General features: G+C 47.6%; 2 protein-coding genes and 1 long non-coding RNA gene across 6 annotated transcripts; 1 reads left to right on the forward strand and 2 right to left on the reverse strand.

Annotated features, from left to right (window-relative positions):
• Positions 1-7,885: 7,885 nt before the first annotated feature.
• PVR (PVR cell adhesion molecule) lies at positions 7,886-21,150 on the reverse strand. Of its 4 annotated transcripts, XR_010837639.1 has the most exons (9): positions 20,826-21,141; positions 17,657-18,016; positions 16,700-17,005; positions 15,180-15,297; positions 14,807-14,948; positions 12,020-12,168; positions 10,998-11,126; positions 9,213-9,244; positions 7,886-8,558 (listed from the first exon to the last, which is right to left on the reverse strand). XR_010837639.1 is itself a non-coding variant. In XM_059044561.2 (8 exons), exons 1-8 carry the CDS (start codon positions 20,902-20,904, stop codon positions 8,490-8,492), a joined length of 1,242 nt encoding a protein of 413 aa, XP_058900544.2. In that variant the 5' UTR covers positions 20,905-21,150; the 3' UTR covers positions 7,886-8,489. The 4 variants fall into 4 exon arrangements, 3 of the variants coding, with proteins under 3 accessions (XP_058900544.2, XP_066874396.1, XP_066874397.1); XM_059044561.2 differs by lacking the exon at positions 14,807-14,948 and having other exon boundaries at positions 20,826-21,150; XM_067018295.1 differs by lacking the exons at positions 7,886-8,558; positions 9,213-9,244; positions 10,998-11,126; positions 12,020-12,168 and adding an exon at positions 13,485-13,688 and having other exon boundaries at positions 20,826-21,133.
• Positions 20,084-100,123, forward strand: LOC136792977 (uncharacterized). Its single transcript, XR_010837640.1, has 5 exons — positions 20,084-20,160; positions 32,792-32,945; positions 93,686-93,801; positions 98,130-98,218; positions 99,945-100,123. It is a non-coding gene; the product is annotated as an uncharacterized lncRNA (long non-coding RNA).
• On the reverse strand, positions 40,931-49,787 carry LOC131745313 (immunoglobulin superfamily member 23-like). The gene is given in 7 exon segments (XM_067019588.1): positions 40,931-40,934; positions 40,981-41,000; positions 41,002-41,075; positions 41,900-41,912; positions 42,126-42,191; positions 42,863-43,188; positions 49,721-49,787. Coding segments are annotated over 7 exon segments (570 nt in total).
• Positions 100,124-121,779: the final 21,656 nt, after the last annotated feature.

The raw sequence follows: 121,779 nt of genomic DNA on the forward strand, positions 1-121,779 counted from the left end.
TGGGTGGTGCTGTCATTGCCCCCATTTTACAGTTATAAAAATAGAGGCTCTGAGAGGTTTGGCCATTTGACTAAAGGTCGTATTGTCACCCATGCTATGCAGCCCAGGTCCCAGTTGCAGAAACTGTTTTTTGGTTTTGTTTTTTAACCATACAGGCTAGTTGTGTTTTACCAATAGGATGCAACAAATGCCCAAGACAAAACCAGACTGAACCAGCTAGATCCAAGATGGCGGTTTTCCTTGCCTTGATTTATCTCTGTGTTTCCATACTAGCCCCTGAGAGCTGAAGGACACTTGCCCTGATTTATCTCTGTGTTTGTTTCAAGAGCACTTGGTATTTGACAGAGATGCTTTGCAGCTGTGCTTTAAGATATACACAATGGTCACCCGCCCTGAACGGGCTCTGACTTGACCACAGGAATGTGCCTCCGCAGATGAGACCTGGAGGTGTCCCAGAGTTACACCTGCTTCATCACCCCGCTAAGATCTCTGCGCAGAGAGGGCATTTGTACTTTGTTAGGCACAATTCGAGCTGCGTGGAAAGGAGCGTGCGTGACTGTGCGGAAAGGAGCGTGGATGACTGCGCATGCCCACGGCTGCCCTAAAATCTCCGCCCCTTTCCTAGAGCCCTGATCGTCTGTCTGCTTCCTAACTCTTAAAATCCCCTTTCTCTCCTCCCTTCGGGGAGAAGGTGCTTTTAGAGCAGACGCTCCCCTTCTCCATTCTCTAGCCACTCTCAAGCCTGTCTTGCTTGCACCAAATTCATTTTTATTATTGGCAGCTAGAACCTGAGCCTGAGCGGGAAAGAGCTCCCTGACGGAGCCACGGCGGGCGTCGGTTCAGCTAGGGCCCCAAGGGCGGGCCTTGCGTCTAATTCAGTAACAGCATTGCTGGTAAGTATTGATACTAAACCCTTGGCATCATATAGTTAGTTTTTTGGTTTGTTTGTTTGTTTTTTTGCGGTACGCGGGCCTCTCACTGTTGTGGCCTCTCCCGTTGTGGAGCGCAGGCTCCGGACGCGCAGGCTCAGCGGCCATGGCTCACGGGCCCAGCCGCTCCGCGGCATGTGGGATCCACCTGGACCGGGACACGAACCCACGTCCCCTGCATCGGCAGGCGGACTCTCAACCACTGCGCCACCAGGGAAGCCCTAATTTATTTTTTATTGTTAAAAATATTTAACTGTAATTGATTTACAGTATTGGGTTAGTTTCAGGTGTATGGCTTCAGATTCTTTTATAAATTATTACAAGATACTGAATATAGTTCCTTGTGCTATGCAGTAAATCCTTGATGTTTATCTGTTTTACGTGTAGTGGTGTGTACCCTATACTCCTAATTCATCCTCCCCTTGTGTTTCCCCTTTGGTAACCATAGTTTGTTTTCTGTGTCTGAGTCTGTTTCTGTTTTGTAAACAAGTTGATCTGTATTGTTTTTTAAGACGTGCTGCCTTTTATAAGAAATTAAAAAATTTTTTTTTCTTTTTTTAAACATTTATTTTTTGGCTGCGTTGGGTCTTTGCTGCTGCGCACGGGCTTTCTCTAGTTGCGGCGAACGGGGGCTACGCTTCATTGAGGTGCGCGGGTTTCTCATTGCGGTGGCTTCTCTTGTTGCGGAGCATGGGCCCTACGTGCGCGGGCTTCAGTAGCTGTGGCACGCAGACTCAGTAGTTGTGGCTCTAGAGCACAGGCTCAAGTAGTTGTGGCGCACGGGCTTTGCTGCTCCGCGGCATGTGGGATCTTCCCAGACCAGGGCTCGAACCTGTATCCGCTGCATCGACAGGCGGACTCCCAACCACTGCACCACCAGGGAAGCCCTGGCAGGCGGATTCTTAACCACTGCGCCACCGGGGAAGTCCCTGGAAGGTTTTGAGGTGGTGTTCTTGGAGTTAGAATCCTTCCAGGATCTACCCTCAGTCCTTTTTGCTGCAGTTTAGAGATTTCCCATCTGTCTGCCTCAGACGGGTCGTTGCAAACCCTGCCGTTATTTCCAAGTGTAGCCGCCGCAGTCTTGGGCCGCAACCAGATTGCCCAAACCGGCCTTATTCTGGTAGGAATTTGGTGTGCAGCAGAAGTGGAGTTTAGGGGCCAAAGGGATTCTGATGAATTTTCACTGTTAAAGCTCAGGAGCAAAGGGTCTGTGAGCATCCAGAGGCAGGCCATAAAGCAAAACCAGTTATTCTAGATTTTCCAGTTACTGAAGCTTCTCTCTCTCTCTCTCTCTCTCTCTCTTCTCCCTCCCTCCGTCCTTCCTTCCCACCTCCCTTTCACATAATGATTTTGATTCCTCTTAAAATAACTAAAAGAAAAGTCAAAGTTTATTCTAGAAAATTTAGACAGAATGAACTCAAAAGGAAGAGAGTAAAATCCAGCCATCTTCCAACTGCCCAGAGAGAGCCACTGTTAATACCAGATGTTAATTCCATCCTGTGTCCTGCAGCCTTCATCCTGGTTTCTCCCCAGTCTCAGCAAGCAGGTCCTGGTTGGTCCAAGCCTCCCCCATTCTTCTGGCCAGGGATTGGTTGAGCGGTGGGTAGTGCTGGCCAATCAGAGCTGAGGGGAGGCTCCTGGGGAAGCTCCCCCAGAATGGGGTGGGCTTCTTCTCCAGCTAGGTGTTTGGCTGCGATGCCCGGAACGCAGCAGCCATCTTGGCACCAGCTTGAGCATGACAGCCAGTATGTGGAGGAAAACAGAGTAAACAGCAGAGAAGCAGAGCTGATCCCTACGTGTAGTACCTGGAGTCCAACTAGACAATCCAGTTGTTTGCTTTTAATCCCAGCCTGGGGAGTCTGCGGCGGGGGGAGGAAGGGGGCTCTCTGCTATTGGCACCTGAAGCATCCACACTGTTGCATTTTCTTTTCTTTTTTTTTTTTTTTTGCGGTACACGGGCCTCTCACTGTTGTGGCCTCACCCGTTGCGGAACACAGGCTCCAGACGCACAGGCCCAGCGGCCATGGCTCACGGGCCCAGCCGCTCCGTGGTATGTGGGATCTTCCCGGACCGGGGCATGAACCCGCGTCCCCTGCATCGGCAGGCTGACTCTCAACCACTGCGCCACCAGGGAAGCCCCACACTGTTGCATTTTCAGATACTGACAAAGATTCTCTCATTGACTGAACTCTGCTCAGGCTCTCCTGAACTTTTTTCCAACTAGGGTTGACTTTTGACTTCTATGTTCATCTCTGCCTTGTCCAGTTTTAGCAAGAATCCTTCTAAGTCAGTTTAACTGGAACTGCCCACTCTTGATATCCGATCACCTTTGATATCTGTTTGGGTCCCCCCCCCCTCAGGTGACATCTCATCCAGCAAGAATCTCGTTAGGTCAGTGTAGCCAGAATCCTTCTTACCCTTAAGGCTACTGAAACTGAATCCAGCCTCTGTACCCTGACACCGAATTGAATCTTGGAGACAGCCTTTTGGGTGAAGTAGAAAAGAATAGCTTTATTGCTTTGCCAGGCAAAGGGGGCCACGGTGGGCTAATGCCCTCAAAACTATGTGTCCCAACCTGGAGGGGGCTGTGAGGAGTTTTCTAGTAGTGGTTCAAAGAGGGCGTGGTCAGTTCACGGCCATTCTTCTGATTGGTTGGTGGGGAGGTGATTGGAAATCTTCATCATCAACCTTCTGGTTCCAGCCAGTCTGGAGTCTCCATGCTTGTGGGCAGCATACCGTTAACTTCTCCCACCCGGTGGGGGCTTCAGGATCTGCAAAACGGCTCAAAGATCTTGTTGTGTGTATCCCTTGAGGGGGAACCAGGACCCTGCCCCAAGGCTGCACTATTGTTTCTTTTGACTGTTCCTCCCTTTTCTTGCATCCCCTGCCTTGCCTAATCAGCAACTGTTCGAACCTGCTGTTGGAACTCAGGGAAGGTCATGGAGGCTGAATGAAGGCGATTTCCGGTAATCAAGAAACAGGGGGGCACAGAAAGGCCCGTGTCTAGGAGCCCCGCAGGGTCCTGCTCTGTATCACTACCTCTTAATTGTTTCCCATGCACTGACTCCCAGCCTGCTCCTTGGCTATAAATCCCCACGTGCACGTGCTGTATTTGGAGTTGGATCCAATCTTTTTTCCCTGTGGCACGTGCTCCCTAGTCCTATGGCGATGACCCCTTCCCCTCGAATAAAGTCTGCCTTATGCTTTAACTGGTGTCATTAAGTAGTTTTTTTCCTTAACAGTTAGAATATTACTTTTTTCTTTAACGATTCACCTATCCTTCATGAATTTAATTGGTTCCTAAAAATTCTGCCAGGAAGCGCTGGGAAATGAAAAAAATGTTTCTATCAAAATTAAAAAATTTTTTTTATCGTGATAAAACCCACATACAATTTACCGTTTTAAAGCGCACAATTCAGCGACATTTAGTACGTTCACGATGTTGTGCATCATTGCCGCTGTTTCCAGAACGTCTTTATCGTGCTAAAGGAAGCTTTGAACCCATTAAGCAGTCAGTCCCCATTGTCCCAGGCCCTGGCAAACACTAACCTCTTTTCTGTCTCTGTGGATTTGCCTATATTGGGTATTTCATATAAACTGAAACATGGAAGACGTAACCATTTGTGTCTGGCTTCTTCCATTTAGCATCAGGTTTCCAAGTTTGCAGTGTGGATCAGTACTCCATTCCTTTTCATGGCTGGATAATATTCTCTTGCATGGATAGACCAGATTTTCTTTATCCATTCATCTATTGATGGACATTTTCGTTGTCTGCACTATTGGCTATTGTGAACAGTGCTGCAGTGAGCATTTGCGTACACATATTTATTTAAGTACCAGTTTTCAGTTCTTTGGGGTATCTGCCTAGGAGTGGAATTCCTGGGTCATTTCATGATTTCTTAATAAGTTAGATTTCAGTAGCACAGGCATTCTCACCCTGAGAAATCTGCAATCCAGAGGTTTCCGGGGATCTCGCAGTAACTCAAAGCAGGATGGGATTGGTTTGGTTTGAGCCCCCGCTCCACTTACTCTGTACAGAAGCAGCTGGGGATGGGGAGGGTTTGGGGCTCTTTAAGCCTCTCCACGATCTTCATCAGACCCTGTCCTCCCCATTCTCCAATGTGGATAGGTGTGGTTTTCTCAGCCGAATGTGAAGTTTACACAACGTCTATACCAAAATTCTAGGTCCACTCTTGACTCTCGGCTCTGTGAAATCCACACACCTTCCCCCGCAGACAGGCTGTCATGTCCATCACTGGTAGGAACAGAGACCCATGACTTCTGTGGGGGACCATTTGTCAGTGTCTGTCACAACAATAGGGGCTCTGCTCTTTGATCCAGCAGTTCCACCTCCAGGGTGTGTCCCAATACACATGCAAGGTCACGCACTGCAACATGGTACTGATAGTAAAAGGGTGGGAACAACACAAATATCCATCCATAGGGGTCTGGTTGAAAAAGTCCTGGACATTCCCCTGTGGAGGAGGGCCGTGTGGCTATAGAAAGGCTAAAGATGCTCTCTCTGAATTTCCAGAAAACTTCAGCAATAAAAGCAAGATCAGAGCAGTGTGTATGAGATGTTACCTCGCGTGGGGAAGAGAATATATATGTATATGTTTGTGCATCAGTTAACTTACCAGGAAGTAGTTCCATGGTTATCTGAGATGGAGCAGGGGCTCAGGGTAGAAGTGGTGGATAGAATAATGAGTCCCCAGAGATATCCAGGTCCTAATCCCTGGAACCTGTGAATATGTCCCCTCACATGGCAAAAGGTACTTTGCAGATGTGATTATGTTAGGGACCTTGAGATGGGGAGTTAATCTCGGATTGTCCAGGTGGGCCCTAAATGTCATCACAAGGGTCCTCATAGGGGAAAGAGGGAAGCAGGAAGGTCAAAGAAGGAAGAGGGCAATGTGACGATGTAGCAGCGAGAGAAATAGTGACGTGATGCAGGGCCGTAAGCCAGGGAATGCCGGCCGCCTCTAGAAGCTGCAAAGGCAAGGAAAGGGCCTCTCCCCTGGAGCCTCCAGAAGGAACCAGCCCTGCCGACACCTTGATCTTAGCCCCTGAGACTCACTTCAGAATTCTGGCCTCCAGAACTGTAAACAAATAGTTTTGTGTTTTTTCAAGCCACCAAGTTTGTGGTAATACGATTCCCCTGCCTAAAGTGTACAGTTCAATGGTTTTTGGATATATTATGTTATTAATTTTTAAAAGTTGGGGTAACATAGAGATGACAAAAATTTGCCATTTTAACCCTTTTGAAGTGCAAAACTGAATGGCATTAATTACATTCAAATGCGTAAAACTGAAGATCCACATGCAAAAGAATGAAGCTGGACCCTTACTTTATACCTTATGTGCAAATTAACTCAAAGTGGACCCCTGATATCTTTTTATAACTTGTGATTTGGGGATTTTATGTACAGGCCCACTTCATTTTATTGCTCTTTGTCTTATTGCACTTTGCAGATACTGCATTTTTGACAGATTGAAGGTTTGTGGCAACCTCGTGTTGAGCAAGTCTCTCTGTGCCATTTTTTGCAATAGCATTTGCTCACTTTGTGTCTGTGTCATATTTTGGTAATTCTCACAATATTTCAAACTTTTCTTTTTTTTTTTTTTTTTTTTTTTTTTTGCGGTACGCGGGCCTCTCACTGTTGTGGCCTCTCCCGGTGCGGAGCACAGGCTCCGGACGTGCAGGCTCAGCGGCCATGGCTCACAGGCCCAGCCGCTCCGCGGCATGTGGGATCTTCCCGGACCGGGGCACGAACCCGCGTCCCCTGCATCGGCAGGCGGACTCCCAACCACTGCGCCACCAGGGAAGCCCAAAAACTTTTTCGTCATTATATCTGTTATGGTGATCAGTGATCTTTGGTGTTACTGTTGCAGAAAGATTACGACTTATTGAAGGCTCAGATGATGGTTAGCAATTTTTAGCCATAAAGCATTTTAAAACTAAGGTGTGTACATTGTTTTTCGACATGATGCTATTGCACACTTAATAGACCACAGTATAGTGTAAACATAACTTTTTTTTTTTTTTCTGTTTAGCTGTGCCGCATGGCTTGTGGGATCTCAGTTCCCTGACCAGGGATTGAACCCGGCCCGTGGCAGTAAAAGCGCTGAATCCTAACCGCGAGACCATCAGGGAATTCCCATCATAACTTTTTTTTTTTTTTTTTTTTTTTTTTTTTGCGGTATGCGGGCCTCTCACTGTTGTGGCCTCTCCTGTTGCGGAGCACAGGCTCCGGACACGCAGGCGCAGCGGCCATGGCTCACGGGCTCAGTTGCTCCGCGGCATGTGGGATCTTCCCGGACCAGGGCACGAACCCGCGTCTCCTGCATCGGCAGGCGGACTCTCAACCACTGCGCCACCAGGGAAGCCCCCATCATAACTTTTTTTTTTTTTTTTTTTTTTTTTTTTTTTTTTTTTTTTTTGTGTGTGTGTGTGTTACGCGGGCCTCTCACTGTTGTGGCCTCTCCCGTTGCGGGGCACAGGCTCCGGACGCGCAGGCTCAGCGGCCATGGCTCACGGGCCCAGCCGCTCCGCGGCATGTGGGATCTTCCCGTACCGGGGCACGAACCCGTATCCCCTGCATCGGCAGGCGGATTCTCAACCACTGCGCCACCAGGGAAGCCCCATCATAACTTTTATATGCACTGGGAAACCAAAAACTCCGCGTGACTTGCTTTATTGCGATAGTCTGGAACTGACCCCGTGATATCTCCGAGGTATGCCCGTATTTTGCAGTTCAAAGAATTGAAAAAAGAGAGAGAGAGAAGTAAGACATGTTCTCCCCCGGGTGTCTGAGAACCCTGCGGATTCGTGTCCTTGTGGCCTCTCGATTCAAGGTCTTCCCTCCACGCCTTTGGTTCTGTCTCACATGGTGACGGTCCACGCAAAACTCTGTCCCTCGTCAATCCCCACAAAAGATCCCCTGGCACACAGCCACTCGAGGTGTAATAAATAAACTTTAATGAGGTGTTTGGGGGCTGGGGATGGGCGAGGGGTTTATGTGGCAGCAAGGCAACCAGTCTCCCTTTGTGTCCCTGACGCTGTGGAGCCCCACTGGCCTTGTCACCCCCTTGCCACTCCCATGCTGCTGGGTCGCATCTCCTTCCCGTCCTTCTCTGCTCTGCATTCTCCCATCTGCCTAGAGAGAAGCCCCGATCCTTCTCACTTTCTCTTGCAGAGCGGCTCGTGCCCTGAATTCTGGCCCAAGGTCTCTCTCTCCCTAAGGTATTTTCTCCAACAGACAGTTCTGTCTGTCACACTTGGCGGTGCAGTAAACCACAGCCGTGGGCAAACAGCTTTCCTGAGTTTTGTGACTCCTTATACTAGTGACTCAACCTGAGGGTTGGTCCTGAGGACCCCTGGACTTGCACCCACCCACTGTGTTGTGAGGCAGAGGGGACATTCTTGAGGTCTGGCACGGGAAGGGTGGCCAGTCTCTTTGGAGGGAGACGTCATCCATTGAGGTGGGGTGGGTGTCCAGCTGCGAGGCCCACTTCCTCACCAGCTCCGGTGAGGACTCTCTCCGTTCAGTCCCGATGCTGTCACCTGGTGCCCTCTGTCGGTGGATCCTGGGGAGAGCTGGCGTTACTGCCAACAGCTGAATAGATGACCTTGTGGAAGGGGGAATACACAAACTTTAGCCTCAGGCCCTTCCGAAACAATTCTTCCTGCTGAAGCCCAGCACACAAAGAGCTGCAGGCCTGCTCCTCTCCCCGCCCCTGGAGGCCCGTGCAGCACCTCTCCAGGTGTGGTCATGAGTAGGGAGGGGAGGGATGGGGTGCCTATGAAAATTCAGGTCCCCAGGCACCAGCACAGACCCACCAGACCACTCTCAGGGGGTGGAGCCCAGGAACCTGCAGTTTTTAATTAATTAATTTATTTATTTATTTATTTATTCATTCATGCATGCATGCATGCCACACCGTGTGGCCTGTGGGATCTTAGTTCCCCGACCAGGGATTGAACCCGGGCCCTTGGCAATGAGAGCGTGGAGTCCTAACCACTGGACCGCCAGGGAGTTCCCGGAACCTGCGATTCAGCAAACCTTACAGGGGATTCTGCCCAGCAGGAAGGGTTTGGGAACTGATGCTCTAGGCCTTTGAAGAAAAGATCCAGGACCTGACTCCTGAGGCCATGCTGGCTTTTGGTTAAGTGCTGCAGGTGCCCAGAGGGGCCTGGCCCCTCCTTGGGAAAGCCCACAGTGATCAATCTATGGTTCATGCAGAATTCCCCCATACCCTCCTCAGCTCCATCACCACACCTACCCCATTAGCAGACGAGCTGTGCAGGTTCCAACCTGAGGAGACAGGAGGAGAAGTGGTCAGAAGTGAATGACAATGCTGGAAAGTATGGAGAGGAGGCACGTGTGGGTGACCAGGCCCCCTGAATTCTAAGTCCTGGCTCTGCTATTGATGTGGGGGAATCGCTTCCCAAAATGGTTTCTACGTTTATAAAACACAACTGGGGTATAGGCTTCATCTAGTTATTCACTCAGTTATTAAGTATACATGAATATTTACTGAGCGCAGGCTCTGGAACCAGATGGAAGGGTTCAAATCCCAGCTCTGTCCTTTAGCAGCTGTGTGACCATGGGTAATTGACCTAACCTCTCTGTGCCTCGGTGTCCTCAACCATCAAACAGGGATTTATTCAGCAAATAGAAAATGTCTACTTTGCACCAGGTGCATTCTAGGTGCCGGGGATATGGATGTGGTGAGCAAAACGGACAAAAATCCCTCTCTTATGGTGCCTGTGGTAATAACAATAGGCATATTAGTAATAGTGATAATAATCATAGCTTATATATACACCCAGTGTGTGGCTTACTGTGTGCCAAATGCTGCACTAAGTACTGTACCTCTGTTATACGGTATGGTCACTCCCATTTCACAGAGGAGGAAACTGAGTCATAGAGAGTAAGGCATTTGTCCATGGTGATGCAATAAAGTGGTAGAGTGTGGGCTCAGATACGGGCAGTCTGGCTCTGGATGTCATGCATTCAGCAAACACTTACATGCCTCTTTTGTGCCCAACCCTGTGGTAGGTGGTGCTGAGGACACAGTCATGACCATGACACTTCTAGCTCTGCCCTCCTGGGGCCCGCAGTCCACTGGAGAGACAGACAAGTCCCCACACAGTGATGTCCCTGAGTGGGCAAGGCTGGGGTGGGGGGAGCCCAGAGCAGGTGCTTGGCTCATTTTGGGAAAGACCAGGGAGGGCTTCCTGGAGGAGGGGGCCTCCCGCTGGGATGTGAGGAGGCCATTTTGTTTAGTGGTTGAAGGAACAAAGCTTTGTAGCCAACAGAACTGCCTTCTACTTTTGACTTTCCAACTGTGTGCCAGCTGGCAGGTGACATCACCTCTCTGAGCAAGCATTTCCTTATCTTTAAATTGGGCTCATAGCGGGACTCTCTTGGCAGGGTGGTTGTGAGCATTCAAGGGGGTTGTGCGCAGAAAGTGCCTGGCATGGAGAAAGTGCTCAGCAAAATGTAGCTCTTTTGATTACAGAATTAGCCGCAGGGCTTTGCCAGAGGGAGCTGTGGGGATGCTGCTCCAGGCAGGAGAACAGGCTTGCAAAGCCCTTGAGGTGAGAGAACGTCAGATCCTTTTAGAGCTCAGGATCAGGGCACCAGTTACTGCCACCCCCTTCCTTTCCATGAGAGCAGGGAGGGAGCCAGTCGTGAGCAAGACAGATGGAGGAAAGCTGGGGTGGGGATTAAATGTTATTCCACCCTCCATCCATCCGGCAGGAGCTCCTGGGTCACCTGGATTAAAAGCCAAATCCTTACTGTGGCCTTCAAGGACCTACAGGAGCTGCTCCCACTTTGTAAAATGAATCACTGATCCAATGAATCAAACTGCCTGGTCTCAGTGTCCTCGTCTGTCAAACGAGGGAACCTCATGGTATTGGGATGAGGATTCAGTGAGAGGCTGCCACGTGGAAGGCTTAGTGCAGAGCCTGGCACATAGTAGGTGCTCAATTATGTTGGCTGTGGTGATGTTCATTTATGGCAGACAGGCGGGGGTTGTTGCAAAAAAGAGGGGACTCACGGGCGTTTCTGGATTTCCAGAAATAAATCAGGAGCCCCGGCAGGAGTAGACCAAGCAGGATGATAGTGAAAGTCAGGAAGATAATGATCTCAGAGGACAAGCCCGAATGTGACGGCTCCCTGGGAAGTCCTGCAGGAAGAGAAGGAAGCAGAGATTTAAGATGAGCGACTTTGGGCTTTTTACCTGCCCCCAAAATATTACCTTTTGTTTTTAAAGGAAGCTACCACTCTGCTTCCCTCAGTCTATATGGTTTAGGTGGACGTGACCCCACCCTCTGGTTCCTAGGATGGGACTTTGACCTGGGCCTGGCCAATCAGAGCATTCCATTCTCCCTGGCTACTGTGATTGGTTCATGGGGGTGGGGGTGGTCTGTGACTTAAGTTGAGCCAATGAGAGTCAGCCCTGGGATTTTGGCTAGATTATTGAAAGTGGTGTATTCTTTCCCTTGGGATTTCTAAACTGGTGGGCTGTGAGCCTATAGCTGCTGAGGACCATCTTACCTTCCTGAGGGGAAAGGCTGCCAGGGAATAAAGCCAGCATAGAGAAAAGCAGAGACAAGAGAGGTCAAGAAAAGTTCCTGGGTTACATAGTTGGAGCACTTGGATCTAACCATACCTGAAGGTGCCTTTCCAATAAAGTCCCATTTTTGCTTGGACTATTTTGAGTTGTGCTTCTATCAACTGCAAATGATAGAGTTCTGTCTAATACACTTGGAAAGGCCTTCCTGAGTCCATTGGGAAAAGGCATCACGCAACTACCCCAGCCTGGGTTTGCAGAGGGTCTGTGTCCAGGTGGTTGTACAATGGTTCCAATGGTACAGATGTTGAGTTAACAGAGAGTAAAGCTGATCCTGTTGACCCTTCCATGAGGGGGCTTCGGGGAAGGATGGGATCTAGAGAGCATTCTTGTAGCTGAGGGACTCGTTTAACCAGGGACCACTTCTAAACTCTTCCTTCAGAGGGAATCCTACTGCGATTTCCTCTTTTGATCTTTCTGTTCTCCCCACCCAGGGGGCTTCTTACCTGTGACCAGGACGGTCACTTCTGCCTGGCCAATCCCTAGGGCGTTGGTGACACGGCAGATGAAAGTCGTGTTGATGGACTCGTCCACGGTATGGATAAGGAGCCGGGCGCCCTGGGCCACAGCAGAGGGTGGCAGGGGTCCCATGGTCCTAGGAGAGACAGATGGGTGAGGAAGTGGCCTCGGTTGGAGGCCTAGAATAACAGGAGATGGGGCGCTCACTGTATGCCAGGAATACAGAAACCCTCACGCCATCTACAGTACAAGCTGAGAGCAGGCCTGGAGGCCCCTCAGCTCTGCCTCTCACACGCCCATCCAGCCGATCGGCAGACCCTGTCTGCCCCACCTTCAAAATCTAGCCTGAGTCTGACGACTCCTCAGGGCCCGAGAAGAGGCCTGAAGGAGGTGAGGGTGAGCTGTGTGGGTACCGATGGGAAGAGCATTCCAGGCATAGGGAACAGCATATGCGAAGACCCTGAGGTGAGAGCATAACTGTAGTGTTTGAGGAGCTATAAGGAGGCCACTGTGGATACAGAGGCGAGAGCAAAGGACCACGGCCACCACCCCGGTCGGTTCCCCCTACTCCTGGGGGAACCTTCTCACTGGGCTCCCTATTTCCACCCCAACTCCCACCCCGCTCTGTCCCCCATTCAGCATCTGAGAGACCTTGTTAGAACTAAGTCAGCTCGGGGACTTCCCTGGTCCAGGCGCAGTGATTAAGAATCCGCCTGCCAGTGCAAGGGACACGGGTTCGAAGAAGCCCAAGCACCTCAACCAAGAGCAGCCCCCGCTTGCCGCAACTAGAGAAAGCCCGCGCGCACCAAGGCAGACCCAATGCAGCCAAAAATAAATAAAACAAATAAAATTTAAAAGAATTATATATATATAAAAAGAACTAAGTCAGCCCAAGTCCCTCCTCTGTCCAGAGCCCTCCAGTAAAGGAAAAGTCCTTAGCACGGGCACAGGTCCCACACAAGCTGGCTCCCTGATGCCACTGACCCCTTTGCTCTCGCCTCTATATCCATGGTGGCCGATGTGTTGATCCTCGAACACTCCAGTTATGTTCCCACCTCAGGGTCTTCGCATATGCTGTTCCCTATGCCTGGAATGCCCTTCCCATCGGTACCCACACAGCCCACCCTCACCTCCTTCAGGCCTCTGTTCAGATGTCACCTTTGTGACGCCTTCCTTTGCCACCCTCTTTCAACCGCAGTGACCCCCTTCTCACCCTCCTCCTCTGCTTTATCTTTTCCATGGCATTTATCACCACCCGATACACTCTGTTGTTCACAACATTATCTTGTTTACTTTTTAAAATTAAAAAAATATATTTTATTTTGGCCACGCCCTGCGGCTTGTGGGATCTTAGTTCCCCGACCAGGGATTGAACCCCGGGCCCCTGCAGTGAAAGCGCAGAATCCAAACCACTAGACCACCAGGGAATTCCCATGTTATCTTGTTTAATTGTTTCTCTCCCCCATCCAAATGGGAGCTCTGAGAGGGGAGGGAATTTGCTCTATTTTATTTACCACGGTTTGTGGGTCGACAGCATCTGGCACACGGCAAGCAGTCAAGGAACACTGGTTTAATGGATGGAGGAGACGCAGGCATGGATTTGGGCTGCAGAGCTGGCATGGAAACCCGTGGCCCGTGAGCCTGAATCGTGGCGCGCTGGGGCAGGGAGGTAACGGCCAGCCATCAATACCAATTGAAAACCTTCGACCGGCAGTTCCTCCGGCCAACCGTTGAGAGACGACTGTGGCTGTCCACAGAGATGGACAGACGGGAACGCTCAGCACCATGGCATTTGCATAGCTGAAAACAGGAGAGCACCTCCGTATCCCCATTTGGGATTGGTTAAATCACTGAAGGGCTCATCTATGATGGAATCCCAGCGCCATGAAGAAGGGGGCTGTGGGTATTTTGAAATGCATAAAAGATAAGGACTGTTGGCTAGATGGAGACAGGAATGGGCTGGTGGGCAGGCATGTGATAAAGACGCACATGAAAATATCAGAGGGAGAATCCGTGTGGTGGGGTTTTTGAGTGTTCACTGGAAAATTCTTACAACTTTTCTGTATGCGTGAACATTTTCCTCATAAAGTGTTGGGGGAAAATAGATCTAGGTGCCTTGACATGGAGAGGTGTTCATGAGATAAAGGAAAACATTTTAAATTGTACATACAGCACAGTTTTTGTTTAGAAATATTGGAAAAAAAGACGGGAAGGATATATAACAAAGGGTAACTGGAAGTGTTCTGGAGGTGACTGGGCACGTGACTACAGGTGCTGTTTTCTTCTTTTTACTCATAACCATATTGTCTAAAGTTTCTACAATGCTAAGTTATTTTTGAAATAAGAAAAAAAGGCCCAATAAAAATTACATAAAACATGGGACTTCCTTGGTGGTGCATTGAGTAAAACTCTGCATTCCCAGTGCAGGGGGCCCGGGCTCGATCCCTGGTCGGGGAACTAGATCCCACATGCCGCAACTAAGGAGCCCGCGTGCCACAACTAAGACCCGGAGCAAGCAAATAAATAATTTTTTAAAAAATTACATAAAACAATTTACCCCTGTGCCTTTATCTTCCCCCACTTGTAACCCCGGCCTCGGTATGAATTTGAGGAGATTTTCTCATTGCGCTGCCCCTCAGTCAAGAGAACGGGGACGGGACAGCATTTGCTCTGTGAGAGGTGACTGGGCAGGTAACACGTGATGGCTGGGGAGGTGGCACAGCCCAGAGGTTAAGGGGATCAGGTTGGGAGCGAGACGCCGATGGGAGGCTCACCTCTGTGCCCCGTGGCTGTGTGCCCGGGCAGATGATGGCAGCTCCTGCGGCCCAGCTAATCTTTAATCCAGGCCTGGCCATAGTGCAGACTGTGCCTGGACTGTGGGGATCACGTGGGTTCAAGCTAAGTACAGCAGGCCCGCTGCAAAGAGCAGGTGTGTCAGCACACCTGGACTAAAGCACCTCATAAACTCTGTGCATGCAAGACGGACATTTTCCTGGGGGCCGACAGTTGACTGCTTGCTCTCTTTCTACTTTCCTGCCTACACCCTTCCTCCCTCAGACCCAGGAGTCGAGGCCCCCAACCCCCTCATCTCTCAGGACCCAGGTAGCTGGGTCCCCAGCCCCTCCTCCAGCTGACCCAGGAACTCACGTGTTCCAGTTATAACCTGTGGGCTCTGGTTTGCTGCGGACGTCACAGTGCAGGGAGGCCTCACTACGGCCGATGTACCAGTTGCCATCATAGCCGGATATGGAGACCTCGGGGGGGTCTGGGGGAAACAGATACACGGGTTCAGAGACGCCTAAAGATGATCGGGATCCATGTCACAACAGGAAAAGGGCCTTGGTGGGTTTTGGGGAACAGCTCAAGGTGGAGAGGCCTCCGAGGGATCTGGGGCGATGGGTTCTACCCCCACCCGGCTCTGAGACTAGATGTCTGGGAGTCCTCAGCAGGGTGCCAGGAGGTGGGGCACAGAGAGGGCTTCTCAGGACCTGCTTCTCTCTACTGGTTTTCCCGGGTAAAGCCAGATCCTGGTGTACCTGGGCTGTCCTGGGCGCTCCTAATACACAGGAGCATATTCAAGGCTCTGATAAGTCCCGCAGGAAAGCATCCTGGATGACCGTGTTTCAGCCTGCTGTTTATCCAACTCAAAGGTGATCAACAGGGGGAGATTTTCAAAGTCCCCAGAGGGAAGGCCAATGAGACAGGGCGTTTGTGTGTGTGTGTGAGGTGGGGGAGTGCTGAGGGAATCAGTACAGCGCCTACTGGGGAGGGAGTATTCGGTATAGACAATGATGGGAGGACACAGCCCATAGACGAGCCAGTGTAGACAACAGTGCGCTAGAGACAAGTATAGACTACACTGGAGCCAGTGTAGACCTCTCTCCAGGGGATCCATCGTAGACAGTGTTGTGGGTCGGTGTGAGAGAGTGCCTGGGAGAACCCGTGTAGAAAGCGCCGGGTTTCAGTGCAGCAGTGGTCACGGGCACCTCTCTAGACAACACAGGGAACCGTGCCAACTCCCCACAGCTGGTGGCCTACAATGACTGGTGTAGACAGTGAGGGCAGCACTCTCTGGGGCCCAGAGGAGCCAGTGTAGGTGGTTGGTAAGGCAGGGTAGAAAACGGCCAGGGGAGTTGGTGTAGATGGTGGGGAAGTGGGGTAGCGGTGTGCACAAGGGCAGTGTGGACAGTTGCCCGGGGAAGCAGGTGGAGGCGCTGTGTGTGGATTGGGCTCAAAGGAGCCCATATGGGGCGTCAGTGGAGGCAGTGGCCGGGGTAGACAATCGGGGAGCAGTGTGGACTGTGGCCTAAGAAACTGGTATAGGCCTTCCCTGGCGGCCCAGTGGTTAAGACTCCGCGCTTCCACTGTAGCGGGCATGGGTTCAATCCCCGGTCGGGGAACTAAGATCCCGCATGCCACGTGGTGCAGCCAAAAGAAAAAAGAGAAGAAGCTGGTATAGACAATGAAGGACAGTTTGGGGCCCAGGGGAGCCGGTGTAGACGATGTGTGGACGTAGGTAGGCGGTAATCAGGGAAGCCAGTGAGGATGATGGGGGTGATGTTGGAAGTGCCCTGGGTGTGTGTGGGGGTCAGTGTAGACAATGGTGGGGGAGGGTGGAGACGGTCTGGCAGCCCCTCCTGTCCTTGCTCACACTTGGGTCCACTCACAGGGCACGGTGAGGGTCACGGGCAGAACCAGCGGCTCCTTGAAGCTCTCGTGCTCCACTCTGCAAGTGACATTCTTGCCATCCACATGGCTGGAAGGCATTAAGGTTAAGAGACTGATGACGGTGACGGTGCCGGGCAGGGGCCCTGGCATCTGGCTTGTATTGGCCATCTTGTCCAGGGGTGGGGACCAGGAGATGCGGGCGGGTGGGCGACCCCCCGTGGAGATGCAGTGGGCCACGGGCACAGGCTCCAGGCTGAGCTGGCTGAGCGGGATCTCCTGGGTCCCAGCCTCGTTCTGGGGCTGGGCTGGGGGAAAAGAAGCAAAACGGACGGGTCACACCTCACCTGCAGTCATTCAACAAACATCTCAGCAGCAGAGGGTATCAGAATCCCCTCCTCCCAGTCTGTCTATTTCCACTCTCCCTTCCTCACCAAAGGGAGTAACAATAACTGACCCCCTGTCACCAGCTCACAGAGGCCTCTGCCCTAAGCAGTTCACCTGGATAAACTCCCGGGACCCTCAGGACAGCTTTATGAAGGCAGCACTGTTGTTACTAAGCCTATTTGACAGATGAGGAAAGGAGGTTCCCAAGCTGGTAGCGGCTTTTCCGCTTTCCAGGGCCCTTCCTGTCCCCACCCCTTTCTCGCACCAGCCACTGCCCCCCTCCCCGCTCCCCAGCGCCCCCAGCCCCTCCATCCCCTGGGCCCTCAATCTCCAAGATCTTACTTCGCAGCATCTCTACTGCTCACTTTTGGTCCTCCAGCCCCTCCCCCCTCATCTCCCCTTCTGCAACCCCGCCCCATCATTGCCTGACCTCCTTCTTTTGTCCTCGTGGAATCTCTGCTCGGGAGGGAATCTCCCTCCCTCCCCGGCGGGCCCTTCCCTCTCTTTGCTTACCTCCCTACCCCGCCCCACACCCCTCCCTTCTGGAACCCCCCCCCCCCGCCCCCGCTCACCGAGCACCCGCAGCCAGGTTCGGGCGCTCCTGTCGCCGTTGGGGAACGTGGCGAACTGGCAGGTGTAATTGCCTTCATCTTCAGCGCGCAACCCCCGCACGGCCAGCGATGCGTCTCGCAGCTCCTCGCCTGGCCTGGCGGCCACGAACTCCAACCGGCCGGGCTCCTGGAAGCTGGGGCCCTGGATGGGGTGGAAGACCGCCACGCTGCGGACGGCCTCCGCCAGCTTCGGCCGAGTCCAGGTCACCTGCGTCACCGTCACGTTGTGCCCCAGCGGCTGCAGTTTGCACGGCAGCTCCGTGGTGCCGCCCAGGAAGCCGCGCACCTGGGCTGGAGCCAGCACTCCGATTGTCTTGGTCCCTGCGGGGGCGGGGGGGGGGCGGAAAGCGGGGCGGGTCACACCCGGGTGTCCCTGATCTGGATGGGGAGAAGCGCCTGGGAGGTCGCTCACCTGGGCCTTGGAGCCCCTTAGTTGGGAGTGTGTGTGGGGAGGGGGGACCGAGGTGGGGAGGGTCAGTCCGGATCCAGGGGTGAGGGTGAGGGGGGCTGGACTGGGTCTGCAGCCGGGTCGCGCCCGTTCAGTCGGGCTGTTATTACCGTATTTCTTCTATCTCAGCATCGTCAATTTAAAAAATTGTGGTCAATATTGTGGTTAAAAAATTAAAATTGCCACTTAAACCATTTCAAAACGTACAGTTCAGTGGCAGTAAGTACATTCACGATGTGGTGCAGCCAGCACAAACTTTTTCATCACCCCTGAGTCATCAATTTTAAGGTGTCATTTACAGCACGACCCGTTCTCCGTGGTTAGAGCATCCCGGATTTAGAGGTGTGGAAAGGGGAAGAAACTCTAGGTCTTAGAATCCATGAAATAAAGTATTACTTCTATTACTCTGTGCGGACTCGGGTTGGGAAAAATGTTTGTAGGGGATCCTAGCACAAGAAGGGAGGTGATCATAGCCCCAGTGTTTTGGATCCCCTCAGATCTCTGCTGTGAGGCTTCAGGCAGTTTCCTTAACCTCTCTATGATTCTTTTTCCTAGTTTGTAAAATGGGACTAAGAACAGTTTACATTCACGGGTTGCTTACAAAGATCAGGGGCTGTTCTGAGTACTTTACACATCTCCCAGCATTCAGGCCTTAAACAGCTCCTTGAGGTTAGCACTACCTTCAGCCCTACTTTATAGAGAGGGAAAGCAAGGCACAGAGTCTTGTGCTGCAGGTCACACAGAGCACAAGTGGCAGAGGTGGATTTGAACCTGGGCCATCTACAATTAAGACTCCTGATCTCTCATCCACCAGGCTCCAGATGAAAATCTTTCTGCCCAGGGTCCCCTGCACATAGTAGGTCCTCAGTATGTGTTGGCTTTTATCGATATCAAGAAACACAATGCTATGCGTCCTTATTAATAATAATAAGGATAAGGGACAAGGTGAGAAGGAGTTAAGTGCTTTGACTCTCAGTCCTGCTACTCACTAGCTGTGGCCTTTGTGCTGCTGGTTTCACTCCTCTGAGCCTCAGTCTCCTCATCTGTAAAATGGGGGTGGTTATAACTTAAGAGGGTGTTGGGAGGACTAAATGAGGAAACTTATGTAAAGGGATTAGATATGCCAAGCACCCTAACAGGTGAATATTATAATTATTGTTATGAGGAAGAGGAGGCTGGGAGGTAGTGGACCGGGGTGCTTGGAGCGTGCTGTATCAAGGGAGGGCACGGTCTGGACACGAGGGCATTGTGGAGTGGTGGCCGTGCTAGTCTGGCTTCGAATGCCAGCTCCACCACGGACGTGCTGTGCGGCTCTGGGCAAGTGAGTCTCCTGGGGACCCCCTTGTTTATGAGCTGCTGGCTTAGGCTTCATGGGTGAAAAGAAAACACCCAGGCTTTCAGCAGATGGTCTCTCTGAGAATGACATGTCACCCTTCTAGAAAGCCTTCCACTCTGCCTTCTGTCTGCATCCTCCATGCCCTGGGTCCAAAACCCTGGCTCTAGCAATGACCTCCTGATGTGGCTCCCCTCTTTTCTTTGGTTTTTCTCCCTCCACGAGGCAAGACCGGTCTGGGCCAGTGAGTCTCTTTCTCCTTCTCTTGATGGCAAGACCACTGTGAGGATGAAACTGGATGAAGTGGCCTCTCTCCGGCCTCGTACTCTGCGTCATAGCCAGGCCCAGGCTCCACCGTGTGCCAGGCAGTGGGCTGCTCCCTTAGGTGAGGCCTCCTCCAACCCTCCCCAAGGGCCCGTGAGAGCCACGCTGGGAGCACGGGTATTTTCATCCCCCTTGGTCAGAGGGGGCAAGTGAGCCTTGCGGGCTCAAGCTACTGGCCTAAGCCAACCGGCAAGTGAGGGGCGGAGCCTGGGTTGAGACCTTGGGCACGTGACCAGACTCCGCTTTCCCGGAGCCTGCATTCAGTGTTGTTACCGTTCACGTGAATTATCGTTACCATTATTGTTCTTCTCCAGTGCATCTGACCTTGCTCGGCGTCTCCCCAAGACTCGGGCTTACTAGGTAGGTAGAATCCCACCCGCTGCCCCGTCCCCAACACACATTTTATGGAAACAGAGAGCTTAGGTCATTTTCCTGAGCTCACACATGTATTAAACGTCCAAAGCTCTTTTGAGCCCACCGCCGTCTGACGTCAGTGCTGTATCCCCAGTAACTTGGAGGGCCGCCCACAGCAGGAACTCTATAATGAACGTGTGCGGGATGAATGCATGCATGAATGAATGGCCATGACCTTAGAGTCGGGCATTTGGGGTCGAACGGGAAGGGGGTTATGTGCTGCGGCTCCCTCCCCCCTCATCAAGCGTCCTCTGTCGTTGTCAGCCGGTTATTGGGGGCTGGGGAGAAGGGTCCGCTTGTAGCGAGCGGGGTCGAGAGGTGTGGTGTCCGGGCGTTGAGTCGAGTCGCCTTCCACCTTATTTTTATCCCCGGAGGCTGGCCCGCCCTTCCCTTCAGAAATTCCCGAGGTCGGGGCGGCTTTCCGGGAAGCTGTCAGGAGAGTCCGCCCCGGGCCCGGCGTTTCTCCGTCCCTGGGGCGCGCGGGGACGGGGGCGGGGGGGCACAAAGCGAAGGGCCGTGCGCTCTGCCTCGGGGGACCCAGGGGGCCGGGCCCAGGCGGCTGGGGAGGGAGAAGGGGAGCAGGGGCCGCTCGACCGCGCGGGGTCACTCACCGGCTCCCGAGGGCGCCCAGAACAGCGACAGCAGGCACAGCAGCAGCGGTGGCCAAGCTAAGGGAGTGGCTCGGGCCATGCCGGGCGCGCCGCAGCCTCCTCCGCTCGCCCTGCCAGTCGCGCGGCCGCCGCAGGTCCTGGCCAGGAATCCTGGCGTCACTCAGCCGCCGAAGCCTAGTGGAGGGAAGGGGGAAGTTCTACTCCTTCCCTCCTCAGACTTGCAGCGGGGAAGAAGTAGAGAAGTAGAACTGGGCTCCCGGGTGCCCGCCCGCTCCCGGGGCTCCCGCGGAGGCTCCGGTGCTGCCCCTCCCTCCGCGCCTGCGCTGACACGCGTCACTAGGGCAACATCACTAGGAGGTGGGTTCTGATGCGAGGAAGCTTCGATCTAAGGATCCCCATGTGACAGGCGAGGAAACTGAGGCACGTAGAGAGGTTCCGAGACTTTCTAAAGTTCAAGATTGGCGAGGGACAGAGCAGAGATTCGAGTCTATAATCAGGACAGATCCTGAGTTCCTAAGCTCAAAAGCTTACCCTCCCCCCCCCCCGGGTTCATATTGGGCAAGTTGCTTTTCCTCCTGAGGCCTCAGTTTTCTCATCTGAAAAATGGACAGGATAACAGCAGTCACCTCACGGGAGGGTTTGTAAGACTTGAGCAACTGCTTAGCCCAATTCCTGGTATATCGTTTGTACTCAATAAACAGCTAGGACAGTGACAACGACTGTTGCTTTACAGTTATCATCAAATAATAATGCTGGTGAGAATGATGGCTCATTCATTTTTCATTGCATAGATATTTTATTGAACCAGGCAGCATTCCAGGCACAGGGGATGCAACAGAAAATAAAACAGACAAAAATCCCTGCCTTCGTGAAGTCCCCCTTCTATCGGAGGGAAACAGACCATTCACAGATCAATACACAGAACAGCATCATGTCTATAGGTGATGATGGTTAGGGAGCAACATATAGAAGGGAGAGAGATGAGAGAGACCAAGGTAAGGGACAGAGGAATGAGAAAGGAATGCAGATAAACACACTCAGAGATGGCTCCTGGGAGATGGGGAGAGAGAAAGAGAAAAGACACAAAGATAGAGACACAAGACAGATAGTGAGATGGGAGAGAATCGAGAGGCGACAGAGAGACCCAGAGAGCCCTATGCTGATATGGAGCTTGGGAGACTTCCTGGTCCCCAGCCCTGTTCATCCTAATCATGATCCCCACCTGGCCCACTAGCAGCTCTTACCCTTGTTCTGTGACATCCCCATATCTTTCTAGAAAATTCCCCCTTTGGGCTTTGGCCAGTTTGGAGGCTTCTGTTCCCTGCTGGCCTCTCTGACTTGGCCCCAGAGCCCACTCCTGGCACACAGCTGTGGGTGGGTGGCTCTGATGCACGGCGTCTCTCACTCTGCATGTGTGTAGGTGAATTTCTGAATGGAAATGTGGGAGCTGGTCTCCGGGAAATCTCTGAATTTTCTGGCGCTCTTGTTCTGGGCCTCTGAGTTATTTCCAAATTGGGAAATTGTGGCCGCTGCTGTGTTTCTCCCCGGGACCATGATGTCACCTCTGGGGTTCCCCCTCCTCCCAGGGCTCCCAGCTACGCTTACTGTGGTTGCAGCAGCCTCCTTTCTGACTCTGGATGGTCAGAGGCTTCCCTCTTTCCCTCCTGCCAATGTGTGGACTTCAGATTTGGGGCCCACCTCACGCCATATTCTGCCTCTTCCCCACTGGGCATCTGACTTCTCGGTGACAGGAGTGGGGCCTCTGTCTGAAATCAAATCATTAGAGCCTTGGTCCTGAACAATTCCACGCAATGCAGATGATACAGGCTCCATTACGGAAGCTCAAAATTGGGGTCAAGGCAGGGCTGAGGGTCAGGGATGGGGTGAAGGTTAGGGGCGAACTCAGAGATGGGGTCAAGAAAAGGGAGGTTCTCAGGGATAGGGCTAAGATGTGGTGAGTGTTAGTAGGAGGGGGGAGGGCCTTTGGTGACTGGTATTCCTGGGGGAAAAACCCTTTGAGTCAATAAATACTTGGGAAGGCCAAAAGGTCCAGGCTGTCAAAATTGCTGAATTAAATAAAAAGTCTTGTTGCAGGTCTGGATGAGGCTGGGTGAGGACGTGATGGAGGGAGATGGGTGCCAGCTGGAATGGGTGGGTTGAGTTAAGGAGTTGTCTGGTTCCCCTGACAGCCCCTCTGCTGGCTCCTTTCCACCTCTGAGCCCTGAGGGGTGGTCTGGGGTCTCATTGAAACCACCCTCCTCTGTTTCCCACAGCTCCCTGGGCTCCGCCACCATGGCCCTTTGCTCTTTGTATTCATTCAATGAATACATATTTATTGAGCACCTACTATGTGCTCGGCCCTGTCCTAAGTGCTGAAGATACAGTAGTGAGCAAGAAACAAAGTTCCTGTCTTCCTGGAGGTACCATGCTGGATGGGAGTCGGGAAGAGAAAGATAATAAAAAAGTAGACAGGTACTCTATATACCAGGGGATGGTAAAAGCTGTGAAGAAAAATAAGACACGGTAAGGAGACAAGGAAGAATTTCTTCAATATTCCTCCTTTGTGGCTGCGCAACACTTTTGACTCTCCTCCCTCCAGCTTCCCCTGTGTGTCCCTCCTTCCCAAGGCAGAAACAAACAAAAATACCCTCACAGCTTTAGTGTTTCTTTCAGCAGGTACAAGCCTGTGAACTAGGTGTCACCAATTGACTTGCATTTGGAGGGGACAACACAAGCCAGTTCTGAGCAGATGTTTTAAAGTTATGGCCTGGCTCATCCATTGTTCTTCTTCTTTGCTTCCCATAACTACCTGTCCCAGATGGGGCTGCTCCTTCAGCCATGGTCCGAGGACAAAGAAGATGTGTGAAGAAGAGCCACAGCTGACCTGCTGTCAATGTGTAACATGAGTGAGAAATTGATGAGCAAATCATCAAGATTTGGGGGTTGTTTGTTATTGCAGCAAAATCCAGTGAAAGCTGACTGATAGAAAAATCATCTCTGAGATGGGGTGTTGAAACCCAAATGAAGTCAGCTCCATGATTGCCTGGGGATAAAGTATTTCAGGCACAGGAAGAAGCAAGTGCAAAGGCCCTGAGGCACAAACCTGCTTGCTGACCTGACAAAGGGGCCAGTGTGGCTGGAGTAGGAAGAGCAATGGGAAGTATGAGGAACAGTTCAGAGAGGTAGGAAGAGGTCAGAAGTTATTAGACTTAGTGGGCCATGGTAAGAGGTTGATATTTTATGGAGGTGGGAAGACCTTGGAGGGTTTTGAGCTGATGTGATCACACTTGTGTTTTATCTTCCCGGACTGGGCTGAAACCCACGTCCCCTGCGCTTGGCAGGCAGATTCTTAACCTCTGCACCACCAGGGAAGTCCCCAGACTTGTGTTTTAACAGGATTCCCCTGGCTGCCTTGTGGGGAACAGGCTGTAATGGGTGGCAGGTTGAAGCCAGTGGGGAAGTGACTGCAATGCTCCAGGTGGGAGGTGATGGAAGATCATTGCTGGGTGGTAGAAGAGGAGGTGAGACGAAGCGGTTGGATTTGAATGTAATTTGAGGGTAGAGACCCAGGGATTTGCTGACAGATTTATGTGGGGCATGAAAGAAACCTCTCTTTCCCGCCGAGGACCCCGCGGTCCTGGCCTGAAGGAAGGAGGAAGTGCTTTTGACTGAAACGGGGACAATGGCTGGAGCAGCAGTTTGGAAGGAAAAGCAAATTTGGTTTCAGACTTGCTTCTTTGTGTCTTCCTGTCAAGAATCTAAATTCCTTGAGGGTTGGGAACCATTTCTAGACATTTTTCTGTCCTCAAGTGCCAAGATATCTATAGAAAGAATAAATAAGTGAATGGAGAGGGCAGACAGCAGAAGCAAGAAGAACTACAATCCTGCAGCCTGTGGAACAAAAACCACATTCACAGAAAGACAAGACAAGATGAAAAGGCAGAGGGCTATGTACCAGATGAAGGAACAAGATAACACCCCAGAAAAACAACTTAAATGAAGTGGAGATAGGCAACCTTCCAGAAAAAGAATTCAGAATAACGATAGTGAAGATGATCCAGGACCTCGGAAAAAGAATGGAGGCAGAGATTGAGAAGATGCAAGAAATGTTTAACAAAGACCTAGAAGAGTTAAAGCACAAACAAACAGAGATGAACAATACAATAACTGAAAGGAAAAATACACTAGAAGGAATCCATAGCAGAATAACTGAGGCAGAAGAACGGATAAATGAACTGGAAAACAGAATGGTGGCATTCACTGCTGTGGAACAGAATAAAGAAAAAAGAATGAAAAGAAATGAAGACAACCTAAGAGACCTCTGGGACAACATTAAACGCAACCACATTCACATTACAGGGGTCCCAGAAGGAGAAGAGAGAGAGAAAGGACCCGAGAAAATATTTGAAGAGATTATAGTCGAAAACTTCCCTAACATGGGAAAGGAAATAGCCACCCAGGTCCAGGAAGCGCAGAGAGTCCCATACAGGATAAACCCAAGGGGAAACACGCCGAGACACATAGTAATCAAATTGGTAAAAATTAAAGACAAAGAAAAATTGTTGAAAGCAGCAAGGGAAAAATGACAAATAACATACAAGGGAACTCCCATAAGGTTAACAGCTGATTTCTCAGCAGAAACTCTACAAGCCAGAAGGGAGTGGAATGATATACTTAACGTGATGAAAGTGAAGAACCTACAACCAAGATTACTCTACCCGGCAAGGATCTCATTCAGATCCGATGGAGAAATCAAAAGCTTTACAGACAAGCAAAAGCTAAGAGAATTCAGCACCACCAAACCAGCTCTACAACAAATGCTAAAGGAACTTCTCTAAGTGAGAAACACAAGAGAAGAAAAGAACCTATAAAAACAAACCCAAAACAATTAAGAAAAATGGTCATAGGAACATACATATCGATAATTACCTTACACGTGAATGGATTAAATGCTCCAACCAAAAGACACAAGAGTCCCACTTCAGACCTAGGGACACATACAGACTGAAAGTGAGGGGGTGGGAATAGATGTTCCCTGCAAATGGAAATCAAAAGAAAGCTGGAGTAGCAATTCTCATATCAGATAACATAGACTTTAAAATAAAGACTGTTACAAGAGACAAGGAAGGACGCTACATAATGATCAAGGGATCAATCCAAGAGAAGATAGAACAATTATACATGCACCCAACATAGGAGCACCTCAATACATAAGGCAACTGCTAACAGCTATAAAAGAGGAAATCGACAGTCACACAATAATAGTGGGGGACTTTAACGCCTCACTTACACCAACGGACAGATCATCCAGACAGAAAATTAATAAGGAAACACAAGCTTTAAATGACACAATAGACCAGATAGATTTAATTGGTATTTATAGGACATTCCATCCAAAAACAGCAGATTACACTTTCTTCTCAAGTGCGCATGGAGCATTCCAGGATTGATCACATCTTGTGTCACAAATCAAGCCTAAGTAAATTTAAGAAAATTGAAATCATATCAAGCACCTTTTCTGACCACGATGCTATGAGATTAGAAATCAATAACAGGGAAAAAAACGTAAAAAACACAAACACATGGAGGCTAAACAATACGTTACTAAATAACCAAGAGATCACTGAAGGAATCAAAGAGGAAATCAAACAATACCTAGAAACAAATGACAGTGAAAACACGTCGATCCAAAACCTATGGGATGCAGCAAAAGCAGGTCTAAGAGGGAAGTTTACAGCAATACAATCCTACCTCAAGAAACAACAAACATCTCAAATAGACAATCTAACCTTACACCTAAAAGAACTAGAGAAAGAAGAGCAAACAAAACCCAAAGTTAGCAGAAGGAAAGAAATCATAAAGATCAGAGCAGAAATAAATGAAATAGAAACAAAGAAAACAATAGCAAAGGTCAATAAAACTAAAAGCTGGTTCTTTGAGAAGGTAAAGAAAATTGATAAACCATTAGCCAGACTCATCAAGAAAAAGAGGGAGAGGACTCAAATCATTAAAATTAGAAATGAAAAAGGAGAAGTTACAACAGACACCACAGAAACACAAAGCATCCTAGGAGACTACTACAAGCAACTCTATGCCAATAAAATGGACAACGTGGAAGAAATGGACAAATTCTTAGAAAAGCACAACCTCCCGAGACTGAACCAAAAATGGGCAGAAGACCTAAACAGACATTTCTCCAAAGAAGACATACAGATGGCCAAGAAGCACACGAAAAACTGCTCAACATCACTAATTATTAGAGAAATGCAAATCAAAACTACAATGAGGTATCACCTCACACCAGTTGGAATGGACATCATCAGAAAATCTACAAACAACAAATGCTGGAGAGCGTGTGGAGAAAAGGGAACCCTCTTGCACCGTTGGTGGGAATGTAAATTGATACAGCCACTATGGAGAACAATACGGAGGTTCCTTAAAAAACTAAAAATAGAATTACCATATGACCCAGCAATCCCACTCCTGGGCATATACCCAGAGAAAACGAAACCATAATTCAAAAAGATATATGTACCCCAGTGTTCACTGCAGCACTATTTACAATAGCCAGGACATGGAAGCAACCTAAATGCCCATCGACAGATGAATGGATAAAGAAGATGTGGTACATGTGTACAATGGAGTATTAGCCATAAAAAGGAACGAAACTGGGTCATTTGTAGAGACGTGGATGGATCTAGAGACTGTCATACAGAGTGAAGTAAGTCAGAAAGAGAAAAACAAATATCGTATATTAACGCATATATGTGGAACCTAGAAAAATGATACAGATGAACCAGTTTGTAGGGCAGAAATTGCGACACAGATGCAGAGAACAAATGTATGGACACCAAGGGGGGAAAGCTTGGGGTGGTGGTGGGATGAAATGGGAGACTGGGATTGACCTATATACACCAATATGTGTAAAATAGCTAACTAAGAAGAACCTGCTGTATAAAAAAATTTTAAAAAAATAAGTGAATGGATATCTTCAATGGGTCTTTTATAGTTCCTTGGAGTTCATCCCACGGATGCCATGGTTTTCCAACTTCCGCACCCAAAAGAATCACCTGGAAGCTTGTATAATCAAGCAAATATGAATATATTTCCTTATTCTTCCCTCCCACATAGAAAAAAATAAATAGTAGCATTGTTCTGCCTCCTCCTGCTTTTTACCTACTTTTATGTCTTTCTACACAAGGACATAGCAAGCTGCCTCATTCATTTATTCATTCATTGGTTTATTTGTTCATTCATTCACAGCTGTACAGCGTTCCATTGCGTGAACACGCCATAAACTTTGAATCTGTCCTCAGTGGATGGGCCTTTCGGGTGTTTCCAACTCTTTGCATTTGCAAACTGTCCTGCCTGGAGTAACCGTGTCCACACCATTTCCCATGCGTGTGACTGTATCAGTTTCTTAGGTTCTTAGAAGCTGATTTGCTGGGTCAGAGGGCATGTGCACTTGTGGTTTTGGAGGATATTGACAAATTGTCATCCCCTACTCTTGCCAGCCAGTGTTTCCTACCCATGGACGCACACGGTAGTGAACTGAAGCTTTTAAAATTTCAGATGTGGGGACTTCCCTGGTGGCGCAGTGGTTAAGGATCCGCCTGCCAATGCAGGGGACGTGGGTTCAATCCCTGGGCTGGGAGGATCCCACATGCCGCGGAGCAGCTAAGCCCAGGCGCCACAGCTACTGAGCTTGCGCTCTAGGGCCTGCGTGCCGCAACTACGGAAGCCCGTGCTCTGCAAGAGAAGCCACCGAGATGAGAAGCCCGTGCACCACAACGAAGAGTAGCCCCCGCGCGCCGCAACTAGAGAAAGCCCGCGCACAGCAACGAAGACCCAATGCAGCCCCAAATAAAAAATTTCAGATGTGAAGTTTTGCCCCGGAGGATTTGATGTAGGAACCTGGAGGCTGGCTGGGAGGGTGGGCAGGAGGCAGAATGGAGCGGGGAGAAAGGCGGGGGTCGGGGGGCAGTGGGGGGGGGAGAGAGATGGAGTCTGGGGACAGTGGGGTCGGGGTTGAGGCTTCTGGGTGTGAGTCCCTTGGTTCCAGTTCCATTTCACCAACTAATAACTGGTGATGCTAAACCACCTATATTGATTCTCTTGCCTCCTTCTTCTCATCTGGAAAATAGGGGATCATAAAAACCTGTGGTGATGGTTAAATAGGTTATTCAGAAATAAGTTATGTGGCTCGAAAGGTTATTTATTTTGCTGCTCGACAAATGGCAGCTGTTATTCCTGGCGTCCTGGGGCTTGGGAGACCGCCGTGTATTACCTCGCCGGGCGCCCTGGTTACGAACGACTGCCGTGAACAACAGAGAGTCATTGAGTTTTGTGTAGGGCGAGGACCTCGTGGCCGAAAAGTCTCATGTTCCTCACGTGGAAAACAGCGACGACAAGGCCTGCTGTCTTGCCCTCTTGGCGGTGCGGGACAGAGAATGGGGTGGCGGGGTTGGAGAGGGCAGAGCTTTCATCTTCTCCACTCTGAGGCTAGGCAGGAAAAAGCCGGCAAAGAAACCCCCAAATAACGACCACCTTCCTGTCCTCCCCCAAGAGCTCCCAGAGCGGGGACGTCCTCCCTCTCGCCGCCCACCAGCCCCCCGGGCCTCCCATCCATTTGGGACGTACTGGTTCCTCACCAGCGGCTGTTCCCCTCCATTCTCCCCTTGCAGCTCCCGCAGGCCTCTCGCTACCCACGGAAGGAAATGAGACCTGCCTGCCCCCTCCCAGCCCCCTCCCGCTTCTACCCACTCATGACTCATCAGAGCCACACCCGTTGAGGCAGGGTCCAGGTTCTAGAGCCTAGTTTACTAGTTCCTGCATGACCTGGCCCCTGCCGGAAGTCTCTTCCTCTCCCCCTTTAAACGTCAGCCAGAAAGAAAGCCTGGTAATCCTTCTAAACAAGCCATGTTTGCTCACCTTCAGGCCAGAACACTTTCCCCCTGTTCTCCACTAGCTAATGGCTCGCACTTCAGGTCACAGGTGAGCCACCCCCTCTTCCAGGAAGCCTCCCCACGCTCCCCGGGCTGGGCAGTCCCTCCTCAAGTCTCCCCGAGCCCACCGAGCTCTGCTGTCCCAGGCCTGCCCCCTCTGAGTTGTCCCTTTAGGGATACATCTGTCACCCACCGGGCTGTACGTGCCACGGAGGCAGAACCCAGGGCGGTGCAACTCACCGCTAGGCAGTGACAATTCGACTTCCTCATCTGTAAAATGGAGCTAATAATAGCATCCACTTTCCAGAGTTTGGGGAAATCAATGGAAATGATGCATTCAGGCCCTTTAGTACAATGTCTGATAAATATCACCTTCATATGTGGCTGCTCTTGTTGTTGATTGTCTCCGTGTCTTCTCCAGTACAGCTCACTCCTCCCACAGAATGACCTCTTGGACCCCCAGGCTGGCTCAGGCACCCTCTCAGGGCTCCCATGGGTCAGCCCTGCCCACTCCGGGTTGTCACTCTCTGGGGATGGTTCTGTCTCCCCCACCGGACTGTGAGCCTTGGGAGGGCAGGGGTGTGGCTGTGATGATCCCCTCTGGGTCCCCAGTACTGCCCAGCACAGGACTCACACAGACCAGTTGCTGGAGGAAGGCATGTTGAATGAATGAATGAGTGACTTTAGTGATTATTTGATCTCTGATTGTTATATGTCCTTTATTCCTCTTTCCTGCTCTAGTATATACCTTTATGTTTTCTGTAAATACTGGAATTTTTTTTTTTTTTTAATTTTTTAAATTTTATTTATTTATTTATTTATTTTGCGGTACGCGGGCCTCTCACTGTTGTGGCCTCTCCCGTTGCGGAGCACAGGCTCCGGACGCGCAGGCTCAGCGGCCACGGCTCACGGGCCCAGCCGCTCCGCGGCACGTGGGATCCTCCCGGACCGGGGCACGAACCCGTGTCCCCTGCATCGGCAGGCGGACTCTCAACCACTGCGCCACCAGGGGAGCCCAATACTGGAATTTAGAGAAAACTTACTCATTAGCTTGTGTGTGTGTGTGTGTGTGTGTGTGTGTGTGTGTGTGTGTGTGTGTGTGTGTGTGTTTATAAGAGAGTGATACGGAGATAGAGATGGAGTGAGCCTGAGAGAGCTTTGAGGAAGAACCTTTGAGTATGTTTGAAAGAGGAAACTGCTTTTGACTGTGCTGTGGGTGGGTGGGAAGGGGTGGAGGGCTGAGGACGTGGGCGAGGAAGGGGCTGGATTTTGGAGATGAAATCTGTAAACTGTGAAGGCAGAGACCAAGTCTGTCTTGTTCTTGGCAGTGTTGCCGGCATCTAGCATGAGCCTGCCACGTGGAAGTTGCTCAATACATAATTTTTGAATGAATGAATGAGGCATTCATTCACTGTTAAAATAGCCTAGGAATCTTGCTGTACCTCTATAATTATGAAGCACAGTATACTTTGAGGAGGCCTAACATTCTTTAGATCCCTAGCAGGGAGTAGAGAGATCGTGACACCTGGCTGACGACCAGGGGAAGCAAATATGGGGCTGCTGACACCACCCTCTTGTCTAAGTTCTCAGCACACATCAACAATTGATGCAGGCACTCCTTCCTGGGGAGCATGCCAGCAATCAGTAATCTATACAGGCACTTTTTCCTGGGGAGAATGGGTAGGTTCCCAGAATTCTTTTTTTTAAATTTTATTATTTTTTTTTGCGGTACGCGGGCCTCTCACTGCTGTGGCCTCTCCCGTTGCGGAGCACAGGCTCCGGACGCTCAGGCTCAGCGGCCATGGCTCATGGGCTCAGCCGCTCCGCGGCACGTGGGATCTTCCCGGACCGGGACACGAACCCGCGTCCCTTGCATCGGCAGGCGGACTCTCAACCGCTGCGCCACCAGGGAAGCCCCCCAGAATTCTTAATACCGATCTTTGAGGACGCACTGCCAGTCTATCAAAAATGGTAGTTGAGAAGAAATGTTTTTGTCACCGCTGGCAAAATGGATGTGAAAAATAAGAGTTGGGGAGAGAAATTACGGCCAGAGGTTATAGCTAGAAATCTCTTGTGCATTTGGCTTTGTGTATTCACCTTGCCTTAGATCCTGGAGGCCTTGGCTCACCGCATGAGGACAGAAAAGAGCTAGGTTAGTGCTTTACTTGACGCCGCAGAACTTTTGGGGCTCAAAAAAGTATTTAACTTTCTTTCTTCTTTTCATTCATTTATTCATTTAGCAAGTGTTTAGTGAGTGCCCATCATAGGCTGTCATTATTGTAGGTTCAGAGGATAAGATGTTGAGCAAAGGGAGATACAGTTCCTGCCCTTTGGGATTCACTCTTGATTGGGGAGACATACTGTCAAAATATCACCCAAATACTTATAAATTGGCAATTTTTTTTTTTTTTTTTTTTTTTTGCCACACTGCATGGTATGCAGGATCTTAGTTCCCTGACCAGGGATCAAAGCTGCACCTCCTGCAGTGGGAGAGCAGAGTCTTAACCACTGGGCCACCAGGGAAGTCCCTACATTGACAACTTTTTTTTTTTTTTTTTTTTTTTTTTTTTGTGGTATGCGGGCCTCTCACTGTTGTGGCCTCTCCCGTTGCGGAGCACAGGCTCCGGACGCGCAGGCCTAGCGGCCATGGCTCACGGGCCTAGTTGCTCCGCGGTATGTGGGATCTTCCCGGACCAGGGCACGAACCCGTGTCTCCTGCATCGGCAGGCGGATTCTCAACCACTGCGCCACCAGGGAAGCCCTACAACTTTTGATGACTATTGAGGAGAGGTTTCCTGGGTGTGTGCAGCTAGGGTCAGGGGTGAAATCCAGGCAGGTGGTGACTGAGTTGGGATTTTTAAATGACTAGGAATTAACTGGGTAACGAGAGGAGAGTAAAATATTCCAGGCAGAGAAGACAGCATGTGCAAATGACCTGGGGCAGGAGAGAACTGCATTAAGTACAAAAGAGTGAGGGAGACTGGCTAGCTGTTCCCTAAACTCATTTCCTCTTATTTCTAGGAACTCAGTGAGATTACATTTCTCAGAAGCTCTCATATTACTGTGGTCACATGACCCAGAGCAGAGCCAAGACACAGGCTAGAAGGAGCGTGCGTCCTTGAATGACTGCATGGGGAGGAGTCTCCCCGGTGACCTGCACTGGACTACGACATGAGTGAGTAATACACTTTCAGTGGGTCAAACCACTGACATTTTGGAGATATTTTTTACAGCAGTTAGCCAACCCTGACTAAAGTCAGCGCAGCTGGAGAAGGGGAGCATGGAGCAAGGTGAGACTAGAGACGTGAGCAGGTAATAAACCATGCAGGGCCTCGTGGGGTCACATGACCAAGTTCTGACTGCTGGAATGTGAGCAGAAGTGACGTGAGAAACTTCCGGGTCATGCCTTCAAAGGAAGGCAGTGAGCTTGTCTCCACCATTGCCACTTCCTGCTGGCTGGAATGGGGACTTGGTGGTGCACCATCTTGATCATGTAACGCTCTAAGGATGGCAAGGCCACAGGGTGAAGAAGCCTGGGTCCCTAGATGACCTCATCAAGCACACCCTCTGTACCATTCCTGGACTGCTTCCACTGGGACTGTTACATAAGAGAGAAACCAACTTCTCTCTTGTTTAAGCCTCTGTGATTTTGGGTCCCTACCAAGCTTATATTCCATTAAGATGGGGGAGTACCTGGGAGAGGACCAGGTTGAGAGGATGCGCTTTGAGTTTGGGACACATCTCGGAGATCATCTTGTCTCATCAGCATCCTCTCCTCCCTGGGTTGTAAGGAACAATAGAACTAAAGCAAGAGTGGCTTCAGCAAATAGACGTTTGTTTCTTCTTTCATGTAATAGGAATTCCAGAGGTATTTAAGACAGGGCTAGCTGGATGGCTTCACAGAATCTCCAGGCATCCATTTTTCAGTGGTGTGTTGGTAAATCAGCCCTCTGAAAAAAAAAAAAAAATCCAATCTGTAGTATTTTCCAATTTCCTCGGTGTAAATACCACTACCACAGTTGATTTCAGGCTACCAATGTGTCATCATTGAATGTGGAGTTAGGAAGAGATGTACACAGTGAGCTCTCGTGAGCTGGCACAAGCTGGGTTCAGCACACCCCTCACTTGCCACCTGTCCTCCTCCACATGAGACGGTCGCCTCATGATCCAATATGTCTGCTTGGTTCCAGCCATCACATTCCCATTCCTGCCAATAGGAAAGGATGCTCCCTCACCTTAAGGACATGTTCCGCAAGTCACACGTAACACTTCTCACATTTTACTGCCAATGTAGTTTTTCTTTCCCCTTGGACATCATGTGCCCAGTTAAAATTGAGAATTCCCTTATTATGGAGGGAGGAGAGTGTGGGTCTCTGAGGGTAATCTTTACCATAGTTGCCAACGAGATTGGGCTATTCTGCTGCAGCCAGATGATCATTTACCCTCCATGTCGGGTTAGGGAAGGGGCCTCAGGATGCCCGACCCTGTTTTTCTGACACACAGAGAGAACGAGAGGTGTGTGAGTCAGGTTATTCCTGTTAAACTCCAACTTGGGGGAGTGTTTGGGACTCAATCGATGCTTTCATTTCTGAGCCTTTGAGTTTTCCTAGTGGTGTGGTTTTAGCCTCTCATTCATTCATTCATTCATTCAACAAACACTTATTGAGCACATACTGTGTAACAGATACAGGTCTGGCTACCACGGAGCTGACAGTCTAATAGATGAGACAAATGTTAAATAATCACACCAATAAATATTTAATGACACAACATGCTAAGTACTATAAAGCAGAACAGTGCTACGGGCCGATTGAACCAGGGGACTGAATTTATAACAGGGGTGGTCAGGAGATCTCTTTGAGAAAATTTGCACAGTTTATTTTTAGTGGGGGAGGAACATCATAATGATTCTCAGCTATTCCAAAGGGCAAGGGATATTGCTGCAGCCTTGACCAGAGGACAGCTGGACTCCAGCTGGTGGCCAAGTGGTGGCTACAGTGTCATCTCTGAGACCCAGATAGACTAGGAGCTGCAGGAACCAGCTCCCTCCATCACCACCCAGGCAGGAAATGACTAACCTCTCCTTTACAGTGGAGGGAAATGGGAGGAGGGAGGTGGTAGGGCAGGATGCCTCAGGTGCGAAAGGATCTGGTTCAATATAAGGGGTTTCTGAGCCAATCTGGACCCTTGGATAGACCAGGGCAAGGACCCCAGAACTACCACAGAGTCAGTAATGTACACATATGAATGCTGGGGGATTTGTTATTTTTTTTTTTTTTAACAATTAGGAGTTTGGGTTGCACCGTCTGGTATAATAGCCACTAGCCACAGGTGGGTATATAAATTAAAATTGATTAAAAGTAAATAAAATAAAAATTCAGTTCCTCAGTTACACTATCTCCATTTCAAGGGCCCAAGAGCCACTTTTGTTGAATAATATTATAGTGGACATTGCAGATATAGACATTTCCTTCACCATAGAGAGTTCTCTTGGACAGTGCTGGTCTAAGGCATAGGCTTTGGAATTGGGCAGACTCGAGTTGGCATCACATGTGGCTGTGTGACCTTGGGCAAGTCACTTGCCCTCTCTGTGCCTCATTTTTATCTTATGTACATGAGCACAAAGACACCTCCCTGACACAGGACGTGAGGGGGCCCATGAGAGAATGGGAATGGGGCTCCAGCTCTAGGGAGGGAGCAACGGGGCAGTGGAATGACTGGAAACAGGGATTTCAGAGCCAGGGAGCCTGGCTTGGAGACCAGCCCCACCATGGTATGATCCTGGGGCAAGTCACTTAGCCTCTCTGAGACTCACCTTCTTTGTCTGTAAAGTGGGGGTAGTTCTCCTTTCCTCAGTGGGTGCAGTGAGGATGATATAACATACGAATCACATAGGAATCTAGTGTAGTGGCTGGCATGTGGACAGCCCTCAATGGACAAGATTTGAACTCAGGTCTGCTACTATTATTGCTAATCATAATGATATGGTAGGTGCCTTTATGTTGACACGGTAGTGTGTCGCAGAAGCACTGAATGTTCCTCAAATGTTAGACATATCTGCACAGGAGTTTCATTCATACTCGTTTCAAGCAGGTGAGTCTCAGAGAGGGTAAGTGACTTGCGTAGGGTCAATGAGTACCCTTTGCCTGCCATCTGTCAGGATTCTCCAGTGAAAGAAAGTGCTTGATCTCATTTACAAATGTACCATGGATTTCTGGGGGTTGAGACCACTTCCCCCCACTTCTCTGCATTTGGAAGGTTTTTTTTCTCTTTGAAAAGGAGCAAAAATAAGCTGCATGTGTAGAAGACATATTTTGGAGTGACTGCCCAGCTTACAAGGCAAAAACTCTCCGCGTTTTACTGAGCACTGGGCCCTCACAAATGGGGCTGAGCCCCTGGACCTCTGATTGTATAAAACACCTCTGCTCCCCACTGTAGCCACAGTGATGGGACCAAGGTTGACAACTGTCCCAAAGTAAGGTAATCAGATACCTTTTCCAGAGGTGTCAGAGATAAGGCAAAGGGAAGCTGGCTAAGTGGGGCAGTTCCTTTGAACAGGGGTGTTGGGGATTTGCAAGCTGTGGGATGGTGCCTTTCTCCACATGGATGGAGAAGCATCGACTGCCCGTCTGCAGAGCGAGACAGAGAACTGTGACTTCCATGTTCCTGGAGAAGAGGATTACAAGGGCTGAGGGGTGGGAGGCTGGGAGAGGCAGCAAGCAACTACCCTGGTTCCAGTAGCTTTCCTGCTTTCTGACCATGCTCTCCTGCCATTTGTGGTAGATTGCAAGAACGGCCACGGATTCTTCCCCTCCCATCAAAAAGTGAGGTCATTTCCCCACCTATTGAATCTGAGCTGGTCGTGTGACTTGCTTTGGGCAATAGAATGTGACAGAAGTGATAATTTGCCAGTTCTTAACCTTGGCCCTAAGAGGCATTGCATCTTGTGCCCTCACTCTTGGAATCCTGCCTCTGTCATGAGCGTGCTTGTGTCTGCTTGCTAGAGAATGAGAGATGACACGGAAGACTCAATTACATGGCTAGTTACCACAGCTGAGGCTATCCTAGTCCAGACAGCCCCTAGGCAACCTGCCAACCAACGGTAGATGCATAAATGAGCCCAGCAGAGACCAGAAGAGCTGCCCAGCTGTGCCCAACCCACATTGATGACCCATAGAATTGTATGCTAAATAAATCGCTGTTGTTTCAAGCCACTAAGTTTTGGCGGGTAGTTTGTTACATAGCAAGTGCTAACTGATACACCCTGGGATTCCTGGCACTCTTCCTGGATCCTTATATTAAATCTTCCTTGTGTTTTTTCTTGAGCTACTTCAGTGAGTTTCTTTTGGTTGCAGCACAAGAGTTTTGAGAAATCTGGACTGGTTGTTTATGTGCTCCAAGGGATTTGGTGAGATGGGGAGATGGAGTGTTGGCAGCTGGCAAGAGGAGACAAAAGCAGTCCCTGGGGCTCTCAACAAGATGGGAACATCCCACAGAAAAATGACCAGAAAACCTGGAGGGAGGAGGTCTCAAATGGAGCTCCCAGGGCCTTCATCTTGTCCCCAGCCCCAGGATTCTCCCCTCCCTACACTCCTTCTTGGTATCACCTGTTGGGCTGATAGGTACCCACACTTCAGATGCACATTTGTACTTTTTTTTTTTTTGTGGTATGCGGGCCTCTCGCTGCTGTGGCCTCTCCCATTGAGGAGCACAGGCTCCGGACGTGCAGGCTCCGCGGCCGTGGCTCACGGGCCCAGCCGCTCCGCGGCACGTGGGATCTTCCCAGACCGGGGCACGAACCCACGTCCCCCTGCATCGGCAGGCGGATTCTCAACCACTGCGCCACCAGGGAAGCCCTGTACTTTTTTTTTCTTTGCCACCCCACATATCCTGTCTTCTAATAGCAAAGAGTAGGGGTTATTTTGGGGTTTTTTTTGGCCGTGCCATGCAGCTTGTATGATCTTAGTTCCCCAACCAGGGATCCAATCTGGGCGCTCAGCAGTGAGAGCACAGAGTACTAACCACTGGACCGCCAGTGAGTTCCTGGTAATGCTTGTATTATTAAAAATGGTACTATAACTTCTACCCACTCTTTTTTTTGTGATTTATCTAAATTTGTTCCATTACTATGTAGTATTTCACTGTGGAACCCATTGTATGAGAATACAGTGAATTTGACTGGAAAACAATTTGGGAGCAGTGATAAAAGCTGAAGATATACATATTCTATAACTGTGCAGTTCCACTACTAATTATATACTGAACAGAAATATACACGTGTTCCACAAAATTTATATTTTGGTGAACAACTGTCTTTTTTTTTTTTTTTTTTTTTTGCGGTACGTGGGCCTCTCACTGTTGTGGCCTCTCCCGTTGCGGAGCACAGACTCCAGACGCGCAGGCTCAGCGGCCATGGCTCACGGGCCCAGCTGCTCCGCGGCATGTGGGATCTTCCTGGCCCGGGGCACGAACCCGCGTCCCCTGCATTGGCAGGCGGACTCTCAACCACTGCACCACCAGGGAAGCCCAAAATTTATATTTTGAAACTGGACATTGTACAGTAGCTGTTAGTATTTTTGAGTACCACATAAAAATTCATGATTAAGATCTGCTTGTAATATCTCCTTTTGTCTAGATTCATTTATTTGTTTTTTAAATTTTTATTCAATTTATTTAAACTGAAAAAAAAAAACCCGAAGTGGTTCACCCATTTCTTCTTTGTCAGCCACACCTACAGTGAAGAGAGAGAGAGAGAAATATTAATAATAACAAAAACAATAATAATAATACATGTGGCTGACATTCATTGAAGGCTCACCATGTGCCAGGCATTATTTACAGTTCTTTACTCCCACCATTTTACGTAATCCACACACCTACCCTTTGAGGCAGGTATTACGTTACGTTATCCTTGTTTTACCAGTGGGCCACAGAGCAGTTAAACGAGTTACCCAAAGTCCCACAGGCTAGCATATGGCAGAGCTGGGATGAACCTAAGGGACCTGGCTTCAGGGTCCATGGCCTTCACTGTAAACCACGGGGATCTCTCTTGGCCCTTGATGGGTATCGTAGATGTGTGTGTAGGGTGCCTCCCAGCCCAGACCTCTCTTTTCTGAAGATTGCCCCTCTCCACTGGGAGAGTCAACACAGCCACGCTTGTCCTCATGACCTCATCTCCAAGGTCACAGCTGATTGGACAAGGCTGGTTCCTTCTGGATGATGTCAGCATTGGTCCGCCATAATAGGTATTGGCCAAGATGGCGGGGAGGACAGGAAGTGACCTCTCCTGCCGCTCACGGAGGGAGGGATTCCAGGTGGTCTGGGTGAGGATTTTTCCCACCAGCCTGATTTCTCACCTTTCCCCTCTAAGAACATGACTTTGGAGTTAGACCTGGGTTTGATTCAGGGTCAGCTCTTTGTCAGCAGCATGTCCTTCGGGAAAGTTGATGGATTTCTCTGAGATTTAGTTCTACTCGTGTGGAAAATGCGGACAAGAACGGCACCCATCCTGAGAGCCATGACTTGAGGGCTCCTGGCACTTACCGAGGGCAGGAGATTAGAGCCACAGGGACGAAGACGATGTGGGTGATTCAGCAGCAGCCTGGCCCTCCCCCACCCCTAGAAGGTTCCACACGGCACTCATGGACAGCAGACCTGGCCCCAGTCCCTCCCAGCTGGTCCACAGGGCCTTTCCAAACCATCTCAACATTCAGCTTTCTCTTCCTTAGTATGTCAGCTACGAAGGCTTGTATCATTAATGACGGAAAAGAGGCCGTGTAGGTCAGGGGCTAGAACTGAGTGAGGCAGTATTCTGGGTTCGAATCCCTCTTCAACTGTGCGGTCTGGGGCCAGTCTCTTCTCTCTCAGCCTTAGTTTCCTCTTCGACCAAAACGAGCTCTTCATGCCTACCCCACTCCCCACCCCTGCCAGGCTCTTGTGGAGATGAAATAGAATAATGTTTAGCAAGCACACCCACGGTAAGATATTATAGTATTATAACAATAGATAACACATCTAGGATGGAAATATAAGTCAGAGGTAAGATCCCATCCCTTCTCTGCCCCAGATCCTCCATGGCTCCCATTTCACTCAGAGCAAAAGCCAAGTCCTTGCGTGGCCCGCAAGACCTTAAGCTGTCTGGTGCCCCCCTCCCCCGATGACCCCTGCTTCCTTCTCTGATCCCACGTCCTACTTCTCTCCCCATTTTTCACGCCACTCTAGCCACACTGGCCTCCTTGCTATTCCTTGAACGTGCCAGGCAAGTCCCACCTCAGGGCCTTTGCATTTGCTGTTCCGTCTGCCAGCTAAGCCCTTCCCCCAGATCCACTGGCTCCCTCCCTCCTTTGCTTTATGTCTTTGCTCAGATGTATCTCGCTTTCTCAGGGAGGCGTTCGCTAACTTAAACGTGCCCCATCCCCACACACTCCTGTGCCCTTTCCTGGCCTTACTCCTCTCCTTAGCTCTATCATCAACATACTATCTATGTTTTACTTGGTCATCATGTGTATTGTATCTCTGACTAGGAGGCAAGTTCATGAGGGCAAGGACTTTCCGCTGTTCATTCCCACGGTATCAGTGCCTGGCACATAGTAGGTACTCAACAGTTATGTGTGGAAGGGATGAATAGAACACTGACCATATCCCAGGCCCTGCTTTAAAGGCTTTTTTTTTTTTGCCACACTGTGTGTCTTGTGGGATCTTAGTTCCCTGACTAGGGATTGAACTCAGGCCACCCGCAGTGGAAGCATGGAGCCCTAACCCCTGGACCACCAGGGAATTCCCCAAAGGCTTTCGAAATATTAGCTCATTTAATCCAAATGACAGCCCTGTGAGGCAGGTGCTATTAATGCCACCCCCATTTTGCAGATGGGCAAACTGAGGCACAGAGAGGGAGAGTGACTTGCCATGGCCTCACCGTGGGTAAGTGACGGAGCTGAGATTTGAACCCGCCTCCAGAACACTCTCCTGTCTCTTTGCTCCCCTGGGGCCACTTTGGGAACTGACGAGTTGGATGGGCACATCAGGGCTCCATGTCATCCTCTCCGAATAAGCTTTAAGCTCCTTGGGATGAGGCAGTTGGTTTGGCTTCAGTCTTGCTTGCGGAGTGAGCTCTGCACCTTGTGGGGGCTGAGTGGATGGGAAGGAGGGAAGGCAGGTAGCTTAGCTTCCAGATTATGGTAAAGACCGTGCTTCCCACCAGTATCACAGGCGCGGCCACGGTGAGGGCAAAAGGCAGAGCTTCCTGACAGGGAGAGGGTAGGCTTCGGCTTGCTGGGCACAGGGTCTGTGGGATCCACGACGGCTTCTGGGAACCAAGAAGGGGAGAGACTGGAGGAGACACCCTCCCTCCATACCCCCCACTCCCACCATTCCACCTCCTCCACATCTTCCGGGTCTCCACCCCAGCTTCGTCCCCGCTCTCCTGTCCCAGTCCCTCCCCGACCCGTCTTCCCACCACACAGAAGCCAGAGGGGCCTTTTTTTTTTTTTTTTTTTTTTTTTTTTTTTGTGGTACGCGGGTCTCTCACTGCTGTGGCCTCTCCCTTGAGGAGCACAGGCTCCGGACGCGCAGGCTCAGCGGCCATGGCTCACGGGCCCAGCCGCTCCGCGGCATGTGGGATCTTCCCGGACCGGGGCACGAACCCGTATCCCCTGCATCGGCAGGCGGACTCTCAACCACTGCGCCACCAGGGAAGCCCCAGAGGGGCCTTTTTAAACTTCACACTTGACCCTGTTCCTCCCCTGCTCAGAACCTTGCTGTCGCTCCCCAGGACTTCACCTTGGCCTTCGAGGCCCTGCCACCTGGCCGGTCTCATCTCTCTCCAGCCCCTACCTTTATAACCAAGCCCTGTTGGAGTCTACTCAACTTTCTAAGCTCACTCCCCTCTCTCTCCTACTTCCAGGCCTTTTGTCTCTGCCCCTGGAATGCCATTCATGCCATTTTCTCTCCCTTGCCCTGGACAATTCCTATGTATCCTAGTATCAGCTCAGATGTCCCCTCTTCCAGGAAGCCCGCCCTGATCCCCTTGCTGGGTCAGGCACCTCCTTGGGTCTCACAGCCCTCTGAGCTCCCCCACTCCAGCCCTGCCCACTCTGGTCATTACTGTTTGTGGACAGGTCTGTCCCTTACTGGACTGGGAGTCCTGTGAGGGCAGGGCCACAACTGTCTCTGTCACCAGGTGCCCTCAGCACTGCCCAGCATGGGCCAGTCACATAATAGGTACTCAATATACATTTCCTGGGCTTCCCTGGTGGCGCAGTGGTTGAGAGTCCGCCTGCCGATGCGGGGGATACGGGTTCGTGCCCCGGTCCGGGAGGATCCCACGTGCCGCGGAGCGGCTGGGCCCGTGAGCCATGGCCGCTGAGCCTGCGCGTCTGGAGCCTGTGCTCCGCAACGGGAGAGGCCACCAACAGTGAGAGGCCTGCGTACCGCAAAAAAAACACACAAAAAAACCCAGAGGTGAGTTCTGAAGGCTACCACCAGAGACCCTTGTCCTTCCCCAAGTGATAATGAACAAATATTTAATGAATATCTGTTGGAAAGTGTGATAGATGACAAAAAAATAGCCAGGAGACTTTGCAACTTTTCTCACCAAGAGGCGGAGCCTATTTCCCTCTCATTGGAGCAAAGCCGGTCATGTGACTCGCTGTGGCCAATAAAACATGGCAGAAGTGATGGCATGCGCGTGCTGAGCCTGGGCCTCAGGAGGCCTTGAAGCTTCTGCCCTGGTTTCTCGTCCTTTGCTGAGTGAACAAGCCCGGATTATCCTGCTGGAGGATGAGAAGCCTCGTGGCCCAATTACCCCCACTGCCCCAGCTGCCAGCCAGGCCACTGCCAGACACGGGAAGGAGGCCATCCTGGACCAGTGCCTACACACTCCCTCCCCAGCTGGCTGCAGAAACGTGAGTGAGCCTGACTAAAATTAGCCGAGACCGAAAGAACTATTCAGCAGAATCCTGAGCTAAAAATACGGTTGCTATTTTAAGTTCTGGGGTGGTTTGCTAGGGAGGATTGGTGACAGAATGGGTCCCGATGGGCCCTGCTGACTGAGAACGGGGTCCCTCCCGCCATGGGGCCCCGCTCGCCATTGACCTGTATCTGCTCCGTCACACTCCTGCGTCCCCTGCTGGTTTCCAGCACCACGGTGTAGCTGCCTGCATCTTGAGTTGTCACATTTCTGATGACCAGGCTGCCTTGGGTATCCAGCGTCTCCCGGCCAGTGTGGCCGGGCCCTGGGAGGCCCTCAGGGGAGAAGATCATGGCTTCTGGCTGGGCCTTGTGCCCTCGGAACCAAGAAGTGGAGAGAACGCCATCGAGGCTTCTGGGGACTGGCAGGTGGGCATCGGCTCCTTCGGTCAAGGGGTCCAGAAACGCAGAGGAGGGCAGCTCCGAGGAGGCGAAGAATGCGAGCAGGCTGCCTTGGAGGGGGGTGGGAGGGAGAAGAGAGAGCAGGGGAGCCATGAGATCAAAGGGAGGATGCTGTCCCAGCAAGTAACCCTTCCTGTGCTGGTGAGAATGAGTGCCGTCGAGAGTTGATGATGACAAACGGTGAAATAATAATAAAGAAATAAAAAGGCACATTCCTTAAGAACCTCCTACAAGCCAGACACTGTCTAAAGTGTTGAACATATATTTATCTTACTTATTCCTACATCAGCCCCACAAGGCACTTATTATGCTGGATGTCACGCAGATTCGCGCTCCATCTTGCTCTGCTCTGCTCCCCAAAAGGCTGACTTCTCTGAGCTGCATCACTGGGGATCCCTCGCCTTTTGTTTCTGGTTGGCTTCTGCCAGTGGGAGCATTGGTGGAAGACAGGAGGGCTGAAGGGAGTGACCTTGAGGTAACTGGTCCCACAGCTCCCTCCCTGCTGCATCAGCGCTGGTTCAATAGGTCCCTCTATTAGAGATCCTATTGGGTGACCCTCTCCATATACCACTCTTTTGGGGTTTGGGGGTCTGCTGTTCCTTTTACAGCTTCTAGCCCAGGGGAGGTAACAGCTTCCTGCTGTTGCTAGCCCTTAGGTGCTGCAAAATCCCATGTCGGTTTACCTATACCCTGCCTAGTCCCCCTATTAAACTCTCCTCATTACTCCTTTTGTGTGGACCATCTGTGTCTTGCCTCACCTCTGACTGATGCAGCTGTTATACCCCTATCAGAGATGAGGAAATGGAGAGTTTAAGATGTTCTTCCAGAATTTCATAAGTGATAAACATTTGAGTTGTGATCCATGCCCAGGCAGCTGAAATTCTTAGCCACTAAACGATACTGTCCAGTGTATCTCCCATCCCTGTTTCCCTCATTTCCCCTAATTTTCCATATTGCATAGAGCATGGAGTCAAACCCTTGGAGTCTGGCTCCAGACCCTATGCACTTGCCCACCCCATTCTTTTGCGTCTTACTAGAATACGACTATTGCAGTAAGAACATCAACTCCAGTCACAAAAGACTGAAAATTTTGACATAATAATAAAAAGAAACTTTTGCAAAGTTAAAAAAAGAAAACAACCCACCACCCACAAAGTCAAAAGGACAATGACATACTACGAAAAATAATCTGCAACTGATATCACAGATGAAGAGCCCATTTCACTATTATATATAGAGCTCCTAGGTATCAATAAGAAAAGTATTGGCAACCTAACAGAAAAATGTACAAAAGATACAGGTTGGAGGTTCTTAGAAAGGATAATTCAAATGTCTCTTGACCTAGGGAAAATGTTCAGTTGTACTCATAGTAAGAAATGCAAATTAAACAAACCAAGATAAAACTTTTCATCTGTCGGGCTGGCAGAAATCCAAAAGTTTGATGACGTGTGTTGGGGAGGCTGAGCGCAAAAGGAAACACAGGGCTGGCGCCACCCCATGGAAAGGGCAGTCTGGCAGAGTATTTCAAGATGAAAAGATCCCCATAACCATTGATCCTGTAATTAAACATCGGGGAATGTATTCTATAGATACACTTTCCCAGCATGAAATGACCAAGGTACAGACAGGGTTATTTGTCACACTTTGCTTATAATGGCGAAAGATTGGAAATACGCAATTGCCCATCCATAAGGAACTGATTAAGTAAATTGTGGTCCATTCACACAGTGGAACAACACAGCTCTACAAAAGGATGAGGAAGAACTCAGGGAAAGATCACCAAGGTAAGTAGTTAAGATACAAATGCAAGCTGCTGAACAGTTTACATGGTATGCTATCTTTGGTGTAAAAGTGGGAGAAAAATAAATATGTATTTGCATTTTTTTGTAAACATAAAGAATCTCTGGAAGGATATATAAAAATAGTGGTTGGGCTTCCCTGGTGGCGCAGTGGTTGAGAATCCGCCTGCCGATGCAGGAGACACGGGTTCGTGCCCTGGTCCGGGAAGATCCCACATGCCGCGGAGCAACTAAGCCCGTGAGCCATGGCCGCTAGGCCTGCGTGTCCGGACCCTGTGCTCCGCAACGGGAGAGGCCACGACAGTGAGAGGCCCGCATACCGCAAAAAAAAAAAAAAAAAAAAAAAAAAAAAAATAGTGGTTATCTGTATGCGGGAGCTGGGGAGGGAAGGTACATGGGGAACTGGGTGGGTGGGGGAGGACAGAGACTTTGCTCAAGGCCTTTTTATATATCATGGAGACTTGAACCATGGGAATGTATAACCCATTCAAAAATTAAGTAAAAGATCTGAATAAATGAAATAGAGTATAAACTACGTTCTTAATTGTTTTGCACACACAAGTGCACACACCCCAGATTGCAGGCTCCAGGACTGGATTGCCAGCATGCACGTCCCCAAACTTACTAGCTCTGGTGACTTTGGGAAAGTTACTTAGCCTCTCTGAGCCTCAGTTTCCTTAGCTATGAAATGAGAATAATAATGTCTCTAATGATTTTCGGTGGGGATGATCCCCCCCACCCAGGACCCCCCCCCCCCCCCGCCAGGGGACAATGACAATGTCTGGAAATCTTTTCGGTTGTCACGACTTGGGAGGGTGTGCTGTTGGCATCTGGTGGGTAGAGGCCACGGACACTGCTAAACATCCTACAGTGCACAGGACGGGCCGGCACAACAAGGCATCATCGGGTCCAAAGTGTCAGTAGTACCGATGTTCAGAAGCCCTGATCTGATGCTTGTAAAGTGCTTAGACTAGTGCACTAACAAAGTGACTGCCAGATAAACGCTGGACGTTAATTATAATTATTATCATTATTATCATTCTTGCCTCCACACTTGCAAACACTGGGTGTACCGTAAATATGCCTTTTAAGATAAAAAAAACACATAACAAATTGTTACATTTTAAGGATCAGAAATACCCACTTACAGAACAGATGTTAAACCTCAGCTCTCTTCTGGGTAAATGAAGGAGAAACCGTGGCCAGAGAGAACATCTTCCAGGGCAGGCGGCATCGTCACGTACAAACGTGCTGTGCCGAGGGAGGGTGTGCGTGTGTGTGTGTGTGTGTGTATGGGGGGGGGGGAGGGTCTTAGAAGGCAGCTTCCAGTGATCAGCTGATACTGCATGCTGACTTAGTGTCGAGGACTCCTCCAAACTCTCCCAACCCTTATCACACTGATCCCTCTCAACAACTCAGAAGTTGGCGCTCGTCTATTTTCCAGGCAGGGAAACTGAGGCACAGCAAGCACGAGTCCCAGAGCCAAGGTCATGAGTGGAGAGGTAGGAGTCATCTCGCCACAGGGTCTTCTGGCAGGCTCCCTGCCCACCTCCCACCTCCACTGATTTTTCTCTCTTGAGTCGGCAGCTGGTGTGACCTTGCTATTCTGCCCCTGCTCATAAACCTTCCATGGCTCCCCAGTGCCCTCAGGACATAGTGCAGACTCCTTCAGCTGTCGCTCTTGCTACATCTCTGCACTCCGTTTTCCACTCTTCCCTCATTCTCTGCATCCGCCCGACGGAACGCCCGTGCAGTTGCTCTAGCCTCCAGGCCCCTGCCCGTGCTGTTCTCCCTACCTAGAATGCTGTTCCGCACCAAATCTTTATCAAGCTGTGACTCAAGTTTTGGCTCAGGCATCCCGCCTTCTGAAATCTTCCCTGACCCTCAGGTGTGCTTGGCAATAGATACTGTTATACAGTGTTTGGCCAGGGACCTTAACTGACTTGATGGGGCAATGGAAGCTCTTGTCAAAGTGACAGGAATAAAGTGCTACACCCGAGAACCTGCTCAAGGTTTTGCTTTTCTATCTTGATAGAAAAGTTTGTTGTCTTCCGCTTTTATGAAACAAAGAGCACGGGGGTGCAATTTGCATAGCTGACGTCATATCTTTCTGAGGTCCTATTTCGATTTTGACAGCTTTGAAAGGTCCTCCCCTGACCACCACCTTCCCAGCTTCAGACCTGAGCCCTTTCCTCTGGGTCTCCCTCCCCCAACCCATTCCTGCCCCACCCATTCTGGGTCATCACTGTCTGGGGATGGGTCTGTCTTGTCTCTGGACTTTGAGCCCCAGGAGGGCAGGGCTGGGGCTCTCTTGGGCACTGCTGTGTCCCCAGCACCACCCAGCACAGGCTGGGCACCGAGTAGGCACTAGGGGTGTTCATTGAATACGTGATGGAAGCGGAAGATCCCAGGTCACGCAGTCCGTGTTCCGTTATCAAGTTCTGACTCTGACACAGCTGCAGGTGCCTGGTGATTCAGGGAGTGTCCTCAAGGCATCTTAAGAAGAAAACCCCACATCTTAGCAATCCTTACTCCAGCTGATGTAAAATCATGGTTTCGTTCATAGACTCTGAGGCCGCTGGACCTGCGTTCATAACCCTGACTCCGCTGCTCTTTATTCTGGGCCCTGAGCCTCAGTTTTTGCACTCATCAAGGAGGGCGGGTAATAGTAACCAACTGAGTGCCTGACATTCAATGAGGTTAGGAATTTTCAGGGCTCAGGACAGTCTAACTTAGGTATTAAATATATATAATACCTAAATATCTTATATATACCTTATATATAAGATTTATATACTATAATAATACCTTATATATAATACCTATAAAAAATATATAAATATACTATAATAATACCATATATACCTATAAATACTATACTGTATGCTATATACTATATATACAATATATACCATAATAATACCTTATATATAATACCTATAAAAATATATATAAATATACTATAATAATACCATATATACCTATAAATACTATACTGTATGCTATATACTATATATACAATATATACCATAATAATACCTTATATATAATACCTATAAAAATATATATAAATATACTATAATAATACCATATATACCTATAAATACTATACTGTATGCTATATACTATATATACAATATATACCATAATAATACCTTATATATAATACCTATAAAAATATATATATATGGAATTTCAGAGCTGGAACCATGGAGATGGTTCCAGAACTCTTACTTGCCAGGAGCATGGCTATATATTATTTCGTCTTTAAATTTCAATCAAATGAGAAAAAGTCTATATTCAGTTTTTCCCCGTTGGAGCCCAGGACACTCCCCGAATCACTATGTATAAATATAAATATAAATATAAAGTATAAATATAAATACACCACAATATCACACTTGACTCTCCCATTGTCTCAGAATCTCCCCAGAGGTTCCAGAGGCTGAGAACAAACAAACAGATGCTAAGAGCTCCCCATTCCCAACTAAGGTCTAGCTGACGGGGGTTACCCGTCACCAGTGCTGCCTGCACCAGCTGCTCTACCCCTGCCAGGCCTTGGGAAGGGAGGCCGAGAGCTCATGGAGAGGAGGGGATGGCACAGAGTGAGACTTCCTGGGGGAGAGCTGAGGATGAACTGGGGGTCCCCCCTGGGGCTGGGGGCTGGAGCTTTCCTCCACCTCAGCAAAGATGTTCACGAGTTTTCCTTGAGCCAGTGTGGATGCCTCTGAAGGGAGCCGGCTGGAGGCTGTCCTGGCAAAGAGCCCCATGGGAGACGACCTGCTGGGTGGATTCCCCACCCGGAAAGATCGAACCATCATGCCTCAGTCACACAGAAGGCCATGTCCCCACCTTACAACTACAGCAGCCAAGTTGAAACTTTCCTGCTCGTTCCTTGCCTTCCTCTCCTCTGCACATGGCCTTGCGTGGGGCGGGGTGGGCACAGACCTCAGCTCTGGTGGGGAGAAAGGACCCACAGAGAGAAATAGGAACGAGGCCCACCACATGCCACCATGTCTCCACTGCAGTCTGACCCAGGCCAGACTGGGGAGGAGGTGAAGCCTTAAACTGTGGGTGGGGTTTTGAAATTGCACAGAACTGGACTTTTTAAGACCTGGAAAAAGAGGCAATTCATTTACTCTCTGAGAGGCAGATGTGGGTGGTCTCTGGAAAGTGTGGTCTTGGTGGCCAGACCATCTGGGTTCAAGTCCTCCTCCTGTTACTTTCAAGCTGTGTGGCCTGGGGAGGACTCATAACCTCTCTGTGTCTCAGTTTCGCTCTGTGATATGGGGATCAGATAGCTCTTGCCTCCTGGGGCTAAGAATCAAATGTTACTATAAGAAAGCCACTTAGAACAGGCTGACATGTAGAAGTACTCAGTCACAATGACCTCTTTACATTATGATTGTTATTTTATTATTGTTCTTATTATTTTAAAATTATAATTAGATGTGGATAGCTAGGGTGACACAGGGTGCTTTGGTGGAAAGGGACTGGGATGGGGTCCTGAATTCTGATTTTGCCTTTGCCAGTCACGTGCTCTTGAGCGAATGACCCCACCCCTATTTGAGCCTCACTTTCCTCCTTTGTAGAAGGGGTCAATTGCACGACCTCTTGGGCATTTCAAGAGCTCCTGTGCGTCGGGCGCCCGGGCTGCATGGGCTTTGAACTGACCAGAGTCAGAGTTCAGAGTGGGGGCGTCTCTGATTTGAATAAAGGCTCTCCCCGGGGATGTCCCCTCTTTGTCGCCAACCCGTGGGTGCAGCCCCTGTCTCTCACGCACCTGTTAGAAGCATCCTTCTCCAGGCGGGGCTGTGGCCGGAGCCGGCGGCGCCCAGAGGACACCTCATGCCGCTTTCCGTCCTGCGGCGGCTCAGGGGAAGTGGCCCTGTCGGGAGTGGGGTCCCCTAGAGCGCACAGTCAAGTATGCAGCCTTGGCCCCGCCTCCGCCCCGGCCCCGCCCATTCCCGGCCCAACCTCCGCCTCCTCCCAAGTCACGGGCTCCTGCTGTGGACTGGGAAGTCACCGCCAGGTGTGCACTCTTCTCTAGCACTGGGTTGGTGGCAGTGTGGGTGGGGAGCAGGCTGGGCCAGGGTCCCTGGAGAAGGGGCTCTCCTCTCTGCCTCCCCCTCCCAGCCCCTCCAGGCCGGGAAAATTGTGAAGACGGAGAGTGGGGCAGAAGTGTCCTGCCCCTGTAACCCCACATCAGAGGCAACGACCAGCCGAAGGTCATCGGGTAGGCGGTGGCTGGGCCTCATGCTGGCCTCCTGGCTTTGCTCCAGACTTGGTGACTATTGGCTCTGAGCCTCTGTAAAATGGGGGTGTTAATAACAGTGCCTACCCCAGGGGCAGAGGGGCCCATGGACATCAGGTGCCCCAGGCCCATTCTTTCCTTCTTAAGTTAATAATAGTATTGTCCACATAATAGCTGATATTTACTGAACACCTGTTGTGTGCCAGCCCTAGCTATTGCGTTTCGCAATTGTTGTCTGATTGAATCTTCACTGTGACCTTGAGGGGTTGGTACGATCATCCTCATTTTCCAGCAGTGCACAGAGGCTAAGTAATTCACCTAATGTCACAGAGCTATTCACAATGACCTTTGCCAGTTCTTGGAGCGAGCCACCTCAGAGCCGCAGCACTGCTACTCCCTCTTGGAGGCTTTCACGGATCATCTCATGGCTGACTGCATCTCATTATTCCAGTCTCAAATCAAATATCAACTCTCCACAAAGGCCTTCCCTAATACCTACTGCAAGTCAGGCCCCTAGCTTCTTGCTAGCAAGACACACTGCTTGCTTTTCTTTACAATATTTACTACTCTCTGAAATTACTTATTTCTTTGTCCACTTGTTTATTATTTGTCTCTTATCCCCCACATCCACCTCCCTAGCTAGAATGTCAGATCCAGGAGGGTAGGGATTTTGTTTGGCTCATGACTGTTTTCCCCAGGGTCTAGAACAGTACCTGGCACATCATGGGTGCCCAATTAATTTCCTTTAGCGAATGCACGAAAAAATGAGTAAGTGAGTGAGTATAATGAGAGTGTTGGAATTTGAACTCAGATCTGACTCAGAAGTTCTTGCTTTTCTCTCTCCCAGAGATGTCCAGGTTCTACCTCACCCTGGGGCAAAGTCTCCCCCGTGATTCTCTAAAAGTAGTCATTATCAAGTGACGTGGTTATGTCTTTATTAGTATTAGCCATAGTGCCTCTTCTATGATTTTTCTGAAGGCCTCTGCTAGACCAACTAGCCAGGCCAGGGGACCACTGATGGATAATAAACAAGTATTTGCAACATGATTAATAACCATCGATGGATGAGGACCCTGTGGTTTCTGCTCCACCAGTACTCACTCTCTTTTATCCGGGTAACAGCACCTGGAGCTTGTTTTGAGAAACCAACTTCCTCCCGCTTCCAGCGTGCTGAGGGGCCCAGGCCTGGCTAATCCGAGCCCTTCACTCTTCAACCACAGTGATTGGGTGAGGGGTGGACATGTGACCCAAGCCTGGCCAATCAGAGCATTTCAACCCCATGCCTCAGTGATTTGTTGAGACTTGGGCATGTGACCCAAAGCAGGCCAAGGAGGAGCAAAATGAGGACTGGAATTATTGGAATTCTGGGGAATACAGCACTTCTTTCTCCTGGGTTTCCTCAGCTGAAGGGATCTAAGTGTGGAGCTGCTGGGGGCCCTCTTTCTACCATAAGTAGAGAGGCTGTAAGAGAATGAGGCCAATACATAGGAAAGCATAGCCAGAATGGACAGAAATTTCTGGTGATATCATTTAAACACCTAGATCCGTCTGTGCCTGAAGTTGCTAATAATGCTTCACATTTTGTGTTATGTGAGTTTATATATTCCCATTGATCTTCTGAGAACAGTTTGATTTGGGATTCAGTGACTTGTCTCCAAAAGAACTTTGATTGAAAGAAAAAGTGAAAAATAAAGTTTTGAGAGCACATGATTTGGGATCTAGCAGAGCCTGAGGATGGGTAGGGGAAGCCCCGTGTGGAGGAGATGGTTAAAGTGACCCTGGGCGAGGAGGAGGATTTAGCAGGTCAGTGTTTCACAAACCTCAGTCTTTCTCATACCACATCATAATTCCTTCCATGTGCACACCCACGTACATTTTAATTTATTTACTCAATATTTTTCTTTAAAACTACTCAACTAAAATAAGCTCAACTCAGTTCTTAAACAGTAATATTCACAAAATTTTATACTTACATGCCAATTACATGAATGCAGATGAAAATAAAAACATAATGATGAAAATAAAACATGTGTCCACATAACTGTGTAAATTTTCGGTGTGTTGCAAACACGAGCCCGTTTGTTGCATAGCGATGTGAAGATACTTAACACTACTGAACTGTACCTTAAAAATGGTTAAGATGGTAAATTTTGTATCATGAGGGTTTTTTAAAATCACAATTAAATTTTTTAAAAAACAGAAGGCCAGGAACAGTCATGTACATAGCTTGCCTTTACAATCTAAAATAAACCCTTGCTTATATTCCAAGAAATAGCCAAGTTATGTAGAAATCATAACAAACCATCATCAAGTCCATAGTTAACTTGGGGAAGGGATTGACTGCTTAAGTAGGAAGAAGGAATGCAAATGGCAGATGTAATATCTAATAAGTCACTTCTCTTTCATTAGGGTCAAATAGCTTAGTCTACCATCACTAGTGATGTCATGTGAGTACTGTGTAGCTCCTAATATGATGTGATAAGAAGGGCACTTCACCTCTATGGTATTTCTTGCCCCCGGCCCCCACCAACAAACCCATAACTCCAGTCTAAGTATGAGAAAAACTCAGACAAACCCAAATTGAGGGACATTCTACAAAATATCTGACCAGTATTCCTCAAAACTATGACAGCCATGAAAAACAAGGTAAGACTAAGAAACTGTCACAAAGGAGACTCAGGAGTCATGAAAACGACATGTGATATGGTATCTTGATTGCATCCTGAAACAGAAGAAGGATGTTAGTGGAAATATTGGTGAAATTAGAATAAAGTCGAGAGTTTAATTAAAAAAATACACGAGTCCCACTTGGAGGAAATAATTGTGGCGTGACAATTGCTAACATTTACAGAGAACTCAACTCTGAGTGGGGCACTGCTCTAAACACTTTACAAATATTAGTTCATTCATCCCTTCAACAGCCCTCTGAGGCGGGTGCTGCCATTCTCCTATTACAAAGGAGGAAACTGAGGCACAGAGGGGGTAAGTGTCTAACCCAAGGCTAAACAGCTGGTGGATGGCTGGGTAGATCCAGGTGTCAGATTCTGGAGTCTGTGATCTTAAACATTATATACAACAACCTTTTAAAGTCATCTCTGGGGACTTCCCTGATGATCCAGTGGCTAAGAATCTGCCTTCCAATGCAGGGGACTAGGGTGCGATCCCTGGTCGGGGAACTAAGATCCCACATGCCGTGGGGCAACTAAACCTGTGTACCGCAACTAGAGAGCCTGTGTGTTGCAAGGGAAGATCCTGTGTGCCGCAACTAAGACCCGACACAGCCAAAAATAAATAATAAACAAACAAATAAATATTAAATAAAGTCATTTGGGAAACGAACACATTGTAAATCAGCTATACTCCAATAAAATTTTTTAAAAAGTCACTTGGGCCTTCTAACATCCTTATTATTGTTTTCATCTTTTCATATGAGAAAACAGAGATACATGGATGAGGTTAAATAAATTGTTCAAGGTCACACAGATGTAAGTCATTTTCACCCCAAGCCAGCCTCACTTCCTTCCTCCCATCCTCAAGACAATGAGGCACAAGGTCAGATCCTGTTTGCTTGGCTCCTTGAGTCCTTGGAGCATCATTTATTTCTCCTGCTCTGTGTGTGTGTATGTGTGTGTGTGTGTGATGGTGTGTTGGAGGGGAGCAGTAAAGCATCATTTTATTAATAACATGACAAATAGCCAATGCTGGGCAGTTCTGGACAGAATTGTAAAAAAGCAGCTTGAAAGCCAAAAGAACTCCCTGTCCCACCAGGGGCTAAGTTTGGGTGGGGAAAGCCTTATCCCACATGTTTCACATTTCCATGGAAGGATGTCCTGTCATCTGTCAGAGGCATCCACAGCCCCTTCCAGGGGTTTTGGAAATATCTGCTTACATTTAGGTCGTCACATGCCTGAGGGTGAAACAGTACTGACATTTATTGGGGTAAAGATCCTGCAGTAATAGGTGGGACTGTCGCATACAACAGAGACTTGTCTCACCTAAAAAGCCAACAGCACACCAGTTGGAAAGGTGGTTAGAGTAAGGCTCCCGGCTTTTGTCCCCACCTCCCTGTTATGAGATTGTTGAGTCTGGGAGAGGAAACTGAGCTTGTGTGGCTCTCTGTTTTTTGTCCTGTTTTGTGTCCCTCTCTCTTTTTGGATCTGCATATTTTGGTCTGTTGCCTCCTGTCAGGTGATAAAGAGCCTATTGGAGGTAAGTTTATAAGGAAGAGAAACTAGTGGTGCCCCCACAGCTGATCTGTTAACCTCCTCTTTCATTTCATTTCAGTTAAAGAAATTTTAGCTGGACCCTTAATTGCTTGGAATAAGGACTACATTTCCCAGCTTCCCCTGCAGCAAGTGTGGCCATGTGACCAGATTCTGGTCAATGAGATGTGAGCAGAGGTGCAGTTTTTAGGTCATGCCCTTAAAGGAAGAGGGCCTCCCTTTCTTGTTTTCCCTTTCTTCTGGCTAGAGTGGGGACATAGTGCGTTGGCATCCTGGGCCAAGGGGACAAGTGCAACAGGATGGAAGAGCCCAGGCTCTTTGGCACCTTCACAGAGCAGAGCTGCCCACCAGCTTGGGCTGTTGCAGGAGAGAGAAATACATCTCTGTGTAATTTAAGCTATAGTTATTTTGAATCTGTCACACGCAGCTAAATTTTAAGCTGTTCAGTTTGGGGGCAGCAGAAAGGAGGGGGAGGTGATGGCAAACCCATTGGGTCAGAGGACTTGGCCATGTTCCCTGCTATTGCTTATCATTCAGGTAATAAATCCATCATGTTATCCTCTCTCTTGCTTACTCCCGCATCTCTTTCTCTCTCTCAATTGTTTCTGCCTGCAAACGAGGACAAGGGGTGATATTTACTGTGATCTTAAATCTCCACCCGGTTGCTGGTAGAAAATTAGGTGCAAAGTAACCAGAAGTCATCTGGACCTTCTTCTGCAAAGCAGGCCCTACCTACGCAGAGGAAAGGCCAGAAGTGGATTTCCCCCTGGATGTAGGAAGCTGAAGAGAAAATGTCCCAGGGGTTTTAGATTGTGGATTCGTTTGCTCACCATGGGAGCCTTCCCCTTCTGACGTGCTTTCCAGTACCACAGCTAAAACTGCACTTCCTCACTCCCCTTGAAGCCATATTTCTGTCAATCTGACATACTTGCTTGAGATTTGGAAAGTGAAAGTGAAATGGAGGTTCTGCTTATGATGCTCTGCCATGAATTTTGGCAAGCACAGTCATGGACAGGCTGCTGGGTTTTTTCTGAGGTACCACAAGTGACTGGCTTTGTGCATTTTGAGAGGCTCTCATCTCTGTGAATCCAGCAAATGTGATGTGGTTCTGGAGCTGACGATTCCAGTACAGGCCTACTCGTTTTATTGCGCTTCATAGATATTATGTTTTTCACAAATTGAAGGTTGACAACCCTGTGTTGAGCAAGTCTATTGGTGCCATTTTCCGACAGCATTTGCACACTTTGTGTCTCTTGTGTCACATTTTGGTAATTCTCACAATATCTCAAACTTTCTCATTATTATATTTGTTATGGAGATCTGTGATTGGTGATCTTTGATGTTGCTACTACAACTGGCTGAAGGCTCAGATGATGGTTAGCATTTTTTAGCAATAATGTATTTTAAATTAAGGTATGTGCATTTTTTTTAGACATAATTCTATTGCACACTTAATAGACTCCAGTATAGTGTAAACATAACTTCTGTATGCACTGGGAAACCAAGAAATTCCTGTGACTTGCTTTAGTGTAATATTCCCTTTATTGCAATGGTCTGGAACTGAACCTGTAATATCTGTATGCCTGTAGTAACAGCTTTTTGATTCCCCACCTTTCTGTGATGCTGGAGGCAGCAGCTCCCCCGGTGGGTCAGTTCTGCTGTTTCAGTTCCGCAGTTGTGGGGTCTGATAGAGTCAGCTTCCTTTACCTTTTCCATCAGAGGGCACCCAGCTGTCTTTCTCTGGCATGGGTCTGTCCCTTTCAGCCAATTTAAATTAATCCAATCTTAAGTCAAATCATATGCACAAGAATGTCACAGCACCAGATCTGTCCTCCCAACATATATAAAACACAAGTGAAATAGCATCTCCTAAGTGAAAGTAATTTTTCTTACCTTGCTGTTTTCAGTCACAGCCCATATAGCAATAGGAGGTAAAACATTAATTTAAATGACACAACACTATTTGTTTAAATAAAAGGACCTAGCAGAGTTATGGGTGTTCTTTTTAGCTCCATGAGGGTGAAAAAAGAGAGAAGTGACAATGAAAACCGGTCTTTGCACTTTTCAGGAAAAGGGAGTGTCAATGTAGCTATTATTACCAGGGGCAACAGATCATTATTAAGACAACCAGTCCAGATTTGGGAGGTATTAGCAACTAAATTGTATCCCCCCAAATTCATATATTGAAGTCCTAAACCCCCAAGTAACTGTATTGGAGACAGTTCTTTAAAGAGGTGATTAAGCTTAATGAGGTTATAACGGTGGAGCCCTAATCCAATAGGCCCAGTGATCTCCTAAGAAGAGGAAAAGACACCAGGGATGCGAGTGCACGCAGGGAAAAGGTCATTGAGGACAGAGCAAGATGTCACCCATCTGCAAGCCAAAAAGAGAGGCCTCATGAGAAGCCAACTCTGCTAACACCTGACTTTGGACTACCAGAAAAATGAGGAAAAAATTTTCTGTTGTTTAAGCTACCTAGCCTGTAGTAGTTTATTAAGGCAGCCCTAGCAAACTAATACAGCAGGTTAATGAGGGCTTTCAAAGGATGCAGCAAACATCAATTTTTGAAGTCTGGGTTTCTTATAAGACTCCTTTTTTTTTTTTTTTTTTTTTTTTTTTGGTATGCGGGCCTCTCACTGTTGTGGCCTCTCCCGTTGCGGAGCACAGGCTCCGGATGCACAGGCTCAGCCGGCCATGGCTCACGGGCCCAGCCGCTCCGAGGCATGTGGGATCTTCCCGGACCGGGGCACGAACCCGTGTCCCCTGCATCGGCAGACGGACTCTCAACCACCGTGCCACCAGGGAAGCCCAAGACTCCTTTATTCGAAATACATTTACAAGGAGAATTTCACGAGGCAAAAAGTCTCTGCTTTCCATAAGCTGCAGAAGAGGGAATATTTTCTCCTTCTTGTTGCTGAGATTTTTGTTACCAGTTAGAACAGCCTAGAGTTTCAAGGCAGTCTTGCAATCCACCCTCGTCCCCCCCCCTTTTTTTTTTTTTTTTTTTTTTTTTTTTTTTTTAGCGTTAAGAGAACAAAGAAACAGCTTCAGTATGGTCAAAACTTACAATGTAAAAGGAAATGGGAATAATATGATTATTAACAAATAGAACACGAGGCATGCAACGTTTTGCATCCATCAAAATGAAGAAAAGAAGTAGGAGAGAAAAGTAAAAATTTTAGTTTGAACCGTTCCAGGATGGCTGTGAACCCAGGCCAGTCGTTTGGACTCAATAACGTGTCACTTTAAGCTGTAACCCATTTGGATGTTAATGGTGACATTCCGCTATCCCAAATCTCGGGGGGAAAAATGCACAATCGCCTCACTTCTCAGAGAGTTGCATTTGAAAAATCTCTTGTCTTCTTGCAAACTTAAGTCCACAATGGTGACAATTCCAGTCTTCAAGTCTTACTTGGGTCGTGGGTGGGGCTCTTCCCCTTAATGTTCATCTCACATTTTAAAACCTTTTAATAGACATTCCTTCTTGCCACTCCTCACCCCATCTCATGGTTAATTGAGCCTGGACTATGATCGGGTGAGAAAATCAGCCTTCAAAATATCAGTTTAGATGCTTTTGGTTGCAAAAAATGGATAACCCGACTCAAAATGATACGAAAACCCGACATGTATTATCCTATGTAGCAGGAATTCCAACGAGGGCAGTTCTAGGTTGGTTAACACAGTGGCTCGGTGATAACACCAAAGACCCAGGTTCTGCATCTCCCTTCCCCGCCCTCAGCAGGTTGAACTCTGAGGCAGAATCCCTTCACAGTCCAAGATGGATGCCACATGGGCCAACAACAACTTCCAAAAGCAGAAAAAAAGATCACCTGTTGCTAGTTCTGTTTAAGATACAATAAAACCTTTCCCACCAGCCCCCGGGAGACATCCTCTCATTTGGTATTGGCCAGAACCAGGTCACATGCCTATTGCTGGGAATAGGAGCATCATGATTGGCTCAGCTTTTGACCAATTAGGGCTTGCGTTTTCTGGCCGCCTCCTATCGTTAATTCACCGCCGAGGGCAGGGAGGAAGGTGGCCATTTTTCAGCTCTGGGTTTCTTCCAGCAAGGAACACAGGGAGGAATGGATGCTACGGGGAGGTACCCCACCAGCCTCCACCAGTCTCCCACACCTGCTACATTTGAGGAGGGCATCCTCCTCTCCAAGCCCAGTTTACAGCCCTCCTTTCCCCCAGTTCCAGCCTCAGGCTCTTCTCCCTGCGTTTCCTCACACTTAAAAGCAGCGCTCTAGAGAGGTCCACCTGGCGGGGATCTGAGGCTTCCGGCCAACAGCCATGGGAATGAGCCATCTAGAAAGCGGATCTTCTAACCACTGCAGCTTCGGCCCTCACCTTGACCGGAAACCTCACGAGAGACTCTGAGCCAGAACTACCCAGGTAAGCCGCTCCCAAATTTCTGACGCACAGAAGCTGTGCGCTTAATAACTGTTGTTGTTTTTAAGCCATGGATTTTTGGAGTAATTTGTTACACAGCAATAGATACACTCCTTCACAGGGACACCAGGTGGATTCATAGGATTCAACGAAGTAGTAGCTAAGCACATGTGCTTGGCCTCAGTTTAAATGCTACCTATTACTATTTTTATTTTTACTGCAGTTTATCAAACTTCCGCCAATGGTTTGAAACCAATCTCTTTTACATGTAACGTTCGGCTGAACTGAGCCATGTACCTTGGGAAGTGGGTATCATTACAGTCTGAAGCAGCACTGAGCAATGGAAATATAATGCAAGCCACAGATGTATTTTGAAAATTTCTAGGCGTTTGATTAAGAAAGCAGAAAGGCAGGATAATTATTTTCACCTGTTTGCCACTACGTACATAAAATTGGTTTCAGGTTGTCATTCTGGTGGATTTGAATTTATCAGTAATTGTAACTGAAACTAGATGTACTTAATATAAGCTTTAAGAACCATGGAAAATTGTAACTTGAAACTTGGGTATTATGAATTATCAGCTAAAGCAAAACTAGATGAGAATATGGTATTCTTCTACGTTTAGAGAGTTGCTGATTTAGTGTTTCTTACCAAAAATGGGTTGTCTTGACACATAAAAGTGAACGGGCACCATACTCATAGAGATTTCTATCATGTGAATCAATGCTAGAAAACAGTAACAACAACGAAGTTGGATGCTTCCTCCTTAAATTATTTTCTGTTGTCCAGAGGAAAACAGTGACATTCTTAGCATGGTATTTGAAGTCCTTCATATTCTGACCTCTACCAACACTTCCATTCTGACTCCCTACCATTCCCTCCATATACTCTCTGCCAGAGCATCTGGAGGCGTATACTCCATATATGGCTACAGCTAAAATAGCCCAATTATTTGAGAGTTGGTAAAATCCAACTCTTTTTTAAAAAAAAAATATTTTATTGAAGTATAGCTGATTTACAATGTTGTGTTAATCTCTGCTGTACAGCAAAGTGACTCAGTTATACATATATATATTCTTTTTCATATTCTTTTCCATTAGGGTTGATCACAGGATATTGAATATAGTTCCCTGGGCTATACAGTAGGACCTTGTTGTTTATCCATTCTATATATAATAGTTTGCATCTGCTAATCCCAAACTCCTGATACTTTGCTCCCCCAGCCCCCTCCCCCTTGGCAACCACAAGTCTGTTCTCTGTCTGTGAGTCTGTTTCTGTTTTCGTAGATAAGTTCATTTGTGTGGTATTTTAGATTCCACGTATAAGTGATATCATATGGTATTTCTCTTTCTGCCTTACTTCACTTAGTATGATCATCTCTAGGTCCACCTACGTTACTGCAATATCCAACTCTTCTTCAGGGGCCACCTCAGCTTCCTCCACGGTCTCTTCGGTAACCGTTCAGCACTCTCTGCGCTCCCAAAGCACTGGCCTCATACCTCCTTCATTAGCGCCCATCACGTTTAGTTGAGGGAACTCTGCAGCTACACTCTGTGCTTTCTGAGCGTAAGAATGCTGCTGTGTTCTGTGTATCTGCAAGCAATGCATTGCCCGTAGGCAGCACTGAACACGTTTGATTGGTACAGCACTGCACACTATGTCAGGGAGGTACTTTTCACTCCTGTGTGTTACCAGAATCATCAGCAGAGCTTTGTGAACATACAGGTACCCGGGCTCCATACCGGAGCCGCTAAGTCAGTATCTCACAGGGGTGGGTTTGGGTTTGTGCGTCTGGGGCAGAAGCTCCACACAGATTCTCATGTGTGAACAATGCAGTTTGTAAAGAGATAGGTCAGTATAGACTAGAACTGCCAGGGAAAGTTTGTGGAGGATGGGGCATGCACCGAACTTTGAAGCTTTGGGGAAAGATACACCAGGTCAATTAAAAATAAAAGACAGAAGTACAGACATGAAAGTCAAGATGACAGTAAGGGGACCAGATTTTTGAATAGACGGTTTGTGTGAGAGTGATACCTGCTAACTGTGGGTGAGCGTGGTAGAGCCAGATGGTGGGGGACTTTGAAAATCTGTGCAGACTTCAGCAGTCAACAGAGGCTGACAGTCTTAGAGATGGTGCATTGCTGACTCTTGTCACGGCAGCACGTTTTCAGAAAGAGGGTAACTTGTTTATGAAGAAGGATGAGGGAGCTCTCATCCAGAAAAAAATATTTCTCTGAAACCTTTCTTGAGAAGTTTATCAATTAAAGAATCAAAATTTTAGAACTAAAAATACATATTTATCCCTTGCCTTTGAGTAGAATTCCATAGAAAACAAATTCCTCTTTGATAAAAAGAAATGGTTCCATGGTTAAATGAATTTAGGTATTAAAAACAAGCAAAAAGAAGCAGGTAGAATTAATTTTAATAGTATATTTTATTTAACCCAATGTATCCAGAATGTTGTCATTTCAACATGTATTCACTATAATAAATTACTAATGAGATGCTTTACATTCTTTTCTTCATACAAAGTCTTCCAAATCCAGTGTGTATTTTACACTTATAACGCATCTCAAAGCAGACCACCCGTGTTTCAAGTGCTCACTGGCCACATGTGGACAGCTGGTAGTGGACCGCTCTGGGTTCTGAAGTATGCACCATAAAGCAGGAGCAGAGAGGTTTGGAGTCTAGCTCAAGGGCACACAGCAGGGCCCAGCTCAACTGTCTTCTCAGCCCCTGGTTTTCCCTGGGAGTGGGGCCCAACCCACAGCACATTCTAAGCCAATTGCTCTCAAGTTCTAGAGAATTCTAGAGCATTGGAGGATCACCTGGGGAGCTTGTTAAAATTGTTAAAATGAGGATCCCAGCCCCACCCCAGATGTACAGCATCAGAACCTCCAGGGGTGGAAGCCAGGGATCTGCATTAACCAACTCCCTGTGTTTCCGATGACATCTGCAGGGCACACCTGGAGGACCACTGCTCCCAGACACTTTGGAATCATTTGGGGAGCTTATCAAAATTCCAGTGCCCAGGCTGCACCCCAGATCAACCTAATCTCTAAAGGTGGACCAGAATATCGATTTACTTTTAAAAATCTACTTTATTGAGGTATAATTTACATCCGTTAAGATGCATCTATTTAAAGTGTAGGGCTTCCCTGGTGGCTCAGTGGTTGAGAATCCGCCTGCCGATGTAGGGGACACGGGTTCATGCCCCGGTCCGGGAAGATCCCACATGCCGCGGAGCGGCTGGGCCCGTGAGCCATGGCCGCTGAGCCTGCGCGTCCGGAGCCTGTGCTCCGCAACGGGAGAGGCCACAACAGTGAGAGGCCCACGTACCACAAAAATAAATAAATAAATAAATAAATAAAGTGTAACTTTGTGGGGGCAGGGATAAATTAGAAGTTTGAGGTTAACATATATACATTACTATATATAAAATAGACAGCCAACAAGGACTTGCTATATAGCACAGGGAACTCAATATCTTGTAATAATCTATAAGGGAAAAGAATCTAAAAAATGATATATATAAATATATATACATATATGTGTATATATATATATCTGAATCACTTTGCTGTACACCTGAAACTAACACAACATTGTAAATCAACTATACCTCAATTTAAAAAAAAGTGTATGGCTTCCCTGGTGGCTCAGTGGTTGGGAATCCGCCTGCCAGGGCAAGGGACAGGGGTTTGAGCCCTGGTCCGGGAAGATCCCACATGCCGTGGAGCAACTAAGCCCTTGTGCCACAACTACTGAGCCTGAGCTCTAGAGCCCGCAAGCCACAACTACTGAAGCCTGCGCACCTAGAGCCCATGCTCCACAACAAGAGAAGCCACGAAGATGAAAAAGAAGCCTGCGCACCACAATGAAGAGTAGCCCCCGTTCACCACAAGTAGAGAAAGCCCACGTGCAGCAACGAAGACCCAACACAGCCAAAAATAAATAAATAAATTTATTTTAATAAATAAATAAATTTAGTTTTAAAAAATAAATAAACAATTCACCTGCCAATGCAGGAGACACGGGTTTGAGCCCTGGTCCGGGAAGATCCCACATGCCACAGAGCAGCTAAGCCCGTGCACCACAACTTCTGAGCCCGTAAGCCACAACTACTGAGCCCACGTGCCACAACTACTGAGGCCTGCACACCTAGAGCCCGTGCTCCGCAACAAGAGAAGCCACTGCAATGAGAAGCCCGCGCAGCGCAACAAAGAGTAGCCCCCATTCGTCCCAACTAGAGAGAAGCCCACGCGCACCAACGACGACCCAATGCAGCCAAAAATAAATAAATTTTTTAAGTGTAAACTTTGATATATTTAACCTATGTAAGCACCACTATAGTCAAGATACAGAACATTTTAGCGACCCCAAAGATTTCTTTGTGCCCCTTTTGCAGTTAGTTAATCCCTCTATATCCCAGGCAACCACTGATAGGCCTTTTTTTTTTTTTTTTTTTTTTTTTTTTCAGAAAAAAAGGTTAGATTTGTCTCTCTTAGCATTTCTTATCAGTGGAATCGAGTACATTCTGAGCAGTCATTTCACTCAGCAGAATGTTTTTGAAATCCAGCTATGTGGTTGCCTGTCCCAGTATTTCATTCCTTTTTATTGCTGAGGACAGTTGACCCTTGAATAACATGGTTTTGAACTGCATGGGTCCACTTATATGCAGATGTTTTTCAATAAATATACGAGAATGTATGTGTAGAACATCCTGTGTAAGACTTGTTTTGACTTGTTTACATAGGCATAAGGTGAATATATTTATATATTTAATATACAAATATATTTTATATATTATAAAATTAATGTGTTTTCATACTGTTTTTATGACTTTCAAAGAATTATATTACAGTATGACCTTCTCCCTCCATCCCTCCCTCCCCCTCATAATTGGGAAACTGTGTGTCAGGTAAGTGATTTTTTTTTTTTTTTTTTTTTATTGGTGGTACGAGGGCCTCTCACTGCTGTGGCCTCTCCCGCTGCGGAGCACGGGGGCTCCGGACGCGCAGGCTCAGCGGCCATGGCTCACGGGCCCAGCCGCTCCGCGGCACGTGGGATCTTCCCGGAGCGGGGCACGAACCCGTGTCCCCTGCATCGGCAGGCGGGCTCTCAACCACTGCGCCACCAGGGAAGCCCCCAGGTAAGTGATTTTTAATAAAATGTGTCAATGTTTCCAATACTGTATTATGCTTGTAACTGTAATATTTGTATGCCATTAAAGTTTATTGACTTTGCTACCAGGAAGGAAGCATATCAGTTAGGCTAGGCTACTGTAAAGCAATCATATCGCTACTGCTTCATTATCGGTGCGTGATTTGTTATGCCTGTAACCAAATATGAATGTCTTTTTCACATTATCTTTTCGTTTTTGATGTTGTGTCAGTAAAACGTATAACATCTACCAGTGTTTTATTTTATTATTATTATTATTATTATATATATATTTTTTGTGGTACGCGGGCCTCTCACTAATGTGGCCTCTCCCGTTGCGGAGCGCAGGCTCCGGACGCGCAGGCTCACGGGCCCAGCCGCTCTGCGGCATGTGGGATCCTCCCGGACCGGGGCACGAACCTGTGTCCCCTGCATCGGCAGGCGGACTCTCAACCGCTGCGCCATCAGGGAAGCCCCTACGGTGTTTTGTGTACTGTATTGATATAGGTACTGACAGATGGTTCATCTTGTAAACAGACAGTGGTATCGATAAATATAGTACAGTATTGTTAATGTATTTTCTCTTCCTTATGATTTTCTTAATATTTTCTTTTCTCTAGCTTAGTTTATTGTAAGAAGACAGTATATTAATATAATATATATAACATATAGAATATGTGTTTATCAACTGTCTATGTTATCAGTAAGGCTTCTGGTCAATGGTAGGCTATTAGTAGTTAAGTTTTTGGGGAGCCGAAACTTACACGTGGATTTTCGACTGCACGGGGGGTCCGTGCCGCTAATCCCCACGTTGTTTGAGGGGCAACCGTATTCCATCGTGTGGATGTACCACAGTTCCCTTATACACTCATCAGTAGTTGAAAGTCTCCTGCAGTGTTTCTAATGGATGAACAAGGTTGAGAAGTCTTGCTCTGAGCTTGGGGCTTTTAATCTATAAACCCACAATCCTATAAATTTATGGTCTCCTAAATATGATCCTGACGTCTTCAACGACTGAGTGTGAGAAAGGCAGGGACGGGTGATGGGCTGAAGCCTGTGCCTTCCAGAAGGTAACTCTCCCAGCCAGGCACCTGCCTTGTGGTTTGGGGATGCCAGGGAGAAGGTTACACGCACGTCTCTGCCCCCGCTGTTCCCTTTGTCTGGAACACCCTTCCCATTTTCCCCAGTATCCAAAGGATGCCTAGTGGTGTCTGCTCTCAGCCCACAATTCCTCCTCCCCAGAGAGCTGCTCAGAACCGTAACAAATACGGCCAAGGGACTCGTTAGTTCTGATAGTTTAGGATGTGCTGTCTGGGCCGGGGCACCCTCTGCTCTTGTCCCGGGGGCTCCGAGACCCCTCCAACTGGTCTTCCCATCCCCCCAGCTCCAGTCCGCCATCCACTTGCCACCAGATTCTTCCTGTTGCTTGCCTATGACCCTGTCCTTTGGGCTGTAACAGCAACTGTTACTTTCCACTCCATCCTGCTCCGCCTTACCACGCTGTTCTCTGGAAGCTGGTAAGGGGTGGGCGGGGAATATGCCCCCTCAATCTAGTTCTTCTGTCCCCTCTTCCCACCCCATGAGGATGTGGACCAGGGTACCACTGCCTTGCCCAATTCTGTTGGATGTACTCCTTGTGAATGGTGCCTCCTGGTGGTAGAGGTGTGTATTTTGAATGACAGTGGGAGGATGGGTGTTTGTCCAGACAGTGGTGGGGGGCTGGGTCTTCTATCTCTGGGGGTTGCAGGAGACCAGGGCCCCACCCCATTTACAGCTCTTGGGAGTCACAGGTAAGCACTCGCTGTGGTTGCCTCATGGGAAGACTGGATTATAGATTAGCGTCAGCTCCCAGCTTGTCAGGCAAGGACCTTGCCCTGGGTGGAGCAGGGGTGGTTTCCTCTCTTGATAAGAAAGGACAGAGCTGGGTTCTAACAGAAGATCAATAGCCCCTTGACCTTGTGCCTGCTTCCCAGGCCACCACCTGCCCCCGGTGAGCTGCATCCACTGGCCCACTGTTGATAGTTTCTTTTTGGTGGAATCAGTTCTCCGAAGGCCTGCCAGGAAATTTCTGAATTTAGAAAGACTTGGACTGAAGATGCAGGATGCCCTCCATCTCTGTGGAAGGATAAGATTTTGGAAGAGATTCCCCTGATATCCACGACCCTTTCTTCCTTAGTAATACAAACCTTGCTTTTGTGTGTGTGTGTGTGTGTGTGTGTGTGCGCGCGCGCGCGCGCGCGCGCGCGCTAGGCGGGCATCTCACTGTTGTGGCCTCTCCCGTTGCAGAGCACAGGCTCTGGACTCGCAGGCTCAGCGGCCATGGCTCACGGGCCCAGCCGCTCCATGGCATGTGGGATCTTCCCGGACCAGGGCACGAACCCGTGTCCCCTGCATCGGCAGGCGGATTCTCAACCACTGAGCCACCAGGGAAGCCCCAAACCTCGCTTTTTAAGTGGATACATTAGACCAGCAAAAATTACATTGTCTATGTTCCCCTCACCTAAGTGTGGCCAGGCGACTACATTTTAGCCAGTAGATACAAATATAGAAGTGTTGTGTGGGACTTTTAGGGATTGGCCTTAAAGAGAATGTTTCTAACCCTTTCTTCCTTTGCATTACTGACTGGAATGTGGATGTCATGGCTGGAGCTCCAGCAGCCATCTTGGATCACAAGTTATATACTGAAGATGACAGAGCAATAATATGAAAGGAGGCTGGGTCCTCATGATTATGAAGCTGCCACATTAGCCCTGGATGCCCTACCTCCAGACTCTGTGTATGTAAAAGTTAATCAAACTTCCAACTTGTTTATGTCATATGATTTTAGGTTTTTCTGTTACTTGCAGCTGAACCCAGTCTTGACAAAATACTCTCTCATGGAGAAGAAATTCAGGGTACCTCCTGCCAAGGCAGGTGTATCTCTTAAAATTCTTTTGGGTCCACATGGCAGGAACCCAACTGGAAATAGTTTAAGGAAAAAGGGAAATTTGTTGTAAGGGAACTCCAAGATAGGACACCCAGAAACAGAGGCTCAAACCCCTGCGGGGATTTATTTTTTCTCTTTCATGTCTGCCTCTCTCCATACCCTGGATTCATTCTTCTCTCTTCTTACAGCCTGGCTTTCTCCATGGAGGCAAGAACATAGCTGCTCATAGCCGTAAGCTCTCTTGCATTTTTGGCTGCCCAGAGGGAGACATTCTCTCAAGCTCCCCTGGTTGTGAATCCAACGTGGGCACAGATGCAGCCCCTCGTTTCAGCAGGGCCAGTGGTGTGCTGGAGGGGTGCTGACCTGAAGTCTCGGACCACCGGGAGGGTCTGAGCTTCCCCACGTCGCAGCCTCCCAAGCAATGCCTACTTCCATCTCCAGTATCTGTCGTCCCACCCCCCCACCCCCATTCCTTTTTACTGATGTCCTTTGTCCTGATTGTGCCGACTGGAACAGTCACGCAGCCACTAAAATCTGGGGTTGCTAGAGAGATTGAACAATGGGAGGAAGTGTTGGTGACATAATATGGACTGGAATAAAAGCACGTTAAAATTGCGTACTCCTGAAACTCCTGAGCTCAGCTTCTCAATAAGGTTCAATGATCTGAGTTGAATTAAGGGTGGAGGATGAAGCCTGTGGGTGGCATAGCCCAGGGGTTGAGGGCACAGCTTCGGAGCCAGCCTTCCTGGGTACCAGTCCTGCCTTCACCACTAGCCAGCTGTGAGCCATGCAGGCAAGCTATTGTTCATTCTACCCACAGCTTCCCTATCTAAAATGGGATAATAGTAGAATCTACCTTGTAGGGTTGTTAAGAATAACAGCCAAGGACAGTGCCTGCTGGGTGGTGAGTGGCTTAGTTTGGGAAGCTTCTGGGACACAGCAATGAAAGTATCAACACTTAATGCAGCCTAACACCACGCACAAAAATAAACTCAAAATGGGTTAAAGATCTAAATGTCAGGTTGGGTACTATAAAACTCTTAGAAGAAAACACAGGCAGAACACTCTGACATAAATCGCAGCAAGATCTTTTTGGATCCCCCTCCTAGAGTAATGAAAATAAAAACAAAAATAAATGGGACCCAATGAAGCTTAAAAGCTTTTGCACAGCAAAGGAAACCGCAAACAAAACGAAAAGACAACTCACAGAATGGGAGAAGATATTTGCAAACGAATTGACTGACAAGGGATTAATCTCCAAAATATACGAACAGCTCATGCAGCTCAATATCGAGAAAACAAACAACCCAATCAGAAAATGGGCGGAAGACCTAAGCAGACATTTCTCCAAAGAAGACGCACAGACGGCCAAGAGGCACGTGAGAAGATGCTCGACATCACTAGTAATTAGGGAAATGCACATCAAAACTACAATGAGGTATCACCTCACACCAGTCAGAATGGCCGTCATCAAAAAGTCTGCAAAGAATAAGTGCTGGAGAGGGTGTGGAGAAAAGGGAACCCTCCTACACTGTTGGTGGGAATGTAAATTAGTACAACCATTATGGAGAACAGTATGAAGGTTCCTTAAAAAATTAAAAATAGAGCTATTTTACGATCCAGCCATCCCACTCCTGGGCTGAAAAAGACAAAAACTCTAATTCGAAAAGATACATGCACCCCAATGTTCATTGCCGCACTATTTACAATATCCAGGACATGGAAGCAACCTCAATGTCCGTCAGCAAAGGAATATGGATAAAGAAGATGTGGTACATACGTACAATGGAATACTACTCAGCCATAAAAAAGAATGAAATAATGCCATTTGCAGCAACATGGATGGACCTAGAGATTGTCATACTGAGTGAAGTAAGAGAAAGACAAATATATGATATTGTTTATTTGTGGAATCTAAAAAAAGGGTACAAATGAACTTATTTACAAAACAGAAATAGAGTCACGGATGTAAAAAACAAACTTATGGTTACCAAGGGGGAAGGGGGGAGGGTTAAACTGGGAGATTGGGATTGACATATACACACTACTATATATAAAATAGGTAACTAATAAGGACCTACTGTATAGCACTGCTATGTAATGATATATATGGGAAAAGAATCTAAAAAAGTGTGGATATATGAATACGTATAACTGGTTCACTTTGCTGTACAGCAGAAACTAACACAACATTGTAAACCAACTATACTCAAGAAAACAAAACAATACACGTATGCAACACCGCATCTGTCTGCTGGGTTCGAATCCCAGTCTTTCCACTTGCTGGTTGGTGGCTGGGGCTTTGAGTAAAGCCCCTCTCTGTGTCTCCACGGCGCATTGTAAGGATTGAACGAGACAGGATGCGATGCAGTTGGGACAAGAGTTAGTGCTTGCCAGATGTTAATGATCAGGGTTCTTACTGTTTCCACCCCTCCCACTGGCTGCTGGAGCCTGTTCCCACCGGCTTCGTTGAGCTGTTAAACATTCAGGAACGCCAGCTCGTTGTTCAGCCATTAGTACCTTGAAATTGGCCATGGTAGGGAATATGCACACCGTGGAAATTGACAAGCAGGACAAATCAGGGCTTTTACTCTTTTTTTCAGAGAGCTAGTTTACTAGCACACACCACTGCCCCCAGCTCCATGTTTCCCCAAAATGCTTCTCTTGCCCACCTCCTTGCTGAGACGCAGAACAGTCCATTCAGCTGTCTCCTGCAAGTTGCTATGTACAGACCCATTGGCCCCTCAAGCCCCATGTGAGAACTCGACGTTGTCACCTGCACTCAGCCCTGCCCCCAGCGCCTCCGTGGTTACCCTCAGCCCTCCCTCATCTTGCAGTCATCCCCAGCTCCTGTATCACACACCCCCATCCAATGGGTCATCAAATCCCGTTAACTCTTCCTCCAGAATATCTCCGGAATCTCCCATTCCTTCCCCTGGGCGCCGCCCTCTTCCCCGGGCATCCACTGGTCAGCTTTCTGTCACTATAGGTTAGTTTACATTTTCTCACCTTCTAGGTAAATGGAATCACAAACCGGCTACTCTTTGTTTGCACCTGGCTTTTTTTTTTTTACTCAGCATAACTATTTGGAGATTCATCCACGTTACTGGGTTATCAACAGCGTATTCCTGTTCATGGCTGCGTAGTAGTCCGCTGTACAGATTTCCCATCATTTGTTTTATCCACTCCCCTGTTGACGGACCCGTGGGTCATTGCAGTTTCAAGAAACGAGGAATACCTTGGTCTGAGCCATCGCAGTCTCCCTGGTCTCCCTGCCCCTGCCGTCTTTCCCCCACACGTGGCCACAGGGATTCCATTAAAACAGAAATCGTGTCTTTGCTGTACTCTGTCTCCAGCAGAGTAAAAGCCAGAGTCCTCACCTCACCCACATATTCACCCCACCGTTCACTGTTAGCTTTCTGCCCTCATCTCCCACTCTCCCTGCCCCGCCGCCCCACTCATTGTCCTCCGGCCGCCCCCCTCTCCTGGCTGTTTGTTCCTTCACCATGCCCTGCCGTGCTCCAACTCCGGGTGGACCCCTATCCTCTGCCTGGGCTGCTCCCTCTGTCTGGATGCTCCGCCCCCAGATCTGCACGCAGCTCCTCCTCTCACCTCCATTGGGCTCCCGCTCCAGCATCTCCTCGTTGGAGGCCCCGCCTCCCCAACTCCCAGAACTCCTGACACACCTCATCTCCCTTCTCCACAGCAGCGAGCACGGACTCACCTACCCTATCATTTACTTGTTTGCAACGTTCATTGGCTGCCTCCCTCCCCACCATGTCACCTCCCCAAGGGCAGGGACTTTGCCTTGTTCACGGCTTCAGCCCCAGCACCTAGCACAGTGCCTGGCACATAGTAGCTGCTCCGTTGGTAGCTGTAAACGGCTAGGCCTACTGGCATCCCAGTTCTTCTGAGCAGTCTGAAACCCCACCCAAATCTTCCTTGCCTTCCCCAGAGACAGCCCCCTCTCTCTTTGGTGATGCCGCCTCTCCCATCACCGCCCAGCTCCAGCCACCTCTCCTAAAGGCGCTCCCGGGCACCTAGTTGCTCCCTCCTCTGTGTTCCACGTTGTTTTGTTAATACTGTCATTAAAGCATATTTTCACACTGTAAAAAAGCAAACTATAAAGCTGCCTTCCCGTTGCTCTCCGGGCCACAAGAGAGGGGAGAACAGTGTTCTGGGAGTCCTGGGTGGGTGGGGGGGTTGCCTCCTGTTTGGTGCAGAAAGGTGCGTCTTCAATCTTTCATTAATTCGTTCATCCATCCATCCATTCATTCACCATTCAGCCATGAAGTGTCAGCTGAATTTCCAGTGGCAGGAGGGGGTCAGGGGTGGAGAACGGGAGGGAGAGACATCCTGGTGGAGGGAGCTGAGGGGGGAAGTGTCACTGTCAGAGCGGGTGGAGCCTTATCTGGAGGGACAGTGTCAGATGGACCTCCATCAGTTCTATCACTGCCGAAACCGAACTCGTCCCGTTCTTCTGCTTGGAACCCTTCAGTGGCTTCATCTTTGCCACTGAATCAGCATCAGGTCCATCTGTCCCCACGTGGCTCCTGAGATCCTATACGATCCTGGCACATGCACCAGACAGACTGAGCTTCTGGCATTTTCTCACATGGGCTCTGTTCTTTCCTGCCACCGGGCCCCGTTCACCGCCATCCTTCAGGTCTCCCCTGAATGTGACTTCTACCTCGAAGCTTGGCTTCCGCCCCAGGTGGGTTGGGGCATCCGCTCTGATGCCACGTCCTCTGTTTTCATGCCTGTCCCAGCTCTCACGAGCGTGTTTTGGGTGGCAAGTTTTCTTACCATGGACCCACTAGACTTTGGGAGTCCTGAGGGTGGGGCTAGATCTTAGTCATCTTCATAGCCCCAGATGTGCTAGTGTGTCGGCGGGGAGGAGGGGCCAATGTGGACCCAAAGAAATGAGTCTGGGTGCTTAGAGGTTCACCTTTGACACCTTTGACAAAAACACAGCCACACATAGTTTCCACTCATTTTGTGCCTGTGTAGTGGGTGCTAGGCTGCTTTGCCCAGACCCACTCTTTCAGGGCTGGCACACCATCCCAGCTGCCAGAGATGCCAGCTGCTGAAGGCTCCGGCTCCCTCCCCTCCCTAGGAATTACCCCCTCTGAAGGGCTGCCTTGGCCAAGCTCAGGCCCCTCCCAGCTGGTCAGCATCTGGAGGTCAATACAGGGATGCCAAAGCCAACCCTTGTATTAATTTCCTGGGGCTGCTGTCATGAAGTACCACCAACTGGGTGGCTTAAGCAGCAGACATTTATATGCTCCTAGCTCTGGAGTCTAGAGGTCTGAAGTCAGTGTGTTGGCAGGGCTGGTTCCTTCCGAGGCCTGGGAGGGAGAATCAGTTCTAAGCACCTCTCCCAGCGTCTGGTAGCCTCAGGAGTTCCCTGCCCCGTAGACGGCGATCTCCCTGTGTTTTCACTTCATCTTCCCTCTTTGGGTGTCTGTCTCTTGTGTCTAAATTTCCCCTTTCATAAGGACACAGTCCTATTGGATGAGGGCCCCACCCTAATGACCTCGTCTTAGCTTGATGAGCGCAAAGACCCTATTTGCAAATAAGGTCACATTCACAGGTCCTGGGAGGGCTTCCCTGGTGGCGCAGTGGTTGAGAGTCCGCCTGCCGATGCAGGGGACACGGGTTCGAGCCCTGGTCCGGGAAGATCCCACATGCCGCGGAGCGGCTGGGCCCGTGAGCCATGGCCGCTGAGCCTGTGCGTCCGGAGCCTGTGCGTCCGGAGCCTGTGCTCCGCAACGGGAGAGGCCACAACAGTGAGAGGCCCGCGTACCAAAAAAACAAAAAACAAACAAAAAAAAACACAGGTCCTGGGAATCTGGAACTTCAACTTCTTTGTGGGAACACAAGTCAACCCACAATAACCTTTTCGTCTCACTTTGGGTCAGCCCAATCTCAGAGCTCCCCGTGGGGTCTCAGAGTGGACCGAGGCCTCACTTCCCATCTGCCAGTAGATCAGCTTATGTCTCCACCTAGCCCTGCCTTCCTCACTACCTCACAAGGCTGGATCTGAGAATACTCTCCAGGCAAACCTCTCGCATGCAACTTCCTGTCTCAGAATCTGTTTCCGGGGACCCCGGGGCAAACACAGGGACACAGAAACTCCCCGAATCAGCTTTGCTCACAGTGAAGGCTAATGATGGATTCTGAAGGGGCCACACGCTGTGATGGCCACCTGGGGCCAGGCCTGTGCCACGTCCATCCTGCTTCTGTAGCAGGCCGGTGAAGACCTCGTACTGGATGGCCAGGGTTCACATTTCAGTCCGGCCACTTGTTGGCTGTGTGATCGTGTAAAATTACTAATACCTCCTAATACTGATACACCCAAAGGAGGCAGGCTTCTGGGTCCTGAACTTCTGCTTCTAAGTCTCTGGTGACTTCTCCGAATGACCAGCTTACCTTAAATTCAACCCCTCGGCAATGTATTTGCATCTGTCAGAGTGTTGTAAAATTTCACGTTACATTTAATGGACAATGAAAGCTAAATTTAAATTTTGTTTTAGAAAGGAAAGGTGCTTAGGCGAATTGCTTCAGAAGTCCACAAAGTCTTAACCAAGGTCGATACACTAGAGGCACAGGTGTGTAAAATAATCCAGTCCTTTGCAAGAGGCTGCAAATTTGAGAAAAGTTTACTGTAAATACCAAATTAAATCCAAGTGCCCTTCACATTGTTTTTTAATGATAACTTTCCATTTTGAAATAGTTTGACTCAAAAGAATTTGCAGAAATAGGAGCGAGAGTTCCTGTATACACCCTTCACGTGCTGTGGTGTTTTTACTCACAGCACGAACACCAAATGTGTGGTTTGCTTCTCTTCTAGTGTCTCTGATTCTCTCACACCAACCAGTGCGTCCTGCAATTCAGTTTGACGCTAGCTGCCCAGAGTCAGTGTCAGGCTCCACAGGTTAAGGGCTCAGTTCCACAAGTCGGCCCTCACTTCAGAGGCCAGTAGCAATCGTTGGGGCCGCAAGTTACCAGAACTTCTGTCGGACTTGGCTACAAAGTTGGGGGTTTCTACAACCCCCCTCCCTTTCAGGTTCATTCATTTGCCAGAACAGCTTACAAAACTCAGGGAGTCACTTAACTTGCATTTTGTGGTTTATTTTATTTTTAAAAAAATTTTTTTGGCGACGCCGCATGGCATGCAGGATCCTAGTTCCCCGACCAGGGATCGAACTCGCGCCCCCTGCAGTGGAAGCTCAGAGGCTTAACCTAGACAGCCAGGGAAGTCCCTCTGGCTTATTATAAAAGATGCAACTCAGGAACAGCCAAATAGAAGAGACGCACAAGTCTAGGTGCGCGTGCGCGTGTGTGTGTGTGCGCGCGTGCGTGTGCGCGCGCACGCACGCGCAGAACTTCCACACCCTCTCCGGGAGCACCACCCTCCTAGAACCTTGATGTCTTCCCCAACCTGGAAGCTCTCTGAACCCTGCCGTTTAGGGTTTTTGTGGAAGTTTCATTACACAGGCATGATTGATTACGTCATTGGCCCTTGGTGATTAATTCAGCCTCCAGTCCCTCCCTCCTCCCCAGTGGTCCAGGGTGGTGTGAGGCTGAAAGTTCCAACCCTCTAATCACGCCTTGGTCTTTCTGGTGACCAGCCCCAATCCTGAAGCTATCTAGGGGCTCCGGGTGACCATCTAGCTCATTAGCATACACAGGACACTCTCACTTTGGAGATTCCAAGCGTTTCAGGAGCTGTGTGGCAGGAACTGGGGTCAAAGACCAAATGTTTAGTTTTTACTGTATCACACCCAGCTTTCCACCGATGCTCACATGTTATATAACAATAGCACCTTGTCAAAAATCAGAAGATTGATGTTGGGACAGTGCTATTAATTCTGTATCGCATTGTTTTTTTTAAAAAGCCTTTAAAGTACTTAGAAAAACAAAAACGAAAGAATGAAAAACCCCTTTCAAGAGGGGGCGAATTGTAGGTAAACTACGCAAGATCCTGGTTGGATCTTGAGGAAACCATCTGCTGGGTGCCAGCTTTAGGTAAATTCCCCAGCAGCTGCAGGCTGCTAGACCCAAGTGTAAAGCACCAGATGGATACAGTGCTCGATTGTGAGCTGCTAGATTCCTGGGGCCAGCCAGTCTGTCTGCCGTGTAGCAGTTTGAGACGATTTCAGATCCATTTGTTTATGACAAAAATGAAGTTGTTTTTAAGAGTGAAGTTGTTTTCAGAATGAAGTTACTGTTTTGATGTAAAAGTGAAATCGTGTGTCAGGATGTCATCATTACATCTGTGGTTGCTGATAAGCCCTCAGTAGCTCAGCTGCTCGAGGACCCCACTGGGGGGCTTGTCAGTAAGAATATGTGAAAAAGCAACTATGGGGAGGGGGTGTTTAGAGTATAAATAAGCAGAGTTTGTGAGGACCATCCAAGAGTGTCCAGTCTGGGCAAGGTTACCCTGGCGGTCCAGTGGTTAGGACTCTGTGCTTTCACTGCTGAGGGCGTGCGTTCAATCTCTGGTCGGGGAACTAAGATCCCACAAGACTGGGGTGAGGCAAAACAAACAAAAAAAGCCCCGTGTCATTTAAATTTCACCTACACACGACCCCTTCCCCATGTCTCATATAACACTGGGTCTCCTGTTTGGGGAGACAGCCCATGGGGATTCGAACTCCTTTGCTGCAGCATGAATAAATCTGAGTTGTCAAACTGCAGGAAATGTTCCCAGTGTCTTTGTAAGATAAATTTTTTAAAAAGACTTATTTATTATTTATTTATTTTATTTTTGGCTGCGTCGGGTCTTCTTTGTGGCGCATGGGCTTCTCTAGGTGTGGTGTGCGGGTTTTCTCTTCTCTAGTTGTGGCACATGGGCTCTAGTTGAGGCGTGTGAGCTCAGTAGTTGTGGCATGCGGCCTTACTTGCCCGGATGCATGGGGGGGTCTGAGTTTCCCAACCAGGGATGGAAGCCTCATCCTCTGCATTGGAAAGCTGATTGTTTACCGCCAGAACAACGGGGAAGTCCCTCAGATAAATTTGATCATGCCTTATATTTTGCTGTGAGGGCTAAAAGAGCTAACGTAGAGAAAGTGCTTAGCAGATTTCTTGGCTCATGGATTGTCTTAACTGCATTTAAAAGTTTTCTGTATTATGATGCACCTGAGGCCTTGCTGACCCTGGACGGACGGGCTATGGGGTTGGCTGATTCCTAGAGATAGCAAATGACTTGCCTGCCAGCGGGCCTTTCACATGCAAACTAACCAAGCCAGAGCTCACAACCCCAGCTACTTTCTTTCTCTGGGACTTTCCAGTTTGGGGCCACTATCTCCCTGTCCTAATTACCCGAGGGCCAGGCATCAATCGACTAGGGACAGCGTCTTACGCCCCAGAGCCCACTGAAATGATTCAAACTAGCCAATTTTAAACGTGCTGAACGCTGCTCTCTGCCCACACCCCCACCACCGTTCCCTCCTGTAAAAACCACAATAAAGGCTCTCGCCCACTTACACCTCTCCCCACCCAGGCCTGAGACCAACCTCACTGTTTTTTTATGGGACCCTTCATGCTTGGATTATCCCCCCCATCTTGCGACCTGTGAGTCATAAACTGTCTTTCTAGTGGCAGTCGTCTCCTGACCTCTTGACCTCACCATGCCTGAATAAAAATAACATCTACATTGTAAAACGTCCCACCTGTGCTCACAAACCCATCGGTCCGCCCAGACTCCATTTGGGTGAGCTCCGATTTTCCCTCCGGCCCAGGATCTGCTTGTTCACATATGCTCCCTGATGCCCTGCAACGACAAAGCCAGCATCCGTGCAGAAGTGCGTCCTCTGGTCACTTGCAGAGGGAAGCTGGGGGAGCAGCTAGATTCCTGTGGGAGGAAGAGGAAGGCCAAGAACTCTTGCTGGTCCTTTGCACAGCTTGCCTGAGCCCAGAGTCTCCCGGGCGCCCCCTGGAGGCAGCTGTAGGTACCTGCTTCCACCCTTTCCCGGGGGAGGTTCATGCCCGGGTGAACTTCAGGGCTGGGAAATCTCTTCAAATTGAGTGGCAGCTGTTGTGCGTATCTGCATTTTCAGCTCAGAGAGAGGCCTGGAGAGCTTTCTGCTGATTTTCCTAGGAATCTTTAACCCTCCCCAGAAGATGAACAATCTCATTTCAAACCTGCCCCAGTGATGTGGTGTGTCTTTGGGGAGGAGGGTGGAGGTGGTGAGTTGGAGTGAGACATAAGGACAGCCTCTGTCCCTGGCCGGCTCTAGCTCATGCTTACGTGGGTGTCAGCTTTGTGAGAATTTGAGCTGTCTCCTTAGGCCCTGCATGTTTGTTCTCTAAATGCACGAGGAACATTTTGGAGTGTGGTAAAACGGATGTGGCAAAATGTTAACGATTTGTGAAATCTACGTAAAGAAATATAGATGTTCATTGTACCGCTCTTATCTGTGAGTAGGCTTGAAAGTTTTCCTCATTAAAAGTTGGGTAGGGCTTCCCTGGTGGCGCAGTGGTTGAGAGTCCGCCTGCCGATGCAGGAGTTCGTGCCCCGGTCCGGGAGGATGCCACGCGGAGCAGCCGGGCCCGTGAGCCGTGGCCGCTGAACCTGCGCATCCGGAGCCTGTGCTCCGCAACGGGAGAGGCCGCAGCAGTGAGAGGCCCGCGAACCGCAAAAAAAAAAAAGTCTGTTCTCTGTCTGTGAGTCTGTTTCTGTTTCATAAATAAGTTCATTTGTGTCATATTTTACATTCCACATATAAGTGATATCATATGATATTTATCTTTGTCTGGCTTACCTCACTTAGTATGATAATCTCTGGATCCAGCCATGTTGCTGCAACTGGCATTATTTCATTCTTTTCTTATGGCTGAGTAACATTCCATTGTATATATGTACCACATCTTCTTTATCCATTCATCTGTCAATGGACATTTAGTTTGCTTCCACGTCTTGGCTATTGTGAATAGTGCTGCTATGAACATATGAGTGCATGTATCTTTTCGAATTATACTTTTGTCTGGTTATATGCCCAGGAGTGGGATTGCTGGATCACATGGCAACTGTAATTTAAGTGTTTTGAGGAACTTCCGTGCTGTTTTCCATAGTGGCTGCACCAATTTACATAAAACGGAATGAGCTCTTGATCCACACAACTTGGATGCGGCTCAGATGCGTGATGCTGAGCGAAAGAGGTTGGACACGAAAGACCACATGACATCTGATTCCATTTCCACGAACTGTCTAGAGAAGAGGCCTCAGGATGTCCAAGACTGGCACTAGCAGGCTTGAGGGAGAAGTGGTGTCTGGGACTTAAAACCAGGGAGTCATGCGCCCCCTGGTGGCTGAATTTCAGAGACAAAGTCAGGGGTCTGCTGCAGCCATTTTCTCCCCTTGATGGAGAGAGCTTGTCAGTGAGAGGATTTTTTTAAAAATTATTTTTTGTTAGCTGCGTTGGGTCTTTGTTGCTGCGCATGGGCTTTCTCTAGTTGCGGCAAGCGGGGCTACTCTTCATTGCGGTGCACAGGCTTCTCATTGCGGTGGCTCCTCTTGTTGCGGAGCGTGGGCTCTAGGCGCACAGCTTCAGTAGTTGTGGCTCACAGGCTCAGTAGTTGTGGCCTGTGGGCTCTAGAGCGCAGGCTCAGTAGTTGTGGCGCACGGGCTTAGTTGCTCCGCGGCATGTGGGGTCTTCCCGGACCAAGGCTCAAACCCATGTCCCCCGCATTTGCAGGCGGATTCTTAACCACTGCGCCACCAGGGAAGTCCCTGAGAGGATAATTAATATTAAGAATAATAATGCACATTATACGTAACGTATATAATTATATGTTATAGTCATACCTAATATATACACATATATGATAACAAACCCAAAGCCACGCTGTGGGCCAGGCCGTGTTCCCACAGGAAGGAAAGCTAATATTTTCCCTCTTGTGCGTGAGGGTCAGAGGGGTCACGCAACTGGAGATCACACAGCTTGTGGGGCATGAAGTGGGATTTGAACCTGGTCCATCTGAGTTCAGGGAAATGGAGAGAAGCTGCTCTGAGGGTGTGGGGGGCCCTGGATGCTCAGGTCCATGAGACCCAGCCCCATCCTGTCTTTGATTTGGAGGCAGCCTTTGACCTCTTGATAAAAAACCTCTTCACTCTTGAATGATTTCACGTTGGGATTTCCTGCCCTTTGAGGCCAGCGGTGTGTTGGCAGTGCATGGGCCCCCTCAGGGGCCCCCAACCCTGACTTGCTTTGAGTGCCCTTCTTGGGCGTGGTTTGCTTCATTGAATACGGTGTCCATCTAGTGGGGCAGTTTCCTGCTGAGCCTCTTGGGAGTGGTTTGCCTCCCTCTTGTGTGGCCTCTGTCCACTGCCCACTGATACCTAGTTCATGTCTCATGACCAAGGGGATGAGATGGGGGTGGCCCACGACACAGAAGCTCAAGCAGCCTCAGCAGGCACTAAGAGCTGGAGGGATGTGCCTTTAGCAGTTCTCTTCCACAGCCTCAGGATTGTCACTGCACCAAACTTGGGTCTGCTCCCCGGCTTGCTGCAAAGCCAATCTCCTGACACTGGGTTGTGGTGAAGGAAAGTGCAGTGTTTATTGCAGGCACCAAGCAAGGAGTATGGGCAGCTAATGCTCAAAAGACCCAAACTCTCCAATGGCTTTCAGGGAAAGGTTTGTAAAGACAGGGTGAGGGAGAGTGCTGCGGGGTGCATGATCAGCTTGTGGACATTCTTCTGCTTGGTTGGTGGGGAGGTAATTGGGAGTCAACATCATCAACTTTCTGGTTCCAACTAGTTTGGAATCTCTGTGCTTGTGGTCAGCATCCAGTTAGCTTCTTCAAGGATATGGCTCAGGATATTATCTATAGTCCTTGAGGAGGAACTAATGGTGCTTGACTTTGTTAATGGCCGAACTATTGTTGTTTTGTCTTGTTTGACTGTTTTCCTTTGTTTCTGCATTTTTCTCACTTCTCTGATTAAATTGCTCTTTGAAACTTGGGGAATGCCGAGGAGGCTAAAGCTTTTCTATAAACAAGAGGCAGGCGGAGGACTTGGGGGTGGGTGTCTGTCCCAGGAAGGCCCCATGGGGTCCTGCTTGGTGAAAACCCTCCTTTCTTTGATACTGGTCAATCTTGATGGGGAGCAGGTTCAGGACAAGAAAGGGAATAAAGTTGTGGATAGACAGGTTAATTATAAACTGGACAGAGGGACTTGGTTTTAGGGGGACTCGGTTTCAGGATCATTCACACAGCTTGCATGAATTCTTATCCCATTTAGCTGGGTATAATATTAAAAACGATGGGGGTTTAACATGTGTTTATCACTTAATTAAATATAAAATTTAAGATGTAAGATATATCTAATATATCTCCATACAGCTTTCAATAGTGTAAACTGAACACTCAAAGAACACAAGCTAATGATATGAATTTAAAAAGCAAGGGAATAGAGGGGTGGGATAGGGAGGGTGGGAGGGAGATGCAAGAGGGAAGAGAGATGGGAACATGTGTATATGCATAACTGATCCACTTCATTATACAGCAGAAACTGACACACCATTGTAAAGCAATTATACTCCAATAAAGGTGTTTAAAAAATAAATAAATAAATAAAATGAAAAGCAAGGGAAGGCTTAGCTCATAAGGAAAATGACATTGCAAATGTGAGGTATTCTTTTAAAATTCTTTTAAAATACTATTTTTAAAGAGGATTTAAAGTTGATTTCTATGTATCTTTGATGGGAGACATTCTCTCACAATTCAGCTAATTCTTAGAGTGAAATGTGACCTAATCACCCACAGTCTTATACACATGTATGTGCCGTAATGTTTTACTCTGAGACTCATGGAGTCATATTTTACATAATTTTAAATATGCTGCCATCCTTTGAATAAAAATGCAAACTACAAACTTTGATATAGGAAATTTTGAAGATCATAGTGTATTTAACAAGGTATAGTTTGAGTATAATTTTCAAGTTTTTCCTTTATATACTTATGCTCATTAAAAACTATCTCAAAATGTGGTATATTAGTAAAAATACAACATTAAAAAACAACAACAGGGCTCCCCTGGTGGCGCAGTGGTTGAGAGTCCGCCTGCCGATGCAGGAGACACGGGTTCGTGCCCTGGTCCGGGAAGATCCCACATACCGCGGAGCAACTAAGCCCGTGTGAGCCATGGCCGCTGAGCCTGTGCGTCCGGAGCCTGTGCTCCGCAACGGGAGAGGCCACAACAGTGAGAGGCCCGCATACCGCAAAAAAAAAAAAAAACAACAACAACAGTTGCAGCAGATGCTCTCAGAGCCTTGCCTACATCCCTCATATGTTCCGTGGCACTCTAGTGGACTTCCAGTGTGCATCTCGGTACCTGTGAGCTATTTTCTGGAACCACAGAAGGCCACTCTGCCAGCATGGGCCAGACCGGGAGTGCCAGGAAATTCACACCCTGGGGGAGCAGCCCTCAGGTGACAACTGAGGGAAACGAGCAAAAACAGCGCCCTCGCCCCTCAGGTGTGCACTCTGTCGCACTTCCCAGACCCTCCCTGTTGGCTTGATCTCTGGTTACCTGAAGTGGCAGCTGGCTTAGTGGCCACCCTTTATTATTTAATTTCCCTTCCCTGTATCACCTCCCACCACTGTTCACTGCACTTCCCAGACTAACTAGGAAGTTTCAGGGTCATGTTCTGGGAGATTCTAAACTAAGACAATAGCGAATACTTTTGAGCCCTTTTTGGTGCCCGGTCTGGTTCCAAGCACTTATGGTTTCATTTAATCTTCACCACAACCTCAGAGGTGGGTAGTGTTGTTACCCGCATTTTGAGGATGAGGAAACTGAGGCACAGGGAGGAGACATCTGTCCAACTGTGGTCGGCTGAGTAATGGTCCCCTAAAGATGTCCACGTCTTAGTCTCTTGAACCTGTGAATATGTTACTTCACATGGCAAAGGGGACTTTGCAGATGTAATTAGGCTGATGATCTTGAGATGGAGAGATCATTCTGGCTTATGTGGATGGACCCAGTGTAATCACAAGAGTCCTCATAAGAGGGAAGCAGAGGATCTGAGTCAGAGAAGGAGGCATGATGGTGGCAGCAGAGGTCGGAGCGATGCGGGGAAGGAGCCATGAGCTAATCCAAGGAGTGCAGATGGCCTCTAGAATAGGGGAAAGGCAAGGAAATGGATTCCGCCCTAGCACCCAAAGGAATGCAGCACTGCCAAGCCATCGTAAATTTCTGACTTCCAGAACGGTGAAATAATACATTGATGTTTCCTTAAGCCGCTATGCTCGTGGCAGTTTGTTATAGCAGCCACAGGAAGCTAATTTTACCAAGAGAAGTAGATGGAAGCTCCATGGCCTTTTATGACCTCACCAGGAAAGTCATGCAGCATCACTTCTGTCTTACACTACTGGTTGAAAAAGTCCCAAGCTGGCCCCGATTCCAGGGGAGGGGTTGCGGTCCCCACCTCTTCGTGGGAGGAGTGACAAAGAATTAGCAGCCATTTTAATATCTTCACAACCTCATGATAAACGTATATCGGGACTTCCCCGGTGGCGCAGTGGTTAAGAATCCGCCTGCCAATGCAGGGGACACTGGTTCGAGCCCTGGTCCGGGAAGATCCCACATGCCGTGGAGCAGCTAAGCCCGTGTGCCACAACTACTGAGCCTACGCTCTAGAGCCTGTGAGCCACAACTGCTGAGCCCACGACTACAGAAGCCCGTGCACCTAGAGCTCATGCTCCGCAACAAGAGAAACCACCGCAATGAGAAACCCGCACACCGCAACGAAGAGTAGCTCCCGGCTCGCCGCAACTAGAGAAAGACCTGACGCAGCCAAAAAAAAAAAAAAAAAAAAAAAAATGTAGTAACCTGTATTTATCAGATTAGGAAATGGAGGCTCAGAGAGGTCTAGTAATTTGCCCAAGATCGCTCAGCTGGAAATCAGTGAGCCAGAATTCAAACCCAGAGACCATACTTGGAAGCATTTCCAATTTGCTTTCTAAATCGGTATGTTCAGAGCCCTTTGCTTCCGGAAGCCAGGCTGCTGACACCTCTCACTTCCTTTTTATAAAATTAATTTTATTGAAGTGTAGTTGATTTACAATGTGGTATTAATTTCTGCTGTAGAACAAAGTGATTCAGTTATACACACACATATATATATTCTTTTTCATGTTCTTTTCCATTATGGTTTGTCACAGGGTATTGAATAGAGTTCCCTGTGCTGTACAGTAGAACCTTGTTGTTTATCCATTCTATATACAATGGCTTGCATCTGGTAACCCCAAACTCCCAATCCGTTCCTCTCCTCTCTCACTTCCTTTACTCCTTCCCTCCTAAGTGGATCTGGCCAGGTGCTGATCACACATGATTCTGATGTCAGTTCAGACAGACGAACCTCAATTCCACGCGTATCGTAGGAAAGCTAACACTTAAGAGAGCTAACGGCATATAATAAAGAGAAGATGAATCACTATTCCAGACAGCAGAATAACTGGAGCAGACACAGCAAGAAGTGAAAATAAACCTGATATCCTCTGGTAGATGCAAGAGTATTGGAAGTGGGAAGCCAGAGGAGCACATTATAAAGACGACCCAACCAGAGGCGTTCGTTGTGAAAAGTGTAACAGCTGAAATGAAAAGCTCAATACGTGGGCATCATAGAATGCAGGCAGCTAAAGATGAATAAGCAAGCTGAGATGTCAGGTCAGAGAACCTTCCATGAGGACTTCTGTGGTCTGGAAGCAGCAGCGAGGAGCAAAAGGGCCACCCACCTGCCTCTCGTCTCGTTGGCAAAGAGCTGTGGAAGAGAAAAAAAGTCACCACCCCTAGAGAAGGCTAGGGGAAGAGACGTTCCCTGGGGGAGAGCAGGTTTCCCTTGGAGCAAAGAGGAGGCAGAAGAGGTTGCCTTCTGTGATCTGGTTGGTCCAGAACCTGACTTTCTGGGAGCTCAGCGGAAAGGTTTCAGGAGTTGTGGTGAGAGGTGGGAAAGTTGGGGATGGAAAGTAGAACTTGCTGAGTCACAAGGGGGTTAAAGTATAGAAGATGAAGGGTGATCTAGGCTTCTGGAACCCCTTGTGGTGACTTCCAGAAGTTGGGATGAAGGTCAGGGTTAGTTCTGGTGGATGCAAAGTTGTGGAGAGAGGTGACTGCCAAGGCTGTGGGTGCTGGAGACAGAGAGGGGCCAGAGTCTGTAGCTTAAGGCCTGACAGTTGGGTTTTCTCTTTTTTGTAATGCAAGTGCCCGATTTAAGCTTTGATTGCGGAGGCATCCACTTCGAAGTCGGCTATCTGGACTAAAAAAACGTTACCAGCCACGTAACAATTGGGTCGGCCAGAATGTTTTGGCTGACCCGATAGATAAAGAGCCAGACTATGTCCACACCCCACCGCTCTCACCCTACCTCCTGCCTCAGGCTCCTTTGTTTTAGAGATCTTGGTTGGTTTCCATAACTGACCATTCGGGCCCCTTGTTTTTTCTCTTCCCATGCTTTAAATTCCCACTCTTATGCTCTAAATTCACCAATAAAGAGTGAACCCACGAAACCTTAGGCCTCCACCCTTGACCCCAATGAAAGCAGAACCCCAGGCCTGTGTGCTGGCTACCTCTCTCTCTCTCTCTCTTTCTCTACCCATGACCTCACTGTGTGACCCCAGGTGTGCTGTGTAATTTCCAGGACCTGTAATAAAACTTTCCCCCCTAAGTTTCCTGAAGGATATTGCTGAAGGGTGTCTTGCAGTCACAATAAGAAGCACAAGGGCCAGTCCGGCCACAGCATTGTCTGTCCATAGGCAAGACCAGCACATAGCAAAGTCTGAGGTGTTTAGGACACACCTGCCTGGCCATCCCCGAGTCCTCCAGTTTGCTGGGGTCACCGTGCCCTCTTAAGTTTTAACTGTAACTACAATACATTCACCCGGTGACTCAGTTTCTGGGCATTTATTCCACAGATACTCTTGCACAGGTATGAGCTTGGGATCCACTCAGATGTCCCTACACAGGGCTCTGGCTATATAAGCTAGGATATAGCCTTACGGTGGAACTCTATACAGCATTAAAAAGTTAGAGAAACCATGCACGATGGAAAAAAAAAATTGGTGTAGAGTAAGCTCCAGGACTGTGCTTATTAAATGTAGACCCTCGGCGTGGCTTCTGAGCCCTCTTGGCTCAGTCGAGTGTAATCATTTGTCTCCCAATGGTTCCCTCCCTCGTTCCTACCCTGAGCCCGCAAGATGGGGGTCTGGGCGACCTCCTGCCTTTCATACTCACCTTTGGGGTGATCAAAACCATCCCTCCACCAGACTCATCTCCCCCAAACTGGACCCCCCACTATTATTTTGTGACACAGGCAACCCGGTCCTGGCACCCCCTACGATCTTCACCTGGAAGCCCACCTTGGAGCCCGTTTCCTCCCAACTTCCCAGTTGTCAGTAAGCTGCTCAGAACCCAGAATAAATCCAGCCCTGCTTGGACTCACTAGAGTGGACTCTGTTGTCTGCAACCGAGAACTCTGCCTGCTTCAGTAATAAAGGGGGTCAGCATGCGAGAGCACAGCCCCGGGGCGCCCTCAGCACGGGCATCCACAGCTTATGTCCCAGGGCTGGAGCCAGTCTGCTACCTGTGCCTCTGCTCCCCATGTGAAGAATTAATTGTCCTGCTTTAAAATTTTTTGTTTTCTTTTGGCTGCACCTCGCGGCTTGTGGGATCTCAGTTCCCCCAACCGGGGACTGAACCTGGGCCACTGCAGTGAAAGTGCCAAATCCTAACCACTAGGCCACCAGGGAAACCCCTGGTCCTGCTTCTTTATGTCACTAGCTCTCAATGCAAAGTCCAAGGAGGGCAGGTCCGGTTGCCTGACTCCTGGTCATGTGTCTGTTTCCTATCTCAAGGGAGGCTGGGAAAACAAACATTTGAACTTTGAGGCTTCAGTTGGGAAGGATGCGCTCGGCCTATTCCCAAGACCCACATGGTCGGCATTTTTCCAAACACAGGAAGGGGTGCCAGACAGCTAAAAATTCCAACAGATATACACCATATCGCTTATTAGTTTGGTGTAGGTCTTTCTAGAGCTCTCAAAAAATGTTTACATAATCCCGTGGTGGTTTTTTTGTTGTTGTTGTTATTTGTAGGTTTCTTTCCAATTAATAGTATGTTTTGGGGGATCTTTCTATATCAGTAGACTTACCTCATTATTTGCAATGACTTTCTAATATCTCATAGTAGAAATTTACTAGCATTTATTTAATCACTCTGTTATCAATCAACATTCAGCTTGTTTCTAATCCTTTGCAATTAAGAACAAAGCCTCAGTGAACAACCTGGTACCTATACCTTTGTCCACATGTGTGTCTATTTCTGTAGGATAGACTCTCAGAAGCGGAATTTCTGGATGAAAAGGGTACACGTATCATACGTTTTTATAAATACTGACATCCCAAAGATTTTACCAGTTTACTTTCTCTAACACTGTTTGGAAGCGTCTCTTTTCCCAGTCCTGGATATAATTAATAGTTCACTCACATTTTATCGCCCATCTTTGTGCGAACATTCATTCCTCAATATTGTTTTAAATTGCATTTCTTTCACTAGTGAAGCTGCATCTCTTTTCCGAAGCGCGTTGGTCTTTTGAAGATGATAGGCTTTGTGAATTGCCTAGCTGCATATTTTACCCATTTAAAAAATTGTGCTGGTTTTCTTTTTCCTATTGCTATTTAGGGGCTTTTTGTATATCGGGGATTTTAAGCATTTGCCTTTGCTAAGTGTTACCCTTGTCAGCATTCACGTCCGGGGACACTAACGGGGCAGGGCCCGTGCATGGCCACCAGGGGTCGGAGCTTCCCTCAGCCAGGAGTGAAAGACTGCCTTTTGGCATTGGGAGGGATATTCAAGGGATCTTGCAGAAGGGCTTGCTCTGACTCCCTATATCCTTTGCTTCTTCTCTTTGAGAGATTTCCTGGTTAACTAAGGGGATATCAAGGGGGACAGCCACTGGCATTCTCTCTGGGCCTTGGCAGTACCACCCCCATGTCTAGGGGCAGTATAGAATGGTAGTTAAGAATATGGGCTTTGGGTGGTGTGGGGAGGGAAGGATTGGGAGTTTGGGATTAGCAGAGGCAAGCTATTACATATAGGATGGATAAACAACAAGGTCCTACTGTATAGCACAGGGAACTATATTCAATATCCTATAATAAACCATAATGGAGGGCTTCCCTGGTGGCGCAGTGGTTGAGAATCTGCCTGCCGATGCAGGGGACACGGGTTCGTGCCCCGATCCGGGATGATCCCACGTGCCGCGGAGCGGCTGGGCCCGTGAGCCGTGGCCGCTGAGCCTGCGCGTCCGGAGCCTGTGCTCCGCAACGGGAGAGGCCACAGCAGTGAGAGGCCCGCGTACCACACACACACACAAAAAAACCATAATGGAAAAGAATGAAAAAGGATATATATTCTTTATATATATGTGTATATATTATATATATATATAACTGAATCACTTTGCTGTACAGCAGAAATTAAACACAACATTGTAAATCAACTATAATAAAATTAAAAAGAAAAGAATGTGGGCTTTGGCATCAGACAGATGTGGATCCTTCTGCCAGATCTTCCCCTTCTGAGCTTTGTGTGCCTGGGAAGTGACCTGGCCTCTCTGAGCCTCCATTCCTGTCTGTGTGCCGTGGGAACGAAAGCCCTCACTTAATCTGGATTAAATTACCTGCTGGGTGGGAGGATCTCACACATTCGGTCATGAAATATGTATTGAGCACCTATTATATGCCAGGCACTGTCCTAACTTTGGGTGGTTGACAAAACAGACAGAAATTCTGGCCTCACGGAGCTGATTTAGGGGGAAGCAGGTAATCCACAAAAAAACGCAAGGCAGAGAGAGGGTGTCAGACAGTGCTGAGTGCTTCGGAGTGAAATCAACCAGACAGGTGGGACACAGAGAGAGCTGGGGTGTGCAGAGTGGTCAGGGTGTAACGGGACGAGACTTGTACCAAACCCAGCTTCGGCAGCTCCCTGCTTGGAAGGCCAGTACTCAAGAGACAAGTGTTGGTGGAAAAGGAAAAGCTGCTTTATTCAGGAGGCCAGCAGCCTGGGAAGATGATGGACTAATGTCCTAAGAGCATCTCCAAGTTGCCGGTTAGGAGACAAAGGTTTTTTTTTTCCTTCTTTTTTTGGCTGCATTGGGTCTTCGTTGCTGTGCGCGGGCTTTCTGTAGTTGTAGCGAGCGGGGGCTACTCTTCTTTGTGGTGCGCAGGCTTCTCATTGCAGAGGCTTCTCTTGTTGCGGAGCACGGGCTCTAGGGGCGTGGACTTCAGTAGTTGAGGCACGTGGGCTCAGTCGTTGTGGCTCGCGGGCTCTAGAGCGCAGGCTCAGTAGTTGTGGCGCACGGGCTTAGTTGCTCCGCGGCATGTGGGATCTTCCCCAACCAGGGCTCGAACCCGTGTCCCCTGCATTGGCAGGCGGATTCTTAACCACTGCGCCACCAGGGAAGTCCCGGAGACATTGGTTTTAAAGGCCGAGTTAGGGAGGGCGTGGCAGGGTTTATGATCAGCTTGTGTACAATTCTCGGATTGTTTGGCATCAAGATACAGTTTTGAGCATCACGTATCTCGTTTCAACCAGTCTGGGGTCTACGTGCTTACAGCCAGCAGTTTTCACCTGCTGGGGTCCGCTTCCTGTAACAACAACATAGGAATGTGTGTCAGGCCTTTATCTGTAGCTTTTAGGGAACTGGGAGCTTGGTGACTCTGCTATGTGGCTGATTTAGAGTCAAATTGTTACCAGTTTTCCCACCCAACTGCGATTCTTTGTTTCTACATCCTCACATTTTCTAACTCTTGAGCCAGCCTGTTGAGACTGAGGGGAGGCCTGGAAGACTAAAGCTTTTCTACAAGCAAGAGGACACGGGGGTGGGGGTCTGTCCTGGGAAGGCCCCATAGGGTCCTGCTTGGTTACAAGGGAAGGTCTCTCTGAAGGGGTGACATCTGAACAAGAACCTGAATGAGGTGAGGGAGGAAGCCTGTGGATATCTAGGGAAGAGTGTTTGGGGCAGAAAGAAAAACAAGTGCAAAGGCCCTGAGGCAGGACTGTGCTCTGTGTGTTTACAAAACAGTGGAGGGACAGAGTGGCGGGAGTGATGGGGAGAAGCAGGATGTGAGAACAGTGATGGCTCCACATCTCGTGGGGCCTTGTGGGCCACTCTAGGGACTTTAGCATTTTTGCTGGGTGAGATGGGAGGGAGCTTTTGACCAGGGAAGGGGCAGTACCGACTTAGGTGCTCATAGGATCCCTCCAGCTGGCTGTCGTGGGGGAACAGACAGTGGAAGGCGAGGGCAGGGGCAGGGAGCCCAGTGGGTAGGCAACCGCAGTCAGTGGTCCAGGTGGGAGATGCTGAAAGCGTCGGTGGTACTAGTAAGAAGTAGTCAGATTCTGGAGAGACACGAAAGCTGAAGCACAGACTTTGCTGTTGCATTTGGCAAAGCTGGTTTCCCAGTAAATATGAGTCTCCTTTTCTTTTTGACCAGCCCACCTAGGGCTGCCGAAGAAGCTTTTCACTTCCCATTTCCACATGGGACCTCAGACTGGCCCGGACGCGTGGGAAGCCAGCCAGGGCCAGACTTCAGAATCCCTGGGCCATCCAGGGAAGTCTCCTGCTCTCTCTGGGCCTCTGTTTCCCCAATTTGACAGCAGAACAGGGAACTTCCAGCAGGCCCTGCCTTCGTTTGCCTACCAGGAGAGTAACGAGGGCGAGCAAAGTGCATGAGTTCCAGGCCGGGGCCATGGTCAAAGATGAGGAGATAATGGGACGTTGAACAGCAGTAAGCGGAGGAGGACTCTGCCAGCCTCTCCCTGGGCTGCCAGCGCACTTGCACACGGCCCTTGTCAGGGTCATGGAAGTCCAAGCCATCCCCCCTCAGAGCTGAGGTTCTGGGCTGGATCCACCACCTGGCTGCCTCTAGAGGCCCTGGGGATTTCACGGGATGTTCTCTGCAGACCAAGGTCCCTTCAGGAGGAAGCACTCCGGGGGACTTTGAGGACCCATGGCTCAGCATCTGGATGTTCCCCGTGGCCGGGGTGAGCCCTGGGTGGGGAACCTACTCCTAGGTGAGGAGTGATAGAGGGCATTTCTCAGGGGTCTGGCCAGCCTTCAAGGCCTGGCTGGTTGTGCGAGATCCAGGGATGGAGTTTCTCTCTGTTAAGTGATCATGTCTAAAAGGGAGGCTGTGGGGCAGGGTGGCTTTGTGTGGGACCAGCCAAGGTAACGTCTGGCTTTAGCTCTGTCACCTCTGTGACCTGAGGTAAGTCACTCAACCTCTCTGATCTGCTCAATTTCCTTATTTGGGAAATGGGCAATAATTGGACTCCCCCTGAGGGCTGCTGTGAAGACCAAATGAACACTGTTTTGAGTGGCTGGAAAATAGTAAGCAGGGGGCTTTAGGCTGTGATTAATGAGGATGATGAAAAGATAGAAGACAGGGACTAGGATTATAGTCCAGTCAGTGATAATACTCTCTGATCCCCAGCAGGTACTGAAGATGGGCCAGACGCTCCTGCTCCAGGTGCATTCATAAGCAGCTCATCTGGTCCTCAGAGTCCCTCTATGAGGGAGCACTGTTACTATTAGCCCCATTTTCCAGATGAAGAGACTGAGGCCCAGAAGCAGCATAGCATTGCTGCTGACATCATGGATTCAGACCCAGCTCTGCAAGATACACTGCGTGAGCTTCAACAAGCCATTTAAGCTTTCAGGGCCTCGGTCTCCTCACCTGGAAAATGGGTAGTAATAATCCCTGCCTCATAAGGTTGCTGTGAGGTTCAGTGTGTTGCCACTTGTAAAGTATACAGAAAATCCCCGGTACACGGCGCTTCCTTAATAAATGTTTGAAAGAAAACTGCCAGAGGTGTGGGTAACTTGCCCAGAGTCATACAGCCGTGTGAAGTGGGTGCTAGAATCAGAGACCGGCTCTAGCATCTTCCCTGTTCATCACTTGTAGTTGCTTTTCAAGCACTAAGGGAGGTACTTGGAGACCATGAGGAGGCACCCAACATGCCCCCAGGAGGTCAGGAAGCTGGTGGAGGTGATGTCTAAATTCATCCTTGAAGGATGAGCAGGAGTTCACCAGGCAGGAGGAGGATAGTATCTCCCCAGTCCAACCCTCACCGCCCTCAAGAAAAGAAAAAAAAAAAAAAAGAAAGAAAAGAAAAGAGAAAGAAAGTAACCCAGTGAAAAGAAAAAGCACACACATTCCCATGATGTGTGTTTAATCTGGCCGGTATATGAAGCTCAAGTGAGTGGTCAGCAAAAGATGAAGAGATGGAGGTAGGGAGGGGGACAAGAGCTATGTCATGAAGAACTGCATGTATAAATCTATTTTGCATGTCACAGATTATTTTCTGAGGCTGAATTCCTGAAAGTAGAATAGTTGGGTCACATTTTAATCCTCGATACATGACGTAAAATTGCCCTTCAAAATAACTATGTCAATGTAGCCTGCCACAAAGTGTGTATGACAGTGCCAGTTTCTGAACATCTTTGCCCACATTGGGTATTATTGCTTTAAGAAGTTTTGGTGATTTTATGCCATTAAAAGTTTCCAAGAGGAGAATATTTCCACTGAAGTCCTGGGGACAGTGGTGTCTGAGGATGAGGGACCTGGAGGGATTTGTAGGATGGATGCCAGGTGGGAAGGATGGAACGTAGGAGGGAGGGAGATCAGTTCATGGGTTTGACACCTGGACAGAGATTCAAGTACATGACACCAAGTGGCTTTTAGTTTTGAGATGCTTCTGATGGGGGGGGGGGATCCCAGTTGGAAAACAAGGCCTCCTGAGGAGGTCCCCATCCTGTTCCCCTTCAGTGACAGGAAAATCACTACCTTGCCTCCTGAACAGCCTGTTACGCTATCTGGTTCCTCTGACACTTTTCTGTTACTATCTGTATTAGTTTCCTAGTATTAGTTTCCTGTATTAGTTTCTTCTGTCATAAGAAATTACTACAAACTTGGTGGCTTAAAACAACAGAATTTTATCTCTCACAATTCTGGAGGGCGGAAGTTGAAATCAAGGTATTGGCAGGGCTGCACTCCCTCTAAAGGTTCCAGGGGAGGAGACTTCCTCACCTCTTCCAACTTTTGGTGGCTCGAGGTGTTCCTTGGCCTGTGGCTGCATCACTCTTATCTCTGTCTCCATCTTCACATGGCCTCCTCCTTTGTGTGTCTATGTCTTCTCATCTTTTGTCTCTTATAAGGACACTTGTCACTGGATTTAGGGCCCACCCAGATAATCCAGGATGATCTCATCTTGAGAGCTTTAATTTAATTACATCTGCAAAGACCCTTTTCCAAATAAGATCACATCCATAGTTTCCGGGTGGACATATCTTTTGGGGGACCATCATTCAAAGCACTGCACCATCATTCTTAGCATCGGAAATCATCTACTAAACACAGTTGCATTCCTCACTATTCACTGGCCATGCAGGCTTCTTTCATTTCCTCAGACAGTCTATGCCCCTTCCCTCCTCTGGGTCTTTGCACATGCTGTTCCCTCTGCCTGGATGTCCTTTCCCCCATCTCACAATTGTTTATTTTCTCAATCTGGATGAATCCTTCTTCAGATCTCAGTCTAAACGTTACACTTCCATGTTGCCATTGCACCCTGCACCTCTTCATTAATACTGCAGTATGTAAATTGACATTTATTTGGATGGATGGATGGTTAATGTCCATTTTTTCCATTGGCCCATCCACAGGCTGCATGAGGGTAGGGTTTTGATTTTACAGTTCATTATCTTATCGCATTGCCCAGCTGTGGTCCTGGCACATGGTAGGTGCTCATCAAATGTTTGTGGTATGACTGTTGATTGAATAACAGTTGAAAGCTCCCATTTATTTAACTTCTGTATTTCTTACTCTGTCCTGGGCATTTTACATGTCTATCCTCATGAACCCTCAAGGCAGTGTTGCTTCTATTTTAAGAAAACAGAGGCTCAGAGGCTCAGTGAAGCCACCTGTCCGAAGTCATTGTCACAGATTGGGTTTTTCAGAAGCAGACCCTGAAATGGAGTTGGGGGAGGTGTTATGAGTCGAATAGTGTCCTTCCCCCCCCAAAAAAAAGATACGTTGAAGTTCTAGCCCCTGGAACCTCAGAATATGACTTTATTTGGAAATAAAATTGTTGCAGATATTATTAATTAAGATGAGGTCATACTGCACAGACATAGAGAACAAAAGTATGGATACCAAAGGGAAAGGGGTGGGGTGGGAGGAATTGGGAGACCCTGATTGACACATACATATTATTGATACTATGTATAAAATAGACAACCGATGGGAACAAACTGTATAGCACAGGGAACTCTACCTAATGCACTGTGGTAACCTACATGGGAGGGAAGTCCGAAAGGGACGGGATATCCGTGTGTATGTGGCTGATTCATTTTGTTGTGCAGCGGAGGCTACCACAACATTGTAAAGGCAAGCAAATTCCAGTAAAAATTTTAAAAAAACCACGATGGGTCTTCCCTGGTGGCGCAGTGGTTGAGAGTCCGCCTGCCGATGCAGGGGACGCGGGTTCGTGCCCCGGTCCGGGAAGATCCCACGTGCCGCAGAGCGGCTGGGCCCGTGAGCCATGGCCGCTGCGCCTGCGCGTCTGGAGCCTGCTCTCCGCAACGGGAGGGGCCACAACAGTGAGAGGCCCGCGTACCGCAAAAAAAAAAAAAAAACAAACAAACAAACAAACAAAAAAACAGGATGAGGTCATACTGGAGTAGAGTGGGCCCCTTGCTCCAATATGCTTGGTGTCCTTATAGGAAGACAGCCATATGAAGACAGAGGATTGGAGTGACGCTCCCACAAGGCAAGGAACGCCAGGGATTGCCAGCAGAGCACCAGAAGCTGGAAGAGGGAAGAAACAGTCCTTCTACAGGTTTGTGAGTGAGCTTGGCTCTGCCCATAACTTGATTTTGGACTTCTGGCCTCCAGAACTGTGAACCAATACACTTCTGTTGTTTTAAGCCTCCCAGTTTGTGGTACTATGTCCCGGCCGCCCTAGTTAACTGACACAAGCGCAGGATGTTTATTAGAAATCAATACCTGTGGAGGGAAGGAGGGGGAGGCAAGACTGGGCAGAGAGCGGGAAATGGATCAGTGATGCAGGCCTGACGGAACTTCAGCTGATTCAGCAGGGAGCTCAGGAGAGAGTTTTGCCCCCCTCAGGGTTGTTCTGTATCAGGGTGAAATGGCCAAGCCTTGCTCAATCTCCAGATACAGGCCACCCTGGGAAGGACATGACCTGGGAGGAGATGACAGCTGGAGGCCATCTGGTGATTCATGGGGCAAGTCCCTCCTGGAAGTGGCCCTGTCCAGCCCGTTTCTGTGTCTGTCACAGTCAGACACAGCGAGAAGCACAGGTTCGGGGACTGAAAGCCAGGGCTGTCCCCGGGATCCTGCTCTCTCCTTCCTGGTGTTTCTGATGTCTTTCTCTCCCCACACCCTCAGCCTCTCTCCTGGGCTTCTGTGTGATGCCAGCGGCTGCCCAACTGACCATCACACTTGTCCCATCTCAGCTGCTGGAAGGGGACAATGTCACCCTGGCTGTTCAGGGCGTGGCCAAAGACAGGCTCCTGTGCTTCATCTGGTCTCGGGGTGGGGGCACGGAGATGGCCCAGCAGATCTTAACTTTCTGCATGGACCCTCGGCCCTGCCTACACAGGCCGGGAGACGGTAGTCCAGATGGATCTTTGCACATCACCGCGCTCAGCCTCACGGATATGGGCCCCTACGCCCTACAGAAGTTGGTGGTGGATGTGAGCCACTCCACGTGGAATGTCCACTTGCCTGTGTTTGCTGAGTGCAAACACCCCCTCCCCAACAACCAGAGGGCTCTTCCCAGCCTCTGATCTGACCCTGTCCCTTCCCCACTCAAAACTCTTCCATGGCTCCCCAGTGCCCTAAGGACAATATGTGTATTTCCTGGGGATATTTGGCTGCTGTGACAAGGGTTCAAACAAAAGGGTCTTAAAAAATACGTTTTCCCTCTCTCTCTCTCCCCCTTGTCCAGATACAATAATTTTGGAATGGATATAACCGCATTATATTGCCAGAGGCCTAGCTCCTTCTAAATCCTCCACCACCCTTGGAGAGTAGCCTTTGTCTGCATGGACCAAGATGGCTCATATGGACATAGGGATGTCCCCATTCTAACATGGGAGAGGGAAAGAAGGAAGGGAAGGGTGTGTCCCCTTCCTTTAAGAACCTGAGTCAACGATTATACCCATCATTTCTGCTCACACCTCATTGGCCAGAATTTAGTCACATGGTCATACATAGCTGCAAGGGAGGCTGGGAAATGTAGTCCTTATGGTGGTGGCCACGTGCCTGGCTAAAAATTGGGGTATTATTATTACAGAAGACGAAGGATATTAGAGGACACCTAGCCATCTCTCTCAGAGTGGGGATGGAAAATAGAAACCTCTCCTTGATTAAGAGATAAAGTAGGCTGAAAGTGATGGCTCTCTTTTGTCCTAGCCTTGATTTTTATAAACAAAAACAACAAAAGCACAGAATCTTGTATAGAGGAGAAGGAGAAGGAGAAGCTGCTTCCCTGGACCTAGAAATGCTATGTTTGTGTAGATGGGGTCAGGAAAGCCTGCACTCTGAGCTCATAAGGCCGGATTCCAAAGACCTTGGGCCAGCTGATCCCGATAGCAGCAACCCCACCAGTGTCCTGCCTTCCTCTTAGATGATTCCTTCTTTTCCCCATAAAGAGATGCAAACTCTTTTTACCCACTTATTATTTATTTTAAAGTTGTGATAATAGTACAAATAACATAAAAGTCATCATCTTAACCATTTTTGAGGGTACAGTTCAGTGGCATTAAGTACAGCATTAACATCCCTCCATCTCCAGGACTCATTTCATCTTGCAAAAGTTGAAACTCTGTACCCATTAAACACTAACTCCCTAACCTCTCCCTCCTCCAGCTCCTGGAAACCACCCTTCTACTTTCTGTTTCTATGATTTTGGGCTACTTTAGGTACCTCAAATAAATGGAATCATACAGTATTTGTCCTTTTGTGACTGGTTGACTTCACTTAGCATGATGTCTTCAAGGTTCATCCAAGTTGTAACATGTGACAGAATTTCCTTTCCCTCTAAGGCCATATTTCCATTGTACAGTCATCCCTTAGTATTCATGGGGATTGGTTCCAGGACCCACTGCAGATACCAAAATCTGAGGATGTTCAAGTCCTTTCCATAAAATGGTGTAGTACAGTTGGTCCTCTGTATCCATGGATACAGAACCTGTGGATATGAAGGGCTAACTATACATATAAACCACGTTTTGTTTGTCAGTTCATCCATCAGCGGACAGGGGGTTGCTTCCACCTTTTGGCTATTGTGAATAATGCAGCTATGAACATTCTTGCCCATTTCAAAAACCAACTTAGACCATCGTTAGGCATGCCCCCGGTGACCTTGAACTTGGAAGCTCAAAATCACTTGGAGTCACTAGACAGATCTGGAGGGTGGCAGGAAATAGTTCACAGAATTTATATTGGCTCTTCAAGGACTGTATATGGCATCACCAATATATTTCTTCTCCTCTTCAGCTCCTTTAGTCTTCCAGCTATTTAGATAAACTCTTTAAAGTATTTCACTCTGTTTTTTTTTTTTCCCAACAGAGGTTGGTTTTTAGAGGAGAGAAGTGATTGGTGGAATGTGGGTCCTTCCGTGGTGAAGTCCCCGGTCATCTGCCTGCCACAGCAGCACCACCATCCTGTTCAATCTCATCTTTCCCCATTCTCTGTGCCCAGACCCTAGCTCTCTAACCTCCTGTCAGACCTGCTTCCTTGTTCTTTCTCACATCTAGGACTTAGCTCTGCCTTCTGCTGTCATCCTTTCTTCCCTTCACTCATATAATCTCCTCCCCCTCATCACTCTGGAGCTTTTCATGTAAATATCATCTCCATGAAGTCCTTTCTGACCCCCTAACTGGGTCAGGTGTCCCCTCTGGTTTATCGAAATCCCCTGGAATTCCACATCCCAGCTCTTCTCACTTGGGCCCATCACTGTGTGGGGGTGAGTCTGTCTCCCTCACTGGACTGTGAGTCCCACGAGGGCACAGACTGGGATGGCTTGATCCCTGCTGTACAGAAAACACTAGTTAAATGAAGTAACAAATGGATGAATGGATGGGTGGATGGAAGGTGGTTCCCTTCCATCAGGTGGTTCCCTGATCCAGCAGATTACACTAAATCTCCTTGTTCTATGCTCCCAGTGACATCTTTCCCCTAGATAATTTGTTTAAAAATAGCTCATATTTTGAGTGCTTACTACACCCTTCAGAACTGGGAAGCCCCAGGAGGGCAGGGCTAGGACTGACTTGATCACTACTATGACCCCAGTACTGCCCAGCACAGAATGTGGCTCAGAACAGATGCCCAGTAAGTGTTTGTTAGGTGCAAGATTAAATGAATAATCAACATTATACATTGACTAATACTTTGCGTAACATTTGGTATTTTCTAGCATCACTGCCTCTGCCTAGATTTGGCAAAAAGGCCACACATGTGTGTCTGAAACGACTCAGTCTACTGGGGTCATCTATACAATATCTCCTTCCCCTCCCCCATCCCTAGTCCAAGGGCAGGGACCAAGGGGACAACGCTAAGCAGTTACTATCTGCAGGATCCCAGGCCAAGGTCGTCACGTACGTTAGTTCATGTCATCTTCACAACAGCCCCCTGAGGCTGGCGCCTGTTTTCGGAGGAGACTGAGGCTCAGAGGGGGAAGGTCCAGAATCAGTCTCATGGGGCCAAAGTCAAGATGTAGGCAGGGCTGTGCTCCTTGGGAGGCTCTAGGGGAGACTCCATTTCCTTGTCTTTTCCAGCTTCTAGAGCTGCATCCCTTGCATTCCGTGGCTCATGGCCCCTTCCTTCATCTTTAAAGCCAGCATCACAGCATCTTCTCTCTTTGACTCGGCTTCTGTCTGCTTCTGTCACGTGGCCTTCTTTATTCTGTGTCAAATCTCCCTCCGCCTCCCTCTTGTAAGGAAACTTGTAACGGTATTTAAGGACCCACCTGGATAATCCAGGCTAATGTCCCCATGTCAAGATCTTTAACTTCATCACATCTGCAAGGTCTCTTTTTCACCATGTAAGGGAACAGCCGCAGATTCCAGGGATTAGGAACTGGAGATCTTTGGGCACCTGCCACAGCTTCCCCCACTCTGGTTCTCTTCTGCTCCGTAGATGCCACATCGGAGAATGACCAGGGCCCAGAATTCTATGGACCACACATCCCTGGAGGGGGCATCGCTGACATCGTGCTTGGAATGGTGGTTGGTATTGCTCTGATGGCCACTGTGGCCTATTCTGTGGGCTTCATGAGGGACCAGGTAGCCGTGATTCTCTTTTCCCTAAAGGAGGGTTGGGTACCTGTCTATGAAGGGAGCTTGAGGTAAACAGGAGTCCTGGATAGGATGAGGATAGAGAGAGATGAACCAGATTCCTGAGTTTTCTTTCTGCTTTGATGGAAATTAATGGTGGACAAGTTGGCAGAGCCCAGATTGTAGAGGCCTTGAATGCCAAGCTGAAGGCCTCAGACTTTACCCCGTTTGACCTGGGGAATCAAAGAGTGCTCCTTGCACGTGAGACACCCCTCCACTCCTCTGGGCCTGGTGGGACGGCCGGCTAGGAGAGGGTGCAAGGGTAGTGAGTAGGGAGCAAGAGATGAGCGCTCCTTTCTAGGTGTGAAAGTTAATGGTGAAAAGGGAGGCATGGGACTCTTTGCAGAGACCTTGAACTCCAAGCTGAGAGCTTGACTTCTCCTGTGGGGAGTTAGTGAGTGCCATCTTCAGGCAAATGTTCAGCATCCGTCCCTTGATGTAGGCCAGGGGCATGGAGATGGTAAGGTGTTGAGTGAGGGACGAGAGAATGGAGTTCCCTGTGCGTGTGTGTGTGTGTGTGTGTGTGTGTGTGTGTGTGTGTGTGTGGTGGAGAGTGTGGAGGGAGAGGGGTGGTGAGGTGCACTCATGGTGGGAAGGCTGGCAGGGGGTGTATCGTGGAGGCCTCCAACGCTAGACCAAAGGATTTCATTCCTTGTCACGGGGAGGCAGTGAACAACTACGGCCCTTATACTGGGCCCCCGTTCCCCACCCGCAACCCTGGGGCAGAACCTAAACCTTCTCTCCTTTGTCTTCCCCTGCAGATCAGGGCAGCTGTGTTTTCTCACCCTTAAGTCAGGTCATTATTGCTGACAGGGGGTCACCAGATACGTTGGAACCAGGGCTGCGGGCAGGGGGAGGGAGGATGGAGGGTAAGGGGGAGGGAGGAGCTTGGAAGCTGTTAAAATACCTCTGTAGATAAACCATTTGCACCTTCTTGGCCTCTGTCCTGCAAGAGAGGCTGAAATCTGGGCTGGAGGACATAAGGGCTCCAGATGTGGGGGCAGGGTGAGGAGGGGCCCACTGCCTGGTCTAAGGACTCCTGTTTACCCCAACTCCCCTTCCCTTTATTACCCTCAAAAGATGTATGAAGAGTGAGAGCTTGAAAGGGTGGGGAGTGATTGCAGGAAGTCAGGAGACGCGGAGGCAGCTCCTTCTCAGCCGGTCCCAGTCCTGGCATCCCCAGCTCAGAATGCACATCTTGGACAATGTGAGCACGATTCCATTGGAACGTCAGCTCCATGGGCCAGGGCCTTGTCTGTGTTGTTCACTATCGTGTCCACAGTACCTGGACTAGTGCCTAGCACACAGTAGGTGCCCAGTATATATTTCTTGACTGATTGAGTGAGTGAATAGATAATCTCTGGGACTGCAAATTCTGTGAGGACCAGTGCACAGACTTTCAAAGCAAAAGGACTGGATTGAATAGATGCGTCACCATCTAAAATCAAGGGCCTCTATCAGGCAGAGTTCTCCCCGACCTCTCTGTGGCTGTTCCCTCCTCTTGTCCTTGGGCTTCCTGGGTTCAGCCAGTGAAGGTTATGGCGCGGGGAGGGGTTACCTTCATCTCCACACGTGGCTGAGCTTTAGCCCTCATTGATCCTGCTTTTGTACATTGCAGATCCAGACAGTTCAACATGGAGTCACGATCCAGAAGGCCAGATACCACCCCAATATTCACCACTTGGACTTTTCTCCTGTCAAAGAAAAGAAGAAGGCACCCCAAACGCAAGCAACATGTGAAGAGATGCTCCAACTCAGAAGTGCTAATTGAAACAACAGGATACAGTTATACACATGGTAGCCTGGAAATCTGAGAAAGCTGGGTGATGACAGGTGTTCAAGGGGACATAGGGTCACAGGAACCTCAGACACTGCTGGTGGGAATATGGGTGGGGACGGTGATTCTGTAGGACAACCTGGCAAGACTTGGGCAAATCGAGCATGTGCAGCCACCTAGGACCCAGCAATTGTCCTCCTGGATACAATACCCCAAAGGATTGTTCTCACAATCCAAAGGAACGGCTGGGGGAGTTGGCAGGCAAAATGGTAGATTCACACTGGAGAGTGTTTGCAGCAATTAGAAGCACTGTTTGTCCATGTAGCCACACAGATGGATCATAAAAACATGATGGTGACTGGAAAAAGTAGTGTATATTCATTAGAGTAAGTAAAACTAGCTGCTGTTGAGGTATCTTCTTTGTATTGATTCAACAGTTCTGTATCCTGACTGTGGTAGTGAATACACGAATCTCTACATGTGATAAAATTTCATAGTACACACACACACACACACACACACACACACACACACACACACACATACACAAGTGCATGTTAAAGCTGGCAAAATATGAATTAGGCCTGTAGTTTAGTTAATAGATTGTACCAATGTCAATTTCTTGGTTTTGATAACACCTAAGGTTAGGAAGAGCTGTGTGAAAGGTACATGGGAACACTATTTTTACAATTTCTTGTGAGTTTTTAATTATTTTAAATTAAAATTTTTCTAGTTTGAAATTTTAAATTAAAAACTATTTTTAAATTTTGAGCATGTAAAATAATGGAATCATCTATTGTAACAGTTAGGCCCCCAAATCTCAGTGGCTTAACAAAATAATAGTTCAATTTGGGTGGGTGGGGCACTCTGCTCCACAAGTCATTTTGGTGCCCCAGGCTTTGTCCATCTTGGGGCCTCATTCCCCTCTAGAGCCTTCTCCAATCAACCAGTGGATGGAGGTGGAGGATGGGAGGATTTTATGAGTCAGGGCTGAAAGCAACTCCCATCACTTCCATCACATCAGATTCCATTGGGCAAAACTTGGTCACATGGCCACACCTAACTGCAAGGGAGGCTGGGAAATGTAGTCCAGCTGTGAGTCCAGGAGGAAAATGGAAACACAGTACTGGTGGTCATTGACCATCTCTGCCACAGTAAGAAACAGGATGAGAATTTTGATACAATACCATAGTCACAGATTTTAAATATATGAACCCCAAAGAGCAATACCCATTTTTAAAGAACACAAACAAACAAGCATATACACTTTAAATCCAGTAGAATGGTTGGCTGTAGGGGAAGAGAAGATGGATTTGGGAAAAGAGATAAACTGAAATAAATATATAAAGATGATGATGACAATGTGCCATAAACAGAAGACTGAGTAAGTTGGGCCTCTTTTCCTGAGATCCAACTTTTAATTTTTTTATTTTTGTATGTTCTGTAATGTACTTAGTATATTAACATTGTCATACTTTATTATTATTATTTTTTTGGCTGTGTTGGGTCTTTGTTGCTGCACGCGGGCTTTCTCTAGTTGCAGCAAGTGGGGGCTACTCTTCGTTGTGGTGCACAGGCTTCTCATCACAGTGGCTTCTCTTGTTGTGGAGCACAGGCTCTAGCTGCGCGGGCTTCACTAGTTGCAGCATGTGGGCTCAGTAGTTGCAGCTCACGGGCTCTAGAGCGCAGGCTCAGTAGCTGTGGTGTGCGGGCTTTGTTGCTCCGCGGCATGTGGGATCTTCCATGACTGGGGCTCAAACCCGTGTCCCCTGCACTGGCAGGCAGATTCTTAACCACTGTGCCACCAGGGAAGTCCAAGACCCAACTTTTAAAAAAGCCACAGGTTCTTAAATCCTCCATGCTCCCAATTCCTACTCTCAGGTCTTGTGGCTTTCAAAGGGTGAGAGTAGTTGGAAATTCTCAAAGATCAAGACCCTTCCTTTAACCCTAAGTCCTACAGAATCAGATCCAGCACCCAGCGCAGGCTTAGTTAATGCAGGCTGACTCAGAACCTTCCCCCAGGAGTGTGTGACTATCGTCAAATGTGTGGTCTCTCACAGGAGGACTGGGAATCCTGTGCTGGTGGGCAGTGGCTGCCTGACCGGATCCTCTCATCCCTGGCACACCCAGCCTCACTTATTTTAGTTATTGGAACTTTTTGTCCACCTTCCACCACAGGGCCTTTGCTTATACTCTTCTCTCCGTCTGTAACACTTGTTATGTAAAGGAAGGATTTGGTTCAGCTGCATAAAACAGACGCTCAAAATAGCATTGGTTTTATTAATATAGCAGTGTAGTTCTCTCTCATGTGAAATAAATTATGGTAGTTTGATTGCAACAATGGCCCCAATTCTCCATTTCCTATATCCATGCCCATTATAATGTGACTTTACAACTTCTCCCCTCAACAGGTGGAGTCTATTTTCCTGCGCCCTTGAATCTTGGCTGGTCTCATGACTTGCTTTGACCAAAAGGATGAAGTAGAAATACAAAGTGGCAGCTCTGAGCCTGGGCCTCAAGAGGACTTGTGCATTTCCTCTGTCTCTCTCTTGAAGCCACTAAGCTTTGGGGATGTTTGTTATACAGCAATACCTAACTGATAAACATATCCCAGTCTGATCTTGTGGCTTCATGGTCACCAGAGATCCAAGCTCCTTCTATGTTTGTGCTCTGTTGTACCATGCATAACTTCCTTCTGCAAGTTTCCTCATTGTTCAAAATGACTGCTGGAGCTCCAGCTGTTACACTCATCTCACTCTCTTTGCCTAAATAATTCTGACCAACCTTTTTGATCCTAGATCAAACATCAGTTCCTCAGGAGAACATTTCTGATGCCTAGACCATGTGCTCTCATAGGATCTTATACCTTTCCTTCATACCATTTACCCCTGGCCCCAGAGTGGCTTGCATTCCACACCTGGCTATGCCACTTACTACTTGCATAACTTGGGCAAACGACTTTCCTTTTCCAAGCCTCAGTTTTGCCATCTATACAACGGGGACATTGAGAATTAAATAATACATGGTGTACATATCTGGCAATAGTAAGTGCTGACCAACTGGCAGGGAGAATGTTCTTTGCCAGCTTGAGAGGTAGAATAGTGCAGTGGGGAGGATAGTCAGCCTGGGAGGGTTCAAATCCTGGCTCTGCCTGTTAACTTTGGGCCAGTGTCTCTTTGTGCCTCAATTTCCCCATCTGTCAAATGGAGATGGTGATAATAGTATCTCCTTCCTAGGACTGTGATAAAGATGAAATGTGTTCACCATGGCGCAAGACAGCATCTGGCCTTTGGTAAGCATTTCCCAAACATTATCGTTTTGAACTTCAACAGACCCATGAGGCTAATTAGCTGCTGAGGAAACAGGTGATGCTACTCAAGGTTACAGTCCGTTTGTTAAAGATCTCGCCATCGGGGACCGACTGGATTGTGGAGGAGAAGGGAAGGCCCCTGCAGACGATGAACACTAGGGCAGCAGGTATCTCAGAGCCCTGGCCTGTCCCCACCGGCCCGTACTTGGCTTCCAGGCAGGAGGCCAACACGTGTGCACAACCTGGCATTCCTGAGAAGCTATCAGACGGACTCTGATCAAAGGGCCACGCAGGGCACTCACCTGCCTAACAGGTGTCAACCATGCTTGGACAGAGTGACTGGGGTGAAACAGGGCCTCACCTCACCGAGTCTTGGTTTCCTTTCCTGTAAAATGGGTGTAAATCCCCCCAACTCTACAGGGCTTCCTTGAGGATGAAATGTGATTGATCTCATAGGACCCTTGGCAAACAAGAACAGTGTTGCTGATATCAAGAGCTGCTCCCTTCTGATCTGTGTCTGTTCTGTTTGGGATCGGACACATTACTGCCTCTGGGAGTCTCCCAGATCCCTCAGGGCTGAGTTAGGGGCCCTATCGTTAGTATCGCACAGACTCATATCTGTGGTAGTGAGCCATCGTCACCTTGTCATGACATCTTTGACTTTGTCCTGCCAGATTGCAAGCTCTCCAGGTGTGTGTTGGGTTCGCTCACTGTGGACCCCCTAACATAGTAAGAACCCAATATTTGTTGAATGAAAATTATGTTTTAGGCTCTCTGGGGATTAAATTCATATGCACCAATGAATATTTTTTAAAAAAACACAAAAAACCATGGGGCTCCCAATTAACAAATGGGCAAAAGAGCTGAACAGCTACTTCACTAAGGTTGATATACAGATGGCAAATAAGCACTTGAAACGATTGTCAATCATTAGTCATTAGGGAAATGCAAATTAAAGCCACAATGTATGCCCACTAGCGCCTATTAGAATGTCACTGGCTAAAATTAAAAGGACCAAACACACCAAGTGTTGATGAGGTTATGGAACAACTAGAAATCTTATTCACTGCTGATAGGAATGTAAAATTTTACAACCACTTTGAAAAAGAGTTTTGCAGCCTCTTTACCCTCCTAGGTATTTACCCAGGAGAGATGAAATCATGTTTCCATACAAAAGACATACAAAGCATGTTCACAGCAGCTTTATGGGTTAACAGCCAAACCTGGAAATCAATCAAATATCCATCAGCAGATGCATGGTTAACAAAACTATGCTTATAGCCATACAGTTGAAAACTTCTAAGCAATGAAAAGGGATGATTTACTGATACGTGCAATAACAAGTGTGCATCACAAAATAACTATGCTGAGTAAAAGAAGCCAGATAAAAGAGTACATACTGTGTGATTCCATTCAGCTAAAACCCCTAAAAGAGCAAACGGATCTATAGGGGCAGAGAGCAGATCAGTTGTTGGCTGGGGTGGGGCTGTGGGGAAGGGCAGGAAGGAGGGATTACTGCTGAGCATGGGGACATGCTTTGGGGTGATGGGTATGTTTACCATCTTGATTGTGATGATGGTTTCACTGGTATTTAGATACATCACGACCTATCAACATAGACACTTGACATGCAATTTGTTATATGTCAACTGTACTTCAGTAAAGCAATTTAAAAAACAAACCAACAAAAACGGGTCCCCATTTTTCACCTATTAAACTGTTAACATTGCTCGTTGTTGTTTTTAAAGATCACACCCAGGGTGGTTGAGTATGACATCATTTCAAACACTGAGTTGTAAACTTGATAGAAGGCAACTTGGCCGTTTGTATCAAAACGCCTTGAAATTTACATTCATTGTGACCCGTTCATTCTACTTCCGGGAATATTTTCCAATCATAGACGTGTACAAAGATAGAGCTACAAGGGTGGACATCATAGCCTTATTTCTTTTTTCTAAATTGAGATATAATTGGCGTATAACATTGTATTCGTTTTCGGTGTACAGCATAAAGATTTGATATACGTATATATTGAAGAATGAATTTGCAGTAAGTTTAGTTAACATCCATCACCTAACATAGTTACAATATTTTTTTAATTAAAATTTTTTTTAATTTTTATTTTTTTAACATCTTTATTGGAGTATAATTGCTTTACAATGGTGTGTTAGTTTCTGCTTTACAACAAAGTGAATCAGTTATACATATACATATGTTCCCATATCTCTTCCCTCTTGCGTCTCCCTCCCTCCCACCCTCCCTATCCCACCCCTCTAGGTGGTCACAAAGCACCGAGCTGATCTCCCTGTGCTATGCGGCTACTTCCCACTAACATATATAAAATGGCATATTACTCAGCCATAAAAAGAAATGAAATTGAGTTATTTGTAGTGAGGTGGATGGACCTAGAGTCTGTCATACATAGTAAGATGGAAGAGAAAAACAAATACCGTATGCTAACACATATATACGGAATCTAAAAAAAAAAAACATGGTCATGAAGAACCTAGGGGCAAGACGGGAATAAAGACGCGGACCTACTAGAGCGTGGACTTGAGGATACAGGGAGGGGGAAAGGTAAGCTGGGACAGAGTGAGAGAGTGACATGGACATATATACACTACAATATTTTTCTTGTGATATGATCTTTGAAGATCTAGTCTCTTAACAACTTCCAAATATAAAATGCAGTATTGTCAACTATAGTATATCTTTATTTCTTAATATAAAAATAATCAGAGCTAACAAAAACATCCAATAGTCTAACATTATAGTGTTGGTTATATAAATTATTTTGCATCTATATAATAACATACTCTGAAGCCATAAAATGAAGTTATTGGACAATGCTTAACGACATAAAGGTACTATATCTGTTTTTTTTTCTTTTATTACCATGTCTGTTTTATTACTCTAATCACACTTGTGAACATCTTTTATTATTTATTTATTTATTTTAACATCTTTATTGGAGTATAATTGCTTTACAATGGTGTGTTCGTTTCTGCTTTACAACTAAGTGAATCAGCTATACATATACATATGTCCCCATATCTCCTCCCTGTTGGTCTCCCTCCCACCCTCCCTATCCCACACCTCTAGGTGGGTCACAAAGCACTGAGCTGATCTCCCTGTGCTATGCTTCCAACTAGCTATCTATTTTACATTTGGTAGTATATGTAAGTCCATGCCACTCTCTCACTTCATCCCAGCTTACCCTTCCCCCTCCCCGTGTCCTCAAGTCCATTCTCTACATCTGCATCTTTATTCTTGTCTTGCCCCTAGGTTCTTCATGACCTTTTTTTTTTTTTTTTTTCAGCTTCCATATATATGTGTTAGCATACGGTATTTGTTTTTCTCTTTCTGACTTACTTCACTCTGTATGACAGTCTCTAGGTCCATCCACCTCACTACAAATAACTCAATTTCATTTCTTTTTATGGCTGAGTAATATGTCATTGTATATCTGTGCCACATCTTCTTTATCCATTCATCTGTTGATGGACACTTAGGTTGCTTCCATGTCCTGGCTTTTGTAAATAGAGCTGCAATGAACATTGTGGTATAGAACTCTTTGAATTATGGTTTTCTCAGGGTATATGCCCAGTAGTGGGATTGCTGGGTCATATGGTAGTTTTATTTTTAGTTTTTTAAGGAACCTCCATACTGTTCTCCATAGTGGCTGTATCAATTTACATTCCCACCAACAGTGTAGGAGGGTTCCCTTTTCTCCACACCCTCTCCAGCATTTATGGTTTGTAGATTTTTTGATGATGGCCATTCTGACCGGTGTGAGGTGATACCTCATTGTAGTTTTGATTTGCATTTCTTTAGTGATGTTGAGCATTCTTTCATGTGTTTGCTGGCAATCTGTATGTCTTCTTTGGAGAAATGTCTGTTTAGGTCTTCTGCCCATTTTTGGATTGGGTGGTTTGTTTTTTAGATATGTGAACATATTTTAACGTAAATAAATGTTCCGCTCTAATTTTACTCCTCAGATTTGCAAAATATTCCATTGAATGAGTTTACCACAGTATATTTTCACAAATACCCTATTTAGGTAGTTTCCATACTTTTTTCTGGCTATAAGCAATACTTTTATGATTAGCCCAGAAGTAACTCTTTTCATATATCTTGAATGACTGTCTTAAGATAACTGTAAGAAACATTGTGAGTTCAGAGAGCATGCACATTTTCCTGTCTTTGGACACACCTTGCCTAATTGCTCTCCAGAAAGTTTGCCCCAATGTACATTCTCCTTATTCTTGCCAGTACTGGATGCTATCATTTAAAAATTCTAGATCAGTGGTTTTCAAACTTATTTTTTCCTTTGTTTTCTCCCCTACTGATCAGGTAATAATATTTGTCAACCCTCACTGCAGCTTCACCTTGCTTCCCAAGCAAGCTGCATACTTGGAAAACCCAGGGTCAAGGTGATTTGAAAGCAAGTTTTTTTGTTTGTTTGTTTTTAATTTATTTTGGCTGTGCCGGCTCTTAGCTGCGGCACGTGGGATCTTTACTTGCAGCATGTGGGCTTCTTAGTTGCGGCATGCGGGATCTAGTTCCCTGACCAGGGATCAACCCGGGACCCCTGCATTGGGAGCATGGAGCCTTATCCCCTGGACCACCAGGGAAGTCCCAATTTGAAAGCAAATTGCTTCCCTTGTCATCTCTAGGCCTTTGAACCTGGAAACTGCTGCCAGGCAGAATCTGAGGCGAAGAGGCCACCTTTACCTTTATCTTGTTATCACTTGTTCTGGTAAGCTCCTGTGCACGGCCTTCAAGGCTGTCCAATGTCAGCACCTCCATACTAGGCTGCAGGCGCCTAAGAAAAGTTAACCCTGAGACCAGGCTTGTGCCAACAGCGCTACAATGCCATGCGGGGCCAACACTACATGCCAGCCACACCAGTGGTACCTCTGGGACACAGAGGACCTCTGGGACAACGGAGGCTACCCCGCCTGCCCTGGGGGCACAAGGCCACATGACTTGTCAGCAAATGCAGTGCCAAGCTGCTCTTTCTGACCTCGGCAGTGCTGGACCTAGGTAGCTGGGATGTTGTAGAGGCTAGAGGAATCTGCAGAGTTGATAAGAGCCCAGCCTGTTGCTAGTGGACCCTGCCTTGCCCTTTCCAGGTTCCCAAACCCCCAAGGCCCTGGGGTACTTCTCTTACTGGGAAATCTGGGGTGAACAGGGCTGGAACTCGGGGAGCAGGACTGATGAACTCTCTTTGGGGATGAGGGAAAACCAAGGACTCTGCAGGGGAGAGGGGCTTCTCGGACACTCTGGCTTTTCTTCTAGGCCTGGACTCTTTGACCGAGGAGACAGAAGGACATCATGAGGCCATCAGACCATTGAGGCATCAGGAAAACATGGCTGGCCCCTGGGAGGGTCCCTGCAGAGATGGTGGGCTTTGGAAATGGCTCTGTCTCACAGGTAACACCTACAGGACCATAATTCCTGATTCTCTTCCCCAAGCTCCTAAGTCCCTCTGCATCTTCACGCCTCGGATACGGCACCTCCATCCTTTCAGGTGCTCGTGCCCCAAACCTCAGAGCCATCTCTGACTTCAGTCACACCCACACCCTACATCCTGTCTGCCAGCAAATCTTATTGGCTTCAGATTCCCAAGCTCACCATTTCTCAGTTTTTTTGTTGCAACCACTTTGGTCCAAATCACTGATGTCTCTTGCCTGGATTGTTGCAGATACTTCCTAACTGGTCTCCCGTGTTTCTGCCTTGCCTGCAGTTGCCACATATAGCTGCATGAGTTGTGCACTGCACAAGTGCTGGCAGCACTGTTTGCGTTAACTGTAATGTGAATGCCAGTTCACTCTGTGGAGCTGAGTAATGTAGCAGCTCTACCCTCAGACTCCAAAATCAATTCACTCTGTAGCCGGAAGGATCATCTCAGAACAGAAGGCACATGATGTTATCCCTTAGCTCAAAAGTCTCCAGTGGTTTCCTAACTCTCTTGGAACACAATTCTTAAAATGGTCTACAAGTGCCTAAATGAATTGTTCCCAACCAGAGCTAATACTGCCCCCCTGGTGGGTATTTGGCAGTGTGTGGGGATGTTCTCTGGTTGTCTCAATGCCTTGGAGGGAGGGTCAGAGGTGCTGAACTACTTGCAATGCACAGGACAGTCCTACATGATGAATGACTGTCTTGCCCAAAATGCCAGTAGCATCCTCTGACCTTATCTACTGCCCTCTCTCTCTTTCACTCAGTTCCAGGCCCACTGATCTTTCTGCTGTGCCCTCAAGACAGCAGTCTTACTCTGCCTTGGGGCCCTGGTGCATGCTTTCCCCTCTCTAAATGCTGAACTGCTATGAGTGAGAATCTAAGAGGGGCTGATTCTAGTGTTGAATGTGGCTAAGCGTCTCCCTCCTCTCTCAGCCTTCTTTCTGAGCTCCTGCTGCAAGCAGGTGTCTGCCCAGATGACCATCACCTCCATCCCTCCCCGGGCCATGGAAGGGAACAATATCACCCTATCTGTCCAGGGGCGCCCTTTGAATCTCATCTCCTATAACTGGTTCTGACGAGCAACCACTTCCCAGTATACTCATATCTTTAATTTTAAATTCACCGACCATGGCCACACTCCAGGACCAGCCCACACCAGCCGGGAGATGGGCAGTGCTGATGGTTACCTGACCATCGCTGATGTGCAAGTGTCAGATGACAGAATCTACACCCCGCAGCTCATCTCTGTGGATGGGACCGGTGGCCATGATGCTATGCTACTCGTCTCTAGTTAAGGGCATTCCTGGCGGTGGGGGTGGCGGTGGGAATGCTCTCTGGTGGCACAACTGGCAATTGTAAGCATTTATTAAGTGCTTTCTGTGCACCTGATGCTATTCTATACCCTCTGGATGTAGGAGGTCAAGGACCCCTCACTACAACTTTTAGACTAGATTATGAACAGGGAAATTGAGGTTCGAGGATGCTTAACAACATGGCCAGTGGCACCTGTGGAGCTGGGATTTGAACCCAGTCTCTGCTTAACCTTAAAGCCTGTGTTTTTGAGTACTGCCTCAAAGGGTTATTACACATAAGTAATATAATATTACACCCTCTCCTTTATTAAGGTAACACACTCTTAACATGTTCTTTTTCTGAGGAATTATTTTGTATCATTCCCTGTACTAATACTTAATTTTACATAATTATCACATAAAATCCTTTATATACACTATATAAAGAGTTCCCACAAGTAAACAAAAGGGAAAACGCTTCAATAGAAAAAGGAAGTGCAAGATTTGGATAATTGGTCTGTAGAGGAAGAAATATAAATGGTCAATAATGCTATGAAATGATGCTCAATTTCACTAATAATAAAGGAAATACCAAAAAAAGCAAGATACAATTCCTCACCCACAAGGTTGTTAAAATTTTTTTCCAGCTTTATTGAGGTATAATTGACATATATGACAATATGACATAGGCATTGTGAGATGGTTACCACAATCAAGTTAATTAATACATCCTTAACACGACACATTAACACATAGATGCCTTTGTGTGTGTGTGTGTGTGTGTGTGTGTGTGTGTTGAAATATTTAAGATCTGTTCTCTCAGCAAATTTCAAATATACAGTGCAGTATTATTAACTATATTCCCTATGCTGCAATTCAATCCCCGGAACTTATTCATCCTAAAACTGAAAGTTTGTACCCTTTGACCAGTATCTCCTTATTTCCCCCACTTCCTCAGCCCTTGGCAACCACCATGCTATTCCCTGGTCCTGTGAGTTTGTCTGTTTTAAATTCCACATATAAGTGAGATCATACAGTATTTGTCTTTCTGTGTCTGGCTTATTCCACTTGACATAATGTCCCCCATGTTGTCACAAATGTCAGGATTTCCTTCTTTTTTATGGCCGAATATCCCAGTGTGCGTGTGTATATATATATACATATACACATACCACATTTTCTTTATCCATCCATCCCTTTCCATACCTTGGCTATTGTGAATAATGCTGCAATGAACGTGGGCACAGATAACTCTTCAAGATTGTGATTTCGTTTTCTTTGGATAGATACCCAGAAGTGGGATTGCTGGATCATATGGTGTTTCTATTATAAATTTTTGGGGGAAACTCCATACAATTTTCTATGATGGTTGAACCAATTTACATTCTCACCAACAGTGTGCAAGGGTCCCCTTTTATCCACACTCTCCCCGATACTTTTTATCTCTTTTCTTTTTTTTTTTTTTTTTTTTTTTTGCGGTACGCGGGCCTCTCACCGCCGCGGCCCCTCCCGTTGCGGAGCACAGGCTCCGGACGCGCAGGCGCAGCGGCCATGGCTCACGGGCCCAGACGCTCTGAGGCACGTGGGATCTTCCCGGACCGGGGCACGAACCCGTGTCCCCTGCATCTGCAGGCGGATTCTCAACCACTGCGCCACCAGGGAAGCCCTCTCTTTTCTTTTTGATAATAAGGGCTGTCAAAAAATTTTAAGGTGTGGAAATAGACTCATAGACACAGAGGCCAAGGGGTGGGGGGAGGGAGAGGGATGGACGGGGAGTTTGGGGTTTGTAGATGCAAAATATTACATTTAGAATGGATAAACAGCAAGGTCCTAATGTGTAGCACAGGGAACTATACTCAAGATTCTGTGATAAACCATAATGGAAAAGAATATAAAAAAAGAATGTGTATATATGTATAACTGAGTCACTTTGCTGTACAGCAGAGATTGGCCTAACATTGTAAATCAACTATACTGCAAATAATATTTTAAAAAAATTTTAAGTGTGATACCAATCAATGTTGTCAGGGGTGTGGGAAGTGAGCACTCCCAGGCATGGTTGGTGAGGGTGTAGGGGAACTTGCAAAAATTGCAAAAATTAAAAAGAATACAAAGAGTGTCCATATATCCTTCGCCTAGACTCACCTATCGTTAATACTTATCCCCATTTACTCTATCATTTGTGCTGTCTGTCTGTGTCTCCCCTTCCCTAGACTCCATCTAAAAGTAAGTTACACACATCATGACCCTTCACCCCTAAATACTTCAGTGTGTGTTCCCTAAGAACAGGGATATTCTCATACATACGCAGACTTATGGACTTCATAACTTCACAGGGATGCAGTACTTTTATCTAACAGTCCATCCATATTCCAACTTTGTCCTTCGACACGTTAAAGTCCTTTTTAGCATATTTTACCCCAACCAGTACAGGAGTACAGGACCCAGTCTACAGTCAGGTACTGCATTTTGTGTCCCCTCTCTTTAGCCTCCGTTTATCTGGAACTTTTCCACAGCCTCTCTTTTCTTTAAAATTGAAGTATAGGTGATTTACAATGTTCTGTTAATTTCTGCTCTACAGCAAGGTGATTCAAAGTGTGTATATATATATATTCTTTTTCATATTCTTTTCCATTATGGTTCATCACAGGATAGTGCCTATTATTTCCTGGGCTATACAGTAGGGCCTTGTTGTTTATCCATTCTATATATAATAGTTTGCATCTGCTAATCCCAAACTCCCAATCCATCCCTCCTCCACCCCCCTCTCCCTTGGCAACCAGTCTGTTCTCTATGTCTGTGAGACTATTTCTTTTTCGTACGTAAGTTCATTTGTGTCATATTTTAGCTTCTATGTATAAGTGATATCATATGGTATTTATCTTTCTCTTTCTGACTTACTTCATTTAGTATGATAATCTCTAGTTCCATCCCTATTGCTGCAAATGGCATTATTCTTTTTTATGGCTGAGTAATATTCCATTGTATATATATTTACTACATCTTCTTTATCCATTCATCTGTTGATGGACTTTTAGGTTGTTTCCATGTCTTGATTATTGTGAATAGTGCTGCTTTGATCATAGGAGTGCATGACTCTTTTTGAATTATAGTTTTGTCCGGATATATGCCCAGGAGTGGGATTGCCGGATCATATGGTAATTCTATTTTTAGTTTTTTGAGGAACCTCCGTACTGTTTTCCATAGTGGCTGCACCAACTTACATTTCCACACATCATTATCAGAAGAGTGACAGTGCCCTGGTTCCTCAGGGAGAGAACAACTAGAAGCTAGAGGGTTCCCTTTTCTCCACACCTCTCCAGCATTTATTATTTGTACACTTTTTAATGATGGCCATTCTGACTGGTGTGAGGTGGTACCTCATTGTACTTTTGATTACCATTTCTCTAATGATTAGCAATGCTGAGCATCTTTTCACAGGCTCCGGACGCGCAGGCTCAGCGGCCACGGCTCACGGGCCCAGCCGCTCCACGGCACGTGGGATCTTCCCGGACCGGGGCACGAACCCGCGTCCCCTGCATCGGCAGGCGGACTCTCAACCACTGCGCCACCAGGGAAGCCCCTCTCTTTATCTTTAATTGACATTTTTGAAGAACATACCTCCCCCTTTACAAAATAGAAAATTTCTCATTTTGTGTGTGTCCAGTGTTCCCTTGCGATTAGACTGCAGCGGAGCATTCTTGATCTTGAATCCTGCATGAGTGATGCTGTGCTGTTCTCAGGGCATGTCCATCTGTCCATCATTGTTGATGTAATTTTGATCACCCAGTCAAGGTTTTGCCCACTTACACCACTGTATGAGTACTGTTTGCTTTTTCCTCCCTTGCCACAAAAAAAAGCATTCTGTGGAAAGACACTTTAAGACCATATCCGATCCCTAAGCAAAACTCCCACCGGGATTTATCATTCACTGATGATTCTTGATTTGGAGGTGTTTACTAAGAGGGTTGCAAAGATGATTTTCTAAGTCCAGCACTCTCTCCACATTGACCAGTCAGCACTTGGAATTCTTCTGTAAGCAAGAGCCCTCTCCCCCTCTTTCCTATCTATCATCTATCATCTCTCTCTCTCTCTCTCCATATCTAACATCTACCTACCTTCCTACCTACTTATCTATCTGTGTGTCTACCTACCTGTATATCATCAATCTAAATCTATCTGTCCATCTATCTTACCTATCTATCTATCTATGCATCCTATCTATCATTTATCTATGTATCTATCTATCCATCTATCTATCTATCTATCCATCTATCTTTATCCATCTATCCACCCACCTAATCTCTCTCTCTATTGCTATCATCTTTATCTATCATCAGTGTGGACTCATGAATTTCTATTTTTTAATAGTTTATAACTCATCACTGTATTTAATATTTTGGTGCTTAAAATATTCTAGATTTGGCCAGCAGGAGCCTCTTTAATATTTCTTGTGTCATCCCCCACCCCCACCCCCCGTTTTAGCACCTCTTTCGTTTCTGGCATAAGATATTTCAGGCTCATGTCCATATCCTGCATCAGTCCTGGATCAGCCATTTTGCGGGGAGGAGCCCTGGTTCCTTTCAGGGGAGAATCGCATCAGGGTGTACTCGTTACTACTGGGTTGTCTTTCTTTTTAGGACATTTCGGGGAACAGAGCTAGGAAATATATGCATGTACCCACACATACATACACATATACACACCTATACATATACATTATATACAAGTGCACTTATGCATACATATACACAAAATTATGCATATTTTCAAAATCATGAGCTTACAATACCTCAAATTCCAGGTTCCTTCTTACCTTCCCCCATTCCATATTTGTATGTTTCTTCTTCCACAGTGAGAACACTGGCTCCCAACAATATTAACACATTTTCTTATTTGCTCAATATAATAATTTTCTCATTATAATACATCTAAAATATTTTTGAATTGCTTCACCTATACCACTACAAAAAAGTCCTACTAAAAAGATTTCTGAATTTCTTTGCAGCTCTCCTGCCAAAAAGTGTGTGTATATAGTCAAATAATATATTCGCAAATCCCTTGGGTTGTCTCTCCCCCCAATTCCTCCCTTTCTTTCTCCTCAGTATGATTTTGATATCCATTTGAAATACAACGAAGTTTATTTGCTTTAGTTTGCTTTTCAGTTTTATTTGTCCCTTTTCTAATTCTTATTGATTTAATATCTCGAATATGTAGAATAGTAACATGATTCCAGAAGTCAACACTACACATAAAGATGTACCCAGAGAACTGTCCCTCCCTCCCAAACCTTTTCCACCTTTATGGGTAACCAATTTCATTGTCTTCTGGTTTATCTTTCCTATATATTTTTTTTTGGTAAAAATAAGCAGATATGTGTATGTTTCTTATCGTCTCATTTTTCTTAAACAGCAGATAGTATACTATAAATGTTCTTTGGATTTTGCTTTTTTTCACTTTACAGAATTTCTGGGAAATCACCCCATGTCAGTTCATAGAGCTCTTCCTCATTTTTTAAATAGCTGCATAGTACTCCCTCGTATAGAGGTACCATAATTTATTCAACTGCTATCCTATGCTTGGGCATTTAGGTAGATTCCAACATTTTGCAATGATAAACAATGTTGTAACAAATAACCTTCTGCACAAGCGTTTTCACGTTGTTGGAAGTGTTTCTTCGGGCTAACCTCCTAGGAGTAGGATTGCTGGTTTGAAAAGTTAATGCAAAATAACAAGCATTAGTGAGGACGTGGAGAAAAGGAGCCCTTGTGCACTGTTGGTGGGCATGTGAATTGGTGTAGCCGCTATGGAAAATAATGTGGAGGTGCCTAAAAAAATTAAAAATAGAACTACCATATGATCCAGTAATTCCACTTCTGGGTATTTATCCAAGGAAAACAAAAACACTAATTCAAAAAGATATATGCACCCCAATGTTCATTGCAGCATTATTTACAATAGCCGAGATATGGAAACAACCTGTGTCCATCGATGGATGAATGAATAAAGAAAATGTGATATATATGGAATATTATTCAGCCATAAAAAAGAAGGAAATCTTGCCATTTGTGACAATGTGGATAGACCTTGAGGGCATTGTGCTAAGTGAAATAAACCAGACAGAGAAAGACAAATACCACATGATCTCATCTATATGTAGAATCTGTTGTGGTCCGAGCGCGGGTTGGAAAAGAATTTTCAAACACGAAGTATTTTAGAAAAGAGTGAGTTTATTGAGAACAAAGAGCAGAGTTAGTGAGGGGCGCTGCAAATACAGCGGACCGACTTCCTGATAGACCAGGGAGAGCCGACCCCCTTTGTGGGCTAGTAGCCAACTTTTACAGCCTCAAGACAAACACAGTTCCTGCTGGCAAGATGGCATTAGGTGATGGGTCAGGATGCTGCAGGGTTGCTACATGGTGAATATTTTACCAACTATGGAGTCGGGGGCTGTCCCGTTTAGATTAGGAGAGCCCATGGCAACGGTTGCTATGGGGGCTTGGTTAATTCTGGAGTTTTTGTCCTGTGTCCTTGATGTAGGGTGTCCTTGATGTAGGGCTCCACAGAATCTAAAAAAAATTTTTTTTTCAAGCTGAGCTACAGATATAGAGAACAGATTGGTGGTTGCCAGACGTGAGGGGTGGGGTGGGTGAAATGAATGAAGGTGGTCAAAAGGTACAAACTTCCAACGGAAAATAAATAAGTCATGGGGATGTAATGTACAGCATGATGACTATAGTTAATACTGCACTGCATATTTGAAAGTTGCGAAGAAAGTAGATCTTAAAAGTTCTCATCACAAGAAAAAAAAAAGTTTTGGAACTATTGTGGTGATCATTTCACAATATATGCAAATATCGATCCTTATGGTATTGAGTTCTTCCATATTCTTGCTGATTTTTCTGTCTAGGTGTCCTGTCAGTTGTTGGGAGTGGTGCTGAAATATCAAATTATAATTGTGGATTTATCTACTTCTCATTTCAATTCTATCAGCTTTTTCTTCACATATTTTGCACCTCTGCCGTTTAGTGTCTACACAGTTACAGTTGCTATGTCTTCTTGGTGGGTCAACTCTTATTATTTTGTTATGTCCCTCTCTGTCCCTGGTAATTTTCTTAACTCTGAAGTCAACTTTATTTGATATTAATATAGCCAATCTTCCTTTCTTTTTTTCCCCCTTGTGATGAGAGCTCTTAGGATTTACTCTCTTTACTACTTTCATGTGTAACATACAACAGTGTTAATTATATTTATCAAGTTGTACATTACATCCCTAGTACTTATTTATTTTACCATTGGAAGTTGGTACCTTACTCCCGCTTTCTTTTGGATAACGTTTGTGTGTTATATCTTTTCCTATCTTTCTATTTTCAAAAGGATTATATTTGATTGTATTTGAAGTGAGTTTCTTATAGATATTATAGAAGTGGCTCATTTTAAAAATACAGTCCTCATTGGAGATGGACTCTTTTTAGTTTTCCCTTTTACAAACAGTGCTGCCCAGGATATCTTTATAGCTAATTCTTTGCACACGTTTTCATTTCAGAAGTGGAACCACTGGGTCAAAAGGTATATATGTTTTAAAGTTTTTGATCTGTATTGCCAGCGAGAGGTTTTTACTCATTTATAGTCTAGGTATCAGGAGTCTTCACCTCCGAAGCAGGACCTCAGGGTGACCCACAACACGTGAAATTAGATGCAAATACATGTGCACGTGTTTTCTGGGGAGAGGATTGGGATTCCCAGACATTTAAGAACCACTGCAGTGGAGTGGGTGAGTCCTTGTCATGTGTCTATGAGTGTGTGTGTGCTTCCATTAGAGGCTGGCACCAGGAATGTTTATCTTGGGACCAGCAAAGCCAGCAGTGGGGTGTTTCCAAGGCCCCAGGGTATTTTCTGCTCCTGATAATTCCTGGAGCTTCAGATCCCCTCCCGACTTGTCACCCTCTGTTTTCTCTTTTCTCCTCCCCAGAGAAGCTGCAGCAGCCCTAGATGGCAGCCCAGACCCTGGCCGCAGTGGAGCATGTGGACTCCTTGAGTTTGACGTGCGTTTCCCCAAACCATGATGTGACAGTCTGGTGGTTTCAGAATCTCGAGGTGATTTGGGACGGAGGTGGACCCGCAATCTCCAGGGATGGCAGGGCCCTCACCGTCCCCACAGTCACACGAAATGACTCTGGCAGCCAGCACTGCGAGGCCAGGAACCACCTGGGATCCAGGCTCAGTGAAGCCCTCATGGTTGACGTGGCCTGTGAGTCTGGGTTTCCCTGCCCCATAACAGACCCACCTCTGACCCACACAGTACCTCCCGCTCAACCGTCCACCGGTTCATCCACTGTTTATAGCTTAGAGCAGGGCCTCTACAGACGGCCTGGGTTCAAATCCTGACCCTGCTATTTCTCAGCTGGGTGACTTTGGGCAAGTTACTTGACCTTTCTGTGTGCCTCACCTTGCTCATCTGCAAAGTGGGACCCACAATAGTATCTATCTCTTTGGGTCATTGTGAGGATTAAATGAGTTAGTTCATATTAAGAACTTAGAACAGTGCCTGGCACCTAAGTGCTCATGAGGTGCTTATTATTAACATTCTACACGTTCATTCATCATTTATATATTTAACAGGTGTTTATCGAGCCTTTACCACGTACCCATTTAGGGACTTTCAGACTAGCCCTATCTCAAGTCCAAAGTCGTGTGGAGGTCACAGGACTGCAATCTCCCAGAAATTCCAGACCCCAAACCATAAATATTTGCAGAACTGAAAGAAGTTTCAGAGAGCCTTCATTTTACAAACAAGGAAACCAAGGATAAGAAAGGGGAGTTAATAACAACAACAACAACAAAAAAAAAAAGCAAAAAGAAAGGGGAGGATCTTGCCCGGTATCTCATAGTGTCAGGAGTAAAGATGGGAACTTGAAGCCAGTTCCCTCTCTCTCTCTCTTTCCCCTCCCCTCCCCTTCTCTTGAAAACTATATTATGAGCTCCTACTGTGTGCCATGTATGCTGAATGTTATTCTGGTCCAAGCGGTGGACAGACAAGCATCCCTGTCCTCGTGGAGCTGACATTCTACAAGGGGCAATGAGGGACACAGGACACAACAGTGATGACACTACTGCAATAGTTTGTTCGTTCATTCATTCATTCATTCATTCACTGGGCAAACCTTTATGTTGTATTACTGCGGGTCCTCCTCAACGTGTGGGGCTTCCAGCTCTGAGCTAAGTGTCCCAATTAGGACACTTTTCTCTTGGTACACATGGCCCTGCCACCCCCCCCATGACCTCTCCAGACTCAGATTTTGTGACCGGGTCTAACCCCACCTGGATCTGCCTGGCCATCTCCCAGGCCCCTGCACAATACACTTGGGGCATCAGTGGGGTCCCCAGGCCTGAGGGCCAGACCCTTTTCATTTCCAGTCTCTCCAGGGCACACTCGGCCATCTGTACCTGCAAGGCTTCAGACTCTAAGTCCAGCTTGCAGTTTATTCAGTGTTTTTAAATTTCCAGAAATGTTTCATCTCTGAGAGAGCACACTCTGATCTCCTAAAACTATATTTATATAAAATCAAGAAGGTGGGCTTCCCTGGTGGCGCAGTGGTTGAGAATCCGCCTGCCGATGCAGGGGACACGGGTTCGTGCCCCGGTCCGGGAGGATCCCACGTGCCGCGGAGCGGCTGGGCCCGTGAGCCGTGGCCGCTGAGCCTGCGCGTCCGGAGCCTGTGCTCCGCAGCGGGAGAGGCCACAGCGGTGAGAGGCCCGCCTACCGCAAAAAAAAAAAAAAAAAAAATCAAGAAGGCATCACGTCCGGTTATCTGTCCTCCACCTTCTTCCGGGGTGAGGATGACCATTGTACCACGCGAGAAGACCAGAATTTACCAGGAGCATATTTAATCTTATTTCCAGATTTTAAAAAAACGTTGGTATCAGAATCATTTGGGGAGGAATAATTTTCTTCCTCACTTGTTGCACTTTCACCTTCCGAGATCCTTCATTTATTTGTATGTCGTGGTTGTGACTTAGGAATGTCGAAGGATGTCATTTCACAACGCATCTCAGAATCCGCGTGGTCCAGAGAAGACACAGGATGCATCTCAGCTGTGTGGAAAGTCACCCTGGGTGTGATGTCGATCATGGACGAAGGAAAGGGGTATCTCTGAGCCTCAGTTTCCTCATTAGCGAAAAGGCGATTTTAATAGCCCTGATCTCATAGGGTTGTTACGGGGGTCAAACAAGGTCACCCGTATAAAGTATGTAGTACAAAGTATGTACTCGGTATATGAAAGGTCTTCTTATTGCTTGCTCAGTTTTATGACCTGTTAAATGGGGTTAGAACCCATCCCTCCTGAAGTACAGGTGTGAGGATTAAATCAGATTATATCTGTAAAGCGCTTAGCACTGAGCCTGGGGTGTATTTGGTATTCCAGAAGTGTTTATTTATTAAGTAAGTATATAGAAGGGATGACCAATGGATGGATTGGTGCGTGAATGAATAGATGTGTTACTGTACTAGGTCCTATGGACCCCCCACTTGGGCTCTAACCGGGCTGAGACCCCCGCCTCAGCGGGGAAGATTCTTTTTCCATTTGGGTTTGCACAGCCAAAAAAGGAAACCGAAGCTGAGACTGAAGCAGCACAAGCTTTATCCAACAGCCGGAGACTGGAGAAGCAGAACTTAGTTGACAAATCAACTTCTTAACCTTAACGGTGAGAGGGATTTGCCTTTTTTTAAAAAAATGAATTTTATTTTTATTTTTTTAACATCTTCATTGGAGTAGAATTGCTTTACAATGTTGTGTTACTTTCTGTTGTATAACAAAGTGAATCAACTATATGTATACATATATCCCCATATCCCCTCCCTCTTGGGAGGCTGGGAGAGATTTGCTTTTAAGGAGTAAGGACAGTGCGGAGAGGAGTGAGACGAATGATAGGGAGGCATAGGCAGTAGTTTTCTGGGAAAGAGGCAGGGCTTTCCTGGAACAGGGGTGTTACCCCCTTTCTGTCCCTTTTTGATCTATGCCTTCTGGTCATGGCTGTTGGGGTAGGCGTGTCACTGAGTTTGCTAAGGTAGTGAAATCAGCATAGAATGAGACTCCGGTCTGTTGGAGGTCAGACTCCTCACCATCTTACTTTCATCTGGTTCTGTGTTTTCGTGTTTTTAAATTTTTACTAGAGTTATAGTTGCTTTACAATGTTGTGTTAGTTTCTGCCGTACAGCAAAGTGAATCAGTTATACAGATACATATACCCACTCATTTTTAGGTTTCCTTCCCATTTAGGTCCCCACAGAGCATCGAGTAGAGTTCCCTGTGCTATAAGTAGGTTCTCATTAGTTCTCTATTTTATACATAGTAGTGTATCTATGTCAATCCCAATCTCCCACTTTATCCCAACCCCTCCCCCCTTGGTAACCAGAAGTTTGTTCTCTACATCTGTGACTTTATTTCTGCTTTGCAAATAATAACATCGCTTAGATGAATTTATTTGGTTCTATCTGGTTTTTGATTTTTCTCTTCCTATAGCTTCCTTTCTTTGTGTCCGGACCCAGTGACTTAAAGATATTATGTTAGTTCCTGTTCAAGGGAGGGGTAGGTGGGTTTCGAGCGAG

This window comes from Kogia breviceps, chromosome 18, assembly GCF_026419965.1.
Source record: "Kogia breviceps isolate mKogBre1 chromosome 18, mKogBre1 haplotype 1, whole genome shotgun sequence".
Taxonomy (NCBI): domain Eukaryota; kingdom Metazoa; phylum Chordata; class Mammalia; order Artiodactyla; family Physeteridae; genus Kogia; species Kogia breviceps.

Excerpts from the sequence above, each read along its gene's own strand:
- PVR (XM_059044561.2), bottom strand. The coding sequence starts at position 20,904 with ATGGCCCGAGCCACTCCCTTAGCTTGGCCACCGCTGCTGCTGTGCCTG. Across the intron at positions 17,006-17,656 it reads AACCTGGCTGCGGGTGCTCG|CCCAGCCCCAGAACGAGGCT; the intron begins GTGAGCGGGGGC and ends CTTTTCCCCCAG. Across the intron at positions 9,245-10,997 it reads CTGGAAATCCAGAAACGCCC|GTTGGAACCTGCACAGCTCG; the intron begins GTGAGTCCCCTC and ends CTGTCTCCTCAG.